The following is a 140,665-nucleotide window of genomic DNA, read 5'->3' on the forward strand; positions in this document are numbered from 1 at the left end:
ATCCACCACAGTTCACACCAATCATTACATTATCAAATCAAGTATCATCAGCCTCATCTCATTCATTATCATCTCAGACCACATATTCTTTGACTATGCATTCATCTCGTGACTCAGAATCTTTTTCTGCATCTCGAGCCTTAAAATCCTTGGAAACAGTTGCATCTCGAGCCTCAGAGTCTACTTCGTTACCTTCACATGATCACACTTCAGTACCCACACCCAGTAACTTGCCACCCAATCAAGTGCCCTTAACTAGTGTCAGTACACATCACCCTATTCCTGTGGATCCTGATGTCCACCCTGAAAACCTAAGTGTGGTTCTACCTATATCACTGAATGTTCATCCTATGCAAACACGGTCTAAGAATGGGGTGTTCAAACAGAAAGTGTTTTTAGCCACAGTTACTTCAGAACCTAAAACATTTAAAACTGCAGCACAAATTCCAGAATGGCAGAATGCAATGAAAGAGGAAATAGCAGCGCTTCATTGTCAAAAGACTTGGTCTTTAGTACCCTTACCACCTGATAAGAATCTAGTTGGGTGTAAATGGATATACAAAATCAAGAAAAATGCAGATGGGTCTGTGGCAAGGTATAAGGCACGGCTTGTAGCACAAGGATATAGTCAAGAAGAATGTGTTGATTACTTAGAGACTTTTAGTCCGGTAGTGAAACCTACGACTATACGACTAATCTTAGCCTTAGTTGCTCAATTCAAGTGGACTCTTAGGTAGTTAGATGTTAAAAATGCCTTTCTACATGGCATTCTTCAAGAGGAAGTGTATATGGTGCAGCCTCCGGGGTTTGAGAGTGCAACATACCCCTCAGCCTATGTTTGCAAACTTCACAAATCATTATATGGTTTAAAACAGGCTCCTCGAGCCTGGAATGAAAGATTTACCAGTTTCTTACCAAGTTTGGGGTTTCAGGTGTCACAGGCCGATCCTTCTTTGTTTGTACAACAGTCTACAAAGGGAACTGTGTTATTGCTTTTGTTTGTTGATGATGTCTGTTGATGCACAAAATCAGCGAAGACTTTGGTACAACAGAAAGTGTCAGGTTTTGTGACCTTCGCTTGGTTGCTTGGTTGCTTCAGTCACTAGTGAGGATAAGTACGTAAATGAATAGAGACAGAGAAGCAAACACAGGATGTACGTGGTTCACCCAGATTGGCTACGTCCACGGAGTAGAGGAGTTCTTATTAGTAGTGAAGGGCTTACACAAGTACAAAGGATCAAGCTCTCAATTTAGTGAGTTCTTGTGAATGATTTAACACAAAATGGCATTAGGCAATATTGTGGGGGAATGACCCCTATTTATAGAAAAACTTGTAGCTTTGTCACATTGACATGTGTCATGTTGTGATTGGTTCTTGATGTCGACACGTGCTGCGCTCTGATTGGCTTCTAATCTTGACACGTGTCGAGTAGTGATTGGCCTCCTGGTCGGAGGGGAACTCTTCTGGGTCCTTGACAGTATAGCGTTGGCCGGTGCTCGGTAGTTTCGGGATTGGTCAAGTATGGTACAAACAGTGCTCCCCTAAGTTCCCGAGTGAGGGAAACTCCTCGGTTGGGGACTTGCAAGATCCAATCCCTTGAGTAATCACGAAACTTCTAAGTACCGAAGTGTGGTCTGATCTTCATCTGCCCTTCTCTGGAAGTACCTTTCCTCCATCAGGGAATGGTGTACTTAGCTGATGTTGACGCACAAGGTAATGTATCAATTTCACTTGAAGCTTAGTTGTAGTTTCGGGCTTAGTCAAGTGTGATACAAACCCTATAGTAGGAGTCCCCCAAGTCGCCGAGCTAGGAGATCTGCCGAAAGAGGTGACAGACAAGGTAAGTAGTCAAACTTCCAAGTAAGCAACCCAGGATCAGAGGTTTGACGTCGGCTTCCGGTTGATTGTTCTCATTCTCCTTGTCTCTCATTCAACTGCCAGGATAAGGAGAAGCAAATGGATAAGAGATGATATGAGATACTTTTGCTTTTGAAGAAGTAACTTTCCACAGGCTTATTCTTGAACTGTGCTGGAGGGTTTTCTGGTGCCCTTCAGAGTATAAGGCCGACTCAAAAATTTGAGGGTCAAAACAAGTCCATCAAATCTAGAGTACGTTCGACCTTGATGATATGGGATACTTTTGCTGTTGACGGAATAATGAATGTGGTATGGAAAGGTGTCGTGCTGTAGTGATCTGTTTCAGCTCACCGTTGAACCTTCTGCTTCAATCTTTTGCATGGCAGAAGTGGTGTGCAACCTTTGCATTTAAATGGTCCTTCAGAACATTCCTTCATAGTGACTCATCCACGCTTGGCAGCTTCAGTGTAAAGAGCCAATATCTGATCAACTGTCATGAGGTATTTGCCGGTGGAATTCGTGACCTTGACAGCAGTTGAGGATGAGTACTCGAGAGCAATGCTAAGTAAGCAACCAGGCAAAGGCTCCAGGCAGTCAGTTCCAAATTGGAGGTTTGATTTCAGGTTCCGACTGACTGCTCTCTTTCTCCTTGTCCTGCAGGTGTGGACAAGGACAAAGACAAAGATAGGGAGAAAGCATGATATGGGATACTCTTGCTTTCGACCCTGATGATATGAGATACTCTTGTTCTTGGTGTGGCTTATTTGCTGAGGTATTATCGGGGGGAAATAAAGCTGAGTATTTCGAGAGGTTATGTTGAGGGTGCCTTTTCGAATGCGAGAAAGGGTTGAGCATTTTTGCAGGTTTGCCTGTCCGTTGAGGAGGGAGGTCAATGTATATAGGGATTTCCCAATAACAAGTAGTAATGCTATTCCTTTACCCTTCTTGGTCACAGCAATGTAGTGGGAGCTGCCAGCTTCACGTGTTTCAATTTTGTCAGAGCACTTTGAAAAAGTGGTATGTGGTATCTGGAAAGCTGATGTTACGTGTGAAGATTACAGACAAGCTTTATCTAAGGAAATCTGGCTCTCGAAGTTCTGAGAGTTGTGCCTCTTCGGTTTTCGAACAAGCAATCCCGTCGAGGATCTGACTCTCGAGATTCGGAAAGCGGTGCTACTCCGGTTTTTTAGAAAGTAATTATGTTGGGAGTCTTTTCTCGAATGTGAGTAAAGGTTGGACGTTCTTGCCAACCTGTCTTGCCGCAAAACCCGGAGGTCGACACACATAGGGACTTTCCAGTTGTCAAGCAGTGGTGCTGTTCCTTTACCCTTATGGGTAATAGTAGGGTAGCTGGAACTTCGAAATTCTCGTGCCTAAACTTTGTCAGAGATCTTTGACAAAGTTATATGTGGTACCCGAGGAGTTGATGGTGCATATGGAGAGCGGTGATTGAACAGTAAGATTCACGTGCTTTCTACTTCACCAGAAATCTTCGACAGATTGCCCGTAATTTCCGCAAAGCTGAGTGTGCATGTGACAGGTGCTGACGAGGCTGAAAAAGCAGGTGCTTCTTCGATTTCTGAGATCGGCCCTCGTGGTCTCTGAGCAGCCCAGCTTTTGAGAAAGCAAACGCCTCTTCGATTTCTGAGATCGGCCCTCGTGGTCTCTGAGCAGCCCAGCTTTTGAGAAAGCAAACGCCTCTTCGATTTCTGAAGCTCCGTCGAGTGCAGATTTTTATAGAGGCTGGCATTAAGTTCCACAGCACACTTGAATCTCTACCAGTAGAAGCTCATTTCTTGCACTTCTAAGATCTTGATTTGTCTGACCTCTTCCTTCTTCAACACATTTGAAAATGTCTGGACCCTCCGACCGTCGTTTTGACTTGAACCTTGGAGAAGAGACAGCCACGCCTTCTCCAGACAACATATGGCGCCCATCCTTCATATCCCCTACTGGTCCTCTTACCGTTGGGGATTCTGTGATGAAGAATGATATGACCGCTGCAGTGGTGGCCAGGAACCTTCTCACTCCCAAAGATAATAGACTACTTTCCAAACGGTCTGATGAGTTGGCTGTTAAGGACTCTCTGGCTCTTAGTGTTCAGTGTGCAGGTTCTGTGTCTAATATGGCCCAACGCCTATTTGCTAGAACCCGCCAAGTTGAATCATTGGCTGCTGAAGTGATGAGTCTCAAACAGGAGATTAGAGGGCTCAAGCATGAGAATAAGCAGTTGCACCGGCTCGCCCATGACTATGCTACAAACATGAAGAGGAAGCTTGACCAGATGAAGGAATCTGATGGTAAGGTTTTACTTGATCATCAGCGGTTTGTGGGTTTGTTCCAAAGGCATTTATTGCCTTCGTCCTCTGGGGCTGTACCTGGTAATGAAGCTTCAAATGATGAACCTCCAATGCCTCCTCCTTCTGGGGTTTTGTCAAGTACTGAGGCTCCGGATAACCACCCTCCGGTGCTTTCTCTTTCTGGGGCTCTACCGACTGCTGAGACTTCCCCTAAGTAACCTTTGTGAAGGCTCCCTTTTGTTTGTTTATTTTGACTCATGTATATGTACATATTTGTGGCTTATCGAAAATATTAATAAATAAGCTTTGCTTCATTTCAACATATTGTGTTAAATACACCAAAGCCTTTTTCATAAAGTTCTTTGAATTTTTTGCTTTTGTTGAAACCTGTATTGTTGAAGCTTTGTGAGTGGAGCATGTAGTTTGAGGTAGTGTTCCCTTAATTTCCCGAGTGAGGAAAACTTCTCGGTTGGAGACTTGAAAAATCCAAGTCACTGAGTGGTTGTGAGACTGCCGAGTATCAAGGTGCAGTAGCATATGGTGGGAGTCCCCCAAGTCTTCAGGCGAAGAGAGTTGCCGAATGAGGTGTCTAGCTAGTAGTCAATGTCATGAGTAGGAAAACTTCACTTGTTTCTTTTCGAAGTGGTAACCCAGGGCTCTTTCTTCATATATTGTTTTTTGTTATGAAGATGTGTTAGGCCCAAAGAAGTGGAGGCCTAGGAACTTTTTTTTTTTTTTTTTTTTTTTTTTTTTTTTTTTTTTTTTTAAATTTTTTAATTTTTATTTTTACTCCCTCCATTTTTCTTGTGTCATTTACATGGGTGTATTCGAATGGAGCTGAATGAGGGGTAGGGTATGACTCATTATCATGTGCCATGATTTTGTCTTCCTTTAGCTTCTCTTTTGCTTTGCTTTGGTCTTCCTTTAGCTTTTCTTCAATATAACATCATTTTCTGTGGCTCAGATCGCAAGACCATCTTCATGAAAGTTGTTCCTTAGCTCGTGAACTACAACATATCCGAATTGGAGATCCATTGGAGCAGTACAACTCCAGAAATTCAGGTATGATGAGTGATTGTTCGTCATTTGTATATCAACGCGTCAGACTTGTTGTGAGCTTCAAAAACTCCATTTTCTCTTGCTCAGATCAACATACTTTCTTCATCGAAGTTGTTCCTTAACTTGTGAACTACAACATATCCAAATTTGAGGTCCCTCGGAGCAGTATAACTCCAGAAATTCAGGTATGATGAGTGACTGGTTATTATTTTTCTGTCAACCCGTCAGATTTGTTGTGAGCTTTGAAACTCTATTTTCTCTTGCTCAGATCAGCATGCTTTCTTCATTGAAGTTGTTCCTCAGCTTGTGAACTACAACATATCCAAATTTGAGATCCCTCGGAGCTGTATAACTCAAGAAATTCAGGTATGATGAATGACTGGTTATTATTTTTCTGTCAACCCGTCAGATTTGTTGTGAGCTTTGAAACTCTATTTTCTCTTGCTCAGATCAGCATGCTTTCTTCATTGAAGTTGTTCCTCAGCTTGTGAACTTCAACATATCCAAATTTGAGATCCCTCGGAGAAGTATAACTCCAGAAATCCAGGTATGATGAATGACTGGTTATTATTTTTCTGTCAACCCGTCAGATTTGTTGTGAGCTTTGAAACTCTATTTTCTATTGTTCAGATCAGCATGCTTTCTTCATTGAAGTTGTTCCTCATCGTCTCTTTCATAACATATCAAAAATTCAGAATGAACTAATGGTTAAATATTTCCAGATCTTCGAAACATCACAGCAGCTTCGAAATCTGCAAGAATCCGACTGTCATGCTTGGAGCTTCAACACTTTAATTTCCGTGGCTCAAACAGAAATGGTTCCTTCTTGAAAGTTGTTCATCTGCTCAAGAACTAGAGGGTGTCCAAAATTCAGCTCCATTGGAGAGAAGCAGCAGCTGCAAAAATTTGATAGGGAAAAGGAGGCGAAGCTTTGTTGGATTTCTAGGCTGGGGAAGATTCCAGTTTTTGTAGCAACTTCAGTACTGGTGAATTGCTTGTATTTTTGTCCATAACTAAATTTTGGACTTTGAATTATTATTTGATCTATCATAATATGTTTGGGAACATATATAAGTGAATAAATAAGAAGGAAGATTTTGGGCCCTTGTGGGTGTAAAACAAAAAATGTTTAGGTTGTGTGAACAAAATTTGTTTATTTGGAGCAAGGTTTTGTGTTGAAGCTTTGTAGGTGAAGCTTTGGTGTTGAAGCTTTCTAGGTGAAGCTTTGATGGTGAAGCTTTGTAGGTGAAGCTTTTTAGGTGAAGCTTTGTGGGTGAAGCTTTGGAGGTGAAGCTTTTCGGGTGAAGCTTTTTTTTGGGTGAAGCTTTGTGGGTGAAGCTTTTTTGGGTGAAGCTTTGTGGGTGAAGCTTTTGAGGTGAAGCTTTGTGGGTGAAGCTTTTCGGGTGAAGCTTTTTTTGGGTGAAGCTTTGTGGGTGAAGCTTTTGAGGTGAAGCTTTGTGGGTGAAGCTTTTCGGGTGAAGCTTTTTTTGGGTGAAGCTTTGTGGGTGAAGCTTTTTTGGGTGAAGCTTTGTGGGTGAAGCTTTTGAGGTGAAGCTTTTCGGGTGAAGCTTTTTTGGATGAAGCTGTTTTTTTTTTTTTTTTTTTTGGCGCTTGACACGGTCTTCATTTGCTTGTTTTGTAGTGACTGTGGAAGACGGATTGCTTTCTGATTGAGAAGGGTTCCGGCATCGCTTTGCACCATCTTCATGTGGGTAATATAGGAACTTCCTTATGTTTTGATCATGCATGTAGTGATAGAATTTGTTTCTTCTTATTGTAGATGTCAGAGCCTGGAAGTTCTAGTGATGAGGGCTCTTCTAGCTTTAGCTCTAAGTCTGAGTCTGCAATGTCGGAGTCTTCAGGGTCTTTGTTAGAGTCCGGTACTAGAGAAACATTGGATGATCTTCCCAACCGTCAAACTTTAGCTATTGCTAGTTCTTCCTCCATGGCGTTGGGTGAGGGGGTTGTTTTTGATGCCATACCCATAGTTCGCTCTGAGTTCACAGCAGACCATCTAAAGAATAACTTGTTAGATAATGAGAAGCAGGTTGAGGCGCTAAGGCAGTCATGTAATATCCCTCGTAGTGTAGGGATACGTTTGGTACATGATGAAGAATGGCCTTCTGAGCCTCCCCAGGGTCATGTTATGTTCTACACCCAGATATTACTGACTTTAGGGGTGAGACTACCTTTACATCCGTGGTTGCAAAAGATGTTATCTTTGATCGGATATGCACCTGGGCAACTCAATCCTGGTTTCTGGGATACTTTGATTGGATTTTATATCATTTGGATGGAGTGTGGGTTGTGTGAGCCTTCCTTCCATCAGTGGCGTTACTGTTACAAGATGCGCCCAGCAAAATCATGCACTGGTTATGCCGAGTGTGCATGTCGGAGTGAGAGAGAGCGTATTGTGTATGGTAAGAAAAAGGCATACTACACATGGAAAAACCGTTGGTGCTTTCTGTATAATGATTGGGAGTATGATAAGGGTGTCACGCCTGAGCGACGTGTGCTTACTCACTTCCAGACTGTAGGTTGTAACGTATCAACCGTTCGTACTATTTGCTATTTGTTGTGGTCTTTTCTTGCTTCTAACACTTTGCTTCATGTAGTGACGCGGGGCACCATCCAACTGTTTGGGCAAGAGCTATCTGACATAGAGAAGGTGTTGAGGGTGCCCAAAGAGGATAGACACTTAAGCAAGCTACGACCCTTATTTCGTCGGTACGGTTTTCAACCCTTAGTTTCCGAGAGCCAGGGACGATCGAGTAAGTTGTATCCTTCATGTAAACTTAGCTCAATTCCTTACTTTATTTGGAAAGTTGTATTTCTTATTTTGATTTTCCTTATGCAGTGGAGAAGGTAAGCAAGAAAACAGGGACTAGCACCCATAAAAGGAAAGCACCAGTGTTAGTTCCTTCGGAAGACATCCTACCGCATAAGAAAATTCATAAGTTCCGAGGGGAACCATCCGTTAGACCTAAGTCCCAAGATGGGGTCCTTAAGGGGCCTGCCTTTAGGAAGACTGGAGTCAAGACCGTTGATGATGCTACTGCCGTAGTTGTAGGAGAAGGGAGCCGACTGTTGCCTCATCCTCTTACTATGGAGCACACTGTCCAGGAAAGTGATCCTGGTTCCCGCCATGAGGGGAAAGGCAAGGAAAGAGCTGGCAGTGTCCCGTGGAAGGACTTGAGGGTTGCCACGCGGCCAAAGGATTTTGGGGATATCAACAATTGCTTGGCAGGGCGTCGATTCGCCTTCGATGAGCTCGGAGAGCCCTTAGCTAAGGATGAATCGGATTGCGACCGGATGTTGAAGCTGTCTTCATATGTGAGTGTTACTTTGTCATTTCCTTACTTTTTCCTCTTTATTATCATTATTTAGGTAGTGATGATCGTCTTGCCATGCAGGTCATGGCCGAGTATCACGACAGACTGCAAGAGGTTGAGCGGTACAAGGCAAAACTGAAGGAGAATAAGCAGCTTGTGGACGAGGCCCGAAGGAATAAGGGACTTTTGACTCAGGCTCTCCAACTGAAGGATGAAACCATGGAGAGCTTGAAAAGGCGAAATGGTGAGAACCTAAGGCTTAAGAAATTGTTTGAGGCAACTAAAAAACAGTTGGAGGTGGCTACCTTGGAAGTATCCAAGGTTAAGGGAGAATTGGATGGTGCCTTAGTTGAGATTTCTGAACTGGAGAAGAGCATTCCAACTGAAAGGGAGGCTGCTGTGCAAGAATACTTAAGTTCTTCGACCTTTCATCTTGCTATTAAACCCTACTGTGCTCAAGAAGCTCGCTTTGAAAAAAGGAAATGGATGGCCGTCCTTGATCGTTATGATGATGGGAGCATTCTTCGAAAATACCACGAAGATATAGATGAGCATCATCGAAAGGGCGAGACATTTGTCCTTGCTGTTGATCCTAGCAGCGAAGATGAGTCTGATAATGAAGGTAGTGCTGATGCACAGACTCAGCATGGTGAAGAGGATCTTGGGGATGCAGAGGATGATGGTAGGACGCAGAATGATACTGCCAGGGGTTCGGCTTCAGATGAGAATGAATAGCAGTGTCTTTACTATCTGCATGTATTCTGGATGTAGTAGTCTGATGTGTGTATAACATGTGCCCATGTTATAAGCTTGAGAGTTTTGGATTTAAGGTGTTTATGAGTGTTTGCACTATTATTAATGCATGTTTGGCTATGTATGAATAGATCTATTGTTTGGATATAAGCCATTGTTTGGTTGTTCCTTTCTTTGTATAGTCTTGTCGACACATACTTAGATTTTGTTTCGTGTTGGATATATCTGCTTTGAGGTTTCAACACTTGAGTGTTCCCTTGCTAGGAATGTAAAAGAGTGAGGGCTGAGTTGGCTAAATTACCTCTTTATTGAATTCATTGCCAAATGGCCTTCATTACATAGGATGCCGAACGGCTATAGCTCAACACTTGTACATCGTGAGTCTATTTGTAGTAGTACTTCAAGTGATCAGCGTTCCATGGATGGCCAAGGGTCTTGCCATCGGAGCTTCTAAGTGTGTAAGAGCCAGGGCGACTGATGCCAATGACTTCATACGGTCCATCCCAGTTTGGACTAAGTGTGCCTTCACTCGGGACTCTGTCGCAGAGTAATCTTTTCTTTAAGACCCAGTCTCCTATTTTGAAAGAACGAAGCTTGACCCTAGAGTCATAATAGTTGGAGATGCGCTGCTTGTAGGCGACATTCCTCAAGTGAGCTTGGTTTCTGTGTTCCTCGACTAAATCCAAGTTGAGGGTGAGTTGTTTGTCATTTTCACTTTGAATGTAGTTCTGGACTCGGAATGTTGCTTGCTCGAGCTCAACAGGGACAACCGCCTCTGTGCCAAAGGCAAGTGAGAATGGAGTTTCTCCTGTTGAAGTCCGATATGAAGTGCGATATGACCAAAGAACTTGGGGTACAAATTCTGGCCAACAGCCTTTAGCTTTGTCCAAGCTGGTTTTCAAAGTGCGCTTGATTATTTTGTTGATGGCTTCAACTTGTCCATTAGACTGGGGATGAGCTGGAGAGGCAAAGCATAAGTTGATGTTGAACTTAGAGCAGAACAACCTGAACTTCTTGTTGTCAAACTGTCGCCCATTGTCAGTGACTATCGCATTGGGAATGCCGAATCTACAAAGGATGTTCTTCCACACAAAGTCTTCTATCTTTGCCTCAGTAATGGTTGCCAAGGGTTCTACTTCGGCCCACTTTGTGAAGTAGTCCACTGCAACGACTGCGTAACAGACTTTGCCCTTCCCTGCCGGCATTGGGCCGATCAAATCAAGTCCCCACTGGGCGAAGGGCCAAGGGCTGATCATAGGAGTAAGAGGCTCTGGAGGGGAATGAGGAATAGTTGCATATCGTTGACATTTGTCACATGAGCGGGATACTTTGATGGCATCCTGGTGGAGTGTTGGCCAGTAATATCCTTGGCGAAAAGTCTTGTGTGCTAGGGACCGAGATCCAGCATGATCTCCACAGACTCCCTCATGTATTTCCCGAAGGACGATTTCCGCCTCGGCAGGCGTAAGACACCTTAAGTATGGCAGGCTAAAACCTCGCTTATAGAGTTGATCATTGATGATCAGGTAGCGGGTAGACTTGTATCGAATTTGCTTAGCCTGGACTTTATCATTTGGGAGGGTGCCATGAGCAAGGAAATTATAGATCGGGGTGATCCAACTATCCCCCTGTTGTAAGTTGCATACTTCTGCGGCCATGGTGCTTGGTGTTGCTAACAGTTCGACATGAATTTTTCTTCCAATCTTGTCTTCCACAGCTGAGGCGAGGCGAGCCAGGGCGTCTGCATGACTGTTTGCCGCTCGAGGAACTTGGGTGATCTGGTAGTGGAAGTGCTTGAGCAAAAGTCGTGTTTGCGCAAGATATGCTGCCATGGAGCTGTCCTTAGCATCAAAGTTGTTGGTAACCTGGTTGACCACTAATTGGGAGTCACTGAAAATATCAATTTGTTTAACCCCGAGGTGTTTGGCCAAACGTAATCCTGCCAGAAGGGCTTCATACTCGGCCTCATTGTTTGATGCCTTGAATTTGAAACGAAGAGCATACTCCATTGCTACCTTGTCGGGCGTAGTCAAGACTAGTCCCGCTCCACAGCCCTGTTGGTTGGATGAGCCATCAACATACAGACTCCAAGCTGAGGTCGTTGATTCTACCTTCTGAGCTTCCGGGGGTAATGAAGCCACTGCTTCAGGTGTAGAAGCAATGTCAACCGGATATGTGAAGTCGGCAATGAAATCTGCTACTGCTTGACCTTTTTCGGCTGGTTTTGGTTGGTAGGAGATGTCAAACTCACCCAATGCTATCGCCCATTTGATCATTCGCCCAGACGTGTCAGGACTCTGGAGTATCTGTCGAAGAGGGTGATTGGTAAGCACGATGATGGCGTGTGCTTGGAAATAAGGGCGAAGTTTCCGAGCAGACATGACCAATGCTAGAGCTAATTTCTCAATGTTGGAGTATCGTGTCTCCGCATCTTGTAGGGCTTTGCTAGCGTAGTAGACAGGTCGCTCAATATTCCCATCCTTTCGAATGAGAACGAAACTTACGGCTGAAGCTGATACCGATAGGTAGATAATGAGAATGTCTCCTACCTCGGGCTTGGAGAGTAGAGGGGCTTTACTCATGTACTCCTTGAGGTTTTTGAATGCCTCGGCACATTCATCAGTCCATGTAATGTACTTCCTACTTCCCTTAAGTGCTTTAAAAAAGGGAGCACATTTGTCTGTGGCCTTAGAAATGAACCTGGTTAAGGCTGCCACCTTGCCAGTAAGGCTCTGGATGTCCTTTGAAGTTACCGGTTCCTTCATGTCGAGGATTGCTTTGATCTTCTCGGGATTAGCTTCAATGCCTCGTTGGCTAATCATGAAACCTAAGAATTTGCCAGAGCCTACGCCGAAGGCACATTTGTTGGGGTTTAACCTCATTCGATACTTCTTCAAAATAGTGAAAGTTTCAGATAGGTTGGTGATGTGTTGGTCAGCATGTTTGCTCTTGACTAACATATCATCAACGTAAACTTCCATGCTCTTCCCAATCTGCTCGGCGAACATTGAGTTGACTAGTCTCTGATAAGTCGCTCCTGCATTCTTTAGGCCGAAAGGCATGACTTTATAGCAGTATAGTCCTCTGTCGGTAGTGAAGGCTGTGTGTTCTTGATCCGAAGGGTTCATGAGGATTTGGTTGTATCCTGAGTAAGCATCCATGAAGCTCAGGAGTTCACACCCGGCCGTAGAGTCTATAAGTCTGTCAATAAGAGGAAGAGGGAAGCTATCTTTCGGACACCCTTTGTTTAGGTCGGTGTAGTCAACACACATTCTCCACAAGACCTTTTGAAGCAAAAGACTTTCTTTGGTTGGATTTTTCTTAACAAGGACCACATTTGCTACCCATGTCGGGTAATTGACTTCGCGGACAAAGCCTATGCCTTTGAGTTTTTCAACTTCTGCTTTCATTGCCTCGTATCGTTCAGCGTCATAAGATCTTCGCTTCTGTCTCACCGGCTTGATCTTGGGGTCAATACTCAAACGATGACAGATGACATCGGGAGAGATGCCTGGCATGTCCTCGTATGACCAGGCGAAGACTTCAGTGTTCTCTTTCAAAAAAGATATCAATGCTAACCGAAGGGGTGGTGACAATGTGGTGCCAATCTTCACCATGCGATCTGGATAATCTCTTGAGATAGGTACCTTCTCCAACTCTTCAGCAGGTTGGGCTTGCTGGGTGAAAGAGTCATCTCGAGGATCATCGGGTTGATTGTTGCTATCAGGAAGATCCAAGTTCGCTTCATCTAGGCTGGTCTTTGTGACTTGGTCATGTACAGACAGGGTTTCCTTGGGTCCGGGCAAGTGTTGTTGCTTAACTGAAGTGTTGTAACATGATCGTGCACTAAGCTGATCTCCTCTGATGTAGCCGTTGCCATGGGGGGTTGGAAATTTCATCAACAACATATGCGTGGATACCATAGCCTTGAGATCATTGATGCCTGTGCGCCCAAAGATGACATTGTATGCCGTTGGGCAGTCAACCACTAGGAAGTTAGTGGTAATGGTAGCCGTGTAAGGGCCTGTACCAATAGTAAAGGGTAAATGTATGCTCCCTAAGGGTTGCACGATATCACCGGAGAAGCTTATCAGAGGAGAAATCGAGCGATCGAGCAAGTGTTCAGCTACACTGAGCGCCCTGAAAGCTTCGGCAAACATGATATTGACCGAAGCCCCTGTGTCTACGAGGATTCGTCGAACATCAAAGTTGGCTATGTGAGCCTCCACGATCAATGGGTCGTTATGAGGGTAGATGATGCCTCTTTCTTCCTCAGGGTAGAAACATATCGGATCCCAGTTAGGTTTTTGATACTTCCCTCCCCTGATGTCTTCCACGTGAAACACTTGGTGACCAGTCCTCAGACTTCGTTCACTGTTTTTCATGGCCCTATTGGAAGATTCAGATATGGGTGTGCCGCCGCTTATGGAATATATGACATTCACCTGGCGTTGGTTACGGTTATCCCTTTGAGGGTGAAGAAGGAATTGATCAATTTTTCCTTCTCGTGCCAAAGCTTCAATACGATCACGGAGGATGATACATTTCTCGCTATCATGGCCGTTATGCTCATGGTAGCAACAAAACGTGCCCGCGTTATTCGGGGGCGTGTAATCTGGGTGCCTCGGCTTTGGTTTTGGTATCAGGTGAGCTATGCTGGGGTAAATGGCCGCGCATGTGGCATTCAAGGGCGTGTATGTCTCATACCTTGGGGTAGGGGGTATCTTGACGCGGGTTTGACCCACTGCATTGACTGCCTGGGGGCGAGCGTTATTGTGGCGATACCCTTGGTTATCGGGATAGTGTCCCTTACTCTTTTTACTGAAAGGAGAATGGTGAGGATGGAAATCCTTCCTCTTGCCTTGAAATTGATATGTCTGTTGATTCGGTGAAGCATTATGCAAGGCATGGGGAGGTGCCACTGCTGTTTGGGAAGTCGAGGTCTTCTCATTTAGGTGAGTCTGGCTTCCACCTCCCACTTGTTGATAAAGGATGGTTGTAGGGGGTTTCCCCTGATATGTCTTTGCCTCGGCGGAGGCATGGTTATAAGCCTGCGCCATCACCTCAGAGTAAGTCTTCCAAGTATTGGCATTGATCATGTATTTAAAGAAACAATCACGTAGGCCTGCCGTGAAGGCTTTGAGGGCAGTCTTGTCATCTGCCTCGGCACACCGGGAGTATTCATGGCTGAAGCGGCCAGCATACATACGTAATGACTCGTCTGGCTTCTGGCGGATAGTGTACAAGTCATCTGCAGAGTGCAAGCGATCGGTTTGGAAAATGTGTTGGGAAACAAATAGTTTCCTCAATTCCTCAAATGAGTCTACCGTCTCAGGTGTAAGACGACAATACCAATTTAGAGCTCCACCAGAGAGGGTGGAGGGGAAGAGAAGACATCGCTCTTCGTCGGTGTGCATCCGGTATGCCATGGTGGACTCAAAGAGGTTAAGGTGCTCAATCGGGTCCTCTTTTCCAGTATAAAGTTGCAAGCCAAGCTTTTGCTTTGTCTTTGCTTGAAGGGGGGTGTTGAGGATCCTCCTTGTAAGAGGGCCAGGCCTGGGTTGGTTCCAGTCAGGTATTTCAGCCTGACGTTCAGCCTTCAACTTGTTTACTTCCTCAAGAAGTTGTAGGACAAGGGGGTCCTGAGCGGAGTTATGTGTCACTGGAGCTTTCTTTCGTAAATCTCCATCTCCTCTTGGAATTAGGAAGGTTTGATCGAGGGCATGTGATTTTTCCCTGGACTCGCTGTACTGGCTTCCAGGGTATGTCTGTCGGAACACCTCTGAGTCCCCTGTACCCTCATGTCTCTCTGGGACTTGTTGCCCCTTCCCCAAATTGGTGGCCGGCTTGGGCCGTGGCAGGGGACCGAGTCTCTCAGAAATCCTTGGGTCATTAATCTTTGAGCTTATATGGATGGAATTCTCTCGACGTTGCTTCAGGAAATCCCGACAATCGCGAAAGACGGCTTTCGATCCTTCTGCCCCTTCAGTAAAGAGGTGTCTCCCTCCACTTCTCATGGTTCGGGTCGAAGCAACTGGGTTAAGAGAAGCCTCATGTTGATTATCAAGTCGAGGGGTAATCTGTTCCCTATCAGGGATATCTATGTCGAATGCATGTGACCCTCCATGTTGGAGGGCACCCAGTTGATGGTTGACTTCCACGGGGGCAACAAGCTCGCGTGTCTGAGCTTGCCTAGCTTCGTGGAGTGTCTCGAAGAGCTTCTCATATTGCTCCTGGAGGACCTCATTCCTTATTGCTATCTTGTTGTTCTGAGCTTCCAACTCATCGACTTTAGCTTGAAGAAGAACTCGTTTTCCTTCCTTCTTTCGTTGTTTCGCACTATGTGCAAGGGGGGTGTCATTCTGTGTGCTGTGGCTTCCTTCGCTTCCCATGTTGGAGAGGGATGCCTGGTCAAAAGAAAGTGTACGAATGATAGAAACCAGCTTGACACAGCTGAAGAGAGTAGGAATAAGTGTCGTTTCCCACAGACGGCGCCAAATGTTGATGCACAAAATCAGCGAAGACTTTGGTACAACAGAAAGTGTCAGGTTTTGTGACCTTCGCTTGGTTGCTTGGTTGCTTCAGTCACTAGTGAGGATAAGTACGTAAATGAATAGAGACAGAGAAGCAAACACAGGATGTACGTGGTTCACCCAGATTGGCTACGTCCACGGAGTAGAGGAGTTCTTATTAGTAGTGAAGGGCTTACACAAGTACAAAGGATCAAGCTCTCAATTTAGTGAGTTCTTGTGAATGATTTAACACAAAATGGCATTAGGCAATATTGTGGGGGAATGACCCCTATTTATAGAAAAACTTGTAGCTTTGTCACATTGACATGTGTCATGTTGTGATTGGTTCTTGATGTCGACACGTGCTGCGCTCTGATTGGCTTCTAATCTTGACACGTGTCGAGTAGTGATTGGCCTCCTGGTCGGAGGGGAACTCTTCTGGGTCCTTGACAGTATAGCGTTGGCCGGTGCTCGGTAGTTTCGGGATTGGTCAAGTATGGTACAAACAGTGCTCCCCTAAGTTCCCGAGTGAGGGAAACTCCTCGGTTGGGGACTTGCAAGATCCAATCCCTTGAGTAATCACGAAACTTCTAAGTACCGAAGTGTGGTCTGATCTTCATCTGCCCTTCTCTGGAAGTACCTTTCCTCCATCAGGGAATGGTGTACTTAGCTGATGTTGACGCACAAGGTAATGTATCAATTTCACTTGAAGCTTAGTTGTAGTTTCGGGCTTAGTCAAGTGTGATACAAACCCTATTGTCACAGGTAGCAGCTCACAATTGATCAACCAAGTCATCATTGCTCTTACTGCAGAATTTGAAATGAATGATTTGGGATTATTGCACTACTTTCTAAGCTTGCAAATTAGTTATACTTCTGAAGGCTTGTTTATGTCACAGACAAAGTATATTCATGAGCTAGTTGATAAAGTTGACTTATAGGACTCCAAACCCTGTGCTACACCATGGCTACCATATCATAGGCTACTCAAGGATGATGGGAAACCTTATAATAGGCCTGAACAATATAGGAGTGTTGTTGATGCTCTCCAATATCTTACTTTTACACGCCCTGACATAGCATTTTCAGTCAACCAAGCTTGTCAATTTATGCACAAACCCATGATTTCTCATGTCATTGCAGTTAAGAGAATCATTCGGTATCTCAAAGGGACATCTACCTATGGTATCTATTTTAAACCAAGATCGATACATCTGCAGTCTTATAATGATGCAGATTGGGCAGGTGACCCTAATGATCGAAGATCTACTTCAGGATTTATGGTGTTCCTTGGTTCCAACCCTATATCATGTGCATCTAAGAAGTAACATACCGTATCTCGTTCCTCCATCGAAGTTGAGTATCGAGCTCTGGCTATCACGACTGCTGAACTTGCCTGGATTCGTCAACTCTTATGTGATATGCATGTACCAGTCTATTCATCTCCTATGATCTTTTGTGATAATGTCTCAGCTATTGCACTCTCTACAAATCATGTATTTCATGCTAATCTAAACACATTGAGATCGACTATCATTTTGTCCGTGAGAGAGTCACTCGAGGTGATCTTCAAGTTCAACATGTGTCTTCTTCAGATCAGTATGCAGATATCCTAACAAAGGGTTTGTTTGCACCATTGTTTCAGCACCATTGCAGCAATTAGATGCTTAGTGCCCTAGAGCATCAGCTTGAGGGGGGATGTAAGAAAGATGAAGTTCAAAAGTGTGATCCGAGTGAGGAGACAATCAATGGTTATAACAAAGCCATGTGTCAAAAAATTAAATGAGTTGATATACATATAATAGTTAGTTGGAATCTGGAGAGGTTAGATAATTTTGTTAGAAGAAGTTAGTTGGGATAAGGAGGCTGGTTAACAACAACGAATTACTTGCTTCACAAGTCTTGTATCCAAATACATATATAAGTAAGGATTGTATGTAAACCATAGGAGTTTAATGAAGAAAGCTTTTATCTGATATACTTTTCTATCTCTCTTTCTCTCTCAGTTCAATCCTTTCTATTTCATTCATTGAAACTATCTTAACAAAAACAAGGGAGTAGGGCTAAAATAAAGCAACATGAAGCTACTAAAGAACATGGAGTGAGATGATGGGACTTGGAGTCCAAGCTTTTTATGCCTATGAAAGGCCTAAAATCCCATCAGAACAGGAAGGGAAAAGATGGAGAAAAGAAAGGTATAAGATCGTTCTATATTTTAAGCATTTTGGACAAATACTAACTTGAGCGTCGAAGTGTTTTCTTGCAGGTCCCCTCCTCCCTCATTGATGGCGAGCGAAGATGGCGTCGTGGGCTTCTCAACATGGTTACAAGATTTACTTGTTGGAGGATTAAAGGAACCAAAATTTTCCAGTCCAACAGTTGGCGCCGTCTGTGAGAAAACGCGGCTAAGTCCTTAGCAGCTGCCAACAAACTTCGGCAGTATACGAGCCTCCATCTTCTGCGGCTGCTCCATGGATGTTGTTCAAGCTAGGATGGGGGCATGATTCCATGACTTCGAATAGGCGTTCAATGGCTACTGAACGATCAAAGTCACAAACTAATTAAGAGCAGTGTGTAGAAAATTCTGTATTAGCAGGAAAGGTTGAAAATGAAGGAAAATCATTCAGTCGTGAATTACATCAAGCGAAGCGTTCGCTGACGACTAATGGCCACACTCAAGCCTCTGACAACGGCAAGATAAGAATCCTCTTATCTAATCCATAATGATTTTCGCATGATATATAGTAGGATTATTCACAATGTTTACATGCATAGATGATTTCGTTAGGGCTTATTTGCATACAAATTTCAATGTTTATTATGTAATTGCCTGACGCCCTTTATTTGCTTGAAGTTCTTATTTGGCTGAGCTGTACCATTATTATTTTTAATTGCTATAATGGGAGCGAAAGTGAAAGAAAATCAGAAATGCGTTATGGTTGGACGTGAGACTAACCGAGAATTTGGGCACGTCGTGTACCATGTGAACAAGGATATAAGGACTTATTTGCTTATTTATGTAGTATTTATCAACAAGAAATTAATAATAATATTTTTGTGGTAATATATGATCCTAAATATCAACAATACTAATCGTGGTAATCAATTAAGAATCATAGTGTAAAGCAAAGGTTCAGAATTCAACGTTGGACCAACCAACTTTACACACGTGGTCTTAGGCTGAAACGATCAGACCTGATCGTCAAATACCTACAAATGAGAAACTCAAAGGAGATGTCATTTCAGATAATACTCGGATCGGCGTTAGCGGCGTGCCAGACAATACTGGCGGAGATGGGATACCATTTCACAGTCATGACTGTGGATATTGATGAAAAAAAAAGACACAGTGGTGGTGCATGAAGGGATAATAGGGAAAAACCATCCAGCAAGGAAGAAGCATGGAATTTTATCAAGGCTATTCTGGTGGTCAAGCAGCAGTTATAGGATCTGTACTGGTCCAACCGTAAAAACCGAAAAAAAGAAAAGGTGGTTGGCGCAGAGCAGAGGTTTGTTTTTATGTCATACCAGAGGAGGTGATCGATAGCCTGATAGAGGAGGAAATTACGCTCAATGTTGCTGGCGGTTTGATGCCGCAACATCCATTAATTTTTCCATTTGTAGAAGCAATGCTGCTGATGAATCTACGATTTCCCAAAAACTCCTAACACCACGAGGACAAAGAATGCATGCAAGATGCAAAAGTTTTGGAAAATATTGAAGGGCTTCAACACACTCTTAACTTTTCTATGGCGTCGGCAACAAAGGCAAAGAAATTGCCTAAAAGATAAGAATTCCTTCATTCTTTTCAATTATAAATTAAGATCGATGCAATTCACAGTCTCTCTTTGGAAGGAAAAGAAAGAGAACGAAGTTTTGCTGCATACCAAAAATGTACATGGGCAAATAATGCACAAGCATGATCAAGTCAAAAGCTACGAAGAAAAATGAGGTTGGCAGGCACTTAAGGCTTGAAAGCAAAAGAAATACACTGAATTTGCTTCGACAACAACGAAGTTGTCTAACAGTGGCAAATAATTCACCGGAAGAGAGCAAATAATGCTCATTGTAAAGGAGGCAAGGCCATTGAACACCAATTGGTGCAGGGAGCATGAGCTAAACCCAAAAAGGGAAGATTTCTATTCTTTCTGTTTTTACTATTCTTTATGTTTTTATTGCATGAAATGCATTTTTAGCGTAATACATATGATATAGCAAAATGGAATAATCATCATATATTTTATTGTCGTAGTGCAGTATGATAAGGAGTTGTTAATTTGTTAGAATCATTCATGTTTTGAAATTTTAAGAAAATTTCGGTTGAAAAATCATTAAATCAGAAGATTATCTGATATTAACATATGGAATATGTGCAGAGTTATTAGGTTCAGTTGAAAATTCATTTATTGAATCTTAAATCTTTAAATTGGTGAAGGACCAGTAGAATTGGGGACATGCATGGTTTAAAACTTTCAAAGAGATCCATCTAAATACTGCTGCAATTGTATTAACCATGAAACGTTTTGATTTATAAAGAAAACAAAGAAGCTAGAATGGCCGAAAGAGAAACTAAAAGGAAAAGGAAAATTAGACAGCGTACCAATTAAATTGGGTTGGGGGCATGGAAGCACCAGCTATCAAATACAGAAAGTGTTCAGCCTTAATGCATTTATCACCAAAACATTTGACTCTCTTTTTGTCTAGTTGAACAGGGCATTTGGTACTATGGTATATTGCTAATACACATATGGGCACCTAAAAGGAATTGCTACAGGCCCTGTATATACAAGGTTAATTTTAATGTGAGCGCATGCAGATGAGTCTTTCTTCGAAAGTTGCTTGCATGGTCATATTGTTCGAGCGCCGACCTAAGTGCCGCAGGAATCAAGGGAAGACATCACATATTATAAGGAAGTGATTCATTCAAACTACATGTTGATTTCCCAATCCACATCAGAATCAGAGTGTGATTTAGTAGAAAGTTAAAGAGTCATGTTTCACTCAATATCTAAATACTTTGGTCACCATGAATATATGTTTATTGGTCTGATCTCGATCAGAGCCTTGTGTGTTCTTGATTTTGTACATGTTGGATAAAGACTTACCCATAAAGATTTTAACGTGATCAGGAACTCTTAGCAGATATGAGTGTTTGGATTGTGCCCACCAAGGAAGTAGGAGAACAATTCAGAAATAAATAAAAATAACAGAACTCGAAATTGTAGAATATTTATTAAACAAAATACTTGTTATGCAGAATGAAATACATAAATAAATACAAGAATATCAATGGTACTAACGTGATTACAGAAGGTAGAGGCTAGCGTAATAGCTATGTCCTTCAAACAATATTTCAGTCCCACCCTTGTGCTTGTGGTTCAACAACGTCTGCTCGACCAGGATTCAACTACCTAATTCTACAACCCGCACTGGATTATAGAATTCTAGCGAATTTGCTTTGTGTGTTTACTCTTTGGAAATTTCGTACAAAAGCAAGGAGGAAGGAATAAAGATATCTGGAATGGAACTGAGAACTCCAGTTATATAGGCTCTTTCATACCTCTTCAAATACCTTTCGGGTGTATCTGAAGCTATACAACTCTTTCCAAAGAGTTGTGTCTATTAATCAAAACGTTTTTAATTAATTTTAATTAAAAACTTAATTCAAAAATTAAAACTAATTGATCAGATTAATTGTAATCATTAGGCCCCAAGTGCCCCCAATGCCCTTGTCTTGATTAATTAATATTAATTTATATTAATATTATGGTATAATAAACAAGCCCAATCCACACAATTGGTGACCCAAGCCTCAATTCCCATTCCAAATGGTCCAACACCTAACTAATATTGTAGAGGACAAAACATATATAAAGGTTATTGGGAATCTTGTTTTCTCCAATGTGGGAGAAGAGTCTCAAAACTCTAACAAACACCAATGTAGGTATGCGTTCCACGCTACTAGGAAAGCCATGTGCGATGGCTATACAGTATTTGAACATCACTTGGTTGCGGATCAAGATTTGAAATTCATGCTATTCATTGTCTAGAGAAGTGAACTCATTAGAGCATGAACGAGCCGAATAGATGGAGATGTTCGTATCATGATAATGGCAGGTTTTGTGGCGATAAGGGCTTTCCAAGTGAGGAGCATATTCAGACTTCGACCTCTATTGGAAACGAGAGCCACCTAATTTCATTATGGGTAAAATGAAGGTTGGGGTTAGCTATTACTCCAGCGAAAACAAGTAAGAAAGTTTAGAATTTTTCTTTTTTCTATGTTTGGAAGTTCAACAACTTTTATATGGTGTATCAAACTAGGCAATGCTACTCTTGAAATTTTGCTTAGATGTTGTCAGAGAGCCAAAACCAATGCATTTGAACAATTCTGGGGGCATGAGTGTACTACCAAAATTCATGGTCGAAGACCTAGGACTGAATAAGAGCCAAAGAACTAAGATCGAAAACCCAAGATTGAATTAATGGGTTAAGACTGAACTAAGATCGAAAACCCAAGACCGATTGGGTTAGGACCAAATTAAGATCGAAAACCCAAGATTGAATTAATGGGTTAAGACCAAACTAAGATCGAAAACCCAAGATCGAATGGGTTAAGACCGAGTTAAGATCGAAAACCCAAGATTGAATTAATGGGTTAAGACCGAACTAAGATCGAAAATCCAAGACCGAGTGGGTTAAGACCGAATTAAGATCGAAAACCCAAGATCAAATGGGTTATGACCGAATTAAAACCAAAACCCAAAGATCGTAAAATGGCTGAAGGCCCAAAACCGAGGGTCAAAGACCCTAAATCTAATTATGGCTGAAGCCCAAGACCGAGGGTTGAAAACCCAAAACCCATGGTCGAATATCATATGCTTGTAGCCGAAGGCTAAACTCTGACCATATAATCATAGTTGAAGGCTAAATTATGACCAAGTGATCGTGGCTGAAGGATAACATGCGATTGTTTGATCATAGCCAAAGGCTAAACTATGACCGTTGCCAAAGGCTAAACTCATGATGAAATTTCAAGTCACATGAATTTTTTCAAAAGAAATATTTTTCCTCTACAAACTAAGATGATGTGTGTTTGCAGAGAAAAAAAAGGGGCATTTGTGGGTGCAAAAATTAAGGGTCAATGCATCCTAAAAACTAGCGATTTCCCATGCATCCTAAAAACAAGGGAGTGAGGCTAAAATAAAGCAACATGAATCATCCACTAGTAAAGAACATGGAGTGAGATAATGGGACTTGGAGTCCAAGCTTTTTATGCCTATAAAAGGCCTAGAATTCCATCAGAACAGGGAGGAAAAAGATGGAGGAAAGAAAGGTATAAGATCGTTCTATATTTTAAGCATTTTGGATAAATATTGACTTGAGCGTCGGAGTGTTTTCTTGCCGGTCCCCTCCTCCCTCATTGATAGCGAGCAAATATGGTGTTGTGGGCTTCTCAACATGGTTACAAGATTTACTTGTTGGAGGATTAGAGGAACCAAAATTTTCCACTCCAACACAGCAGTACTGTTCACCTTTTGTATTTGTATAGAGCGAGGGTCTTTCTCAACGGTGTGAAAAGGGTTTCGCATAGAGCGAGGGTTTTTGCGTAGAGCGTTTTGAGTTATTTGTTGAGTTGAAGGGCATGTTGCAAAACCTCTTGTATTTGTAGGGACGAATTCAGTGATGGCTATGTCTACCAAATGGTACAATTCTGATAATATTATGATTCTTTAGCATATTCTCTTAATAAACTCAAAATCATTCTTGGTCGAAACTCTTTAACCGCCGAGTCTCGTCGTCTTCGACTAGAATTCTGAACCTAAGTTGATTATGTGATTGATTTGACCTTTATTCAGAACCAATCATAATTTTTAATATTTCTCTCATCTAATAACTTAGAGTATATGGATTGAGTGCGTGTTATTTATTGTTTTAAGTGAAGACTGTATATACTAAAAAAAAATCAATTTGAAGGGTTTCGAAAGAAGGCTCATTTAGCAGCTCACGCTCTCAAGCAAAAAGATTAAATTTGATGCATATAGGAGCATCTTTAGAGAAGAAGGTAATAGTTTTTGTCATGTCACCTTTTATCCTTTCAACGAGTAAAACTTACGGATTCCTTGTTTGACATTTTTCTTTTTATTTTGTTCACCACGCAGCAGTTATGTGATACATGTCACGAGAGATACTAAAAAAAGAATATGAAAACAAAGGATATGTAAATTTGTTCATTATTCAACGATGATAAAACAACGGTTTTGACAAAGTTGTCTCAAAGAACTTTTCGAACAAAAGAAATTGCCTCAAGGGTTTTGGCCAGCTAAAGTTGCCTTGCTGATCAATTAGGGAAAATTGCCACCCATCACCTATATATCTTGAGTAATGTTATTCATATTATGTTTTTATACCACATTTATATACCACTTTAGGTGGTATCTGATGTGGACAGCTACATCATTTGAAAAATTTGCAAAATCCAAGGAAATGAAGGAGAAAGACTCATACTACCATCATAATTTAATTAACTAGTTTTTCTTAATTATTAGTTTATTAAATAATGAACTAAATTTAAAAATCTGATTAATTCAAATGATGTAGATGTCCACATTAAATATCACCTAAGGTAGTATGAAAATGTAATATAAAAACATCGTATGAATAGCATTAATAGATCATTAAAGGCACGTACATAGCATAGCACAAGCAAAGAATTAAGTAAAGTGGTATTTTTAAGGCTTTTGCTAACTTTTACCTCATGGTAGGTTGAGTTACAAACTTTTATCAGATGCTCTTAGGAGGACTTTCGAACACTAAGATCATCTTCAAATAAAATGTTAAATTATAATAGCTAAATTATAATTGATGGCTAATGTGATAATTCAAAGTCTTATGACAAATTTTATATTTTTTCAACCGAATTGTCAAATGTTATTTTTTTTATTAATATAGAACTTTAAATGGTTGTATTTATTTAAAATTTTGATGAAACAAAATTTTTAGCGGTTGAAATATTAATAGAATAAGAGACCAACCATTAAAATTAATTAAAAACAAATTGATGTTAATGTTAAATTTGACTCCTAATCACAAAGACTTCAAATCAAATCATCAAATAACACTTCGGTTGGAAGAATTTTTTATGCCAATTATGCACAACGACATCTCCACTTAGAATTCGACATCTTCATTAAAGATGCTCCGAATCTAACTAATTGGAATAGGAAAAACAAGTAGAAAGTACAAGCAAATAGGCAAGAGTTGAAATCTAGTCGTGAATGTTGGTATTTCAAACTTGGGAATGCTGTTGAACTAAAACAAGAGTGATATTTATCTTCATTTGGAAGTAAGAGGTCTTAGGTTCGAATCTCGTGAACGGCGAATTCAATACCAAATTAGGCTGTCCATTAGATCACTTTGCCGAACTCTCATTTCCTCTTAATATAAAAATATCGATGTACTCAATAAAAAAAAAAAGTGGTATTTCAAATAGAAACACCCAATAAAAAAATTCACGAATTTGGTGAAAATGACATATTAAAAAAGGATAACACGGTAGGGGAAACTTATTATTAATTAATATTGTTTAAGATCAAGATCTCCTATGCGGAATTTTGCTCTTCTACGCATCAAAAGACAAAAGAAAATTGGTTGAGATTAACTAGTTAAATCCGTTCACTCGTGAAAAAAAATAAACGTTTTCGCTCCTGTGCGTATCCCTGACCTAGAAAAATATGCCATACGAGAGAAAAACCCACAATCGGTTTTTGGCACGGCTAAAAATTTGCAAGTGACGCCCAGTTTTTAGATATTTTCAACACGGCTTGTCTATTCTGTGTAATTATTTTCAACACGATATTATTTATATTACGAAAAGATGATGGATTTAACTTCATAATAAACTATAATAATATGGTTTAAATTTACTTTTGACAAGAATTGAACGTAAAACCTCTCACTTACCAATGAAAAAAAAATACTACCTACTAAAAGATAATTGTTGTAAAAAGTGACACACAGAACTGGATAAGAACAATTAGGCCAACCGACAATCAAATCAAGCAAAACAACTCAACCACTTCATGATGATGAACCAAAAAACAAAACCACGTTTCTTCCAAAACACAAAAACAAAACAAAACAAAACCACGTCATCAACCAAAAAACAAAACCATGTCATCAACCCCAAACCACTACGTCTAGCAAAAGATATTTCAATTATTTTAATTCAATTGATTTCTTGATAGGCGTTTTTGCATTCACACCCTTAAATTTCTTGGAAAAAGATCCTCTCCGAACTGTCTCTCTAAAACTTAAGAATCAAATCATTTGAGTTTTTAAAATTTGATTTAACGGTTAAAAATAAAGAAATTAATAAAAAAATTTAAAAATTATAATAATTTTTAACCGTTAAATAAAATTTTTAAAGATCCGGATCACTTGATCTCTGAACTTTAGAGGAAGAGACCCGGATATTATATCTTTCCAAATTTCTTTAACGTAGAAGATATTAGAAGGTCGTGTCGACACTGATTCCATATACCCTTCCCCAGTTGTAACGAATATTGGATGAGAATTCAACCGAGGAATATATAAATGGAATACAATAATTAAATTAAATAAAGGCCTTTTCAATGAGTCATACAGCTGAAATTACGTAAGCAGTAGCTTACTATTAGTTCAACGTGTAGGAGTTTGCTTTTGCAGTTTATTGGTGTTTATTCGTTAAAAAAATAGTAATGCTAAAAGGATTAAATTTGTAAATTAAATTAATTATTGTAAGACTTAATTAGCTTGTGAATTAGTGATTTTTGCATATCATGTTTTGTCGAATATCTGATGTAGTAAATGCACGTGTCAACTCTCAACGTATCTCATAATTTGTAAAATGCTCGAAACAAGAAAAAAGATTTTTAGAATACGGCGGTCACATAAACATAGCCACGTGATCACAAATTACTTTCATTTGAATTTTAAAAGCATTGCCTGCCATTTGGGAACCTTGGTGACATTTTAATTGCGAACTGGATCCTCTCCGAGGCAAACCCTTGAATTCGTCCGATTCATTAACACATATAATTGGATATTGATCAAACGGCTACAAATAAATAAGTCATTTTAAAGTTATAATAATTATAACCGTTTGATCAAAATTTAACGACCCGTATTATAGGATCAGGCGGGATCCCGAGAGTTTGCTTCGGAGATGATCCAGCTCCTTTTAATTGGGGTATTTTTTTCGGCTTGATATTCTTTCTTCCTCACGCCGTGTTAGCCGCCCGCGTACAAGCGCGCGACTGCCTTCTACGAAACAACTCCATCCATCTGCCCTTTTTTCTATATGTATATATATTCATCATCGATCGTCTTCTAAACCAACAACTCCAAAGCAGTAACTCAAAGCCTTCCAAGTATTTTGGTTATCTAAAGTTCTAAACCCCAATATACCTTATAATCTTCCCCAGATCTTCGCCTTTGTTCAAACATGAGTTCTACTAATTCAGCAGGTACTTTTTCAACTCCACCCCTCACTCGTATTATCTTAATTTCTTCCCATAAAAATCCAGATCTTCATGCATATATATGTTCTTGAATTTAATTTGAATATCCTGTTGGAGAATATTTAGTTTCCGTCGATCAAAGATTTCAGTTTCTTGATTCCTCAAATTTTTTAAGTTACATGTTCAATTTTTCTTTAAGATTTTTCTCGAGTTAAAACAATCTCATGAACGACATAGGTCAAAAATACTAGCTGATCATTTTTCTTTCTCTTTAATTAGTTTTTATCTGAATTATACGTAAAATTGATTGTTGATTACACGGAGTGACCTTGTTTAATTGATGTGCAGCAGGACACCCCGCTCCAGCTTCCGGCGCCGCTCAGGGTCCCTATTACGTGCAAGCTCCGCCACCAGCCGGCTACCCAACAAGAGATGAACCCCAAAACGCGGTTCCGGTAGAAACCAAGTCAAAGGGTGATGGCTTCTGGAAGGGCTGCTGTGCTGCCCTCTGTTGCTGTTGCATGGTGGATGCATGTTTTTGAAGATATACCCAGCCATTCATACCGATCAATATCTTTGATCATTTGTATTTATTTCTTCCTAGTTTTTTGTGTTATTACAGTACAGTCACGGTGTGTGATATTGTTGATGTAGATTTGGACGGTGTCTGATTGTCCAGTTTCTCATCCTTGTATAATAATTTTAGCTATCTGGCTACCCTTTTTATTTATTTCTTTATACTTTATTTAGTGGTTGATTTGTTTCTCTTTCAATTATTTCTGCTATATTTTATCAATTTTCAAACATTACGTGAGAGTGGATGACTACTTTCAAAGGCACGCGTGTTTGACAAAACCTGCATTGTGTTTGTGTCATCGATTCTTAAACGCAAAGGAACATGAGGGATGGTCCCATTGCCAACTTTATCTTTCCAGAAAAATGCCTTATCCTCACCTATATATAGAAATATAAGAGGACAAAAACACTTGGGTTGGTTCGGAATAGTTGTCAAATGACTCTTAAACAAGACAAAACATGACGTTATCGACACTCTACAATATTCATTCTCCGCTTCAAATATAGAAATATAAGAGTTATCTTTGAAGAAAATATCAAAACTGTCCCATAAACATACAATTATTGATATATTTGTACTTTTATATCAACTTTTAGTTATAATTTTCATAAACTTAAAAGAGTGGTTTAATTCTACATTGGGTCCAAGTTTCACGATTATTAATTATTTTAACAAACAATATTATCTACACTAAAGGGTGGGAGACTAGGCTAAGCGTTACAATGGGCTAGCAATAATGTGATTCAAATTCGTTTTTTGTGAGAATCGAACTTAAGGCCTCTGACTTACAAGTGAAGATGAATATCACTAAACCGTAGTACTGAGTGGCCACATTTTATAGTTAATTATATATGCCTTTTTCATGCCTTACTTATAAATTTTGGAAAGGAAATGAAAATTGATTTTGGATGGTTGATGTATAGTTTCTATGCTTTGTATATGTTTTGATTGCATAGTTTCATGTATCAAGTTTTGTCTCTCTTGCAATATTTAATTGATTCATGTTTGTCGAAGATGGTAGTGATTTCAATTTACTTTTTAAGAATTGTTTGATAACTATTTCGTATTTTCTTGTACTTTTTATGCTTAAAATGACACATCCCGACCTAAATCGAGGCATGCTGGCCATCACGTGAGGGTCACGTAGCCATGTGCGCCGTGCAGAAGTGAAGGTGATAAGATAATGTGGGTAATTAAAAACCGAACTAGCTACTCTACACTAGGTAAGTATATAAATATGAGTGGAAGTATTAGAGTGTAGATATACATAATCAGAGCGTAGGTACCAAAGTGCAATCCAGCAAGCTAAATACTAATTATACAGGATATGAAAGAACACCCTACATTGATGGAAATCTGTCAAAACCGCCGTAGAGTCCTCGTAAGCCACCAACACGAACTTCTAACTAGAACCTGGAGAGGCGCAAAAACAAAAAACGTGAGTGGGCAAAAATAAAACTTTTCAAAACCATTTCACTTTCAAAACATACAACCCCTCACCGTAAAACCCGTATATTTTCCCAGAAAATAATAATACATATGTATATAGAAATCCTGCTCGAAAGTAGTGAAAACCAAGTATATGCCATGTCAAGTATCTCAACAATGAAATAAGTAAGCCAGGTGAAATAAATCAATATATAGTGATATGTCAGTCGGAGTCACTTAACGTAACCTGTACAACTGAACCTATAGCTCATCTACCAAATCCTGCACACGAGTCGAAACCACCTAATGTGGTCTGTACAACAAGCTAGGTGCAAATAAATATGCTCAAGTGCTACGATCATGTGAAGGCTGTGTGAAGTATTGCAAGTCACATACGAGTTGGAACCACCTAATATGATCTATACGACAGGCTGGCACCTGCCTTGGATCCAAGGTGAGCATACGGTGCGGGAGGTGAACGATCACATGAAGGCTAGGCCCTGGCCTCGGGCTGAGCATTAACACTGGGGTGCAGGATAATGAACACTAAATGTATTTCAACATAATCATATACACTGCAATCGCTATCATTAATATGTACTCACCTGAAGCTTACATGTGCGTCCGCAACACCATGCAATAATATCCATATCTATACTAATGCATATACTAAAATATAATGAAATCGACATGGCATTTAAAACATAATTTCATTTAAAACCATTTATGGAAAAATGTAAACCATATATATATATAACCAAAAGCTCACTCACTGGTATGTAGCTGGGTCGTAACCCCTGAGTCTCACTTGGTTACGCTCGTCCTTCGGGAACGTCTCGCCTATATGTGAAACCACTGATTTAACGTTAATTTAAGCACATAATCAAAACCATATAATAACTTCTCATACGTTGCTCAATTAGGTTGTTTGAATATACCACTGTGGCCTACTCAACACCACGAGCATCCCCATATTTTTAGAATAATTTTCCGATGTCCCATGCGCCCTCATGCGCCAGCCACGGGCAAGCACGTGCCTGGCACATGGACGGAATCTTTAACGTCGTTAGGAAATATTCCATTAAATAGTAGCATATACTGTTAACTTTTACCTGACGCCGTTAGTATATTCTGTCAAAATTGAAGGAATATTCTCTTTCCTTCTTTGATGGTTCGCCGAAATCCGGCCCCGGCCACCGCTGCGTCACCGGAAACTGAAAAATTGTAAAACTTCAATATCTTCTTCGTTTTTTCAACCAAATTCCACAAATTTTATATCAATTTGAAGCCCTGAAGTAGTAGAACATGATCTTACCTCTTAGAGGTCCTAAAATCGATGAAAAGTGGCTGAAAAATCCTTCGATATTTCGACTAAGTCTGCAACTCATGGAACTGACCTATCCCGACGTCTAAATCCTCCCAAAAATTGTTCCTAGGTCTCTATGGAGTAGTTTTAAGACTCCCTTAAGCTTTAAAACTCCGTGAAATAACTATGATCACGATGGAGCAACAGAGCACCAATTCGAAGCTCTTAGGTTTTCGGGTTCCCGTGGTCTGTTCTTTGATCCAATGGTACAGATGGATTCGCGAAGTCACAAAAAACACGTTGGTGCAAAGCTCAAGCTCGATCGATGAAGTTTGGATGGTGTTTGAGAGTTGAAAGCTTGGATTGTACGAACAAGGGAAAAGAGTCAAGAAGAGAGAAGAAGGAAAGAAAGTTTGTACGTGTGTGTGTATGTATGTGTTACGGGATTGGGCAGAAATAAAAGAGTAGGGCCCTGATTGGGCCATAAGGTTTAGGGCTAACAATTTAAATCAAAACAAACCCACAATTCTAATTGGACCCAAGAAAGTAGGAGGTATGATGATTGGTCCATTTCCTTAGCTCGACTACACCATCGTTTATTCGTAACATTTTCGTTACAAACCCAATTCGGCCCTAACTCGCATCAATGTTCTCATGACGTCGCATATAATTTACTCACGTTCGCTAAAAATAATAATTTAAAACTATAAACGTACATCCACATCACTACAACTCGAGGGTATAATCGTCAATTCCACACATCCGAGGATAAAAATATATATTAATTCAGGACGGATCGTCACATAAAATATGAGGAAAATCTATGAGGAATGAAGAAAGGTGGCAAGAAGGAGGGGAACAAATTTAAAAAATTTGTGAAAACAAAATTTTTAAAGTGGAAATCAACTAAAAATAATTTTTGGTTTTGGATTTTCAATTTGTAAATTGTATACATTGATTCCACTCTTGCAGCACTGGAGTTTTTGCACACCTCTCTCTCTCTCTCTCTCTCTCTCTCTCTCTCTCTAATTTTGTTGTTATTTCAACCTGTTATACGTTTGTGTTAGCTTTTGCTGGTTTCTATTACTTGGCCTGCATGCAAACTGAGCTATGAAAATCCAACAAGGACAAGTTATGGGAGGAGGAGAGAAGCAATTCATAAACCCGTTATTATCCTTGAAAAAGATGGCACTGTGTACTTTTTAAATTTTTTTTTTAACAAATGATATTTTCTACGTTAAGGGAGAGGGGATGAATTTAGTTGAAAATATATTTCTAAAGATGATCGTAGTTATTATCCTTTCCTACGGAGGGCTATAGTTGTGGGCAATACCATCTATGCTTTATCTAACCTTAACAAGGAGCACTAGACGTGTCCTAATGAATCACATCCAATGTCATGCCTAGGCTTATGTAGGAGCAACTCTACTTTTGCTTATTGCTTTGGGGATAGGCAATCAAATCCACTCCACCCTCCCCAAAGGGTCAAAACACTCCAGCCCACTTGAGCAATTGGACTCAAGGCGAGTCCGATGGAGAAGTCAGGCAATAATCACCTGTTCTAGCGCCCTATCTATGTGACGCAAGACGTCAGTCACAATTTAAATTATTAAAAAATTATAAAAATATAAAAAATTATATATATTTTTTATAAATACCTAACCATATTCTTCCACCTTACCCTACATTTCAATATTTTCAAATACTTTCAACCAATCATTTATTATTACCCAAAATTAAAAATAAAGTTAGTATTTTATAAAATAAAAAATATTAATATTTTAAAACAAATTGCCTAGGCTATTCAGTTTTTGGGGTGGAGATGTACTTGAGTAGTTACTGTTCATTTAAGGGGATTTTTTTTAATATATTGATATTTTTACACTAAGGGATGGAGAGTTTAGCTAAGTCACACAATAGGCAACCTAATTTGGTATTGAATTCGTCATCTATGAGATTCGAACCTAAGACCTCTCACTTCCTAGTGAAGAGGAATACCACCAGACCGTAGTACTAAGTGATCATTTAAGGGGATTAAGTTGCCTACTGGCTAGGGAGCCTTACTACACTAGAAGTGCTCTAAAGGCATGACCATTTACATGAAAAGATAATTGTTCATGAGACAAGAAGCTTATACCTTGAAATTCATTTTTCCTAAAATTCATTTTTTTTTAGTACATCGATATTTTTACACTAGGGGGAGTTCGGCTAAGCCACACAATGACAACCTAAATTGGTATTGAATTTTCTATTCACGAGATTCGAACTTAAGACTTCTCACTTCTAAACAAAGAGGAATACCATCAAACTGTAATACTGAATGACTCCTAAAATTAATTAAGTCTAACTAAGACACCAGAGAATCTTAGGATCACACCATGTCGGCATGACAAGATTTCACCCCACTTTCCTTCCTAGTGCAAGGCCTACCGAAGTAACCCTACGTTTGTGAGAAATCTGTTCCCAATTTTTCGTTTTTTGGATGTTGCCCGATTAAGCACGAGATTGGAAAAAAAAAAAAAAGTAACTCAGCCCAGTTCAAGCCCAATACAAAATCTTAATAGTTCAGCCCAGATCTAAAAAATAACCTAGAGTTTCAGTGAGCCGCCATTACTATAAATTTTCTCTCCTAGGGTTTTTCCTCCCCGCCCTTTGCCGAAACCGAGCGACAGAGAGAGACTGAGAGAGACTGAGAGACAAGAGAGAGAAACCAGCCATGGTGAAGTTTCTGAAGCCAAACAAGGCGGTGATCAACCTCCAGGGCCGCTACGCCGGGCGCAAGGCCGTCATCGTGCGCGCCTTCGACGAGGGCACCCGCGACCGTCCCTACGGGCACTGTTTGGTTGCGGGGATTAAGAAGTACCCAGCCAAGGTCATCCGCAAGGACTCCGCCAAGAAGACGGCCAAGAAATCTAGAGTGAAGGCCTTCATCAAGCTCGTGAACTACCAGCACCTGATGCCAACGCGCTACACCCTGGATGTGGATCTCAAAGACGTCGTCAACGTCGAGTGCTTGCAGACAAAGGACAAGAAGGTCACTGCTTTGAAGGAGGTCAAGAAGCGGTTCGAGGAGCGGTTCAAGACCGGGAAGAACAGGTGGTTCTTCACCAAGCTCAGGTTCTGATGACCTTTCCATACGGCGCCGCATCGGAAATGGGGTCTGTCTGATTTTGGGTTTATATTTTTTCGAGTTTATGTTTAATTTTGAAATGAAATGAGACGTTTTTATGGATTTTAAGATTAATGTTTAGCTTAAATGATTAGATTTTGTATTACTGAAATGTTTAATTTTGGGTATTTCTGGATTTTGCTTTATTTTCCTTCGATTTTATATCGGCATTGTTCTTCTGTGTTGTTTGATATGATTCTTTCCCTGCAGTTACTTTACGCCTATCATTTGTGTATTGATTCTGTTTCAATTTGGATAATTAGGAATCGGGTTTCTAGAGTTGTAGGCTATTGAGTAGCTGTGATGCGTGTAATGTTTCGATTTAAGTTCGATTCACTGGATTAATATTCTGCTTATTGTTCACTGATACTGGAATTGCCCAAGTGTTGTGCTTTTGGATTTTCCAGGGTTTAGGTTCGATCACGAACAAATTGTCTGTTGTGAGGTATATTGTTTGTCAACTTTAGTGATAGTTAATAGAAATAGTTTAGTTATGGTGTTTATTTTTGATGATTCTGCTTGTAGAAAACGGTTTTACCTTAAGACGTCGTTGGAGTGTGTGTATATGTATTGGTTTATGTTGAGGTTTTGCAATATGGAATGTTCTTTACTAATTGGTAGAAATTTGAAAAGTTGCAGTTGGTTTCTTTTCAAGAATGTTTATCTTTCAGTATGATGTGCTGAATTGAGTCTTCAACTGATGGCTGGTGATTGGAAGTTTTGCAGATTGCTGCGTTTGTAAAACGCTTTATCGCTCTTTGTTTAGGGATTTTTGTTGTCTGTGGTCTCTATGTTGACTGTCGAGTTTCTTGGTTAGTGGTAGATGCCCTAATCATCTCATGTCAAATGTTTAGATTTGTGATTTAACAGTCGTGAATAGAAGTTGTTGCTCGTTTTTGGATGTTACTTATAATTACATGGTTCTTGTGTTGCGTTGATCATGAAAACATGTGATGCTAAACTGGTGCTAGCATTCGATGGATTGGTTTGCTGTCGTGAAATTTTGGTTGAAAACATTTCCGTGCCAATTCTTTTCTGGATGATTTTAATGTGTAGTCAAATTTAAGAACAATAGTTTTTGTTCATAGACTTATTCTGTTGGGTTTAATCTATTTCCTCTCTGCCTGAGGTCCTTAGACTTCTGTCGAAAACTTGCCTATCCCAGTTCCATGAAACATCAAAACTTGCCTATCCCAGTTCCATGAAACAGCTACCTTGTTTCATGAACCGGGTTTCTGATATTTGCTGCAATTTAGTAAATTGTAGCAATGGTTTTTCAACTTTAATCAAATTGGAGCAATGATACTTCAACAAAAAATTCATTACTATTGGTTTCTCAACTCATCAAAATGTGTAGTTATGGTTTTTTTCGTCATAGTTTTGTCAAAATAAGTTATGTTAGAAGAACCATTGCTACAACATTTTGGTTTTTTTCGTCAACTTTATTAGGATTTTGTCAAAATGAGTTATGTTGGAAGCATCGAGTTAAAGTTGAGGGATCATTGTTCTAATTAGGTTAAAGTTGAGGGGTCATTTCTCCAGTTAGAGTAAAGTTGAGGGATCAATGATAATGAATTTTTAATTGAGGAACCATAGCCGCACGTATTGGTGAGTTTAGAGATTAACGGTATTGGATTTTTAATTGGTTTTTCAATTGAGTTAAAAGTTAAGGAATTATTGTTATAATTTACTCTTTGAAGTAAACTATTGGAATGCTACATGGGAGGGTTGGTTTGCCCTTCCGCACCCGTCTCCTTGTTTGTAACCCTTGATTATCTTTTGATTCTCTGGTGATTCATTCAATTCAAAGGCCGTAGTAAAAACAGGAGTGCAGAGAAGAAAGTCGTGTGCGGAAATCGCTTTTGTTGTAACGGAACTCTACAAATTTCAATAGGAATCTTAGTTAGTATCATCTGCTTTTATTCATTAAATACATGATATATCATGAGACATTGCTTAAGAGAAACAACAAAAGCACAACGCTTGTCTGCAAATTCCCATCCTATATACAAAACAAGCTTCAAAGGGATAAAAATCCATCTCTCTCAAGTTATTCACCAAAACACTTACCGCTTATGAGCTTTTCGAGTTGCCTGACCGAAGCCTCCGCTGCTCTATGCCACCACGGCCTGGTGCATTGCCACTCCACCTCCACCACCAGAACCAGAGAAGCCTTGGGTACCAGTTGAAGGACCAACAGCCCCAGTCGGACATTACTCAGTTTAGTATTTATGATGGCCTTGACTAACTCGGTCTACTCTTTTCAAGTTTTAGTTTTTTCTCACTTTTGTAGTATACCTACGTACCCTGGAATCTTTCATCATTTTGGTAAGCAATAGGTATGGCCAGCGAATTCACATATCTTTTGAAGTTCGCCTGTAGCACATAAAAGTTTCTTTTATGCTCCAGTCGAACTACGACCAAGATTGGAATGATGGGACTAGAGACTGGGGTAGTTGGACTTGAAATACAACGCGGTTGGGGTAGAGAGACTTTCAGTCGCCATCTCAGACCTTAGAACTTGTCCTATACAAGACATCAAATGAGCTCAAGAACGTCGAATTCTAGAATTTCTCCTATACTAGGCGTGTGACAAGTTTTTACTTTGTTGATTGATCTTTAAACTTCAGGACTATGGAAGTCCTAACTGTATTTAAGCTTCTTGAATATAGGCATGACATGTGAATCATTCTATTATATATCAATTGACAATGTACAATACGATTAAGAGGCTCAAATTTACATGTTAAATTCTCTGAAATACGTTACTTTTGGACCGTTATATTTTAACTACATAGATCACACTATTTTTTTTTTTTTAAATTGGGACAATTGATGGTAAGCACGGTTATCTACCTCTTTCGAAAGTCAGAAATACTCACAGAGACATTTCAGTCTTCTCTAACTACAGTCAATTAAACTCACCAACTTGGAACCCCAAATCCGAATACATGTTGAAGTCGAACTTGGGATCTAAGTTGGTACAGCTGTAAAGCCGCCGTCTAAAGTTCCAAAAACTCGTGAATATTGAATGGTCTAGATGTTTGCATACAACCATACAAACATTATTCAAATCTCCTCTCTCAAAACAAAATTAACAAATTAACACACATCAATGTCAACACAAAGACAAACCCTCCCACCCTATTATCTTCCCAAAACCTCGATCCGAGAATCCAAAGATGACGCTAATTACACCATTAATCAACTAATCAACCCTTAATTAATTCTACTAATCCGCCAATCGACCGACCCCCTTTTTTTTGGTCGAATCCCCCAACACAACAAACGGACTTAACGACAACCCCAAACGGAGTACCTAACGAGGAGGATTCCCAACACGAGTCAACTCCTCACACCCCCACACGCTCGCACGTATCCCCTTCCCCCTCTAAAGTTATCAAACTTTCCGTCTCATTTTCTCTAATTTGCTCACTTTCTCGCACTTTCTCTCTAACCAAACAGTTTTCTCTCTCTACTCTCTCTCCTCTCTCTCTGACAAAGCTTTCTGCAAAACTCTCACTGTACATGCGTTTGGTTGTCTTTCTCGCTTTTCTTTGTCGCTTTCCGCCCGAAGGCTTCCGAGCTTTTTATATTCTCTCTATCGACAATCACACACTTCCTCCTTCCTCCTCCTCCTCCTCCTCTACCAGTCATGCTTCAGAGCTTAGTTCCTCAATCCCCAATCACCGCCGCCACCCCTAACAATAACAACCCTACCTCCTCCTCCTCCTCCATGAAGACCAAGCGCGTCGACCGCGACCTTGCCGGCAGTGGAAGCGGCGATTCCGACGCCGAAGACCCCTCCTTCACCAAACGCCCCAATTCCGGCAGAAATTTCCGCGAAAGAACTGCCGACGATCGTGACACCGAACCGGTGGCGGAGGGCGAATCGGACGGGTTGAGACTGTTGGGGCTTCTGCTACAATGCGCCGAGTTCGTCGCCATGGACAGCCTCGACGACGCCAGCGACCTGTTACCTGAGATCGCGGAACTATCATCGCCGTTCGGGTCGTCGCCGGAGCGAGTAGGTGCTTATTTCTCGCACGCGCTTCAGACTCGCGTGATCAGCTCCTGCTTAGGTACCTACTCTCCGCTCACCAACAGAACCCTAACGCTTGCTCAGTCGCAGCGGATCTTCAACGCTCTCCAATCCTACAACTCCATCAGTCCGCTAGTCAAATTCTCACACTTCACGTCCAATCAGGCGATTTTCCAGGCGCTGGACGGCGAGGATCACGTCCACGTCATCGATTTGGATATAATGCAAGGCCTCCAGTGGCCAGGATTGTTCCACATCCTTGCATCGCGGTCGAAGAAGATCCGATCAATGCGAATAACCGGGTTCGGGTCCTCCTCGGAGCTCCTCGAGTCGACCGGGCGGAGACTCGCTGATTTCGCGAGCTCGCTCGGCCTGCCCTTCGAGTTCCAGCCGCTGGAGGGCAAAATCGGGAGCATAACCGACCTAAGTCAACTCGGAATCAGACCGAGCGAGGCCACCGTGGTCCACTGGATGCACCATTGCTTGTACGACGTCACCGGCAGCGATTTGGCGACGCTGAGATTGCTGGGCTCGCTGAGACCGAAGCTGATCACGATCGCCGAGCAGGATTTGAGCCACAGCGGCAGCTTCCTGAGTAGGTTTGTGGAGGCCTTGCATTACTACAGCGCGCTGTTTGATGCGCTCGGGGACGGATTGGGCGCCGACAGCCTGGAGAGGCATATGGTGGAGCAGCAGCTGTTCGGCTACGAGATTAGGAATATCCTCGCGGTGGGCGGGCCGAAGAGAACCGGGGAGGTGAAGGTGGAGAGGTGGGGGGATGAGTTGAAGCGGGTCGGGTTTGGGCCCGTTTCGCTTGGCGGGAACCCGGCGGCGCAGGCTAGCTTGTTGCTTGGGATGTTTCCGTGGAAGGGGTACACTTTGGTGGAGGAGAATGGGTGCTTGAAGTTGGGTTGGAAGGACCTCTCCTTGCTTACAGCCTCTGCCTGGCAGCCGTTGGATTGAAATACTTTGACCAGCATGATACGGTGGGGAGGAGGACTTGTTTTTCACTTGGCTGTAATTCTTTGAAGGAGAAAAACATTGTAGTTAGGTTTTTTTCGGTTCCTTGTTATATGTTTAAAGAAAAGAAGAGAGCGGTGCTGTCTACGCATCTATTTTTACTTATCACATATTTCTTGTTAATTTTTGTTCTTTGAATTTTTGTGATTTATTAAATTCGACGGTGAAAACTGAAATGGGTGTGTAGATAACATCATCCGAAAAAAAATAAAAAAAAATCCATAGGTCATGGGTTGTTATTATTGTTATTATTTAGGAAGTGAGAATCATTTGGGTTGTTAAATTAGGTGCAATTGTTTAACTCATTGAAGAGTTGAATGTGAGTTTTGATGATGCAATGTCATGAGAGGATGAGGATTATGATATTTGGCTTGGTGGAAAGTTGCAATCAAACATGGGAGACAAGACTTATCCTCCTTTGTGTGCTAAATAATTTTAGGGATCAATAGAAATATTAGTGTTATATGCTACGGTAAGTTGTCTGCACGAATTATAAAATTATGATTGAGACTTTAAATGTGATATATCAATGGTATGATACAACGCTTAGAACTAACTCACGTACACGACTAATCTTTTTAGGTCCCATCATCCTATATCTAACATGTGTGGGGTAAGTGAGTAATTGGAATTTGGAGATGGCCTAGTCCCTACAAATGAAAATGAGTGCACATGGAATTGTACCCTAGAAAATGAAACCTTGTCTCACCTTGTCTGAAAATCATATAAGCTCGGTGTGCTTCTCTTCCTCTCATAGTTGCACATCAGTTCTTGACAGGTTGATTGGAAGGGAATTCCACACACTTAACTCATATGATAGTGACCTTTAAATTATTTCAATCCCAATTTTACTAACATGAATCATTTTTCCACCATTTTTAATCAAGTTTTAAACACTTGCTAACCTCCTCATCTTACCATACCAGCATACCTCTATGTCAATATGTCAATGAGAAAATTGGATTAATTGAAGCTTTTGTTCTTGAACTAAAAACTTGTGAGTATTAATTCCTGATTTTGTTATAATGTGGAGTAATGATCATTTTGTCTAACTCCGTTAGAACTTCCATCCAAAATAAAGGATCTAAAGTGTGGAAGATCTAAACGGAGTTAGCCAAAAGGATTGTCACTTCATATTATAACAATTTCAGGAATTAATGCACATATTTTTAGTTTAGGACTAAACCTCCAATTGAGTTAAAGTTCAAAGACTGTTGCTCTAATTATCTCATATGTGAAATGTGGAAGCCATTGTGCCAATAGCAAAAGAAGGGTGGAAGCTTTCGCACAGAAATGAATTTTGTACACTTTTTTCTCATAATGCATGCTCACATTTATTTATTTCTCTTATTTCTTTTGTTTTCTTTATTTGATCTGAAAATTAAATATAAATAATGTGTGAAAATCATCTCCCTTCTTTGTACTTCTCCATGAAAAAACTTTGTTTACTTTACGAAAAATTCTATTTTAATCATTGTCTAAGATTACTGTTTGAATAAAACCTTGTCTAAGATTAAAAATTAATTTTAATTCTTGGCATTTAATTGTAATTTCTGAATATTAAATAGGTTGTATTAATTTGTAGGTTATATATTGATTCCCATAAATAATAAAAATGTTATTTATCATTGTTCCCACAATAAGAAAAGTCATATTATCGTATATTTTTCATTGTGCATGAATTTCTCCATATATATGTATATGCAGATTACGTACATATGTATGTTTAGATATTATACTTACGTACAAACACATTTGTACATATACATTTGTCCCGAAACTTACGTACCAATACTTATGTACCTATGAGTAAAATAAGGTACCTAAAATTATGTACCGATACTTCTGTAATTATGAATAAAATAAGGCACCAAAAGTTATGCATAAATTGTTTTTGTTTTGTTGTTGAATTTTTTTTAATAATAATAATTTGAATTTTGAATGAATTTGTATCTATTAATACGATTGGAGCACAAAAAATATACATTAAGTACGAATGGGCAAAGAATTTCAAATGTAAGTTTATAAATAATAATAATGTGCTATAATTACTTAATATGATAAGTTTTAAAAATAAGGACTTATATTAGATTTTGAAAACTATTCAGATTAAAATCTAAAAACAATCTTATTGAAGTCCTAATATCTAAAAGTACCTTTACTTTATAAGGTAATATATTTACATGTTTTCTTTAAAAGGTAAAATAGTTATTCACTCTAGTATTTAGTACAATAGGGTCTTGTTATTGACATTGGGCCGAATAGGACCCGATCCTTAAGGCTCGTTGTGGGCCAATCTAGGTTTAAAATGAAATCCCCATGACCTACCGATTTAAAAACGAGTCAAATAAAACCCGCTATACGATCGGATTGGGCTGGCCTAAGACCTTAAAATAGGACTAAACTCGGCCCGCCTATTAGGGCCTTGGCTCTTTTTAACAGGCCTAGTACAAGTAAATCATTAGCTAGTTGTTTCAAAGGGTAGTTATGATTTTTAAGATCGGTATAATTTCTTTTTAGGTTTTTGAGATTTGAAATTAATATAAGTGGTTCTGAGTTTGTCTACCATCAATCATTTTGGTCATTCTGTGAAAATTTTCTATTAAATTTGGATTAAAACTACAAAAATACTCCAAATTAGTGAACATGGGCCAAAATGATTCAACAAAAACTAAGAGTATTTTTGTCATTTTATCCCCTGTTAATTTGGCAGCTACCTTTTTCCTTCTTATATTATGAAACCCCTCCTGACTTCTCTATCACTTACCTCTCTCTATATCACACACACACACACACACAGTTGGGGTCGTTGCTCTAGATGTTGTTCTCCTGGTGTGAAACCAATTGTTTCCATAGTTTTAGAATTTTGCTGATCCCAAGTACTCCATCTCCATCATTGCATATGGGAATATAGAAAGCAAAGAGGAAAAGGGAAGCCGTGGGTTCTTGCTTTAGTTTCTTTCTTGCGCACTCAACCATCCCTTGGTCAAGCTCTAGACGAACTTTCAGTGTTGAGTTGTCACAAGTAGGTTTTTAGTCATAACTAGACAACCAAGATAGACATCCTTCTCCTCAGTCAGACTCACCAGTATCCATGGTTGGAAAATGAAGAAGTAATCAGAGTGACAAATGGCTACGGTTGCGGAAACCGGAGAAAAAGTCGGTTACCTTTTGAATCATAGAATGAATAAGTAGAATGAATAAGGAGAGGCATGTTGATGTCCAAGCCACTCTTATACTACTCCTTACCCCACCTCCTGTCACTTAAAGGGCGAAGTCATTGAAGCAAGTCTAAAGGTCAAAGAATGATCCTTGAACGCTACTACCCATCCTTACTAATAGTATAGTGTAAGCTAGGTTTCCTTACTCTAACAGAGATTTTTCACGGAATGATCAAAATAATTATGATGGACAATCTCAAGCATATTTATATTAATTTTAAATCTTAAGGGCAAAAATAAGAAGTTATAACCGTCAAATCCCATTTTGGCTAAAAGAACAAAAAAAAATTCACCAGTTTGACAAACTGGTTGACCTTTCCATTTTTCTCAACACAAAAATCCATCAAAAGCCCGCACGGACGCTCGTTTCTCTCTCCCAAATAAAACCATCGCTCTCTGTGTTCCCAAAATCCTCCAACGAACTGAGTGAAATCACCAGAGGCAAGTAAGTCATCTTCTTTCCACTCTTCTCCTTCGAATTCTTTCTGGAAAATGCAAAATCTTCACCACTACATATTAAATTATCAGAAAAATTTCCAAAATATTCACAGGCTAGTAATTTGATTGATTAATTGATTGATTATTTTAGTTAATTAGGATGATATCTTTGGAGGGTTTCGAGCCCGTAGCTGTTTCTCCCCAGAAACAAGACCCGGCATGGAAACACTGCCAAGTTTTCATGAAAGACCAACCCAATGGGGTTAGAGTTGAGTTGAAAAAGTGTATATATTGCGGCAAGTTGTTTCAGGGTGGTGGGATTACTCGGCTTAAATCCCACCTTGCCGGTCGGAAGGGCAATGGCCCCACCTGTGAGCAGGCCCCGCCGGATGTTAGAATCGCAATGTTGCAGAGTTTGGATGATGGGATTGCAGCGTTTAGGCAGAGGAAGAGTCGAATTGTTGCTAACCCGCATTGTGGCATTAGCGAAATTGACGGTTCATTAGGCGAAAATGGAGAGTATAAATTGGTTGTAGGACACTTTTCGAATGCGGTGGTGAATGATGAGGAGGCTGGTGGGATGAGTGGGAATGGAGGAATTAGGTTAAGTGATAATTTGACGAATGTGCCCCTTGAAGTAGATAATTCTTACAGGAGTAATGCTCAGCAGGGATTAATTGGAGTGCCCAAATTGGATTTTTCGGTAGATGAAGAGGAAGATGGTGGGACAAGTGTTGATAGAAGAGTACAGCGGAGGGGTAGACCTTCAGGTGGTGCTACCTGTTCTGGTTCAGTTCATGCTGGTGTTACGAAATTGAGTAGTGTTTCAAATCCTTTTCCTATTTCAGTAGGCAATGCTTTTCCCAATTCAAATTTATCGCAAAACGAAGAAGAAGTTGGCATCAAACTGAATCAGGAAGATGTTGGATTGAGTATTGATAGAAGAGTAAGGCGGAGGGGTAGACCTTCTAAAGCAGCAACTGGTTCAGTTAATGCTGTTATGAAATTGAGTAATGCTTCACCTCCTGTTCCCATTGCATTAGGTAATGCTTTTCCCAATTCAAATTTGTTGGAAAATGAAGACGTTGGCATAAGTAATACAAATGTGAGTGTGAAGAAGAGGGTAAGGGATGAAAATGCTTTTGGGGCTGCGAATGATGGAACCATCGGCAATGATTACGAGGTAAAAAGGTTGAGCATTGAACAAATACATATGGCAATTGGTCGGTTTTTGTATGAAATTCAGGCTCCCCTGGATGCCGTGAAGAACTCTGTTTATTTCCAGCCAATGATTGACGCAATTGCCTCTGGGGGAAAGGAGACTGTGGCACCCTCATATGATGACATTCGGGGTTGGATGTTGAAGAATGCAGTTGAAGAGATGAAAAGTGAAATTCAACAACACAAGGAAACTTGGGCGAGGACAGGTTGTTCTCTTCTAGTCAGCCAATGGAATTCTGAAAAGGGAAGAACTTTGCTAAATTTTGCTGTGTACTCTTCTGAAGGAACAGCCTATTTGAAATCTGTGGATGCTTCCTACTTTATTTTTTCCCCAGATGCTTTGTTTGCATTTTTCAAGGAAATGGTGGAAGAAATTGGAGTGGTACATGTTTTGCAAGTCATTACAAATACTGAAGAGCAGTTTTCTGTTGTTGGGAAGAAGTTGATGGATACGTTCCCTACCCTGTACTGGTCTCCCTGTTCCACTGCTTGCATAGATTCGATTCTTGAGGATTTCGGAAAAGTTGAGTGGATAAATTCTGTAATTGAACAGGCTAGATCCGTTACAAGATTTATCTACAAACACGTTGTCATTTTGAACATGATGAGAAGGTATACGTTCGGGAATGACATTGTTAGGCTGGGGGTATCTAGGTTTGCAACAAACTTTATGACGTTGAAACAAATGGCTGGCCTTAAATATAATTTGCAGTCGATGGTTACTTCAAATGAGTGGATGGGCTGCCCCTTTTCTAAAACACCAGAAGGATCGGCAGTGTTAGATATATTCAGTAATCACTCATTTTGGTCTTCGTGCATTTTGATCACCCGTTTAACAAATCCACTCTTGCGAGTTTTGAGAATTGTTGGTAGCCAGAAGAGGCCTGCGATGGGATATGTTTTTGCAGGGATGTATCGAGCAAAAGAAACAATCAAAATAGAACTTGTCAAGAAAGAAGAATATATGGTGTACTGGAACATTATAGATCACAGATGGAAAAAACTGTGGGATTTTCCCCTTCACGCTGCAGGATTTTACCTTAATCCCAAGTTCTTTTATGGCTTCAAAGGAGACATGCATAATGAAATTGTGTCGAGGATGTTTGACTGCATAGAGAGATTGGTTCCTGATATAAAAGTCCAAGATGAAGTAATCAAAGAGATAAACTTGTACAAAAATGCTGTTGGAGATTTGGGGAGGAATTTGGCAGTCCGAGCAAGGGACAATCTGCTTCCTGGTGAGAATGGTTCATTAGAATGCTTTGTTATTTTGTGTCGCATGGTTTCTTTAGTTACTTGGCTATACATGTAGACCAAAGGTAATTAAGCCATATTTTAACTCGGTTTTAACCTTTAAATAATAGAATGATAGATATGATAAATTGCATAAAATATACCCTGACCATCTATTTTTTATTTTTTGTTTAAATTCGATACGAGAGCTCCTATTTTGAGGATATGCTGCACAGGGTTGGATGTTCTTGCATCTTTTGGCTCATTTCTTTAAACTCTCTGTTTGTCTTAGCTGAATGGTGGTCTACATATGGTGGTGGTTGCCCAAACCTTGCACGCTTGGCAATTCGTATTCTCAGTCAAACTTGCAGCTTAGTTCCGTGTCAGGATCATCAGATTCCTTTCGAACAGTTGCACAAGACAAGGAACAGCGTAGAACATCAGCGGCTTAATGATCTTGTTTTCGTTCAATACAACCTCAAACTAAAACAGAAGTAAGTGGAAACCATAGGTTCTGTTGATTTGTATTTCCAATTTCTTTGGTCAAAGAAAACAGATCTTTTGCTAATCAACTGTCTTATAGGGTTCATAAGCACAAAGAACAGGAGTACGCGGATCCTATATCATTTGACCGCAATAGCATTGCCGAAGAGTGGGTAGCAGAGATGGAGATGCACCAAGAAGACACTGAAAATCCTGATTGGATGTCACTTGATCCCCCCTCTGAGAACTCGAGGCTTTTAGAACTTTCGGTTGATGAAGTTGAAGAATTGGGTTCAGGTAACTAAGTTTGTATGGTTTGTAATTGATCGTCGAAGATGTAATCTTTTCTACATCTTGAGTTAAACTAGACAGTTGGTCAATGTACAGGGTTTGATGACAATGAAATTTTGAGCGGATTGAAAGTGGTTAAAGAAGAATGTTAAACACAACGCTGTGAGCCGGCAGGACAGAATGCAAAGACAAGCATCTTTATGAGTTCACCACACCACCGTCACTTTCTTCAAGTACCTACAGGAAGCAAGGCATCTTAGCAAACTCGCATGTCTAGAGATACTGCTCGTGCCGATTATATTCTTTCCCTGGCATTACTGCAGAGTGACGGAAAGTAGGAGGAAAAATATGTGATCGCCGCCAGCCTCCAGTGATGTGAATTGGCTCGGCAAGTTCCTGCAACAAACAATTACAAGTAGGTAGTTCACATGGTAGAAAAATGGGGCTTTGTAGCTGACAATCAAAAATAGTTGCCGAACGAGTTTTCAGTTTTCAATTTAAAAAAAGAAATATAAAAACTGAAAATTAAATGCTTATCCAACGGCCCTGAAGTAATTTCATTTAGGGATCCGACCATATGACTCACAAACAACTGAGACCGTCCTCTTCTTTTCGTATCAACAAACAAACAAATTCTTATATTTCCGAAAGCATCTGCAACCCAATATACAAACTAAATACAAACTTGAATAATACATAACCATCTGTGTTTTGCCTTGCAAATAGCCAAGGGAATAGCAAAAACACAAAAACTTGATCTAGTATCGTTTCCCAAGAATGAGGCCGATGATCGTAGACACCACAGCCACTCCCACTCCCACTCCCACGATGAACTTAACGCTCGGCATTGGGGAAGCCTTTGCCTCCCTTTCCGCTGCAGCCGCCTTAATGCTTCCAACCTACAATTCGTCTGAGTCAGAAAGAATATTTAAAAGATGAATGTGCCCCGTTCTTTGGCCGCCCAAGAGCTTATCTGTGGATTTTTTTTTCATGGAAATTGATTTCTACCTCTTTTTGCAGTTAAGGTTCAGTTTTCACCAATTTTTCTTCGAGTTCCTTGAGAGAATTCTGCAACAAAGGTTTCTCAGCAACCTCAGCCTTGAGATTTTCACCTCAGATTTTAAGGCAGCTTCTGCTTTTTGTTCCTTGAGCTGTTCTTCCAGGTTAGATATCACTTGCTGGAGTTCCTTGTTAGTATTTTGATGCACTTCATTAAGCAGGCGGTTCTCATCCATAAGTGAAGATATCTGTGGCAAACAGATGTAGCTAATAACCATAAAGCAACAATATTTAGCCGCAAAATAATTACAAAAAAGTTTGGTGCAAACCTGAGATTGTAGTTTCTGCCCTTCAGAAGAATGCTGCTGCGTTAAATCTTCAATAGTCCTTTTTGCAGCCTGAAGTTGTTCAACTGATCCGTCCTTCTCAGCAACGGCAGTGGAAAATTTTGCTTCAAGGTCACTTAGTTTGGACTCGTATGTAGACACATCTTCTTTAAGCTTTATATTTGCCTCAGCTAGTTTTCTGCTCTCTTCTTCAAAGTGAGCTGACTTGGTTTGCAGTTCCTTGAGAGAATTCTGCAATAAAGGTTTCTCAGCAGCCTCAGACTTGAGATTTTCAACCTCAGATTTTAAAGCAACTTCTCCTGCTTTTTGTTCCTTGAGCTGTTCTTCAAGGTTGGATATCACTTGCTGGAGTTCCTTCTTAGTATTTTGATGCACTTCATCAAGCAGGCGGATCTCATCCATAAGCGAAGATATCTGTAGCAAACAGATGTAGCTAATAACCATAAGGCAACAATATTTAGCCGCAAAATAATTAAAAAAAAGTTTGGTGCAAACCTGAGATTGTAGTTTCTGCCCTTCAGAAGAATGCTGCTGCGTTAAATCTTCAATAGTCCTTTTTGCAGCCTGAAGTTGTTCAACTGATCCGTCCTTCTCAGCAACGGCAGTGGAATATTTTGCTTCAAGGTCACTTAGTTTGGACTTGTATGTATACACATCTTCTTTAAGCTTTATATTTGCCTCAGCTAGTTTTCTTCTCTCTGCTTCACAGTTAGCTGATTTGGTTTGCAGTTCCTTGAGAGAATTCTGCAATAAAGGTTTCTCAGCAGCCTCAGCCTTGAGCTTTTCAACCTCAGATTTTAAAGCAGCTTCTCGTGCTCTTTGTTCCTTGAGCTGTTCTTTAAGGATGGCTATCTCTAGCTGGCGCGAAGGCATCTGTGGCAAACAGATGTAGCTAATAACCATAAAGCAACAATATTTAGCCGTAATATAATTACAAAAAAGTTTGGTGCTTTCCAGAAATTCCAGAAAATCCATTAGCTTCCAAATCTCTCTGGCTGAATGTTTCAATGGCTTCTTGCAACTTCGTTTCAGCTTCCACAATGCGGGCTTCGGAAGCAGAATGAAGTTCTAAGGCTCTCGAGTGCTTATCTGTTAATTCTTCAACAGTGCTCTTGTGCAAAGGCTCTGAACTGCATCCTAACATCATGTGTAAAAACAAGCAAGAGGAGGCACCAACTCATTAGTGGGTGAAGTCTTTTGGCAGCGTCCCGACTCCAAACCAAAACAAAAATAAAAAGATGCAGGACAATTCGAAGATAATACCTGGTGACTGGGAAGGCGACCGATCATCCAACTCACGGACAACCAGCTTTGCCCTTGGATCAACAACTTCAAACAAATCTGAGGCCAAAGGAAAATGTTACAAACTTTACACATCAAGGGCACAAGAAACGTCGCAGTAATACAAGGAACTCTGACGTGGAGCTTCTACAGGGATGATCTATATAGCAAACGATCGTAGATATGTATAAGATGGGTGGTGCAGGTGCTACAATAGGGATTTTGACTATTAACTGCTTGATCAGTCGTATCCTATGGACCAGACCGAACTGACAATACCTGGTTGACACCCCAGAAAAACACGACTGATCAAGGGCACATGCTAATATGAATAACTAGCCAGATTTCTCCGGCTCACTTTCATATCATATTTGCAGAATTCATGAAATGCGGATTCCCCACTATATACAATATATTCGAAACTACTATTTAATCGCCCTTTTTCTGTTTCTAATGACTCCAAATTGAAATTTCTATTTCAAAATGAAGTTCTAAACACAATTCAATAAAGAAACGCCCAATGGCAGTGACATCAGAATCACCAAACATGCAAATCCAAACTTAACCCGGTTTTCGCAACCATATTATCCATAAAACACCTCAAATAATTACAATTAGTGATTAAGCATAAGATCAAACCTAAAAAACAATTCAAATCCAAATGCAAACCAAATTAACCAATGGAGCAGCTTCCACGGAAGAAATGGGAGAGATTAAAAGCTCGAATTCGAGAGATTGCCAAACCAAAACGCAATGCATCAAATTGCCAAACCAAAAAGCAATGCATCAAAACCATCCCCGGATTAGATTCTTACTTAGCTGTTAAGCTTGGGATGTTTAGTGATTGGTTATATATATTCTTAACTATCTGTTGAAGAAATATAAATCTTGACAGAAAGGAAGAACATGAAAAGGAATCTTGTGTGAGAAGATAGAGCTTAGAATCTTTTAGAGAGATTTTTTTAGAGAGAAAGGTTTCTCAGCAGCCTCAGCCTTGAGATTTTCACCTCAGATTTTAAAGCAGCTTCTGCTTTTTGTTCCTTGAGCTGTTCTTCAAGGTTAGATATCACTTGCTGGAGTTCCTTGTTAGTATTTTGATGCACTTCATTAAGCAGGCGGTTCTCATCCATAAGCGAAGATATCTGTGGCAAACATATGTAACTAATAACCATACGGCAATAATATTTAGCCGCAAAATAATTAAAAAAAAGTATGGTGCAAGCCTGAAATTGTAGTTTCTGCCCTTCAAAAGAATGCTGGTGCGTTAAATCTTCAATAGTCCTTTTTGCAGCCTGAAGTTGTTCAACTGATTCGTCCTTCTCAGCAACGACAGTGGAATATTTTGCTTCAAGGTCACTACTACAATATTAGCTTTAGGTGTCGGATGATGGTGGCGGTTTAATAAGACATTATGTCGGATAAGAGATATCTGACACATCATTCAGTTAGTGTCGGATAACAATGAAATCATGTCGATTATATCTGCTAGTATTTTTGAATTTTTTTTATAAATATTTTTAACATATTCCGGCGGTTTTTAAGTTAATGGTGGCGGTTATAATTGACAGAAATTGACTATTTTATTATTTTAAAATATTATATTGATTAAAAATAAATAAATAAATAAACATATGGTTTAAATATATTTTTAGGGGGGGGGTGGATTTAAAATCGTAACAAAATTTTGGAGGAGAACTTAAAATTTTGGGAGGGAATTTTGGGGGGAATTTTGCCGCAATTTTTTTTTTGTCGGTTATAACCGATAGTAATGAAAATTTTATATCGATTTTTATTTTAAAAAATGTTATTGTCAGTTTTAATTGACAGTAATGAAAATTTTCCAAAATAAGACCCCTTCATCTCTTCGTTGCGTCGGTGCCTTTTCCCTTCCCTCTTCCTTCAATGAAATCATTTCAGCTTTTTACATTATATCTCTCTCTCATTTCACTCTCTCTCTCTAAACCTTTCTCTCAATTTTCTCTGTGAGTTCATAGTGTTCACCAACGGTAATTCTTTAGTTATGTTAATATGTTATCGATAGCCATCGATTCTTCATGGGTTTTCTGTTACTGAATCTTTTGGGGGAGCTTTTCGTTGGAATCTTCGTCTGGGGTTTCATCTGGGTTGCATTCTTAGTTGTGTTCATCATGTTCATAGTTGTATGTGCTACTCTCTCATTTGTTTCCGCTCTGATGGTTATGATGGTGTATGCTGATAAGGTTAAATCTGGTGAAATCTCAGGTTCTATGTTCGAAACCTTGCAACATATTATCTTTGATTCTTGATTTCTTGTGCTGTTTTTTGTTAAAGATATGAGATTTTCAGTATACATATACGTTACTATGAAAGTTAATCAGTAGTGTTAAAACAATTAAAGGCCAAATTGCCAATGTGATAGAGGTCAGATGCCATTGTTTGAACGGCAATTGCCAAATCTGTGAATCTTGATTGAAGTTGTGAAGGCCGATGGCCATAGATTGATTATAGTTAGAATTTGTAAATGGAGAATACTAGTTTTCTTGTTAATCTTGAAGTGATAAGTTGGTTGTGTATGCTTGTGAATTTGTAAGTGGAGAATACTAGTTTTCTTGTTAATCTTGAAGTGGAGAATACTAGTTATTCTGCACTATATATGCAAGGGTCTGCAAGTTCTTCCTTGGATTCTCATAATCAAATTGGTGAAGGACAATTTCTAATTCTGTTAGTATTGACTCATCAACTGGTGGAAGAAGTCGTGTTCCTCTTTGTTCAAATAATCAACACAACATTCTGGTTTTCAACCCTAACAACCTCAACAACAAGCATTCTATCCTTTGGCACCTGCTAATGATTTTGGATCTGGTTTTGTGGGAAAGAAATGATTCAGAAAGTGGTTTATATATATTTTTTATTATTAATATAATTTCTGTCGGTTTTATCCTATAGAGAATGCTCTTATTTATTTTATTAATAAATTCTCTATCGGTTATATCTGACACAAGTTCTGTCGGTTTTAGTGTATTTTCTGTCAGAAAATTCATTTCCTGATGCTGGCAATTCTGTCGCTTATTATATACGCCACTGCATCCATATTCTGTCAAATTTTACTTAATATGTGATAGTAATATACGTTTCTTGTCGGTTATCATAACGACACTAATAAATGGTTTTGTAGTAGTGTTAGTTTGGACTGGTATGTAGACACATCTTCTTTAAGCTTTATATTTGCTTTATATTTACCTCAGCTAGTTTTCTGCTATTTTCTTCAAAGTAAGCTGACTTGGTTTGCAGTTCCTTGAGAGAATTCTGCAATAAATGTTTCTCAGCAGCCTCAGCCTTGAGATTTTCAACCTCAGATTTTGAAGCAGCTTATCCTGCTTTTTGTTCCTTGAGCTGTTCTTCATGGTTGGATATCACTTGCTGGAGTTCCTTCTTAGTATTTTGATGCACTTCATTAAGCAAGCGGTTCTCATCCATAAGTGAAGATAACTGTGGCAAACGGATGTAGCTAATAACCATAAAGCAACAATATTTAGCTGCAAAATAATTACAAAAAAGTTTGGTGCAACCTGAGATTGTAGTTTCTGCCCTTCAGAAGAATGCTGCTGCGTTAAATCTTCTATAATCCTTTTTGCAGCCCGAAGTTGTTCAACGGCAGTGGAATATTCTGCTTTAAGGTAGGACTCGTATGTAGTAGGCCCACCACCACCACTGCTAAGATCGGCGAGCATGATCGCAGACACCACAGCCACGCCCACGAGGAACTCTGACGTGGAGCTTCTACAGGGATGATCCATATAGTAAACGATCGTAGATGGTATAAGATGGGTGGTGCAGGTGTTACAATAGGGATTATGACTATTAACTGCTTAATCAGTCGTATCCTATGGACTAGACCGAATTGACAATACCCGTTTGATACCCAAGAAGAACACGACTGATCAAGGGCACATGTTAATATGAATAACCAGCCAGATTTCTCTGGCTCACTTTCATATCATATTCGCAGAATTAATGAAATGCGGATTCCCCATAATGAAATGCGGATTCCCCACTGTATACAATATATTCGAAACTACTATTTAATCGTTCTTTTTCGGTTTCTGAAGACTCCAAATTGAAATTTCTATTTCAAAATGAAGTTTGTTGGTACCATACTTGACCAATCCCAAAACTACTGAGCACTGGTCAACGTTATACCGTCAAGGACCCAGAAGAGTTTTCCTCCAACCAGGAGGCCAATCACAGCGCGACACGTGTCGACATCAGAAGCCAATCATAGCGCGACACGTGTCAACATCAGAAGCCAATCACAACACGACACGTGTTAATGTTAGAATGAAACGAGAAACTCTATTCTATAAATAGAGATCATTCTTTCACAATATTTCTTAATGTCATTTGTACTAAATTATTCGCTAGTACTCACAAAAGAAGAGCCTGAACCTATGTACTTGTGTAAACCCTTCATAATTAATGAGAACTCCTCTACTCCGTGGACGTAGCTAATATGGGTGAACCACGTACATCTTGTGTTTGCTTCCCTATCCCTATCCATTTACATACTTATCCACACTAGTGACTGGAGCAATCTAGCGAAGGTCACAAACTTCACACTTTCTGTTGTACCAAAGTCCTCATTGATTTTGTGCATCAACATTTGGCGCCGTCTGTGGGAATCGATACGAAAAGTTGTGTCGGTTCTCTTTCATTGTTTCACCTCCACCGTGAATCTGCAAAATAAAAAAAACCCAGAAACAAAAAAGAAACCTACTCCGTGTCTGCTTTCTTTTATTTTGGGTGCAATCTATTCTATATATTTCAATCACACAGAGAAAAACAATCAAATAATTGTGATCCTTCGCAAAAATGGTTAGTCTTAATTAGAATTGCTCCGGATTCAGCAGAGGCCGTACCGAAGCGCATTGGGGCCCAGTATCTGCCCAACTTTCTGATCTCGTTCATTCTCATGCTCCTAGCCCGTCTCCTAACCCTGCAATGGGTGCTCCAAACCATTCAGTGCGCAGCACCACCACCAGCCTCTCTGCACCCACACACACCAGATCAGAGTCCTCCTTTTGGTCGCCGCCGCATTCTCCTTCACCAGCCTCTTAAACCGCTCATTCCGCCTCTGCGCCTCTCGCTTCCTCGCCGTAGATCTCCTCCACAAATCACGGAGCTTCATCCAAGTCATCTGCCTGTGCCTGACGGCCTGTGAAAATAACCCGACCCATTTACATAACCGGCGAGAGCTAAGCCGGGAAGTATACTTCAGTGATCGGTGAGGTCTATGGGAAATATATTCCCTGGAAGCATATTCGCAGCACCGGCGAGGTCAAAACTGTAGCAATAGTGGTTGAACTTCCAAGTCAACTGGAAGAAGATGAGGGCTATGATGATAGCAATTTTTCAGCATGGCAAAAATGATGTACTGTTGCATGGTGAGCAGCAAATTCGTTATCATACAAGGCACGTGGAGGAAGGAGTTTTAAGTGGCAATGACCACCAACTGAAGCATGACACTGAAATTGAGGTGTTGTTAGATGGTGAATCGCAGGCAGGAAATTAGCAAGGACTCGTGGATGAAGCAGTTGTGAATGGTAGTAACCACCGACTGGAGTCAACAGTTTTGGCAGTCGGTAATGTTCCACCATTTTGAGGAAATCAAACAGGTGAATTCTACTACAATACACCCTGTACCAACCTCTGGCCAGCAGAGACAGGTGTTGGTGGGGTTATTTTCTGCTTAAATGGAATTGGCTCTATTTTATGTGGTTTTCCTGACGATGTAAAGAGAGAGGGAGAGAGACAGCTGGCGATCTAGGACATGTTGTCGTAAGCAGCAAGCATCTGGAGTCTCTGTTAGTTAACAGGCGGCCGACTCTTTGCTCCCTCACACCTCCAATCCAATCCAATCTAATACATAGTCCAATCCAATAAAATCAAATCTGAATCGCCTTTTTACTTTTAATTGGGTATTCGAATCCCGGAAAGTGTTTGGATTCTGGGGTTTCCGATTCGGTGGAGCTCCAGTTCCGGCATGCCTCTGTCTTTGAACATTCATTCAAATTTATCGCCTTTTTTCTTGGTTGTTGGTTTAAGCTCTGGATTTGGGGTTTGGAGGTGAAGGAAGCTTTCAAGACAGTGTGAAGCAAACCAATTTATGGTGCCAATAAAAGGTTCATCAAAGGAGTTCAACCATAATTCTCAAAAGCTTCACACACTCTTGATCAAGACAGTGTGAAGCAAAACCAATTTATGGTGCCAACAAGAGCTTCATCAATGGAGGGCTACCACAATTCTCAAAAGCTTCACACACTCTTGATCAAGATAGTGTGAAGAAAAATCAATTTATGGTGCCAACAAGAGCTTCATCAATGGAGGGCAACCACAATTCTCAAAAGCTTCACACTCTTGATCAAGACAGTGTGAAGCAAAATCAATTTATGGTGCCAACAAGAGCTTCATCAATGGAGGACAACCACAATTCTCAAAAGCTTCACACACTCTTAATCAAGACAGTGTGAAGCAAAACCAATTTATGGTGCCAACAAGAGCTTCATCAAAGGAGTTCAACCACAATTCTCAAAAGCTTCACACACTCTTGATCAAGACTGTGAAGCAAAACCAATTTATGGTGCCAACAAGAGCTTCATCAATAGAGGGCAACCACAATTCTCAAAAGCTTCACACACTTTTGATCAAGACAATGTGAAGCAAAACCAATTTATGGTGCCAACAAGAGCTTCATCAAAGGAGTTCAACCACAATTCTCAAAAGCTTCACACACTCTTGATCAAGACAGTGTGAAGCAAAACCAATTTATGGTGCCAACAAGAGCTTCATCAATGGAGGGCAACCACAATTCTTAAAAGCTTCACATACTCTTGATCAAGACAGTGTGAAGCAAAACCAATTTATGGCGCCAACAAAAGCTTCATCAAAGGAGTTCAACCACAATTCTCAAAAGCTTCACACACTCTTGATCAAGACAGTGTGAAGCAAAACCAATTTATGGTGTCAACCAAAGCTTCATCAATGGAGGGCAACTACAATTCTCAAACCTTCGAAGCAAATTCAAGACTGTTCGAAACAAATTCAATTAATATGGTTCATCCAAACTTTCGACTACTACAAGGTGTGGCTTGCATCACAATCTCTTGCTCAACAATGTGGAAGCAAAATTTGTATATGTTGTTTCTCCCACATTTTCAAATTTCTAGTTTCCTAAAAAAAAAAAAAAAGAAGGGAAATTCAACAAAGCTTCATCAATGGAGGACAACTACAAATTCTCAAAAGCTTCACACTATCTTGATTAAGATAGTGTGAAGCAAAATCAATTCGTGGTACCCAATAAAGCTTCACCACAAAAGCTTCACCAACAAAAGCTTCATCAATGGAAGACAACTACAAATTCTCAAAAGCTTCACACTATCTTGATCAAGATAGTGTGAAGCAAAATCAATTCATGGTACCCAACAAAAGCTTCAGCTCCAAAGCTTCACCAACAAAAGCTTCATCAATGGAGGACAACTACAAATTCTTAAAAGCTTCACACTATCTTGATCAAGATAGTGTGAAGCAAAATCAATTCATGGTACCCAACAAAAGCTTTAACTCCAAAGCTTCACCTACAAAGCTTCAACTCCAAAGCTTCACCTATAAAAGCTTCACCCACAATAGCTTCACCTACAAAAGCTTCACCCATAAAAGCTTCACCAACAAAAGCTTCACCCACAAAAGCTTCACCCACCACAAAAGCTTTACCCACCACTAAAGCTTCACCCACAAAAGCTTCACCTACAAAAGCTTCACCTACAAAAGCTTCACCAACAAAAGCTTCACCCACAAAAGCTTCCCCCACCACAAAAGCTTCACCCACCACAAAAGCTTCACCCATCACAAAAGCTTCACCCATAAAAGCTTCACCAACAAAAGCTTCACCCACAAAAGCTTCCCCCACCACAAAAGCTTCACCCACAAAAGCTTCATCCATAAAAGCTTCACACTATCTTGATCAAGATAGTGTGAAGCAAAATCAATTCATGGTACTCAACAAAGCTTCAACCTCAAAGCTTTACCTACAAAGCTTCAACACCAAAACTTCACCTACAAAGCTTTAAAATATATATATATATATATTTTTTTTCGAAAATTCGAAAATTCAAAAATTCAAAAATTCGAAAAAAAAAATTTGCCTAAACCTCATCTTTTTTGGGCCTAACAACTTTCATAACAAATATATATGAAGAAGGAGTTTTGGGCTACCACTTAGAAATGAAATGCCTCATTTGTCAACTCTCTCGACCGGAGACTTGGGGGACTCCTACCATATGCTACTACATCTTGATACTCGGAAGTCTCACGATCATTCAGTGACTTGGATTTTTCAAGTCTCCAAACGAGAAGTTTTCCTCACTCGGGAAATTAAGGGAGCAGTACCTCAACCTACATGCTTCACTCACAAAGCTTCAACATACAAGCTTAAACAAAAGGAAAAATTCAAAAAACTTAGTGAAGAAGGCCTTGGTGTATTTAACACAATACGTTGAAATGAAGCAAAGCTTGTTTATTGATATCTCCGATAAGTTACAAATATGTATATATACATGAATCAAAATAAACAAACAATAGGGAGTCTTCACAAAGGTTGTTCAGGAGAAGTCTCAGCAGTCAGCAGAGCCCCAGAAAGAGGAGGCACCAGAGGGTGATTATTCGGAGCCTCAGTACTAGGCAGAACCCCAGAAGGAGGAGGCACCGAAGGTTGATCATTTGGAGCTTCATTACACGGTACAGCCCCAGAAAACGAAGGCAATAAATACATTTAGAACAAAGCCACAAACCTCTGATGATCAAGTAAAATCTGACCATCAGATTCCTGCAGCTGGTCGAGCTTCCTCTTCATGTTTGTAGCATAGTCATGTGCGAGCATGTGCAACTGTTTATTCTCATGCTTGAGCCATCTGATCTCCTGTTTGAGACTTATCACTTCAGCAGCCAATGATTCAACTTGGCGGGTTCGAGCAAATATGCGTTAGGCCATATTAGACACAGAACCTGCACACTGAACATTGAGAGCCAGAGAATCTTTAACAGCCAACTCATCATACCGTTTGGAAAGTAGTCTGTTATCTTTAGGAGTGAGAAGGTTCTTGGCCACCACCGCATCGGTCATATCATTCTTCATCACAGAGTTCCCAATGGTAAGAGGACCAGTAGGGGATAAGAAGGATGGGCGCTATATGTTATCTTGAGAAGGCATGGCTGCCTCTTCACCAAAGTTCAAGTCAAAACGACGGTCAGATGAGCCAGACATTCTCAGAAATGATGAAAGAGAAATAAGGTACAATAAATCTTTGAAGTAAGGGGAAAATTCCTACAAGCAATAACTCTCTGAATGTACTTCTTGCACACAATTGGTGCCTTTATAAAAGAAAGGGCAACAAGGCCATTGGTTCAAAAATCGAAGAGGCACCACTCTCCGGATTTCGAAGAGGCACCACTTTCCACACGCAACATCAGCTCCTCGGGTACCACAGATAACTTTGCCAAAGATCTCTGACAAAGTTTAGACATATAAATTTTGAAGGTCCAGCTACCCTACTATTACCCATAAGGGTAAAGGAACAACACCACTACTTGATAACTAAAAAGTCCCAATGTGTGTCAACCTCCGTGCTCCGTGGCAAGGCAGACTGGCAAAAATGCCCAACCTTTACTCACATTTGAGAAAACACTCCCAACAAGATTGCTTGCTTAAAAATCGAAGAGGCACCGCTCTCCGAATCACGAGACCCAAACTCCCAACAGGATTACATGCTCAAAAATCGAAGAGGCACCGCCCTCCGAATCTCGAGAGCCAGACTCCCAACATGATTACTTTCTCCAAAATCGAAGAGCCACTGCTCTCTGAATCTCAAGAGTCAGACTCCCAACAAGATTGCTTTCTCAAAAATCGAAGAGGCACCGTTCTCTGAATCTCAAGAGCCAGATCCCCGACAGGATTGCTTGTTCGAAAACTGAAGAGGCACCGCTCTCCGAACTTCGAGAGCCAGATTTCCTTGGATAAAGCTTGTCTGCAATCTTCACACGCAACATCAGCTTTCCAGATACCACATACCACTTTTTCAAAGTGCTTTGACAAAGTTAAAACACGTGAAGCTTGCAGCTCCCACTATATTGCTATGACTAAGAAGGGTAAATGAATAGCACTACGACTTGTTGTTAGGGAGACTCCTATATATGTTGACCTTCATCCTCCACAGCCAGGCAGACCTGCAAATAAAAAAAATGCTCAACTTTTCTTCACATCCGAGATGACACTTTTAGCAGAGTCTCTCGAAATACTCAGCTTCTTTTCCCCCCGATAATACCTCTGCAAACAAGCCACACCAGAGCAAGAGTATCTCATATCATAAGGGTTAAAAGCAAGAGTATCCCATATCATGCTTTTTCCCTGTCTTTTCCTTTGGCCTTGTTCTTACATGCAAGACAAGGAGAAAGAGAGCAATCAGTCAGCACTTGGAATCAAGCTTCCAGTCAGGAACTGACTGCCTGGAACCCTTTGCCTGATTACTTACCTGGCATTGCTCTCGAGTACTCATCTTCAACATTTTATGCTTCCAGATAAGATACCACATCTGTCTGAGAAACAGATAGGGCAAGTGAGAAGGATACAAGGAAGCATGTGGAGACAAGCGTAACAGAACACGTACCGATACATCCACTACTTTGTCAACAGCAAAAGTATCTCATATCATCAGGGTCGAACATACTCTAGATTTGATGGATTTGTTTTGACCCTCAAATTCTTGAGTCGGCCTTGTACTCTGGAGGAAACCAGAAAACCCTCCAGCCCAGTTCAAGAATAAGCCTGTGGAAAGTTACTTCTTCAAAAGCAAAAGTATCTCATATCATCTCTTTTCCATTTGCTTTTCCTTATCCTTGTTGCTATTTACGACACAAGAAGAAGGAGAACAATCAACCGGAAGCCGAAGTCGAACCTCCGATCCAGGTTGCTTGCTTGGAAGTCTGATTGCTTACCCTGTCTGTTACCTCATTCGGCAAATCTCCTAGCTCGGCGACTTGGGGGACTCCTACTATATGGTTTGTATCGCACTTGACCAAGCTCGAAAGTACAAGTAGGCTTCAAGTGAAATTGATACATTACCTTGTGCATCTTCATCGGTTAAAGATACCACCCCTGGATGAAGGAAAAGTACTTCCAGAAAAGATGTCATATCTACATATGAGACAGATAAGGCAAGTGAAAATGATACCACACTTCGGTACTTAGAAGTTTCATGATTACTCAATGGCTTGGATCTTACAAGTCCCTAACCGAGGAGCTTTCCTCATTCGGGAACTTAGGGGAGTACTGTTTGTACCATACTTAACCAATCCCAAAACTACTGAGCACCAGTCAACGTTATACCGTCAAGGACCCAGAAGAGTTTCCCTCCAACCAGAAGGCCAATCACAGCACGACAAGTGTCGACATCAGAAGCCAATCATAGCGCGACACGTGTCAACATCAGAAGCCAATCACAACACGACACGTGTCAATGTCAGAATGAAACTAGAAACTCTATTCTATAAATAGAGATCATTCTCTCACAATATTTCCTAATGTCATTTGTACTAAATCATTCACTAGTACTCACAAAAGGAGAGCTTGAACCTATGTACTTGTGTAAACCCTTCACAATTAATGAGAACTCCTCTACTCCGTGGACGTAGCCAATCTGGGTGAACCACGTACATCTTGTGTTTGCTTCCCTATCCCTATCCATTTACATACTTATCCATACTAGTGACCGGAGCAATCTAGCGAATGTCACAAACTTCACACTTTCTGTTGTACCAAAGTACTCACTGATTTTGTGCATCAACAAAGTTCTAAACACAATTCAATAAAGAAACGTCCAATGCCAATGACATTAGAATCACCAAACATGCAAATCCAAACTTAACCCAGTTTTCGCAACCATATTATCCATAAAACACCTCAAATAATTACAATTAGTGATTAAGCATAAGATCAAACCTTGTTGAAGTATTGAAGTGTATTTTGGCCTCTAAAGTCAACTACCATGTTCTCTAGGGATAGCTTTAGGCACTAGAGTAATTAGTCTTCTTTCCTTGATTTAAGGGATGTGATTGATTGGTGAGTTGCCATGTTCTCTAGGGATAGCTCGAGGCACTAGAGTAATTAGTCTTCTTTCTTATCCCTCTTTTTTCCCCCTCTTTCTTCTCATATATATCTGGACCCCTTGTACATTAAATTCATGAAATACAATACAAATTAAAGCCATAATTTCTATATGGTATTAGAGCAGGTTCTTTTGTAACATGTCTCTGCCATTCTTGTTGCTGCGATTTTTTTCTTTCAAAGTCTAAGTCATGGCTGCAGAAAGTTCTGTGAACCATGATGAGGAAACCCAGCATAGTCTCTCTCCAAACTTCTCAGACGTTAAGGTTAACACCAGTCAACGTTTATGTTCAGTTCTCTTAAACGAGTTCAATTATCTTCCTTGGTCCCGAGCTGTTTCATTAGCTCTTGGAGGCAAAGGGAAGTTAGGGTTTGTAAATGGAAGCGTAGAAGCTTTAGACCGTTCTTCCTCTACATACGATGCATGGCTCTGCAAAGATCAACTTGTCATGTCCTTGCTGCTCAACACCATGGAGAAACATGTTGCTGAAATTTTTAGCTACTCCAATTCCACACATGATCTTTGGAAAGCTTTGCAGGATATGTATGGAAATCAAAACAACTATGCGCGGGTCTTCCAATTAAAGAAGGACATTGCCAGTGCTCAACAAGAAGGGAAAGAGTTTGTTCAACACATTGGGAGTCTCAAAGCCATGTGGAATGAGTTGGATGTATATCTCCTACATACCACAGATCCTACCATTCTCTTAAAACGAGCTGAGGAAGACAAAATTTATCAGCTGTTCGGGAGTTTGAGCTCTGAGTACGAGGACCTAAGGAGTTACATCTTGATGAGTCAATACCTATCTACCTTCAACAATGTTTGTGCAGCTATCCAACGAGAATAAGCAAGGAATAAGGTTATGAATGCTGATCACATCCCCAGATTGACTGAGACTCGGGCATATGCATTAAATTACAAGAATTTAGAAGCCAAGGTATACAAGGGAAAAAACACACATCTAAAATGCAAATATTGCAATGGTGTTGGTCATGTGGAAGACAAGTGTTGGGAACTTCATCCTGAACTTAAGCCTAAGTTCAGCAAAGATGGAAAAATGATACCAAGGTCCTCACAGGAATTTCAACCTCATTTCAAGGCACAACTTGCTAATGCTCACCTTCCTACTATTTCACAAGGATCCATGGAGTTCACTGCCAATCCATTGTCACTGATCAATGAATTTGCAGCTTACCTACAAAGTAAGGGACACGAAAGAGGCTTACATGGTCAAGGCAATGAAGAGGGTAGTCACACAGCTATGTTGGGACAATTTGCCGGCTTTCTTGCTGGAAATGAGAAAATTCCAAAGAAAGAAGCATCAGGTATGCTCAAAGCCTTCACTACTGCCCTATTAATTAGTACTGAGACTGATTGTTGGATAATTGATTCAGGCGCCACAGATCATATGACAAACAAAGTTACAAATTTACATCATTTTAAAAAAATTTCAAGTCCCCCGCATGTGTTTGTTGCAAATGGAAAAAATGTCTTAGTTTTGGGAAAAGGAGAAATAAACTTACTCTCTCAAAAAATACCTTCCACTGCCCTCTATGTACCAACCTTTCCTTTCCAACTTTTGTCAATTGGAAAGATCACTAACACTCTAAACTGCCGTGCTATTTTTGTCACCAAATAATGTGATGTTTCAGGATGTTCTTACCATGAAGATGATTGGTGAAGGGGTCTTCATAAATGGACTTTACTACCTGTGCAAGAATGCCTGTTTCACTCAGGCTCTTCAAGCTCAATCAAAGTCCATAGACGAAAACCAACTTTGGCATAGGAGATTAGCTCACCCTTCTGAAGTTGTCTTGTCTAAACTGTTTCCAAATTTTTTAAACCTTTATCCTACTTGTGATACTTGTCAATTTTCTAAGTTTACTAGGCTACCTTTTGGTAATTCAATGTCTAGGACAAGTAAACCTTTTGAAATGGTACACACTGATGTATGGGGACCTACAACTAAATCAATGGAAGGGTTTAAGTACTTTGTTCTATTTGTTGATGATTTCTCTCGAACACGTTTTCTATATCTTATGAAACCAAAGAGTGAAGTCCCAACCATTTTCAAAGATTTTCACATGCATGTTAAAACACAATTTCAATCAAACATTAAGGTTTTAAGGTCAGATAATGGCACTAAATTTATATCCAACAACATGTTTCAATACATAAGTTCTCAGGGTATCATACATCAAACCAGCTGTGTAGGGACTCCTAAACAAAATGGAGTAGCCGAGAGGAAAAATAGAGATCTCTTGGAGAAGACTCGTGCTCTCATGATTCACATGCATGTTCCAAAGAAATTTTGGTCGTTTGCCATCCTTATTGCCACTTATCTCATCAATCGACTTCCAAGTCGTGTGCTAGGGTTTAAATCTCCCTATGAACTTCTTAAGGGGAGGAAAATAGATTTGACACACCTCAAGGTGTTTGGTTGTGTTTGTTTTGTTCACATCCAAACCTTAAACTGTGATAAACTAGATGTTAGGGCAACCAAGTGTGTGTTTATGGGATACTCGGCCACCCAAAAGGGATACAAGTGCTTTAATCCAGTCATTAAGAAGTGCACGATTTCAAGAGATTTGAAGTTCAAAGAAGACTGTCCCTATTTTACACGTCAGGGGAAGGATTTAGTTGATATGTTCCCACTCCCTCAAAACTTTAATCATCCGATGTTGGAAGAAAGATCAGTCACTGTGAGTCCAGATTGTGAAGAGGTACAAACTAACCAAATTATTGCCAGTGAGAGTGAAGAAGAGCCCTACTCTGATCATTCTCAGTCCACTACAGAGTCTCAGGTGATTAAGAGAAACCCTTCTCGAATCAGAAAACCTCCAGCTAAGTTGCAAGACTATGTTACATATGCCTCACAACATCCTATCACTGAATGTATCAGCTTTAGTAAGTTCTCAACATCTCATGCTGCATTTCTTAGTGAAATTGATAAGCACTGTGAACCAAGAAGCTTTCAAGAAGCTTCTCTTCTCCCACAATGGAAACAAGCCATGACAGAAGAGCTTCATGCACTGGAAGAGAATCACACCTAGAGTTTAGTTCAATTACCACCAGGAAAAAAGGCTGTTGGAAGTCGTTGGATCTACAAGACAAAATTCAAAGCTGATGGATCTATCGAGAGACACAAGGCTAGACTTGTTGCTCGAGGTTTCACCCAAACCTTTGGAGTAGATTATAAGGAAACATTTGCACTTGTGGCCAAGATGAACTCAGTCAGGGTTTTACTTTCAGTTGCAATCATTATGGGTGGTCACTCTACCAAATGGACGTGAAGAATGCTTTCCTTCACGGAGAGTTGCAGGAAGAAGTGTATATGCAACCTCCTCCAGGCTATGATGGTATCAAAGGCAACATGGTTTGCAAATTGCACAAGGCAATATACGGATTGAAACAATCGCCAAGAGCTTGGTATGCCAAACTCAATTCTGTTCTGGAAAATGCTGGATTCGTGAGAAGTAATGTTGATTCTTCGTTATTTGTGAGAACTGGCATCAGTGGGAAGTTGGTGGTCCTCATCTACGTTGATGATCTTATCATCACTAGAGATAGTATCATGGAGATTGAGGCACTAAAACTCTCACTACATCAAACTTTCGCTATCAAAGATTTGGGGAGGTTAAAGTATTTTTTGGGGATCAAAATGGCAACATCTTCAAACGGACTGTTTCTAGATCAACAGAAATATGTATTGGACCTTATTCAAGAAGCAAAAATGCTTGACTGCAAGCCTACTATCATTCCCGTTGATTGTAAACTGAACCTCAGCATAGATGGAGAAGCCATGCATGATGTAACCTACTATCAACGATTAGTAGGTAAATTCATATACCTTACCATCACTCGTCCAGATATCACTTATGCAGTGAGCTTGGCTAGTCAGTTTATGCACTCTCCCACTGTTGATCACCTTAACATTGTTAAGAGAATCCTTCGTTATCTTAAGGGTTTAATAGGGCAAGGAATTACAATGCACAACAATCAATCCACTGTCATTAATGGCTACACAGATGCAGACTGGGCAGGTAATGCAATTGATAGGAAATCAACCACAGGCTATTGTACATTTGTTGGTGGAAACCTTGTCACTTGGAAGAGCAAGAAGCAACAGGTAATTGCTCGTTCCAGCGCAGAGGCTGAGTATCGAGCCATGGCAACCACTGCTTGTGAACTCATTTGGCTTAAAGGGCTTCTTTCAGACTTAGGATTTTCTAGTTCTACTCATATGTCACTTATGTGTGATAATCAGGCAGCTATGCATGTTGCTGCCAACCCTATGTTCCATGAAAGAACCAAACATATTGAAGTGGATTGTCATTTCATCAGAGCTCAAGTTCAAACTCAAATCATCCGGACCATGTTCACACGAAGCCATGATCAATTGGCAGATCTCTTTACAAAGGCATTGGCATCCACTCAGTTCCATCGATTATTAGGCAAGCTTGGCTCAGTTAACCTCCTTGATCCAGCTTGAGGGGGAGTGTTGAAGTGTTGAAGTGTATTTTGGCCTCTAGAGTCAGCTACCGTGTTCTCTAGGGATAGCTCTAGGCACTAGAGTAATTAGTCTTCTTTCCTTGATTTAAGGGATGTGATTGATTGGTGAGCTACCATGTTCTCTAGGGATAGCTCTAGGCACTAGAGTAATTAGTCTTCTTTCCTATCTCTCTTTCTTCTCCCTTTTTCTTCTCATATATATATGGACCCCTTGTACATTAAACTCATGAAATACATTACAAATTAAAGCCATAATTTCTATAAACCTAAAAGACAATTCAAATCCAAATGCAACCCAAATTAACCAATGGAGCAGCTTCCACGGAAGAAATGGGAGAGATTAAAAGCTCGAATTCAAGAGATTGCCAAACCAAAAAGCAATGCATCAAAACCATCACCGGATTAGATTCTTACTTAGCTGTTAAGCTTGGGATGTTTAGTGATTAGTTATATATATTCTTAACTATCTTGTACGAATTGCAGAAATATAAATCTTGATAGAATGGAAGAACATGAAAAGCAATCTTGTGTGAGAAGATAGAGCTTAGAATCTTTTAGAGAGAAAATGTTTATTACAATATAACCAACCGACTACAAATGAGAGAGGGAAAAGATCTTTATACAAGGTATTTCGAAGACTACTTAATTCTAAAGCTATCCCTAACATGGCAATTGCCTACGTGGCATGTATATCCAATAACCCCCCCTTTAATCTTAATTGGGATAGTCCAGATTAAGATTGCGACAATGTTTGAGAAAATCAGGACCATACAGTCCTTTTGTAAGGATGTTAGCCACTTGATCCTGTGTAGGCACATATTGAACATCAAGATCACCCTTTTGCTCCCGTTCTCGAACAAAATGAAAGTCAATTTCCAAATGCTTGGTCCTTGAATGATGAATAGGATTCATACTTAAGGCTATGGTAGACTGATTATCACACAATAACAAGGGAGGATTAGGAAGAATAGCACACATATCTTTAAGCAGAAGTCGAATCCAAGCTATATCGCAATAGCATGTGCAATGGCTTTATATTCAGCCTCGATGGAACTTCGAGACACAAAACTTTGTTTCTTGGATTCCCAAGAAATAGGATTATCACCATGATAAACAACATATCCTGTAATGGATCTCCTAGTGTTCACATCTGCAACCCAATCCGAATCAACATAAGATAAAATTGTAGTTTAAAGTTCTAATAATTCTCTGTTATTATTCTTCTCCCGTTGGGAGGTATATATACAACTCAAATCCTTGTGATACAAGGAATATTAAACGATTTATAATCAAAGTAGGAAACACACCTACATTCCTAATCCTCCTAGGACATTGCCTATATTCCAAATCCTCCTAGGATGTTGACTCACGCCATGTCACACCCCGACCCGTGAACAAAGACTATTCACAAGTGAGGGTGTGAGCCATATCTTAGTTATAGAAATAAACTCTACAACCAAGATATGGTGGAAAATAAAATTAAATTATAACAATTACACCATACATCATATAACAAATCTTACATAATAAAAGCTTGAGTGTACCACAAATAATTTATTGAATACGCAGCGGAAATAAAATATTAGTATACAAAATTTAATTCATAACAAAAGTACCAACTAAAATAATAATTGAAATGAGTAGTCCTTGCCAATACATAATATGTATGCATTGAGATGCATGGAACATATGCAAATAAGATGGATGAATGTACTCACTCCCTTCTAATCCCGTCAACACATACCTAAGGCACCCAAGCCAGCACGTCTCATACCATGCTTATACCACTTGGCTTCGAGTACGTTAGAATATGAGTTAACTCCCATTCATCCCTTAAACCCAATTTTTGTAATTAAACTCTCAGTTTTCACTTTATTAAATAGGCATTTCACCCAACACCCAAATGTATATTCAAACCCTTCACCCTACACCTGACATATATAAGATTTCATTATTTTATATTCAAGGCAAACTTCAGCCCTTGAATATCCTCACAACTTCACTTTTTACACAGGTGAGCACTTGACAAAACACAACTCTTTTTCTTGCTTTACAATGCATATGTATATGTCATGTGCATAATACTCACATTTTATCTTACAAACGTGCAATTTCAACATAAATCAAATTGAATAGTAACAAGAGTAGTATAATCATAATCTTAATAACAAAATAATAATTTATAATCCATCATATAAAATGTTGCTCATTGACCACTCCATATATATTTTTCCAACGTCTCGTTCATCTTGGTCGAGCAATCTGTTTTTATTAAAAAAGAATAGACATCCATGTTAGAGAAAATAATTGTTAGAGTAAAATATGTCTCAAAGGCCACAAGGCATGGAATCATGTTTCTAGCTTTTCCCCGTCCAAACATCATCATTTATTTTTATTGTTTCAAGTTCTTTCCTTCCCTCTCGTTCTCTTTCTTCTTTCACCACATCCTCTTCCTCTTCAAACGAGTGGATGGGCTGCCCTTTTTCTAAAACTTTATGACGTTGAAACAAATGGCTGGCCTTAAATATAATTGAGTGGATAAATTCTGTAATTGAACAGGCTAGATCTGTTACAAGATTTATCTACAAACACGTTATCATTTTGAACATGATGAGAAGGTATACGTTTGGGAATGACATTGTTAGGCTGTGGAACCCTGTTTATTTCCAGCCAATGATTGACGCAATTGCATCTGGGGGAATGGAGACTGTGGAACCCTCATATGATGACATTCGGGGTTGGATGTTGAAGAATGCAGTTGAAGAGATGAAAAGTGAAATTCAACAACACAAGGAAACTTGGGCGAGGAAAGGTTGTTCTCTTCTAGTCAGCCAATGGAATTCTGAAAAGGGTAGGACTTTGCTAAATTTTGCAGTGTACTCTTCTGAAGGAACAGCCTATTTGAAATCTGTGGATGCTTCTTACTTTATTTTTTCCCCAGATGCTTTGTTTGCATTTTTCAAGGAAATGGTGGAAGAAATTGGAGTGGTACATGTTTTGGAAGTCATTACAAATACTGAAGAGCAGTTTTCTGTTGTTGGGAAGAAGTTGATGGATACGTCCCCTTCACGCTGCAGGATTTTACCTTAATCCCAAGTTCTTTTATGGCTTCAAAGGAGACATGCATAATGAAATTGTGTCGAGGATGTTTGACTGCATAGAGAGATTGGTTCCTGATATAAAAGTCCAAGATGAAGTAATCAAAGAGATAAACTTGTACAAAAATGCTGTTGGAGATTTGGGGAGGAATTTGGCAGTCCGAGCAAGGGACAATCTGCTTCCTGGTGAGAATGGTTCATTAGAATGCATGGTTATTTTGTGTCGCATGGTTTCTTTAGTTACTTGGCTATACACGTAGACCAAAGGTAATTAAGCCATATTTTAACTCGGTTTTAACCTTTAAATAATAGAATGATAGATATGATAAATTGCATAAAATATACCCTGACCATCTATTTTTTATTTTTTGTTTAAATTCGATACGAGGGCTCCTATTTTGAGGATATGCTGCACAGGTTTGGATGTTCTTGCATCTTTTGGCTCATTTCTTTAAACTCTCTGTTTGTCTTAGCTGAATGGTGGTCTACATATGGTGGTGGTTGCCCAAACCTTGCACGCTTGGCAATTCGTATTCTCAGTCAAACTTGCAGCTTAGTTCCGTGTCAGGATCATCAGATTCCATTCAAACAGTTGCATAAGACAAGGAACAGCGTAGAACATCAGCGGCTTAATGATCTTGTTTTTGTTCAATACAACCTCAAACTAAAACAGAAGTAAGTGGAAACCATAGGTTCTGTTGATTTGTATTTCCAATTTCTTTGGTCAAAGAAAACAGATCTTTTGCTAATCAACTGTCTTATAGGGTTCATAAGCACAAAGAACAGGAGTACGTGGATCCTATATCATTTGACCGCAATAGCATTGCCGAAGAGTGGGTAGCAGAGATGGAGATGCACCAAGAAGACACTGAAAATCCTGATTGGATGTCACTTGATCCCCCCTCTGAGAACTCGAGGCTTTTAGAACTTTCGGTTGATGAAGTTGAAGAATTGGGTTCAGGTAACTAAGTTTGTATGGTTTGTAATTGATCGTCGAAGATATAATCTTTTCTACATCTTGAGTTAAACTAGATAGTTGGCAATGTACAGGGTTTGATGACAATGAAATTTTGAGCGGATTGAAAGTGGTTAAAGAAGAATGTTAAACACAACGCTGTGAGCCGGCAGGACAGAATGCAAAGACAAGCATCTTTATGAGTTCACCACACCACCGTCACTTTCTTCAAGTACCTACAGGAAGCAAGGCACCTTAGCAAACTCGCATGTCTAGAGATACTGCTCGGGCCGATTATATTCTTTCCCTGGCATTACTGCAGAGTGACGGAAAGTAGGAGTAAAAATATGTGATCGTGGCCAGCCTCCAGTGATCTGAATTGGTTCGGCAAGTACCTGCAACAAACAATTACAAGTAGGTAGTATACATGGTAGAAAAATGGGGCTTTGTAGTTGACAATTAAAAATAGTTGCCGAACGAGTTTTCAGTTTTAAGTTTTCGAAAAAGAAGGATAAAAACTGAAAATGAAATGCTTATCAAACGGCCCTGAAGTAATTTCATTTAGGGATCCGACCGTATGACTCACAAACAACTGAGACCGTCCTCTTCTTTTCATATCAACAAACGCACAAATTCTTATATTTCCGAAAGCATCAGCAACCCAATATACAAACTAAATACGAACTTGAATAATACATAACCATCTGTGTTTTGCTTTGCAAACAGCCAAGGGAATAGCAAAAACACAAAAACTTGATCTAGTATCGTCTCCCAAGAATGAGGCCGATGATCGCAGACACCACAGCCACTCCCACTCCCACTCCCACGATGAACTTAAAGCTCGGCATTGGGGAAGCCTCTGCCTCTCTTTTCGCTGCAGCCGCCTTAATGCTTTCAACCTACAATTCGTCTTAGTCAGAAAGAATATTTAAAAGATGAATGTGCCCCGTTCTTTGGCCGCCCAAGAGCTTATCTGTGGATTTTTTTTTCATGGAAATTGATTTCTACCTCTTTTTGCAGTTGAGCTTCAGTTTTCACCAATTTCTCTTGGAGTTCCTTGAGAGAATTCTGCAACAAAGGTTTCTCAGCAACCTCAGCCTTGAGATTTTCAACCTCAGATTTTAAAGTAGCTTCTCCTGCTTTTTGTTCCTTGAGCTGTTCTTCAAGGTTGGATATCACTTGCTGGAGTTCCTTCTTAGTATTTTGGTGCACTTCATTAAGCAGGCTTTTCTCGTCCATAAGCGAAGATATCTGTGGCAAACGGGTGTAGCTAATAACCATAAGGCAACAATATTTAGCCGCAAAATAATTAAAAAAAAGTTTGGTGCAAACCTGAGATTGTAGTTTCTGCCCTTCAGAAGAATGCTGCTGCGTTAAATCTTCAATAGTCCTTTTTGCAGCCTGAAGTTGTTCAACTGATCCGTCCTTCTCAGCAACGGCAATGGAATATTTTGCTTCAAGGTCACTTAGTTTGGACTCGTATGTAGACACATCTTCTTTAAGCTTTATATTTGCCTCAGCTAGTTTTCTGCTCTCTTCTTCAATGTGAGCTGACTTGGTTTGCAGTTCCTTGAGAGAATTCTGCAATAAAGGTTTCTCGGCAGCCTCAGCCTTGAGATTTTCAACCTCAGATTTTAAAGCAACTTCTCCTGCTTTTTGTTCCTTGAGCTGTTCTTCAAGGTTGGATATCACTTGCTGGAGTTCATTCTTAGTATTTTGATGCACTTCATCAAGCAGGCGGTTCTCATCCATAAGCGAAGATATCTGTAGCAAACAGATGTAGCTAATAACCATAAGGCAACAATATTTAGCCGCAAAATAATTAAAAAAATAGTTTGGTGCAAACCTGAGATTGTAGTTTCTGCCCTTCAGAAGAATGCTGCTGCGTTAAATCTTCAATAGTCCTTTTTGCAGCCTGAAGTTGTTCAACTGATCCGTCCTTCTCAGCAACGGCAGTGGAATATTTTGCTTCAAGGTCACTTAGTTTGGACTCGTATGTAGACGCATCTTCTTTAAGCTTTATATTTGCCTCAGCTAGTTTTCTGCTCTCTTCTTCAAAGTGAGCTGACTTGGTTTGCAGTTCCTTGAGAGAATTCTGCAACAAAGGTTTCTCAGCAACCTCAGACTTGAGATTTTCAACCTCAGATTTTAAAGCAACTTCTCCTGCTTTTTGTTCCTTGAGCTGTTCTTCAAGGTTGGATATCACTTGCTGGAGTTCCTTCTTAGTATTTTGATGCACTTCATCAAGCAGGCGGTTCTCACCCATAAGCGAAAATATCTGTAGCAAACAGATGTAGCTAATAACCATAAGGCAACAATATTTAGCCGCAAAATAATTAAAAAAAAGTTTGGTGCAAACCTGAGATTGTAGTTTCTGCCATTTAGAAGAATGCTGCTGCGTTAAATCTTCAATAGTCCTTTTTGCAGCCTGAAGTTGTTCAACTGATCTGTCCTTCTCAGCAACGGCAGTGGAATATTTTGCTTCAAGGTCACTTAGTTTGGACTCGTATGTAGACACATCTTCTTTAAGCTTTATATTTGCCTCAGCTAGTTTTCTGCTCTCTTCTTCAAAGTGAGCTGACTTGGTTTGCAGTTCCTTGAGAGAATTCTGCAATAAAGGTTTCTCAGCAGCCTCAGACTTGAGATTTTCAACCTCAGATTTTAAAGCAACTTCTCCTGCTTTTTGTTCCTTGAGCTGTTCTTCAAGGTTGGATATCACTTGTTGGAGTTCCTTCTTAGTATTTTGATGCACTTCATCAAGCAGGCGGATCTCATCCATAAGCGAAGATATCTGTAGCAAACAGATGTAGCTAATAACCATAAGGCAACAATATTTAGCCGCAAAATAATTAAAAAAAAGTTTGGTGCAAACCTGAGATTGTAGTTTCTGCCCTTCAGAAGAATGCTGCTGCGTTAAATCTTCAATAGTCCATTTTGCAGCCTGAAGTTGTTCAACTGATCTGTCCTTCTCAGCAACGGCAGTGGAATATTTTGCTTCAAGGTCACTTAGTTTGGACTTGTATGTATACACATCTTCTTTAAGCTTTATATTTGCCTCAGCTAGTTTTCTTCTCTCTGCTTCACAGTTAGCTGATTTGGTTTGCAGTTCCTTGAGAGATTTCTGCAATAAAGGTTTCTCAGCAGCCTCAGCCTTGAGCTTTTCAACCTCAGATTTTAAAGCATCTTCTCGTGCTCTTTGTTCCTCGAGCTTTTTTGCAAGTTTGGATATCTCTTGCAGTAAGTCGGCTCCAATAGGCCAGCAGAAAGGCATCTGTGGCAAATAGATGTAGCTAATAACCATAAGGCAACAATATTTAGCCGCAATATGATTACAAAAAAGTTTGGTGCTTTCCAGAAAATCCATTAGCTTCCAAATCTCTCTGGCTGAATGTTTCAATGGCTTCTTGCAACTTCGTCTCAGCTTCCACAATGCGGGCTTCGGAAGCAGAATGAAGTTCTAAGGCTCTCGAGTGCTTATCTGTTAATTCTTCAACAGTGCTCTTGTGCAAAGGCTCTGAACTGCATCCTAACAGCATGTGTAAAAACAAGCAAAAGGAGGCACCAACTCATCAGTGGGTAAAGTATTTTGGCAGCGTCCCGACTCCAAACCAAAACAAAAATAAAAAGATGCAGGACAATTGGAAGATAATACCTGTTGACTTGGAAGGCGACCGTTCATCCAATTCATGGACAACCAGCTTTGCCCTTGGATCAACAACTTCAAACAAATCTGAGGCCAAAGGAAAAAGTTACAAACTTTACACATCAAGGGCACAAGAAACGTTGCAGTAATACAAGGAACCCTGACGTGGAGCTTCTACAGGGATGATCTATATAGCAAACGATCGTAGATGGTATAAGATGGGTGGTGCAGGTGCTACAATAAGGATTTTGACTATTAACTGCTTAATCAGTCGTATCCTATGGACCAGACCGAACTGACAATACCTGTTTGACACCCCAGAAAAACACGACTGATCAAGGGCACATGCTAATATGAATAACTAGCCAGATTTCTCCGGCTCACTTTCATATCATATTCGCAGAATTCATGAAATGCGGATTCTCCACTATATACAATATATTCGAAACTACTATTTAATCGCCCTTTTTCTGTTTCTAATGACTCCAAATTGAAATTTCTATTTCAAAATGAAGTTCTAAACACAATTCAATAAAGAAACGCCCAATGGCAGTGACATCAGAATCACCAAACATGCAAATCCAAACTTAACCCGGTTTTCGCAACCATATTATCCATAAAACACCTCAAATAATTACAATTAGTGATTAAGCATTAGATCAAACCTAAAAAACAATTCAAATCCAAATGCAAACCAAATTAACCAATGGAGCAGCTTCCACGGAAGAAATGGGAGAGATTAAAAGCTCGAATTCGAGAGATTGCCAAACCAAAACGCAATGCATCAAATTGCCAAACCAAAAAGCAATGCATCAAAACCATCACCGGATTAGATTCTTACTTAGCTGTTAAGCTTGGGATGTTTAGTGATTAGTTATATATATTCTTAACTATCTTGTACGAATTGCAGAAATATAAACCTTGACAGAAAGGAAGAACATGAAAAGCAATCTTGTGTGAGAAGATAGAGCTTAGAATCTTTTAGGGAGAGTTTTTAGAGAGAAAGGTTTGTCAGCAGCCTCAACCTTGAGATTTCAACCTCAGATTTTAAAGCAGCTTCTCTTGCTTTTTGTTCCTTGAGCCGGCAGGACAGAATGCAAAGACAAGCATCTTTATGAGTTCACCACACCACCGTCACTTTCTTCAAGTACCTACAGGAAGGAAGGCATCTTAGCAAACTCGCATGTCTAGAGATACTGCTCATGCCGATTATATTCTTTCCCTGGCATTACTGCAGAGTGAGGGAAAGTAGGAGGAAAAATATGTGATCGCGGCCAGCCTCCGGTGATCTGAATTGGTTCGGCAAGTTCCTGCAACAAACAATTACAAGTAGGTAGTTTACATGGTAGAAAAATGGGGCTTTGTAGTTGACAATTAGAAATAGTTGCCGAACGAGTTTTCAGTTTTCAAAAAAGAAGGATAAAAACTGAAAATGAAATGCTTATCAAACGGCCCTAAACTAATTTCATTTAGGGATCCGACCATATGACTCACAAACAACTGAGACCGTCCTCTTTTCATATCAACAAACGCATAAATTCTTATATTTTCGAAAGCATCTGCAACCCAATATACAAACTAAATACAAACTCCAATAACACATATTCATCTGTGTTTTGCTTTGCAAACAGCCAAGGGGATAGCAACTAAAATAAATTCCCAGACCAACAACCTCTCAAAAACCAAGCTTGAAAGCACAAAAACAAAGCCTTCAATCTTTCTGTGGATAATGTCCACCAAGCGAAACAATTAACGAAGTAATCAACCAAAACCTGACGGACAAACCCAAAAACACAAAAACTTGATCTAGTATCGTTTCCCAAGAATGAGGCTGATGATCACAGACACCACAGCCACTCCCACGACTCCCACGATGAACTTAACGCTTGTCATTGGGGAAGCCTCAGCTGTATGTGTATGGATATCTGAAGATGATGAGGTTTGAGCAGGTGTTGCTTCTGACTTCTTCTTGCTCTTCCTTTTCGATGGAGTTGAAATGATTGATCCAATGTCCCTGGATTTCACTTCCAGTCCGGCTACACTGCCTCCGTCACCCTACAACACGATCATTTAAACATAAGTAAATTTAATTTCCCACTCGAATTCTTGTAAGTTAAAAGCCTTGTGCAAGCTGAAACCCTTTTCGTATGGTTTAATGTTTTCATTTCCCCCGAGTTGTTTTCGACAATTATGTCCAAAAACTTGACATCTACTGAGAGCTTAAGATTATGTAACTAGCGTATGCTGTTTTCGAAATTTCTACTGTGGTGGTAACTATAAAGTGAGTTGGAAACAGAAATAAACATACCCTTTCTGTTACTTTGGTATCTGCCAGCTGCACTTTCTGCTCAAGCTCTTTGACTTGCTTATCTAGAAGAGCGATTTCTTTATTCTTAGCTTCAAGTTCTTCAAGAGAATGCTTCAAAGATGCTTCTCGTTCCAGGTCCTTTTGAGAATCTGCTTCTTTCTGTTGAATAGGGAATTCAAACATGAACGTTTTCGCCGGCATTAAATTCCTTTTGTAGAGAATTGTCAGCGTACAGTTTAAGTAAAAGAAATCTTGAAAACTGATCGGTTCCTAACCTTTTCGGAAACGGTGGCATGAGCAAGTTGTAACTCGCTCTGGAGTTTTGTGACTTGTTCATTTAATAAATCTCTGTCATGGACCTTATGCGCATGATCGTCCAATTTTGAAGTCAACTCTGCCTCTCTTTCCGCTGCAGCCGCCTTAATGCTTTCAACCTACAATTCGTCTGAGTCAGAAAGAATATTCAAAAGATGAATGTGCCCCGTTCTTTGGCCGCCCAAGAGCTTATTTTTTTTTTTCATGGAAATTGATATTCTACCTCTTTTTGCAGTTGAGCTTCAGTTTTCACCAATTTCTCTTCAAGTTCCTTGAGAGAATTCTGCAACAAAGGTTTCTCAGCAACCTCAGCCTTGAGATTTTCAACCTCAGATTTTAAAGCAGCTTCTCCTGCTTTTTGTTCCTTGAGCTGTTCTTCAAGGTTGGATATCACTTGCTGGAGTTCCTTCTTAGTATTTTGATGCACTTCATTAAGCAGGCTGTTTTCATCCATAACTGAAGATATCTGTGGCAAACGAATGTAGCTTATAAGCATAAAGCAACAATATTTAGCCGCAAAATAATTATAAAAAGTTTTGGTGCAAACCTGAGATTGTAGTTTCTGCCCTTCAGAAGAATGCTGCTGCGTTAAATCTTCAATGGTCCTTTTTGCAGCCTGAAGTTGTTCAACTGTTTCATCCTTCTCAACAACGGCAGTGGAGTATTTTGCTTCAAGGTCACTTAGTTTGGACTCGTATGTAGACACATCCTCTGTAAGCTTTATATTTGCCTCAGCTAGTTTCCTGCTCTCTTCTTCAAAGTGAGCTGACTTGGTTTGCAGCTCCTCAACAAAACTCTCCAGATTGTTCAGCTTCGATAGACTCTCTTCTAGCTCTGCATTTCTGGTTTCAGAAACCGCAGATGTTTCTCGAACTTGCTCTTCATACAATTTTATTTGGCCTTCTAGGGCATTTAGCTTCTCCAGCAAGTCGTTAGCTTCCAAATCTCTCTGACTCAATCTTTCAATGGCTTCTTGCAACTTCGTCTCTGCTTCCACAATGCAGGCTTCGGAAGCAGAATGAAGGTCTAAGGCTCTCGAGTGCTTATCTGTTAATTCTTCAACACTGCTCTTGTGCAAAACAAGTTCTCTTGTAGTGGCTTCAGTTTCAGATAGAGCAGTATTCAACGATTCCTGCAATTCATCAATCTTGCATTTCAGCTGAACATTCTTCTCAACTAGCATTTCGTTTTCTGAGAAAAACTTAGAAGCTTTGTTTTCTGCTTCCAAGATCTGTTTTCTGAGTTCTTCATTGGTACTTTCGGAAGATGCCAATTTAGCCAAGCTGTTGTCCAGCTCTTCTTTCAACGATGCAGATTTCCCCGCTGCTTCAGCAACATGCTCTTCATAAATCTTCACCTGATCTTCAAGAATCTTTAGTTTCTCAAGCAGAGAATTTGCCTCGGCATCCCTGTTAGTGAAGCGCCCTATTTTTTCTTGAAGTTTGATCTCTGAATCCCTCACTAGGGTTTCATGTAGTGCTTCAAGCTCTGATTTCTTTGACATTGTTTCCTTTATTACTTTGCCTTGTTGCTCCAGTTGCTCCTCCGCAGATTTGAGTTTCTGTATGACCTCGCCTTCTCTGATTCCAGCAGTATTCAGATCATTTTCAATGCTTTCCAATTTCTCTTGAGTCATCTTCAATTCTTCTCTCAAGACCTCCACCAATTTTTCTGATTCGGAAAACTTCTCAGTAAAACTACTCGATGCATCCTCCAACCTTTTCTTCTCTTCTGTGGCAACATTCAAGGCTTCGAACAACTCCCTTCCCTTTTCGTTGGCTGCTTCCAGTTCAACTTCAATGCTAGATGTTCTCGCTTGGAATGCCTCGAGTTCAGAAGCAAGTTCAGATACCTTGTTAGAGTAATTCCCAGAATCTGCTTCTGCCTCCTGACATTTCTTTTCCAACGCAGTTATTTGTTCCTCGAGTTCTTGAATTCTGGACTTCTCTGTTTCAAGCATCAACTCCAGCTCGCTCACCTTTTTACCAGTAACCTCCACTTTGGTATGAGAAATTTGGACCAAATCTTCAAGTTCGAGGCTTCGCTGATGGTGTTCACTGGCCCGGCCCTCATGTTCGGCACATTTCTCGGAGGCAGTCTTCAGTTCCTCCTGAAGATCTGAATATTGCAAAGTTGACTGGTTTAACGCAGATTCCAGCTGGCCTGTCTTCTCTTGGTATTCTTGCACCTGACCAGTCAGCTGTTTCTTTTCTTCCTCGACCTTGCTCAATGCAGTATTGAGTGCAGATAATTTTTGAGAGAGTTCTTCCAGACCACTCTCAGTAATTCCTCGGTTCAGCTCTACCGCACTTACCTGTTGCTCAAGCTCTACATTCTTTTGTTCTACTGCTATAAAGAGCATCTCGAGCTCTCTCAGTTGTGACTTTGCCTCCTCCGCTGCTGCATTTGAAGCTTGAATAATTGCTTCAAGTTCAAGATTCTTGTCAGTAACAGTTGCAAAAGCAGTTCCTGATTCATTATGGAGCTCTTCCAGCGACTTCAACTTCTGTTCAAGCTCGGCATTGTTTGACAAAGATTGAGACAAAAGAGCATCTTTTTGACGAAAATTCTCTTCCGAAAGCTTCAATTTTCCTTCGAGATCACTGCACAGCTCCTTCATCAGCTGCACATTACCGGTGAGATCTGCCACAGCTGCTTCCAGACCTCCTTTTTCTTTGGTTACTATTGCCAAATTCTCCTGTGCAGCTACGGACTGTTCTTCATGAGTTTTTCGTGCAGCTTCAACTAATTCCTTGGCGCTCAATTCGTCCCGTAGCTTCAGCTTGATTTCTTCCAATTCAGAAACCTTTGCTTGAAGATCTTCTTTAGTTGACGAAAACAGATTTTCAAGAGCGGAAATATCTTCCTTCACTTGAGATTCCGAGGCCTTTTTCAAGCTCAATTCCTCACTCAGTTCATTTATCAGAGCTTCCTTAGCCGAGAGCTTCTCCTCCAGGTTCACGCCTTGAGACTTTGATAGAGCCAGCTCTTCTTGGACAGCAGAAAGCTCGGCAGCGGTAGAACTGAGTGCTTCTTTGACTTTTTCATCTTCGGCAATCTTTTCATACAGGCCCTTGAGTTCTCCTTGTATGGATGCCATCTGATCTTCCATCTCTTTCGCACTCAACCTTGTTGCTTCGAGCAGTTTCTCGAACTCCAAGGCCCTCTTTGTCTCAGATTCGGCATGTGAACCACTTTGCTTGTGCAGCTCCTCAAACTTTTGTACCTCGCAGGCAGAACTCTGCAGCTCTTGCTCCAATTCCTGCATCCTCTTTCTTGAGCTTTCAAGCTCCAGGTTGAGACCATCAAACGATTCCTTCACCCCGATCAGATCCTTGTGCTTTTCTTCTTGAGCTTGCAATGCCTCTTGCAAAACATTGAGCTGCGAACTGTATTTCTCCTCGGCTTCGGTGATTTGCTCTTGCAATTTCTTATGACTGAGTTCAAGCTCTTCATACTTCTTTCCACTTTCTCCCAGCTTCTTCTTCGTAAGCAAGACCTCATGCTTCAACTCAGAACTCTCTGATTCTGAATGCTTCAACGCACCAGCCAACCTTTCGATTTCAACCTCAAGGTCACTGACCTTCTCCCGTGCTTCTAGCAATTCTCTGCTCAAATTGCTCGAGCTTCTCTCAATAACAGATACCTTGTCGTCCTCTGCCAATGCTGTTTCAGCAGCATGAGAACCATCCTTCACATCTATCGATTCTCTCTCAACTTTTATGAACTCTCCATCAAATGTTGCTTCCTCCTCTTCTTTCTTTCCTTCTTTTTCTACCGGCAGCAATTCCCCATTCGATACCTACATCGAAAACAACATTCAGCATCCATTCAAATCATGCAAAATCAAATGATCCCACGAAAAGACTGAAACGTTCAGTTGCAAACTAATCCATGAATGACTACTGTAACTTAATTCCGATCACTTCAAACAAAACTAGCAAAGAGAAAGGCTTGAATCACAGAACGCAGATCGCGGTTACCTTGATCGCTTCGGCATTTGCAGTCTCGGCATTCTCTGCAACCTTCACCGGGGTTTCGGAGATCACTTGTGCTTCTTCCATATTTTACCCAGCTTTCACCTACTCCACTCTCCTCTGCGATTTCAGAACAAGAACAACTTCATCAGATACTTTAATGATATCAACTTATGAAAATAACACAGATTTTTCCAAAAAAAAAAAGATTCTTAATTCCTACACTTCATTTTTTCTGGAAAAATTATTTTACGTGAAGGCTTTGCAATCTTGCATGAAAAATAAACGCATGAGAAAGACAATTCGTAGCAGCAAGAAAAGCTTAGAGGGGCAATTATGTAATTTGGGTCACAGGAGACAAGTTGTGTGTCGGAAATAGACAAAAAAAAATCTGACGTGGAGCCCAAAACAGGGACCCACCCCCAACTCATACTAGTGGCCCATCAGCATCATGGCACAGAATTTTATTCTTTCGTGATGCTCTTTATTTATTATTTCTTAAGTAAAAAGTGTAAAAAGAAATTTTATAAATTAAATTAATTAATATAATAGAAAAAATTATTAAAGTTTTTCTTTTTATGTTTGATTCCACATTATTGGTAGGATATTGTAACGCTAAGTCCACAATTTCTTTTTAACATAGATAATATCGTTTGTTAAAAAAAAAATTCTAAAATTTAGACGCTCTTTCTTTCACTCTCTCATTGAAATTGAAGGCTTGGATTATGATTAATTAGTAATTAGTATCAAATAATAAAAACTTTAGTAACTCAAAGTTTCGCTTGCCAAAAACTTAGAAGATTAAAAATTTGTTTCCATTAAAAATGAATAATTGAGCTTAGGCAATGATGCAAGGTCTATCATCAATACATGGACCACTAACAAATCATGGGTTCCTGGCTTTTGGCCACATTCAAGGACATAATGACCTTGATAACGATAATGTTCAAGGTGATCATAACTCGTGCTAATAACACTACATAACTGTGTAATCGTGATAGTCCAAAGAGGAGAAATCAATAGGAAAACACTCAATTATCTTCAAGGTGAGATCAAAATCACATGCTGCCTGCCAATTTTTCTGTCACTTAAACTAGTGATGATCTCATGTGGAACGATTTAGTATGTGGGACCCAAAATTCTTCATCCAAAGAATATAATTTTGGGGTGTGCTATCCACACACCTCTTTTTACTTCTCCCACACCCCTTATTAATTTATATCCTTTGATCTTTCTCAATTCATCCGATCCAACGGCTGAAAATTAAAAGGGTGTGAGAGAAGTAAAAAAATGGTGTGTGGATATCACATCCCTATAATTTTTTACACTTCCGGGTACACAAAAATTCCAACCAATTTTGTAATTATGTTATGACAATTGATATACCGGACGGTATTGTGACAAAAGATTACTCCATTTTCAATGGGTTAAAAATGGAAAAATAAATTAGAAAAAAAGGGAAAAAAATTAAAAGGTGCACATCTTTGAATCCCTAGAGACATCTGGACCGTCCGTTGCTAATACACAAAAAGTGAGGCAAGCAGTGGGAGGTGGCCACAAGAGAGGATCTCCGCCGGATCCTCTTTGTGAGGATTTCAGAGATCCTTCAATCACATCCGTTCATCGTACATCATGCAGTCAATTTTTGTCAAGTACTGTTTATATTTAATTTTAAATAAAAAATTTATAATGATTTCTGACTGCACGATGTACAATGAACGAATCCGATTCTCAGGTGGCCACTAGCAAAGTTGGCAGTCCATCCTTTATATTTTTTGATGTATCTTTTTTATTTGAATCGACAGATCACAAACCCCATCTTTTCTAAATTTCCCTTCCAAAGTTATTACCAAAGAGAAAAATTAGAAAATAAAAAAAGATTCTTTCAAAGTTAAAGAGGAGGGGGGGCGGCATGACAGGTAGCTTGGCCATCATTTTCTTTCTTAAGTTTGTTTTTCCTACTTTAGAATTTTAATCACCATCTTTGGCTCCGTAATTACATAAAAAGGCATATCAATTATCTTCGACAAATGCAGAAAAATTAGGCGGCCACTAATTGAGGTGGATAATCAAGATCAACTTTCACATGATATAAACACATTTGTTTAGACTTGCTAGCTAAAATGTTTTTAGGTTTCAAAAGCACAAATATTTTCTGCAATAAGCATTAGTTATGTGTTCATCGTAAGAAACACTTCATTGCTTTTCCAAGATTCACTTGCATTTTTACAAAAAATTGGTTCCAAAAACATTTTCACAAAATATGCTTTCAACAATTTTAACAGCACTTCTAAACGAGTTCTAGAACATGAATATGGACAAAAAAGAATGGGTACTAGATCAATTAGGTATTCCTAATCAATCTAATTCTCGATTTTTCATGTACTTTTAAGGGCTTAAAAATAGAACTTGCAAATCAAAGCATACTAAATACACATGTGTCAACAAACGCATTAGACTATCTTCAAATAAGATGTCGAATGTGATGTGAAATGCGATGTGACTCATTTTATGTAAGTAAATTTGTCAAACATTTACATACATAGCATCATTTTATCCTTCTAACTATTACGACTATTTTTGTTGCTCAAATTCAATTATTCCATGTCGTTAATAAAAAATTGACTCCAAAATTAAAAAAAAAAATTCAATTAAGAGCTGGAATCCACTGCAACAGGACGTGCAAGTAAACCAACCTCAAATGTGTTAAATTTACCAATAAATTCATACTTCCTTAACCCTTTAATAGCGATTTAAACAGCTTTAACGACTAAAATCTCCACCTAACACCCCTAATTAAATAAAATTTAATTGATTTTATCATCAAAGTGAAGATATGAAGAAAATGGACCAGAAAAATGATCATCAAGGATCAGCAATCAGCAAATGGAACGTGAAGAATTATGATCGTCCTGATCGGTTTCTTTGATTCTTTCAAAGTATTTTTTCGATTCATAGATATTTTAAACTACTTTGATTTATTAGATACGGAATTCAAAGTCCGTCTTGACCAACTGACATAACCCGTCTGCAACTTCTTTCAAAGACTTCAAAGACACGAACTTTGACACCAGAAACAAATGAAAATTGAAATGCGCAATCCAATTCACATAAGAACCAAATTCTAAAACTTTACCCAAATCTAAACCAAACCCAGATTCCATCATCGCACAAGGATCAAAATTCGATGCTTAACCATTTAATCGAAACACCATAAGCAAAAGAAAGAAGAAAACATTCTGCATCATTCAGTAAAAGCAGAGCCAGTATGCATAAAATAAATACATAGCAAAAAAGGAATAAGTAGAGAGAGAGGTTGATGACTTGCCTGATAAAGTTTTGATTGGATTCTCCTTAGATTTCTGGGAAGCTTTTTTTGTTGTTTCTTCTCGAGACACGAAAACCAAATGGAGTGATTAGGATTTTGATGAAGGTGATGAGGATGATGAAGGTGAAAATACAAAATGAAAAGGCATATTTTTTTTTTTTTTTTGCCAAACAAAATGAAAAGCTAGATGAGTTGAGAGGGAGATTCCAACTATATACATATGAGTGCGGCGGCAGAGGGGTCCACCTACAGTGCCAGGCAATTAGACAGTAGAAGGAGAATTTTCAGTGTGTCTGGAACACGAGATGCATGTTATTATACAATTAAAAGAATTTTTTTTAAATGTTTCTCCAATTGTATAATAGCATGTAGTGTTTCGGCCTGTATTATGAGCCTATTGAAAAATCTGCTTTACTATGTTCCTCTTTATTTTTTTGTTATTTTTTTAATGTACGGATTCCAAAATAGTAAGTCTATTTTCATCTGTTCAATTCTGTAGGTTTGAAACCTGCTTCGAAATTCCATTGTTTTGTGTTGTGAATGTGTGATTGTATAAATATTGGTTGATTATATTTAGAATATTAGAAGATTTATTTCCTTTATATTAGATTGTAGGAGAAACTAGGTTTCTATTCTTAGTTTTTCTACTCCATTAATTAATTTTTTTTTAAATTTGAATCAAAGTCTTTCGGTTTTAATAAACGTCATTAATTATTCAAAAACAAAATATTTATATGTCAAGATAATAAAGTTTTATTTTTAAATATATTCAAAAACAAAATATTTTTTTAACATAAAATGTACCCATTGTTTTCTATATAAAATGTACCCACGTTTTTATGTAAATGTACCAATTTTTTTATATATAAAATGTAGCCAAATTTTATTATATAAATATACTCATTTTATAAAAACTAGTCTTTCTACACGCGCCTTGAAACTCCTTGAAACTAACAACAGCCTGCATGCGTCTCCAGCCATCGTCAATGAATAAGATCATCATCCATCTTGGTTGTACCTTCTTCTCTCCAATGACATCAGAAGTTTTTAATTTCTTATGCAGTTATATGAGTGCTATGCAACAGTTATATGGGTTGCAGCAATCAACTGAATTAGAACCGCTAAGTCTGCAACGTGGGTTCCTTCACGTTCGTGTTTCCATTTTTTTCTTTTTAGTTTATTTTTTATTTACTGTGCTTTCTGTGACAACCCGTCCCTAATTTTACGATTTTATTAATTTTAAAAGAGTGAATTCACGAAAATGCCCTTAGAGGCGAGGATGTTGACTTTCGTTGACCAATGTATTGTGAGATGTATGAAACATTCTTTTAGCATATCCTCATAGTGCTTGTCAATATGAACATGTAGACGCAAGCGGAATCGAAATCGGAGCTATGGTAAAAATTTTACGAAACTACGATCGTAAATGGCGTTTTAGTAATTTCATGTTTACGGGAGATAATTTGATTTTGTCTTTTTGGCCTTGGGCTGTGTACCACGTGGGGCCCACTCCCCATTCCTTCCATCTCTCCCGTGTTTCTAGAAGATAATGCTTTTTTGGAATAATTGTGTGTTCTGTTCATCTTTCAAAGAGGGGTTTATAAGATGTTACAATCCTATCAATAAGGAAAGAAATAATTTACATAAAAAAACATATTAAACTAAGAATCCCAAGATTACAGGAATATACCCAAAAATTCAACACTCCCCCTCAAATTGGTGCATATATGTCACACATGACCAACTTGTGTAGGAAACTTGAAAACTTATGACTTGAAACAGCCTTTGTGAGGATATCTGCCAACTGATCTTCCGTTCTTATTGCTAGTACATCAATTATCTTCCCTTCCAACTTTTCTTTGATGAAGAACCGGTCAACTTCAACATGCTTTGTTCTATCATGCTGTACTGGATTATGTGCAATGTCACATGCAACTTTATTATCACAAAACAATTTCATAGGCTGATCATGTTTTATACCCAAATCCCCTAGCAGAAGCTTAAGCCATAAAATTTCACAAATCCCTAAGGCCATACCTTTGTATTCAGCTTTTGCACTAGACCGGGCAACCACATTTTGTTTCTTACTCCTCCATGTAACCAAGTTACCTCCAACGAATGTAAAGTAACCTGATGTTGAGCGTCTTTCAACCACTGATCTTGCCCAATTTGCATCAGTATAACTTTCAACTCTAAGATGATTATTCTTTTTAAACAAAATTCCTTTGCCTGGGCTTCCCTTCAAATATCTCAAAATCTGCATCACTACATTCATATGGTGTTCTCCAAGATCATGCATGTATTGACTCACTACACTCAAGGCATATGCAAGGTCTGGTCTTGTGTGTGCCAAGTACATTAAACGGCCTACTAACCTTTGGTATCTCCCTTTGTCAACTAGTGGCTGACAAGCTAAGATAAGTAAATTCCAGAATTGCTTCTCGAGACCTCAATCCCTAGAAAATATTTTAAGGATCCAAGATCTTTCATCTCAAATTCTGTAGACAAGTATCCTTGCAAGGCCGCACGTTCTTCTAGATCATTCCCTGTTACAACCATATCATCTACATACACAATGAGTGTAGTAAGCTTCCCATTTTGTCTTTTCAAAAACAGAGTATGATCATAATTACTTTGTGTGTAACCAAATGCTCTTATAGATTTTGTGAATCTTCCAAACCATGCTCGAGGGGACTGCTTCAAACTATACAAGGATTTCTTCAAGCTGCATACCTTTCTTTTGTATTTATCTGGAGCACTACATCCTGGTGGAAGATCCATATAAATTTCTTCTGTCAAATCTCCACGCAAGAAGGCATTCTTTACATCAAATTGTTGTAAGGGCCAATTAAGATTCGTAGCCAAGGACAACAAAACACGAACTGTGTTGATCTTGGCCACACGGGCAAATGTATTTGTATAATCGATTCCATATTTTTTAGTGTACCCTTTTGCTACCAGTATTGCCTTGAAACGATCCACTCCCATCAGCTTTGTACTTGATAGTATAGACCCATTTGCATCTCATAGGTTTCTTACCAGCTAGCAAGTCTGTGATCTCCCAAGTAGCATTCTTTTTCAACGACTTCAATTCTTCATTCATTGTTGCTTGCCAATGTGGATCAGATACAGTAGATAATTGAAACACAAATGACTTATTTGATTCTGATAGGTGGCTGGTAGACATATAATTACCTAACGGGTAAAACACATTAGATTCTTGGTTGGGTCTATTCACCGGGTACCTAGTTTTGCATTTAGGGTCAGCTTCGTAGGTAAGTTTAGGAATACCTCGATTGACACGGTTAGGGAGACGATGTGGTGGTGGTGCATCTGGGATTGAAGACGATTGATTATGGTTATTGGGGTGGTGAGATCGACTGTGAGGTAGCTGGCGACAATGAGCTGTCCAATGGTGATGAGGCTGGAAGTAAGTTGTCCAACGGTGATGAAGGCAATGAATTTTCCAACGGTGTCGGTTCATCAACATTGTTTTCATGTGAATGATCACCACTCAACTCCAAGGCATTACCATTTAATTTCAAGTATTCACATCATTAGTTTCTTGTGAATCATTACCACTTGTTTCCAATACATCACCACTTAAGTCCAAATGATTCACATCATTATGTTTTTGTGAATCATCACCACTTAAACCCAAATGATTCACATCAGGAATAGTATAATCAAAAGTTTGAACTTATGTCTGATTCTCCCCCTGAAGTGCAGACTCAGAATGGGCAAAGTACATATCGTTTTCATGAAATGAAACATCCACCGTGATAAACAACTTTTGTGTCGGAGGATGATAGCAGCGATATCCTTTCTGATTAGAAGCATACCCCACAAACACACATCGTAAAGCTCGAGGTTCAAGCTTACTCCTCTGCTGTTTATGGAGATGAACGAAAGCCACACAGCCAAACACGTTAGGTGGAAGATTTAGAACTATAAGTGCATTAACATGTGAGGAAAGAGCCTGAAGAGGTGTCTGAAAATCAACTGATCGGGATGGAACACGATTAATGAGATACGCAGCCGAGGTGAGAGCTTCTCCCTAATAGGATAACGTGAGACGCCCCTCAAGTAAGGAAGCATGAACAACCTCCAGAAGATGACGGTTCTTGCGCTATGCAAATCCCATTTTATTGTGAAGTGTATAGACATGTAGTTTAATGAACAATACCATGATGATTAAAAAAGGCACGAAGTTTAGAGTTCACATACTCGCCACCATTATCACTCATGAGAACCTGTATTTGTGACTTATACTGTACTTGCACCATTTTGTGAAATTGCCGGAACAAATAAAAAACTTCACTTTTTGACTTCATCAAACAAACCCAAGTCATACGTGTGCAATCATCTATAAAAGTAACGAACCAATAAGCACCACTAAATGTAGCAATTTTATATGGTCCCCAAACATCAGAATGGATTATCATAAATGGAACATAACGTTTTATCAAACAGGACGGAAACGAAGTACGATGACTTTTAGCTAGTTCATAAACACCGCATTTAAAGCTAGAAACATCATTCTTAACAAATAGGCTAGGAAACAACCTCTGTAAATAACCAAAAGAAGCATGTCCAAGTCGACGATGCCACAACCAAGCCTTCGAAGCTTTATTCCGTTCCCCCTAAGATCCTTTGACAGTAAGAGCTTGAGTCAACATCTGGGTACTGTTCGATGTCATCTCCAAGTAGTAAAGCCTCCCTTTTCTGATACCATAACCAATCGTCTTGCAAGTCCGAATATCCTTAAAAACACAAAAAGAAGGCCAAAAAATAACAAGACAATGTAGGGCGACTGTTATTTGAGCAACATATAATAAATTATAATCAAGAGAAAGAACAACAAGTACGGTATCAAGATTAAAGGTATCTAAAAGGGAGACAGTGCCTTCCCCAATAATGGGGGCAGGATTACCATTGGCAACACTTACAACAACAGTTCTGGTGGATGGTTTTATGGTTGGTACCACGTCTAGAATCACAAGTCATATGTTCAGTAGCACCTGAATCAATTATCCATGTATTATTCATAACAGATGCAGAAACCTTTAAAGCTTTACCATCGTTGTTTGTATGTTCATAAGCTACCTTAGCTTTGACAATCAATGCACACGACTCATTACAGTGGGGATGATGAGTCCAACGTGTTATTGGTCTGCGTGAGTTGAGTGCAACGTCTGAGGTGATTGACAGGGCCAAGATCCCAAACCAACTAGGTCAACAATGTGAGACCCCTGGAAAACAAACAGTAGCCCAAAAAAAGACAATCTATTTTTTTCCCTTTTTTTCTTTTTTCCTTTTTTAGTTCTACTTTTTTCTTTTTTTTTCTTTTTCTTTTTTCCTTTTTCCTTTTTCCTTTCCTTACGCCTGATTCTTCCTTTTTCCTTTCCTTACGCCTGGGGACTTCCTTCGAAGCAAACTTCCTCCGAAACACGACAAAGAAAATTGCAAATAAAAAAAAAAGTTTTGCAGAACACGGGTTGGGCTGCAGATTGGTAAGATGCTTAGCAGTCATTTTGCGGGTCTCGTCTCCGGTGCAAATAGAATTGCAAACACAGGTGGTGGTTCTCAATCGGGATTTGCAGCAGTAATTTCTAGGTTTTGAACCTCGGTTTATGGCCACGTGATGCAACAATGAGTAGTGGTGGGTGGCTGTAACGATATGCTCGGTGAACTCGGGTCAGCAACGACGACGTCGCTTGCTGATCTGACGGTGTGCTGGTGGTTCTTGGTTATGCGCACAGCGCGCAACTTCTATGTTTTTTTTTCTAACCTAGGCTCTGGTGCCAAGAAGAGAATGCTCTTTTGGAATAATTATGTGTTCTATTCATCTCTCAATGAAGGGTTTATAAGATGTTACAATCCTATCAATAAGGAAATAAATAATTTACATAAAAAACATATTAAACTAAGAATCCCAAGATTACAGGAATATACACAAAAAGTCAACATTTCCCTCCTCGTGTCTTCTTTTTTGTCTTCCTCTCTTTTCCCTCACTCTCTCTTCTTCTCTCGAACACTCTTTCTCTCTTAACTCTCCCTCTCAAACTATCTTTTCTCTGTGAACCATGGGGAAGCTAAGACGAAACCACACCATCACAAATGCTCTTCCTCCTCCAATACTTCTCCTTCATGGACAACTCTCCATGTCGTATGTTCTCACAGTGAAACCCTCGGTTTCACTGATGTTATCGACAAACCATCACCACTGTAACCACCTGACCTTACTATCCCGGCGAGATTATAGCTTCCATAACCCGATCATCACCACTCATTTTGTGTGACTAGAGACAAGGGGTAGAGCCTTTAGCTCGCTCACCTCTCTCTCGTGTCTTTCCTCTGTAAATCTGGCCAAACCACTTCGGTGCCATGTTTTCTAGCAAGAATCTTGCCTTTGTGATGAATGTAGGGCTTCAACGATCCTAAATGATTCCCTTATAATGTTCTTAATGAGATTTAAGTTCATACGTGTGATTTCGTAGAGTTGCTGCATGAAAACACCTTGGGGGAAAGACTTCCCCAGATTTTTGAAAAAAAAAATGGAACTGTGGCCATCTAGGCATTTTTCAGACCAAATTCTCGACCAACCCTAACCACAATTGGGCTTCCAATAGGTATAGATCGATTCCCTACATTTCTAGCTTTAAGTTGGTTTTTGTATCATCGAATTTGGTTTAGAATCAAGCTCAAAATGAGCTCTTAAAGTCGAGGGAAAAACCTGCAAAAACTACAGGTATCGTGAAGAAGGCGCGTGGGAAGCCACAACGTGGTGGCACGTGGAGGAACCCGAGGTCCCTCTTTAGGTTTCTCGACGTGCCGAATCCGAATCCGTGTCCGTTTTTTGAAATTCGACAGTTTTAAAATAGTTCCTTTATTAGCCGTACTTTGTACAAAAATGTTTAATTATGTAAGTACATTATATTTATGTAAATGGTTTCATTTCTAAGTGAAATGCATCACAAAGATCTTCGTTGCCCGCGAGGCGAGTTCGACTCGACGACATGATTTGTGAGTGGGTCTTTTCTTTGATATATACATATATATGTTTAGTTTCCATATATACATCTAATAATGAATTTTCTATATGACTGCTGTAATTAAATTAACATTTATAGGAAATGACGTAACGATGAGAATTATGAAATCACTATAAATCTTACGGGATGCCTTAATTAAATTTAAGGCTATGAATAATATTATGTTGACTAGAATGATTGGGTCACTGTGGCATGACTATATTTATGTTAGGGCAAAAGACTGTTTACTACCCTCATGTTTCGTGGTTTTCAACATTTAGTACATCAATTTTTTTTCATCCCAAAGTCATACCTAAAGTGTAAATTTTGGGACAGTCTCATACATTTGTTAGTCAAACTGTTAAGTTTTCAGTTAAGTGATGACGTGGTGCCCATGTGGATAATGACTGGGCGGCACATGTCATCCACATGGAAATTAAAAATAAATTATTTATAAAATAAATTTAATAAATTTAAATAATTTATAAATAAAATAAATAAATAAATAAATAACCCCTTCTTCCCCAAATCCCACTCGTGCCCACCCTCCCTTTATCCACCCCTTCGTCTTCCCCACCCTCTACCCCCTACCCACCGACACCCTTCATTTCCCTGATACCCACACAGCAGAACCCATTTCATCCCCCAATTTTATCAAGACACCCAACACCCAATTTTATCAAGCTCCGCCATTTCCGACACCAATCTCCCCACGCGCACCTGAACCCTCCGGTGTTTGAGTCCGACGGCGCCAACCTCTCCCTCCCTCCTCTTCCCCCGTCGTCCGCTCCCTCGACCTCCCAGCGCAACCCAGAAGAAGAACAAAAAAAAAAACCCAGAAGAAAAAGAAGAAAAAGGAGGAGGAAGAAGAAGAAAAAAAAAACTGAATCTACAACCCAGAAGAAGAAGAAGAAGGAGGAGGAGGAGGAGGAAGAAGAAGAAAAAAAAAAGGGAAATGCGGAACCCAATTCGTTCCCCCGAGGAAAAAAAAAACCGAATCTGCAACCCAGATTCGGAGGAAGAAGAAGAAGTAAAACCCAATCCCCAAAACCCAGAAGAAGAAGAAGGAGGAGGAGGAGGAAGAAGAAAAAAAAAATGAGGAACCAGTTCGGCCCCCCGAGGAAGAAGAAGGAAAAGAAAAAAAAATGATTTTTTTTCAAAAGTTTTTGGCGGGAAAAAAAAAATTTAATACTACCAAAATCCCTTATCTAAAAAAAAAACAAAATCCACGTGGACCCACGTGGCGACCCACTTGGTGCCGAGTCATTTTCCACATGGGCACCACGTCACAGTTAACGGGAGACTTAACAGTTTGACTAACGGATGTATGAGACTGTCCCAAAATTTACACTTTAGGTATGACTCTGGGACGAAAAAAAATTGATGTACTTGTGAACACGGAAAATTCCTGAAACGAAAGAGACAAGAACAACGTGCACAAACAAATATTTGTATTTGATGATTTTGGGGTTACAATCTCTCTTCTATTTGATCCTCTGATTCAATCTCCGTAAGGTGTGTATTTGTGGATATGCGATTAATCCAAAGGGCCATTGGGCTTGATCTAAGGATGAACGTTCTTCAAGGGCCGTGGACTTGATCTTGAAGGTGGATTTGAGCAGAACTTCAAAGGGGCTTTTGGGCTTGATCTTTGAAGAACAGTGATGAACGGATCTCCAAGGGCTTTTGGGCTTGATCTTGAAGAACAGTGATGAACGGATCTCCAAGGGCTTTTGGGCTTGATCTTGAAGAACGGATCTTCAAGGGCTTTTGGGCTTGATCTTGAAGAACGGTTGGATGTGTGGATTTGTCGACGTTGTTGATCCAAAGGGCCGTTGGGGCTTGATCTTGGATGAACGGATGATGAACGATGGTGCTTTCTTCAAGGGCCGTCGGGGCTTGATCTTGAATTGGTGGATGATTGTTGATCCAAAGGGCCGTTGGGGCTTGATCTTAGGATGAACGATGAACGGAGAACACTTTCTTCAAGGGCCGTCGGGGCTTGATCTTGGAAGAACGATGAACGAAGAACGATGAAGGCTTTCTTGATTCTTCGGGAACCTGGATGCTTGAGAGCTCCGGAGTTTCAGAGCTTTAGAGCTTCAAGGTGTAATATGAATTGGTTCCCCCCCCTCAAATGAATGAAATGGGCTTGTATTTATAGAATTTTCCAAGGCCTAATTTTGAATATAATATTCCAGATGAAATAAGTCGTTTCTGCCAGGTGTTGACACGTGTCCTATTTGATGACTTTTCTAATTCATTTCAATTTTCGTTGAGCCACACGCTACGTGTAAAATTTATGTAATACATGAGCGTTGACACTTTGATTTATCGGTCAACATTTATTTACCGAAATTTCGATGTCTACAAATGCCCCCACTTCAAGGCACGTCGTATACATGTGCTTGTCACGTGTAGGAGATGCGTTTTGAAGTCCCTTATTGTAGATGTCGATCCAAGGGCCATCGAGGCTTGATCTTGAATTGGGCTGGAGATTTCTTCAAGGGCCGTTAAGGCTGTCTTGAGATTTCTTCAAGGGCCGTCGAGGCTTGATCTTGAAGGTTGAAATTGGACCACAAGGAGTTTCATGTGGTAGATGATCCTTGGCTTTGGTAGTGGATGAATCGGCACGTATTTTGTTGCACTTGTTGACTTTCCACAGCTTTGATCTTGAACTGGATTGGAGGACTTTCTGGATTCCTCCAATTGTTGACTTTCCACAGCTTATTCTTGAACTGGGTTGGAGGATTTTCTGGTTTCCTCCAATTGTTGACTTTCCACAACTTATTCTTGAACTGGATTTGATTCAATGGTGGTAGACACTTGATCTTGAATCGGACTTGTGATTTTCTCAAGGGCCATCGAGGCTTGATCTTGAATTGGCTGGAAGCTTCTTCAAGGGCCGTTAAGGCTTGATTCTTGAAGGTTGACTCGAACACATGGCAAGCAGGCACGAGGTGAAGGTGACGACTTGTTGCTTTGTTCAATCTTTCTAATTCACACCTGAGCAGTTTGGTCAACGGTATGATCTTCAAGATTGATGGGCTCTTCTTCCAGTTGGTGACTTGATCTTTAAGGATTTGATTCAAGGGTGGTGAATCGGCACGTGCAGCCCACAACGCCTAGTAAGTCGACCCAAGAATTTGAGGGTCAAAACAAGTTCACCGTCCAGAGTGATTGCAACCCTGATGATATGAGATACTTTTGATTTTGAAGAAGTAGCGGATGACTCAGCACGTGCTTTGTTGCACTTGTCTCCACATGCTTCAAGGTATCATTTTCATTTCCTTTAACTGTTCCTCAGGCAGACGCGGCATCTTCTCGAGTTCTTCATCTCAGACTCCTTCTGCTGAGTTGACTGTGCATGCTGCATTCTTCTCTGCTTGTTTCTTCAGGCAGATGTGGCAGCTTCTCGAGTTCCTCAGTTCGGACTCCTTCTGCTGAGTTGACTGTGCAGACCGCATTCTTTTCTGCTTGTTTCTTCTGCACGTTGTCTCCACATGCTGCAAGGTATCATTTTCACTTGCCTTTATCTGTTCTTCAGGCAGATGTGGCAGCTTCTTTGGAAGTACAGCAGCAGTGGGAGACGAGTATTCGAGAGCAGTGCTAGGTAGGCAATCAGGGAAGGGTTCCAAGCAGTCGGTTCCTTACTCGAGTTTGAGTGGAGGTTCCGACATATTGTTTTCTTTATCCTTGTCTTTGTAGGTAAGAACAAGGACAAAGAAAAGGACAGGGAGAACGCATGATATGAGATACTCTTGCTTTTTACCCTGGTGATATGAGATACTTCTGCTTTGGAGTCATTGGCTTGCAGAGGTACCCCAGGGAATAAGGAACACTGAGTGACTCGAGAGGCTTCGTTGGGAAGGCATTCTCGGAGATGAAGAAAGGTTCTGTATGTCTGCCTTGCTATGAAGGGTGAAGGTGGACAGTTATAGGAAATTCTTTAGTACCTGTAGAAGTATTATTCTTTTACTCGTGTCGGCAACCAATGCGTGTTTGATCAGTATGGCTTCATGTGTTTTCTTCTTTATCAGAAATCTTCGACAAATTGTCCGTAATTTTCGTCAAGCTGAGTGTGCATGTGATAGGTGTTGACGAGGCTGAAAAAGACTGGCGCCTCTTCGATATCTGGGATCGGCACTTCGACAAATTGCCCGCGATTTCCGCAAAGCTGAGTTTGCGCGTGACGGGTGCTGACGAGGCTGAAAAGACTGGCGCCTCTTCGATATCTAGGATTGGCGCTTTAACAAATTGCCCGTGATTTCCGCAAAGCTGAGTTTGCGTGTGACGGGTGCTAACGCGTCTGGAAAAGCAAGATGCCTCTCCGATTTCTGAGCTTCGCCGAGTGTAGAGGTTGCATGTGACAGGTGTTGACGCGGCTGAAAAAGACTGGCGCCTCTTCGATAACTGGGATCGGCGCTTCGACAAATTACCCGTGATTTCCGCAAAGCTGAGTTTGCGTGTGATGGGTGCTGACGTGGCTGAAAAAGACTGGCGCCTCTTCGATATATGGGATCGGCGCTTCGACAAATTGCCCGTGATTTTCGCAAAGCTGAGTTTGCGTGTGACGGGTGCCGACGCGTCTGGAAAAGCAAGATGCTTCTCCGATTTTTGAATGGCCTCTTCGAATTCTGAGCTCGCCTCTTCGATCTCTGAAATCCCGTCGAGTGCTGATTTTTTATAGAGGCATGCAATTCGTTTCAAAGCACACTTGAATTTTCGCTTGTGAAAACTCCCCTCTTGTACTTCTAAGATCTTGATTTGTCCGATCTCTTCTTCCTTCAACACTTTGAAAATGTCTGGACCCTCCGACCGTCGTTTTGATTTGAACCTTGATGAAGAGGTAGTCCCGTCTTCTCCAGATAACATATGGCGCCCATCCTTCATATCCCCTACTGGTCTTCTTACCGTTGGGGATTCGGTGATGAAGAATGATATGACCGCTGCGGTGGTGGCCCGGAACCTTGTCACCCCCAAAGATAACAGACTACTTTCTAGGCGATCTGATGAGTTGGCTGTTAAAGAGTCTCTGGCTCTTAGTGTGCAGTGTGCAGGTTCTGTGTCCAACATGGCCCAACGCCTATTTGCTCGAACCCGTCAAGTTGAATCGTTGGCGGCTGAAGTGTTGAGTCTCAAACAGGAGATTAGGGGGCTCAAGCATGAGAATAAACAGTTGCATAAGCTCGCACACAACTATGCCATAAACATGAAGAGGAAAATTGACCAGATGCAGGAATCTGATGGTCAGATTTTACTTGATCATCGGAGGTTTGTGGGTTTGTTCCAACAACATTTGCCTTCGTCTTCTGGGGCTGTACCGCGTAGTGAAGCTCTGAATGATCAACCTTTGGCTCCTCTTCTTCCTGGAGTTCCGCCGAGTGGTGAGGCTTCAAACAGTCAACCTCCAGCGCCTCTCATTTCTGGAGCTCTGCCGAGTGGTGAGGCGGCACCTGATCGTCCTTGAAGATCCCCTCTTGTAAATTTGATTTTTTTTTTAAGTATGTATAATGCAAATTTATGTAAAATTTCCAGAAAAAAATAAATAAAAGCGGACTTTATTTCTCTCGATGCATTTGTTTATTTTTTTTTTTTTGCCGTAAACATACATATATTATGCACACACACACATACATACATATTAATTTTTTCACATGGACTGATCCATTCCAAAACCTTTTACCCCTTTTTTTTTTTTTTGCATGGTGCTAGCCACCAAGGATCCACTTACTTCTTTATATATATATATATATATATATTTTTTTTTTTTTCTTTTTCTGCACATGGTCTTTTTTTTTTTTTTTTTTTTTATTTATATATATATATATATATTTTTTCTTTGCACATGGTGCCTGAAGCACCATCTATTTTTTATTATTGTACCCTTTTTTTTTTTTTTTCGGTGGTGCTGATCCACCATTCATTTTATTTTATTTTATTTTATTTATTTTATATTTTATATATTTCTTTCCTTTCTTTCTTTCACGTGGTGAGGCACCACTTTGCTCCACCATCCCATTTTTTTAATATATATTTTTTGTATAAAGTTTGATGATGGGATGGGGAATTTGCAGGGATGAAGCCGAGCAAGGAGGACGGAGAAGATGGTGCTTCGAGCTTCACGACCGGCTAGTCGTTTGACGGCGGTCGTTGAAGTCATTGGCAGCTGCGAGGCAAGAGACGGAGTAGGTGGAGGTGACCTTGATGTCGGATCCAGCTAGAACCCAGAGCACAGCCACTGAGCACAGCCGCTGCACACCCGTTGTACTGCCACCGAGCACTGCCACTGCGCATCCTTTGCACTGCCAATCGCTGCAAAGGATTATGTTTAAACGGCGGAGATGCTGCCGTTTCGGAGAGCATAGTCTCCCAATCCTCCAATCCGCCAAGCCCAAGGCCGCACTTCTCGACCCCTCCGTCCTTATCCTTTCAAACTCCACAGCCGCCATAGCCAAAGCTCAAAACTCAAGCTCCTGCATACACACATGCGGATCGGGAAAATCCGCCAAAACGGTTCGCTACCCATTTGGATTCTCACCTGGCTGCCAAATCCGGTTGAACTGTTCTGAAAATAACGAGATCACACTCGGCAAATTCAGAGTCCAAAACGTGACCCCAAACGCCGTCTTCGTGAACCTCCCTGCAAGATGCAACCGTCGGTTCGAATCTGTGATCGGACTCTTCGGCCCGACTTGGAACAACAGCCTCCTCCTCCAGAATTGCTCGGCGCCGCAAAACGGCTCCGCCGATTTCGTTCAGAAGTAGTTCAATTTAGAGAGCTGCAGGTCCAGCGCCGATAACATCAGCTGCCTGTTTCAGCCCCACAACCAGTCAGAAGTTATGCGATTCGAGGACTTGAGTCGGACCGGGTGCAAGAACTTGTTCGGGTCGATTTCGGTTCAGTCGGATGGGGAGTTGCCGTTCTCGCTGGAGTTCGAAACAGTGGAGTTGGGATGATGGGTCGATGAGAGCAGACGAGATCAGGCTGCGGTGAGATGATTGGACTGGCGGAGGCAAAACTCGACGGAAGAATTGCAGGGGTCCATGGTCTGAGCCAGAATCCGACTCACTCCGAAATCGGCGATCTTGACCTGTTTCCTCGCGTTGATCAAAAGATTCGAGGGTTTGATATCGCGGTGGACGATCTTCCGCCGGTGGAGATAGGCGAGGCCGCTGAGGATTTGCCTGGCCAAATCGGAGAGGGCCTTCTCGTTCCCGATGTACTGGCCCCAAATTAGAGTGTTCAAGACAATGAAAATGACAGAGACAGTTGCTGGGAACATGACTGCAGTCCTGAAAGCAATTTTCTTCCATTCTGTACCTTTAAACATCTTGTATAAGCGAGCAGAGGCATAACCAGCAAAAATTCCCATGAAGGCAAAAAACAAGAGCATTGCCGTCACAAGACCACCCCGGTTCGATGGGGAGAGGAAACCAAGGACAGCAAAGATCATTGTCACCAGTATCATTCCAAAGAACTGAGCACCAATTCCAACATATACGTACATCAATTCAGAGTTATTTGGAGCCCTGAGAACATCCCCGTAGACAAGTTTCCATCCTGTCTCTTCTTGCGCTTCTTCTTGGGTCTCAAGTTCATTATACTTGGAGATATCACGGTAGAGTGTTCTTAGCATAATCATCGCTTACCATACCCGAAAGGAAGAGGACAATCATCAATGAGTTGTCAATTGAAAACCAAGGGATTTGGTCGTCACTCATCAATAGATAAGCATCCCATCTAGAAGCCCACTTCACATCACTCTTCTGGAATTCAACATCATAGGTAAAAATGATTTCTTGCTTCTCGGCAACCTCTTGGGGAGAATTAGAATTAACAACAGTGTGTTTCGAATGGGGGTCACAGGTAGTTAAATGAGTCTGTGCATCACTCCATTTCCCTTCGTATTCATGTTTAACACTGAATGGTTTAACCTCAAATCCCACAATTCTTGTTGTTTCAGTTTGTGAATCTCTATGATATTTCACAGTAAATGCCAGATGGTTGTGGATGAAGTACTTCTCTTCTTTGCTCCCAGCATAATGGCCTTTGAGCCCAACATGGAATCCAAGCTGATAAACAGTAGGAGCTTCTTGATCTGGCCTTTGAATGGGAACGACTAGAGGTAGATTATCAAGGATCATGTTCACTCGATACTCGTCATCTATCTTCTCCTTAAACTGCTTCACAATTTTGGCATCAGGTGTCAACCGGCAAAGAATGTTGCACATCTGAGCCTCCCGCATTTTAAACACATAGGGGGAATTCTTAATTCGGTCACCACGAAGCACTTCCCCAAGATTCTCTGCACTGTCCACGATTTTCTCAGGTTTACAGTAAGGGAGATAGTAAAATGAGTAAGGAAGCTGAGTCTTTGTAGATGTCAATTTATTCACTTTAACTTTCAAAACATCTCCCTTGATGAAGTCCTCTGGAGCGACGCCGGGGAGGTAGAAGGAGTGGGCGGTTGAGAGCTGGAGGGAGGCCCGTGAACGGCGAAAACGACTTTGTCGTCGTTGTTGCGGAAGTTCGGCCTCGCGGCTCTGGCTCTGATTACTTCCATCACTGACTTCTTGTTCACCATGGCTGTCTCAATCAGTGTGGTTCAAACCGGAGAGGAAGAAGTCGACCCAGGTGGCAATGTCGGAGGGTTTGTAGAGGACGGCGTGCGATGCCGTTGTCGGTTGGTGCTCTTTTAGCTGCTGCTCGGGCGGGCCACGAGAGTTGGGCTCTTGGCATCTGGGCCTGTGAAATTGAGGGAGGCCTGGACCTGGAAGAAGAAGAAGCAGACATTTTGGTGAAGGGATAGGCCTGGCATTTGGGTCTTTTGCTGACATTTTGATTTTTTTTTTTTTTTTTTTGAAGCTGTAATAAATAAATATATTTTTTTGTAAATACATAAAACATATGTATTTTTTTTTTCTTTAATAAAACATTTTTTTTTATTTTGATATGACTGAACTCGAAATTAAATATTCCAGCTGCCTACGTACCCTTTCAAAGAAAGAGATCAAGTCAAAACGTAGTTCAAATACATACATATTTTTGGTATTTTCTTTTTGTGCCGTTTGCAGTTTTAACTCATGCAGACAAGGAGCATTTGGTGCCGTGTTGCAATTTCAGCTCGTGCAGGCAATGAGCGTTGGTGTTGCCTTTTATGCTCGTGCAGACCAGGCGCGTTGTGCCATGCAGTTTAGGCTCGTGTAGGCGATGAGCCTTGTGTCTTGCAGTTTAGGCTCTTACAGACAAGAAGCTTTTGGTGCCGTGTTGCAGTTTCAGCTCGTGCAGGCAATGAGTGTTGGTGTCGTTTGCAGTTTCAACTCGTGCAGACAAGGAGCATTTGGTGCCGTGTTGCAGTTTCAGCTCGTGCAGGCAAGGAGCGTTGGGTTGTCGCATTTTATGCTCGTGCAGACCAGGAGCGTTGGTGTTGCCTTTTATGCTCGTGCAGACCAGGAGCATTGTGCCATGCAGTTTAGGCTCATGCGGGCGATAAGCCTTGGTTCGTGCAGTTTAGGCTCATGCGAACAAGGAGCTTTGTTGGTTCGTCAAGCGATCCTAGATAGGTTTTCCTTGCAATTTTCATAGCAAGGAGTCTTGACCAAGTGATTGAAGAAGTCTTCAGGAAAGAAATCACGCATTGTGATGGGGATGGACGATCTATGTGTCGAAATTTCATCATCTTCAACACGTTCATGTTGCTTTGAAGGTTGACAAGAGCTGCTTTGCCCCCTTTCCGATTGGCGGACATGTGGAGAAGACGTATGCTTCTTGTGCAATTTCTTAGGAGTGACTTGAGTCCATCCTTCAATTTTGCTTGTCTTGGAGGATGCCCCCAGCGGTTGAGGTGAAAACTTTGAGTCGGAAGAGCCAAAAGTGAAGGTGGTATAGTTTGACTTCACCACATCGTCAAGATCTAGCTCGATGATTCCTTTCTGAGCCAGCTTCATGATGAGATCTTTCAGCACGAAACATTTTTCTGTCGGATGACTGATGAAGCGGTGGAATTTACAGTATCTTGGACTGTCAGTGCGATTCATCTCTTCTGGCCGTTTGCACTCAGGCAAACCAATCACCTTCTTTTCCAGCAAGTCTTCTAACATGGCAACCACATCAGAGTCGGGGAATGGATAAGTCCTCTCCTCAAGCTCCTTCAAAGTGCGTCTACGCATCTCTTGATCACGAAAAGCTTCGGTTTGAATCGCCTTGCCTCGTGTAGGGATTTTGACGGGAGCTGTGTTGACCGTCATTGCTTCCTTGGTGGGTTTCCACGTAGTCTTCTCCAACTTTGGCCCAAGAACTTTGTCGTTCTTGTAGTCGGCGATCGGTTCTTTCTTCCCATGATGGGCGATGCTCAACTCCATGTCATGGGCGCGAGTGGCCAATTCCTTGAAAGTCCGTGGTTTAATGCCTTGAAGGATGTATTGCAAACCCCATTGCATGCCTTGGATGCACATCTCGATTGAAGAGGTTTCCGAGAGCCTGTCTTTACAGTCGAGGCTTAGAGTGCGCCATCTGTTGATGTAGTCAATGACTGGCTCGTCTTTCCACTGCTTTGTGCTTGTTAGCTCTAGCATGCTCACAGTGCGGCGGGTGCTGTAGAAGCGATTGAGGAATTCCCGCTCCAATTGCTCCCAACTGTTGATGGACTCAGGCTCCAGATCCGTGTACCACTCAAAGGCGTTTCCTTTCAGCGAGCGCACAAACTGCTTGGCGAGGTAGTCCCCTTCGGTTCCTGCGTTGTTGCAAGTTTCAACGAAGTGGGCAACGTGCTGTTTCGGGTTTCCCTTTCCATCAAATTGCATGAACTTTGGTGGTTGATAACCCCTCGGCATCCTTAAGGCGTCGATCTTCTTTGAATACGGCTTCGAGTACAACCCGGAGGTATATGAGCTCCCTTCGTACTGTGCCTTGATGGTGTTGGTGATCATCTCTTGCAGCTGCTGGATAAAAAGAGATCCCATGAGTGCCGCTGCTTGGTCTGGCTTCGGCTTCACATCGTTTTTCTCCACCTGAGGCTCATCTTCTTCGTCATCTCTTCTCTTTAGTGGATCATTCTCTGGGTCGGGGTTCTCGTCGTCCTGTGGCTCCAGTCGGCTGATGAGTGCAGCGATTTGCAAGTCTTTTTCTTCAACAATCCGTGTTAGCCTTGCGATCGCTTCATTCATTTGAGCCAGTTGTTCTTCAACGGAGGTAACGCCGATAGTCATAACTTGTGCGACCAATAGACGTGACTTTCCTTTAGACATCCAGGATGCTGATGAAGAACGTCGTTGGCTGCTTTGGGATGTCATCTTGTGTGCCCCAACATCATGCTTCGGTGCCCCCAGCGAGGTCAGGTTGATGACATACTCACACCTTGGATGCTCCATTTGCTCTTTTAGCGGCACCAATTTTGAAGTGGCATGTTGAGGAGCGGTTGTGGCGCCAATGGATTGTCCGTTTGCGGCAGAAGTGCTTAGGATCCTTCCCTCAGTGGTTGCAAGAACGGCTTGTCCCTTGCTTGATGCCATTGACTTTGAGGTGTGCTTGGATTCCTTGAACGGAGAAAGAGATGAGAGGTAGAGATGGTCCCATTGGGCGTGCCAATTTGTGAACACGGAAAATTCCTGAAACGAAAGAGACAAGAACAACGTGCACAAACAAATATTTGTATTTGATGATTTTGGGGTTACAATCTCTCTTCTATTTGATCCTCTGATTCAATCTCCGTAAGGTGTGTATTTGTGGATATGCGATTAATCCAAAGGGCCATTGGGCTTGATCTAAGGATGAACGTTCTTCAAGGGCCGTGGACTTGATCTTGAAGGTGGATTTGAGCAGATCTTCAAAGGGGCTTTTGGGCTTGATCTTTGAAGAACAGTGATGAACGGATCTCCAAGGGCTTTTGGGCTTGATCTTGAAGAACGGTTGGATGTGTGGATTTGTCGACGTTGTTGATCCAAAGGGCCGTTGGGGCTTGATCTTGGATGAACGGATGATGAACGATGGTGCTTTCTTCAAGGGCCGTCGGGGCTTGATCTTGAATTGGTGGATGATTGTTGATCCAAAGGGCCGTTGGGGCTTGATCTTAGGATGAACGATGAACGGAGAACACTTTCTTCAAGGGCCGTCGGGGCTTGATCTTGGAAGAACGATGAACGAAGAACGATGAAGGCTTTCTTGATTCTTCGGGAACCTGGATGCTTGAGAGCTCCGGAGTTTCAGAGCTTTAGAGCTTCAAGGTGTAATATGAATTGGTTCCCCCCCCTCAAATGAATGAAATGGGCTTGTATTTATAGAATTTTCCAATGCCTAATTTTGAATATAATATTCCAGATGAAATAAGTCGTTTCTGCCAGGTGTTGACACGTGTCCTATTTGATGACTTTTCTAACTCATTTCAATTTTCGTTGAGCCACACGCTACGTGTAAAATTTATGTAATACATGAGCGTTGACACTTTGATTTATCGGTCAACATTTATTTACCGAAATTTCGATGTCTACAGTACTAAATGTTGAAAACCATGAAACATGAGGGTAGTACACAGTCTTTTGCCTTTTATGTTATATGCTCATCGTTTGCTGCATCGGTGTTAGTACTCTCCCAGGCCAGGGCCAGTCTTTCACATGTAAATGCACATCACATCGTACGCTCACCTTGGAACCATTGTATGTGCCAGTCCTGTCCTAGATTGCTATAGGCAATTAGGACTTGTATGTGCTGCGCATAGCACCAGTCTTCACGTGATTGTAATACTATAGCGTATATTATTGTTACACCCAGTCTTGTTCATGTCAGAATATTATTGTTACAGCCAGTCTTGCATAAATATCTTTGCACTCGATATGATATGTTTGCTTATGCGAGGGGTTATTATGTTTTCGAAAAGGTTTTTACGAAACTTTATTTTCAAGCCCACTCACCCTTGTTTTTCGCCACTCCAGGTTTTAATGGCTGAGCTTTCATGTCGATGAGGATTTCTGGAAAACTGTTGTTGTGGGAATACTACCGACGGTATAATTCCTCTTTTATCTTTATTGTACTTTACTAATGCTCTAACATCACGTGTGAATTGAGTTCATTCCCGCTCACATGCGTACTCTCACATTTAGGCACTTTAGGTTTAAATTTATTCACATTTTCCACATTACTACACTTTATGGCTTCGTCACTTTCATGGTGTCGCCCAGCACAACTCGATTCAAAGTTCAAGTGGACATCTCGAGTCGGGGTGTGTCACTTCTGCTTTTGTTTTTTTTATTTAGACTTTTCTATCCTTTATCAATATTCCTAACAGTAAATCACATGAGTTAAATGTTTTTGTTTTAGGGGCTTTATAGTCTAATTATTTTTGGTGAAACATTGAGACACCAAACTTGACTTCTAGCATTCTAATATTATTTTATAAAAATAAAATAAAATCCTTTTTTTAATAATCTAGAATGCACCCATAAGCAATTATTATTACTTTGTTTTTATCAAAACCCATAAGCAATTTTGAATAATTAAATTGGTAGTGTAAATGAAAGCAAAAAAAAAAAAAAAAAAAAAAACGGTTGAGTCTTTATTGGTATTATTGCATCTCTTTTATTATTATATCATTTATGTAGCAGAAGAGGGACTTCAATAAAAAAAAATATAAAGCATGCATAAGGTTTGAGTCTATAGCAGTTAGAGACCAGGAACCACAACTAAACTAGATTGTATTAAGAATACTGAAAGAGTATTTTTCAGATTGTATTTAAGAAACTAAAAGATTTATTTCCTTTATAATAGATTGTATTTAGTACATGAGAAGATGTATTTTCTTTAAGATTGTATGACTTGCAATGTAAAGAATCATGTCCAGTTTACTACAAAGGCACAAGGGATGGCAAATATGCATCACAGAAATTTCTCAACTCTAGTCCCTCAGGCTCCCCACGCTAGAGGGCTTCAGCCGGGCTATCATGCCCTGTTTGGTCCACTGCCCGAGCAGCAACCCATAGTGGAGTTGTTCTAACACACAGTCATTGAAATGGTGTTAAAGACACCATTTGTTACGTTAAGGGTACTACATATTTTAGATTATTATATCCATATGCATCTCAAAATAGATCATACCACTTTGGTTTTCAAAATGAGTATAAGGTAGGAATTTTAAATTAGGCTCATATAGTTATGTGATAATTTGGATAATAGTCTTAACTAAGTTAAAGCTCCTAGATTTTAGTTAAAGAGGAAATTTTTTTTAGTATATAAAATGGGATTGATCTCGTATCTAAGCTAATTCTTGCACATGACCAGTTGATCTAGTAGCAATCTTTATTTTGTTAAAAAAAAAAAAAAAATCAAGTTTTGACTCTCACATACTTGAGAATGATCCCTAATACCAATAAATTTTATGCCACAATAATAGGAATCCAGATCCTCGCCAGATCCTCACCGGATTCTCTTTGTGAGGATCTCGGGGATTCGTGAATCGTGTTTGTTCATCGTATATCGTGCCGTTAGAAATCATTTTAAATATTTTTATTTAAAATTAAGCATAAACAGTATCTGACAACTGACTGCAGAATGTACGATAAACGGACACGATTTACGAATCTTCAGAATCCTCACCAAAAGAATCTGGAGAGAGGATCCTATTGGAAATAATAGGTCATTATGATTTGTTGCGAGGCGAGTGAGTTAATCCTCCATTATAAAAGAATCTTTACCAAGTAGATTGTTAGTCCTAACTCATTGCCTGTTATAACCTCATCTATTCTTATAATTCCGGACTAGGATTATCTCCTGTCCTTTTTCCATCATCTTCTATCCCCTCATCTCACATTCTCTATTTTGTCTTTCTCTTTCTAAAAAAAATTAATATAAAATGTTGACCAAAGGCGGAGGCAGAAAATATTTTATGAGTGGGCTAGCTAAAAAAATTATCTTAAAATCAGATGTGTTTTTTTGCTACATAGGTATTGTATGCAAAAATTTAAGTTTAACTTTTGTATTTGTATGCTTAAAATTTGCTTGGCATGAACTTAATAAGCTTCGCAATCGCAAACTATAAAAATTACAATGAATCATCAAATTTCACTTATATTTAGATTTAAACACAAGAAGAAGATAGAAAACTTGATATCTCAATTATAACCACACAACTAGCACAAAGCAAAACACTAAAAGTAGAAGTAAAAGCAATCTTAAAAAAAATTGGTTGAAATGAAACCAATATAAACCCCACTAAATCAAAGCAGAATAATCTTGAACAAAATGACATCACAATTTCCATGGTAATTTTTATAATTTTAGTTGTGCTAAATACTCACTGTGCTAGTTTCATTAAAAATAATTCTTCTTGCACATTTTTTTTGTCTATTATATACACTATACACCAAAGTATATATACATATTGCCACAAACTCTCCCTGGGCTATAGCCCACCGTAATTTTTGGTGTGGCTACGTCATTGATGTTGACGTGGCTTAACCGTAACCGTTTAAATACGAGGAGAGGGAAAGGAAAGAAAAAAAAAAAGAGGGAGAGAATTCTACTCATATAATTCCACTTATATTTAGTGGAATTGTGATCGATGGAAAAGTAGTGTGAATAGTATATATTATCTTACATGGGGAAAATAATACCATGAAAAATTAGCAAACTTATGTCAGCTAGCACATTTTCTTGTTCACTTTTTCTACTAGTTGATTGGAAATGATTTTCACGCTTTTTTTTTTAGAAAATTGTTATTAACATTTTAAAAAATTTATTTTGTACTCAAAACTTACTATAATTAGAAAGAAAAATACACTTGTGAGAATTATAGATTAAGATTTTTGGAGTGTTAATAATAGTTTTTATTATTATATATATATATTGTTTATTTCGGTCTCTTAGTTCCCTTTTGATTTAAAAGGTTGACAATAAGGTGAATCAGGTCAGAAAATGCCAATAACATAACTGTCCCATGGAGTACATAAGAGTTTCATCAGATATAACAAGCACCATTGTGTTTATTAAACTAAACTATAAACTCACCAAACCAAACCAAAGTCTCGTGGTATAGTTGTTGTGAAATCCACTTTACATTTCTTTTATCTTTAAGTTCTCTGTTTTCTTTTTCCTCATCTTCATGCTGAAGGATTCAAAGTCTGTTTCTTGTTGGTGTAAACTGCCACTTCGTGGGTTGCTTTTGTGTTAAAAAGGTCATTGCCACAGAAGAAAAAAGAAATGGTGGCTTTTGGGTACCCTCAGATTGGCGGCCATAGGCGACCGACTAAACCGCCCATCTCGGCGTGCCAACATCACTACTCTTTCATTCTTTAGTCGATTAAGACATTTGCCTCTCTCACCTTTGGCATCCATGTTTATAAAGTAATTTGAACAAAATTTCCAATTTGGCTTTATAGGTTTTTTTTCAAAAGGAAGGTTGAACAGTCCAACCTTCCTTTCTACTTTCTTCAACTGGTCCTATACAATTTGAGGAGTTTGGTCTATGATCAATGTTTCTCTTTCTAGCACCCTTTAATCAATTTAAATTATAATACAAAATGTAATCTAAGTTATCTGAGTGCTCATAGCGCAAATGGCGTGGTAGTTAGTAGTTTTTAAAAGCACAATTTGATAGGATTATGGGAGCGTTCATAGCGAGGGTGGCTTGTCTACTCCCGTTTTTCGTTCATCCATTTGGTTTGTTGGCCTGTAGCAGCGGCTTTGCAATGGTGATGCGGCTGATATGGTGGAAGCGGTTGTTTGCTTTTTTATTTCAGTTCTAGAGTTTTTTGCTTTTTTTCAGTTGTATGCACTGCCTCATTTGGGCATATTTCATTGGACATTGCTTGGCAATTTTGAACTCTCCTTTTTAATGGCCCTTGCTATTATATTAATTTTTTTAATGAGATTTATTTCGATTGGAAAAAAAAAAAAGAAAAAAAAAACCTGTAACGTGCAAAATTATGATAGCCGGTGGAATCGTGTGTTTTGGAAGTATATATGTTTAGCTGTTTAGTACGACAATTATATGCACAAGGAAATGTTTGGTTTAGATCCTTGTCGAACATAGTCCATTAGAACAAACAAAGATGTTTACAGATTCAAACTAATTAAAATTAAACATTCTGGCTTCAACTTTCTATTAAGGTAAAACTTTTCTGATTTAAACTCTACCTACTTTGAATAAATGTTTGTTTCAAACAAAGTTGGACGGTAATACTGAAACTTATATACAAAACTCCAAGTACCATTTTAATGAAGCATTAAGCGCATCTTAATCATTCCACAATTTGAATGAGTGTGATACCTATATATAGAAATCAGGCAACTTGAGTTTAATACCTATAACACTAGTGTGAGTTAAATATATTGGTTTCACACTCAAATTTTTCGGCCCACTATAAGAGTATAATTTCAATATGAGTTCAATATATTGGTATCACACTCACTTTTCTCGACATATTGTAAAAGACCTTAACATTTGACACGAGCCATATGATTAAAAAGACAATTATCTTTCAATATTATTTTCCAAAAATAACTGACTAACTAGCTATTGGTCTAATTTCTCGAACTTAAAAACATAAATATAATATCCACACATATGGAAACAGATCCTAGCTAGATCCTTTTCCTAGGGATCCTAGAGATCCCGTGATCTCACCCATTCATCGTATATTGCATGGTCATAAATTATTTCAAAATTTAAAATTTAACATTAAATATTAATAGTACTAACGAAAACTGACCGCACTATATACGATGAACGGATAAGATCACATGATCATTTTCTCGCACATATATACATACATATATATTTACATATATTCGGAGAATATTTCGAACGGGAAAACATGTGGGAAATCTCTCATGGCAGAAAACAAAGATTTCTTGGAGTAGAATATTTAAAGGGTAAATTACATAGTAGCCCCTCAAGTTTAAGGTCTATTACAACCTCATACAACATCTTTAAAACATTTCACTTTCATACCTCATGTACTATTTTATTTCAAAATAATATCTCCGTTACATTTTCCATCCATTGATCCGTTAAGCGCTGACGTGGCTGCCACATTTGTGCCACATGGCTGCCAAATGTGTGCCATGTGGCAAAAATAATAATTTTTGTTTTTTTTTAAAACCTAAATCTTCCAACCAAAAAAAAAAAATCAAAAGCTGAAACCTTATCCCCCCGTCTTCCTCCTCTCTTCTCCCCGCAACCCCCAAACCTAGAAACCTCCTCCTCCTCTCTTCTTCCCCCTGCAACCCAGAAAAAAAAAAAAAAAAAAAAAAAAAAAAAAAAAAAAACCCTTCAGTTCGTCATTCCCCCCCTTCTTTTCCCCTCTCTTCTCCCCCATCTTCATCTTCTTCCCCTGACCCCCTACCTGCAACCCAGAAAGAAAAAGAAAAAAAAAATTCCAGATCCTATCTACGCTGCCATTGCCGGGTTCGTGAGGTGGGAGGAATGAATGTGGATTTAAGAAGTGAGGGGTGTGTAGAGGAGAGTGGGGGTGTGTAGAGGAGGGAACGGGGTGGATGCGGAGGGGAGGGATGTGGATTTCTGGGTGAGGTGGGTCGTGGGGGGAGGGTGGGTCGCCGGAGGGGGTGGAGAGGGTTGACGGGCGGGTGAGGGGGTGGGGTTTTCCTTTCTGGGTTTCTGGTTCGTTGGGGGGGGGGGGAGGGGTTGCTTCCTGGGTTTCTGGTTGGGGGTGCACAGGGATAGGGTTTTGTTTGAGTATTTTTTTTTTGGGGGGGGGTTAGAAGATTCATGTTTTTTTTAAAAATAAAAAAAAAATTATTATTTTTGCCACGTGGCACAAATGTGGCAGCCACGTCAGCACTTAACGGATCAATGGATGGAAAATGTAACGGATGTATTATTTTGAAATAAAATAGTACATGAGGTACGAAAGTAAAATGTTTTAAAGATATTGTATGGGATTGTAATAGATCTTAAACTTGAGGGGCTACTATGTAATTCACCCATATTTAAATCATAGCCCGCCAAACACCACCTTTTTAGCCCTTGCCTAGTTGTTGTGGACTTCTAAGTTCGATTTGGCCGACTTGAGAGAAGAAACTCTTCTCGAAAAAGAAAAAAAAGAAAGAAAGACGGCAGTCTTATTTGGTCATTGATCACAAATAGAAAGAAAATGAAATGAATGCTTGACTACTTGAATAAACAATCTCTAATATTACAAATAACAGTTGCGCGTGTTTTTAGAGTTCAAAAATATTTTTTGACATTGTCAATCATTTTAAAAACACTTATAAACAAGCTTGAAAACTCCCTAAACAATTAGTCATGCAATAAGAAAAACACTATGCTTATATATGCATGGATTGGCCATCTGTGTGGTAGTGTTACCACCCATTTAGTGCAATACCTTAGATTTGAAAATCTAATTGAGAAGTACCATATTAATGTCCAAAACTTTTTAATTGTTCCTATACTCTCGCAAGTTTCTTCGTCCTTTTCATATTCTCCAAATTCGCGTTCAAATGAAAATAAGACGATGGAAGGGAACAACTTCATATATTTCTCAAATTATAAACAAAAAATATCCCTCAAATTCTACTTCCTAGTTCAAAACACATAAAGCATATTTTTAAGAAAGAAAAAAACCTAGACTCCATATTTTACGCTATATGATTTCATTTAGCTATCACAAAGTACTCTTTTATTTTCTTTAAAAATCCAAATAAAGGTTAACAATGAAACGAAAAGAAGAAAATGGGGGAGGGTGGAAAAAACTCACTATATTCCGATTTCAAGTCCTCTTTACTCTTGTATGGTAGTTTAGACTTTAGATAGTAATATATCTCTTGTAATAAAAAATACATACGCACATCTTTTTAGCCACACTCATTTTTATTTAATTATGTTCGTTATGTTTGTTTTATTTATTTAATTTGAAAAATGAGAATTAAATGAAAATTTTTAAAAGCTAAAAAAAAAGGTGGGTTACTTTTTTTTCCCATAATTAATATTGTAGTAAGAAATTTTATGGTATGTGGTGTTTCTAATACCTGTTATGAAGGGAAGATGATATTGACGGTGAATTTTATATTAATGGGAAGGAGACTTTACATCGGCTTATAGGTAAGTTGGATTTTTTTTTTTATTGTCATTGGCTTTATGGTGAGACTTTAATTTTCTCCATAATATCAGAGCAAAGTTATCACAAGTGTGAAGTCTAATTGCCACACGTGCTTCAGGTCAAAGGGGGCGTTAAGGGGTTGCAAAAGGTGTAGTTGCACATGGCCCCAAATTTGAAGGGCCCCCCAAAATTTTTGTCACCTAATATTTATATGTAATATATTCTATATTTAAAATTGCTTTTGTTATGAAATAATGTTCTATATTCAAAAATTGATTTTCTTAACAATTTAAAATCTCATCTTACACTTCTTATAAGCGTTATTTTTTTCCTTTCTAAACATAAAAATTTAGAGTACAATAAGATATTTTGAGTGCTAATAATACACCATAAAAGACGGTATTTTTTCAATATTATTATATAATAATGTTACATATTCAAGTGAAACTTTAAAGTTAGAGTTTTTTGAAGTTTGTTTTCTTGTTTGGTTGTTTAAGATTGAACTGCTTTTGATTATTTAGTGAACGTTATGTTTGTAGCTCTTTTTACTTATTATTTTAAACTTGCAATCAGTTAGTGTTAAATTTTGTTTTGATTTAAGTGATTGTTTTCTAGCATCAATAGATTATCCTACATTTTTTAAGAATATCTTAAGGAGTGATGCTTTTATAAATTTCGCACAGGGCTCCCAAAATCTCAGAGACGGCCCTGCTCCACGTTACTCCATTTGTGCTGCCCATGTGTTAAAAATGAATTCCACATTGATAGAATAAGGACCTTGTATATGCTTATAAGTAAATTAAACTCTTTTTGATATTACCAAATAGTTGTATGATGTAACATCCACTTCTTTCATAGTATCAGAGCTTAATTAATTACCAACTAACAATAGATAAAATAGTCAATAGAAAAAAATAATCAAACTTACTTGTAAGTCGAACTTACATTCTCAAATGTGTCGGCTTGTCGTCAGGATTGAGACTGTCCGTCGTACATGTCAGTTTTTGTTAGTTACTATTTATATTTAATTTTAAATTTTAAATTTTAAAAGGATTTCTGACTGCACGATATACGATGAACGTTCTTGATCACATGATTCTTAGGATCCCAGACACGTCACCAGAGCAAAAATTGTCGACACGTCATGTTTCCTAAACACGTGTACGTCACCGATAACCTAAGAAGCATAAAACCCAAGCTGACATGAGTAGCCACCTGCCTAGTTCCCACATGACCCTTTTGTGTGATGGAATGTTTAACGAAAAGTTCACGGTACTGTTCACTTTAACGAAAAATTACATTTTTACACTAAAAAGTCAATCTTGGTACTATTCACTTTACCTTTTATTTTGTTCTTATCATTAAAACTCAAAGTTTTCAAGCCCGCCCTTTTCATTAGTTTTCCTCTGTGTGATTAGTGACGGGTGGACGAGTGAGGCTTGGGCTGGTTTGGTATTGCTGTGCTTTAAAAAAAAGCTGCTGTGAGAATAAGCGGCTGTGCTGTGAGAATAAGCGGCTGTGAAATAAATCAGCAGAGTGTTTGGTAAACTTTTTTGTAAAAATGCTTTTGGAAAAAAAAAACAGTCTGATAGTGGGTCTTTTCATTAAAGGAGCACTGTAACTCCGTGTGCTTTGAAAAAAAGCCAGTTTTCCAAAGCTGCAAATAGCAGCTTCAGCTTTTTCCTTTGATTTCAGCTTATTCTCACAGCAGCTTCCAAAATAAGCCATTTTTTTTCAGTTTACCAAACACCTAAAACCCTCACAGCTTTTTTTCATGGGTGTTTTTTTTTTAAGCACCTCACTCCCAAACCAGGTCTTACTTACACTAAATTGGAAGCAACTCATGGAATCTATCAAGTTCCTCAACGGTAGCGGTGGAGGACATATATATACAAAATTTGTGAGGGGAGAGAGGAAGATGAAATTGAGTAGTAGGTTGTGGAGGCCAACAAGAACTGCTTTCTCTTCGAAGATGTCTGCAATTCCGTCCAGAGACTTGTGTTCTGGTAATTCTTAAAACCCTTAGCCTTCTCTCCATTTTGATAACGATTTCGTTTTCAGTTTTGATTGTTTCGTTACATTTTATTACATAAACATTATCTCATGTTTATATATCAAGTGTGTGTGTTCAGTTATGTAGGGTTTAAAGTATGCAAAGTATCACGAGTGGGCGAAAGTTGACGAAGGGAAGTTTGGCTACAGTAGGAATATCAGACCATGCTCAGGAACATTTAGGTGACATTATTTACGTAGAGCTGCCTGATACTGTTGTTGCAGTTACACAAGCCAGCACTGTTGGAAGTGTTGAGAGTGTGAAAGCCTCCACCGACATCAAGAGTCCTGTCTCGGGCAACATAATTGAAGTGAACAAAGAGCTTCTTAGCTCTCCAGGTTTGGTAAGTTAAGAACATCTTATGCTAATTGTTCCATTACTGTTCAAGCATATTTCTTATATCGGAAACCTCACGAAGTTAAATTTCACCTATAATGAATCGTTCAACTACTAATTGCATCGAGATATTTTTTTTAAAACCCTATACCCCAAACTTACTAAATTGAACATCTAGTCAAGTTTAGAACAACGTTCATGATTAATAGTAGACATCTAGACTTGGAATTTGACAATTATTAATTAATGAATCGTTGCTTAGTTAAACAGTTACTTATTTTTTGTCGGTTACTTGTTGTGATGATACAGGTAAATGGAAGCCCTTATGAAAAAGGATGGATCACCAAGGTGGAGATGAGTACTCTGAGTGTGTGAAGCAGAAGATTCCAAACATTCCAGAAGCTGAAATCAGTTGATTACATATCAAAGTTTTTATTTTTTTTCACCAAAAAAAGTCCTTTTGTTGGTAAAACAATGCTTAAAGCTGCTAGATCATAAAATACTTCTGCAATGTTTCAACTCTAAATACTTCCCTTTGTTTTTCTATATGCTTTTTTTATTAATTAGCTGTGGGTAGAAACATTGGTTGGAACATTTCAATGTTATCCAACCTTAAAGTAGTTCTTCGAGTTTGCATCTCAATCATCAAATGTGTATCAATATATGATTTTTTTTTTAAAGGGAGGCAACTGGTAGCAAACTATGATTGGTTATCCACTCCTTTTGAGGGCTGGAAAGACTCACAAAGGTATTTCAACCTCTTCCTGATCACCAGTCTGGCTTCCACACCAATAGAGCCTCTTTGTGAAGGGACCCAATGCCTTGTAACTGATCATACATTCAAGAACCTCTTTTTTCTTCGAAAAATTCACTCACCAGAACTAAAATAAATATTGTGATTTTTCTTATACAAGTGATACCTTACTTTGAACTATTCTAAAGTTGCAAAACCCTAAATCTGGAAGAGAATTACTTTCATATCTTGATTCTGGATAGAAACATCGCCCTTCTTCCAATATACATTAGTATAAAGGGTTAATATAAGTTTACTACCCTAAAATTTCTTGATTTTTAATATTTGGTACATAAAGTTTTTTTCATTCCAATCTGGTACCTAAAGTCATAATTATGACATACTTTCATACCTTTACTAAATTTTTCATCAGAACCTCTGTTAACAGATGACGTGACGCTCACATAGACAAGGGTCATATGTAGCTCACGTGAATATTAAAAGAGTTAAAAATTATTTTTCTCTGCAAACCCAATCCGTCTCCTACCTTACCCCGCCACCCCTACCCCTGCCTCCCTTCTCCCTCCCTTTTCTCCTATACACCCACCCATCCACTTTCCTCCCTTCTCTCTCTTCCACCCTCTTCACCTCAACCCTTTGCAAAAACCCTAATCCTTAAAATCTGAGGAACTCGAATCTAAAACCGATCCGGAGCAGCTCCGTTCGCGAGCCACCCGAGGAAAGAGAAGGACTAAAGCAGCGATGCAGGTGAGCCACCATGTGCTGGTGCCATCGCCGTCACTGCCAAAACCCAGAAGCAGACCGTCGGCATTCTCTCATTCCACCAATGTCACGTCCAAGACCGTCCACCTTCACAAGTCCTCATTGACTCCAAGATCTCGAAGCTCAAAAACGAGATCTTGAAGTTTAGGAAGAAGATTGCAAGAAATGGAGGGGTAGTTCAACCTCTTCTATCCCTCAAGATCTCAACTTGGGATTAGGGGCGACTCTCGATGTCGGTTCGAGCCTTAACGATGCCAAATCGTCACTTATCCTCCGTGAATGCAGCGATTTCAGTCCGACTCGTTACTTCGTCGAAGAGGTCATCACTTGCTACGATGAGACCAATCTCCACCGCTCCTGGGTTCGGGTACGATTTCTACTCACAATGCCATTTCGATTTGGAATTCTTGATTTTTCGTAATTTCATTGATTATTTTTGCTAACTCGGTGGTTTTTATTTCAGGCGGAGGCGACAGCAAGGAGTCCGGAGAAGATGAACACAAGGTTAGAGAACATGTGTTGGCGGATTTGGATTTTGATGTGGGTTTGGTCACTTCGTGGAATTTGAGGGTTTTGACGTGGGATTGAGCTTCTTCAACTCGACATTCTTGGTGGAAGTGGAGGTGGGTTTCAAAATCTTGGTTTGGTCCTTGGAGGAAGACAAATTCGGTTTGCAGAGAAAAAGATTTTTTTTAAAATTTTAATATCCACGGGGCTCATATTGACATGTGAAGCCCAGTTATTGTCTACATGAATACCACATCGTCAATTAATGAATGTCTGACAGAAAATTTAACGGATATATGAAAGTATTCCAGAATTATGACTTTAGGTATCAGATTGGGACGAAAATAACTTCATATACCAAATGTTAGAAACTAAGAAATTTTAAAGTAGTAATCTGAAATTAATCCTAATATAAAATATTACTTGTAATAAAAATAAAAATAAAACTTTAATCAAAAGGCTTCCTCCAACCATTTTTTAATTAAAATCTTTCAACAACTATTTTGTTTAAAAATAAAACTTAAATCAAAAGGCTTCCTCCAACCATTTTTTAATTAAAATCTTTCAACAACTATTTTGTTTAACGGTAAGGAGACAAACATTAAGAGAACAACCCAAAACAAAAGGCCCACGTAGTCCGCGTTCTTTCCAGCTTAACAAAAAAATCCATTTTCTTTGTCCTAAAAAAAACAAAATGCCCACGTGCTGAAGTTGTACACCAAAAATTCCAACAGATACGTTTGCCCCCTTTAAATAATCTTTCATTTTAAAACCATGCCCAACAGTGAACATTTCCCTTTAAAAAAAACAAAAATGATATTGTTGCCATTTTTTATTTTTTAACAAACAATATTATCTATACTAAACAAGGATGTGATTAGCCTCACAATGGACTAACAATAATGTGGTTCAAATTTGCATTTGACGAGAATCGAACATAAGATCTTTCACTTACAAATGAAGAGGAATACCACTAGATCGTACTACTAAGTGGCATGCATCAATCATTTAAGAAGATGAGATCCACATGTGTTGATAGGTCTTACCTCTATTCGAAAGATGATACAAATAAATAATAAACATAGCATTACTTAAAAAAGAATAATATTTGGGTACTAACCAGTCAGTATCCAATTTCACTTTACCATCTACGGGGCCAAATAATTTTAAAACAAGAAAATAACCATTGGTTTAACGTGAAGTAGAGCCTAAAACCCTAAAAGTAGGGCCCATTATCTTCTATATATACCTCGGTTTTGATCTGCCGTAATACGCCTTGATTTTTATTTGGACGAAAAACCCCAAATTCCTCTTCGGTGTGAGTGTATACCAGTAAGAATGAGCAAACGCAAGCAAACATGGAGGACTCTTTCCGTTTAGTGAACATCCTCACTAGGTTGCCTGCAAAATCTGTGGTCCGATTCAAGTGCGTCTCGAAACGGTGGTGTTCTATATTATCCGATCAACAATTTGCCAAGTCCCAGTTCAAATTTGCATCATCTCAGCACCAAAGGCTCCCCTTCCAGCAGCACTCCTCCTCGTCGGAATGCCTCTCTTTTGACTTGAACCCGGTTTCGTCCTTTGGGGATGTTTCTTCTGTCAGAAAGCTAACCTTTCCAGTAGAACGCCTGCAAAGCGATCGTGCCAGGCTCCTGGAATCGCACAAGAAACCCCGTAGAGATCATGTCAGGCTATTGGCGTCGTGCAATGGTTTGGTGTGTTTTACTGTCAACAATCCTGATGATTTGATTGTCTCAAGGTATTATATCTGGAACCCTACAATCGGATTCTTGCAAAAATTGCCGCAGACAACAAGTTCATCTCCATCGTCAGAAAAGAAAAGGTGTGACCTTAACCATTTCGGTTTTGGTTTCGTGTCGGCCACTGACGAATACAAATTCTTAACCAGTTATTATCATCGGTCTAATGCCGAGATGGAGATATTCTCATCGAGAACCAACTCTTGGAAAAGAATTGCAGCAGCTGACAAGGGTTTCGGCCACAGTACTGATATTATAAACGGGGTTCTTTTCAATGAAGCGCTTCATTGGCCCGGCTACTTTAACTGGAAGCAGCAGACTATTGTTGTTTTTTATTTGACCAACGAGAAGTTCCCGGTAGTGCCATTACCTATCAAGTTTCAAAGGTCCACTGGCGGCGCTGTTAGTGCCATTCACACGCTTCACTTGTTTTTTTTCACACTTGATCAACTCCAACGTCTCACGGCGCCGGACGAATCTTATCCCGATAACTGTACCATTTTATGGGATCCTTATGATGTCGGAGAAAATCGATTCTGGGTCGGGGAGTTTGTTAATCTTAAACCTATACAGCGAGTCACTCACACCATATTCTCTCATGAGTCATGACCCACATATCAAAATGTTGATCATCCCAAATTTTTAAATTTCCCTCATTTCTCATTGTTATGGTACGCCGTACACACAAACATCCTCCAGCAACTGTCAAACTATAAGGTCTAACAGCCAGGGCCGGCTTTGGCCCAGTGCAATCAGGACGACCCCTCGAGGCCCAAAAAGAGGGAGGGGCACCAAAAAAATTTATGTTGGTTCATATATATATATCAGGTTTTGTTTTGTTTTAGATACAATAAGAAGCCAGAGTGGTTTTGTACAATTTTTGTTTCCTTTCCCACCCAGGTTCAATTCCCACTCTCGCCATAAAAGGAGGTATTTTGCTCTTTTTTTTTTTTTTTTTTTTTTCATGTCTACTTTAAATAACAAAGAAACAGTAATTAGGTTATTAAATGTGGCATTTCCAATAGTGATCTTTTTTTTTTTTTTCTGTTTGAATTTATTTGCAAAATCAGGTTTAAGTTTGTCTAAATATAAATTAGGGTTTTTTTTTTATCTATTGATAATCTTTTCATGTTTAAGTAATAAAGTGTTATTATTTTTTTTTATTGAACAAAATGTTGTTATTGACAATCCAAAAATATCATCCTACACTTCTTTATGTAATTTTTCCCTAGTGATTTTATATATTTGGAATGAACCGCAACCTTTCATGAGAGCTCGAAAAAGAAAACAGTAGATGAATTACTATATGTGGCCTTTGGTAGTGGCAATTTTTCGTTTTCATTTATTGCTGACGTATAAAATTAGAGATTTAAATATGAAAAATTCATTTCAAATGTCTCATAATGTGCACGTGACATGTAGATCAGTTAGTTAAGAGTGTTCACATTTGCACTCAAGGTCTCTGTTCGAATTTCCTCACCGTAGTTTTGATGAGTTTAACAAATGTGCACGTGGGTTTACAAATTCGCGGATATCACTGACCTATATAATCTGAAATGGTCCTGTCACTTTGATAGCATGGTTACATACAAGGAGAGTCTATTTGAGCTTATTAGTGATGATTATCATGGGAATAGGGAGGTGAAAAGACTCAAAAACTCCCCAACACAAGCACAAGCTGAAAAATACAGATCAATCGAGGATCGAATGGTTGCTCTTAGTTTGTATTCAAATGCTGCTGGTTTGTTTACTCCTCACTAATCTTGGTTGATCTTTTGTTATGATGCAGGAGCCATTATATGAATCGAATATGTTCAGTAGTGACGATTTATGTTGGACAAAATGCTGTTTCAGTTTTTGACTTAAAAAATGGAGCAAAACCATGCAAATTTATTTCATGGAATTTTTTATTCGTATGAGAATCAACTCATGAGATTAATTCCTATAAAATTATAATCAAACACAATTTTTAAGCTCATTTATAGTTTAAGTCACAAAATATTTTAAATATTAGAATTCGGTCAATCATTGGTACCTTATTTTAAGGAGAGGCCAATGAAGAGAAATTTAAGCACAAATGGTGGATAGAGAATTCCTCTTCATTCAGGATTTGAACCCTCTTCTTTTCTTTTAGTTTAGATATATTGAGTGTAGTTTATCATATCGTTTGTCAAAACATAAGGGAAATATAGGCAAATTGTATTGATCTTGTTGGTGAATAAAATTGTTTTTATTATTTGGACCAAAATAGTCTATCTGTCCAAGGTAACAAACGAGACCTCTAAGGAACTTAGTAGTACACTAGAAATTTGTACCCTCGCGTTGCTGCGGGATTGAAAATTATATGAAATATTTTATAGCTTCAATTTTGATAAACAATGTTTGAGTGAAAAACAGAGCATTACGAATGGCAATGCAATTTATATGTAAATTTATCATGAACGGAGCAAATTTAGATACTAAAAGAAAGATCTATTTTTTCAAAGTGTAAAGTAGAAGATAATTGTTTATTCAAAAAGTTGAACTAATGATAACTGCATAATTGACAAATGCAGTATTGAGAGTATACAGTCAAACAAAGCTTGCTACATGCTAAACAATGTTGAAAAACATTATTAGCTTCTTCAATTGTTATATACAATGAATGTAAAGCTTGGATACCAGAGTTGTTCCTAGCTTGAGATGTTTCCAAAGAAGGAAAAATTGACATTTTGTTGTAACAAATTCCGGAGTGTCTTGTACAGTGTGAATACAACTGTAAAAGATAATAAAGACAGCCAATGAATAAAAAATAATATGCATAAAAAGTTCAAAACTGAGTTTTGGTAGAGAGAGTGGAGAGAGAGAGGTGAAGTCATCTTATAACCGGAGTTCAAATGTATTTTTTTCCTAGGTAGTAATTCGACTTTCTGAAATCAAATATATAAATAAAGTGTAATCAAAATTTAGTATGAAATGTTAATTAGAAATGTGTTAAAATGGAAGTAGAAAAGATTGAAACTTGCCTAATGTGATGTGTACAATTTTACCATCTGTTTGTGAAAAATATACTGCTCTGACATGCCATATGTTGATCTTGCCTTCTTAGAAGAGATATTAGTCGTTGATTGCCAGGTAGCTGAAATCTGTATAATATGTTTATAAATTATGGGACAAATTATTATGTCAAAGTTGTGTGCTAAAAAGTAATTTATACTTCTATATTGACGCAAGTTATGATTTTAATTTGCATATACCTTGGTGGGGTCATTCTGTGTATGAGTTTCTTATTCATCATACATGTTATGTCTGATTCCAAGTTCTGCAGAAAGTCACAAAGAAATGATACATAAAATTACTATCGAACTGATGTGGTGATTAATATTTTGGTAGACTGAGATAAACACATACTATAGGTCATAGAAACCAAAACAAACCCAATAACATTACTATTATATCATCATTTTGAAACATCAATTATTAAAAATTAAACACGAATGATAGATACGAATTTAAGCAGCGCTCATACATTGAGAAATCTGAATAAATCATAACAGAGAGAGAGTATGACTTCTTTCCCCTGAGCTGTAAACTGGGCCAGATCAATAGAAGCTGAAGACATTGTAAATTATTCTGTATGTCGCTTGGGACACAAATATCTGTTAAAAAAAGGCAAAAACTAATTACATCTGTTAAGTGTCTAAGAACCATAAACACATGTGTAAGGTTTTGTAGCACAGAATTTTGTACCGTTACAGCAATTTTATCAAAGTTACATATTATGTCATTCTTATGTTTGAGTGTTATCTTAACAACTTGTTTGACATAAGATTGTTCAATTATCAATAATATTTTTTTACATGTTTTTAATTCACACCATTAATACTTATCTTCTTGCTTTTTAAATTGTAGAGAAGCTACAAACTTATAATTAGACAGTGAATCTGTCTAGATTGTACATAATTAGAGGACCCTAATGATGGAAACATAATTTATACAGAAATTGGGAAGATATCACAATTCTAAAGTGCACATAAAAGCACTTTACCAAATCGGTGAATTTGTTAACTATATTTTTTTAAAAGCAGAACCAAGAAAAATGTAGTTCATGTGTTCTGTGAATCTGTGATGTGTAAATGTGGTCAGCTAAGTACTGACTTTCATGTGACAATATTACATCTTAATTCATTTGAATGTTAATTGAAGATATAGATGTATCAATGCAACAGAAGGACTTCACCTACCTCAAAAATAGTTGCCCAAAAGCATGTAAATTTTTTAATACATTTGTGCATATATTTAACACTATATAGAAAAACATGCTTTCAAACTAATTTCCAAATGTCAGAACCCAATTTTACAAAAAGAAAGCATTCGTCGATGAACAACGCGTGGAATCTTTGGAAACAAATGGAAGCAACTGGAACAACACGTGTTGACACGAAAAGGGCAGCGAAGCAAAAATGAAAACGGATGACAAACACGTGGACTGAAAAGGTAGAATGATTAAAAAACAATCAGAACATAAAAGGAATAAGGGCATGTCCGGGCGCAAAGTGTTGGTGGAAGGATAAAATGGTCCAAAAAAATCATAACACAAAGGAATAGAACGGCAAAAACGGAAAATCAAGAAGGGCAAAAACGGAAAAACACTGTTACTTTCACTGTTCATCAACAGTGTTCCACCCGTTTGGGTTTTAGTATATATAAAATTTCATACAAATCGAAAGTAAGAAAGATCATATCTAGTTCAAAATCAGTTACACAAACGATCTAAATCAGTTGATAACATTTCAATGACAAAAAAAAAAATGAAAGCACTTGTACCAATTGGCTGTACCACCAAGGGAGATCGGGGAGTTGAAAAGTCCGAAATAGCTCAGAGGACAATGCAAAGTGGGTTTTTTATTTTTTGAAAGTTTGATGAACATGTGTGAGATGACAAATTAGAAATTTAAAAAAATTAAAATGACAATGTGCTTAAAATTACAGTTCAGATGACAACAAAAAAATGAGTGTAAGTTCATATAATATTTTAGATAACCGTCCAAACGTAAGTAGTTGATTGCCCTGATTGTTAAAGTCTTAATTTTTAACTCATTGCGTCCTGAGTTCAGGTTCTTCCCATCTCTCATCCTTTTTAGTGTAAATTAGTATAAATTATTGCTTGTAATAAAATTTTACCGTCCAAGAGATGTTTAATTAATGGAAGAAAATGCATATGGGCCAGCGGCACCAGCTCAACAAGTGAATGACTGGTGTGTAAACTTGGTCCAGTAAACTGTAAACCATACGAATACAACCAACTTGCTTTTAAGTTGCTGGTTTTCTATCCTCTATATACCTATATAGTTGGAATGGAAGCGATGCACCTTATCCACTCTCAGCGAAGACCACCAGATATTCTACAGAATTAGGAAGCGAAAGGAAATCAAAGAAAAACATGGACGGGATACAACAACTAGGTCTTCCAGTTCTAGGAATTGTAGCTGCTGCAGCTGTTACCTTCTATGCTGTTAGCTTTCTTGAGCTTAGTGAGGTAACCCTTTTTCCCTCTCTCTCTCTCTCTCTCTCTCTCTCCCAGTCCCAAAATTTAATCTATGTTGTTTTTCTTTTTCTCTAATTATTTGGTGAAATAAATCTGAGTATTTGTACCAAAATATAAAAATAAATGTTATGTTTTCTTTGGTTGAATCTGCAGAAGTCGTTTAGGGACTTGGACGAGAAAGAATATGGTGAAAGTGGCGGATACAAGCCATCTGCGAGCTCTAGGGTAAAGCGCGCCAGAAGAAAAGCTGAAAAACAAGCCAAACGTTGAAAGCAAAACAATGTATACAGAGTTTTAATTTCTCTGTACATTCTCAGTAATACTGTGGTTCCGAAGTTGTACAATATTAATTCTATAAGATGTCCTTCCCTTCTCACAACAAATTATTCCTTCTAAATATGATTATCTCGGTATTATAAAATGGAAATTTTTTTCCTCCTCATTGCATGTCGTTGGAGTCCTTTTTATTTTCAGACAAATCAAATATCCGAGTTGGAGTCGTTCCTTTTTGCAAACAAATTATATCGGAGTTCCTTTTGCTCAGTATTTAGGGATAGCAAGGTCATAAATAGAGATGAGGAGTCCTCCTACCCTCCCTGGTTCGATATGGAAAAGGGTTAGCGCATAAACTTTTCTTTTGGTGATTTTAATGAAGTATTTTTGTGCATGTAACAATGTTATAGAATGTAGACAGTGTCGCCATTAGTTTCTGGTAAGCCTGGACTACTTCGATCTTTGAGAGATCTCTTATATTTAGATTTTGAACTTGATTTATTCCTCTAAGGGTACCAATTTCATCCAGCATCTTGCATTAGGGAAATGATTTCTGCTCTCATTTTTCTCTTTCTACCGTACTCCCTTCGTTTATACCCGTCGATTCTCTTTATTCAATCTAATAGCTAGAAGAAAATAAACAACATAGAGAAAAATGAAGTGCAGACATCAAAGGAGGCGAAACGAGGAACCGATTATCACGAGAACCTGAAATCTTATTTTATATATACATCTTTCGGAAGTAGGCTGATAAATTTTGTTGTCAACATGATGAGAAGATTCGAACTTGAAATCTCTTCCAACGTTCAAAAGACGAGTACAACTAAACCGACAACTGTTGGCGAAGTAGGGCTTTATTCAGAATATCATTCATTTAACAAAAACACAAAGGGGAAAGGATTTTGCTTTTACATGAAAGTCTACATCTTTTTTTCACCATCGTCAGATATCAATACATTTACAAGTTGCAACTACTTCTGCTTAGACTTGAGTTCCTTCACATATTCTTCAGTGTCCTTCAATGCTTTCCCATAAAGGCTTATTAACTGGAAATGAAAACACAGGTTCTGGTTAGCATGTTCGTAAGAAACCTACTCCGAAAACCTTTTCCACGATGCAAGTATTACTCAATTCTAAGCAAGATTGGAACAAATCGGGAATACCTCGTCAACCTCACTAGGAGTCATAATAAATGGTGGAGACATCATTATGTTATCCCCAGCGACACGTATTAGCATCCCATGTTTCTCGCATTGGGCTCCAAAATATGCACCTACCCCTGTGATGCATATCATCAAGGCATAATATTAATAAAGGAAGCTAAGACAGCCCCGATATTACAGAAACAATTGCTTCTGGTCACCACGCCAGTCAATCAGAAAAACCCGCCAGATATCACAAAATAAAACAGCAAATAGCGCAAAAAAAAAAAAAAAAAAAAAACAGTATACACATCTCAGCACACCAGCCCCATAGTGGTTTGTGCATGTAGTTTCTCTGTCCATACTCCATATAAATAATAATTTCTACTGAACGTACTGTAAAACAGGTAGGACTATTGAACCGGATCTCTTTGATAGGTTTGGACTGCAATCTTATATGCAAATGTAGCTCAATTATACCCAAAAAATTTCCCATAAAAACTATCCATACTAGATGTACTCTATGTCATTTTTCTTTTTAGTGTAAAGATGAGACTTACCCCATTCAGCAGGAAATGGATCATTGGGTGACTTATTGTCTGTGAATTCTGTACCAAGGATCAATCCAGTTCCCCGTATCTGCATAACCGACATAAGGAGTGCCATGTTAATATCGTACTGATTGTAGTTTCTCTTTCTGATTTCTGTAGTGCAAAAATATCAAGTAAAAACATGTACCTCCCCTATGATTGGACTATCAGAGAAGGCTTTTACACCATCTTGAAATCTTGGGGCAATGCTCCGTACTTGTTCAACAATATTTCTTTCCCTACAAACAAGTGAAATGTTAATTGCCAATTATCAAGATCGGTGGTCAGCATGAGATCAATGCTGTTTCGTCCAGATTCTAAACATGGTTGGTTTAAATCCTTAAAAGTGGGAACGCAGATAACTTTGCTTTTAATTTGTTTGAACCAAGCAAATAAGAACATACTTGTAGATCTTGAGTGTTTCAATTGCAACTGCACAGGCTACGGGGTGTCCAGAATATGTAAACCCGTGAGAAAAAGAACCTGGCACAAAAGAAATCGACTTGTTCAACAATAATACCTTGGAATGGAATTTGATTAGTTTATAGTACCAACATACCAAGCTTGCTGCTTTGAGAGTGTATGACATCTGAAACTTCAGGGCTCACAAGAACAGCACCAATTGGCATATATGCAGAAGAAAGAGCCTGGAACATCCAACAACACAGCAATGAGGACACAGATATTTCTGTGGGATGTGAGAGTGCAGCTCTGTATTTGTAGTTTTGTACATAGTTTCATTTTTACCTTTGCCACAGACACAAGGTCTGGTTTAATGTTGTATTTGTCACACCCATACATGTAGCCAAGCCTTCCAAAAGCACAGATTACCTTAAGAAGTACAGAAATAAAGCCTAAGCTTAACAACCAACATATAATGAAAGATCAGTTTACATTAAGGAAAAGAATTCCATATACCTCGTCGGCAATAAATAGAATGTCATATTTCTTCACAACAGCTTGAACCTGCATCAAATAGGAAATGCTTGTCCATTACAAAGATTGAGAGTGACAGAGTCGTGTCTGTTCTGAATGAAACAACACATTAAAGCTTGCAATCATCCAGTAGCAGTAATTCCCATAATGAATTATATCAACACAAAGCAGGACAAGTACAAACCAAGTATGGGACGAAGTATGAATCACTTAAAAGATATATTTCAAGCTCATCTCACTGTAGTGGACTTGATAACATGAATCGTTCAGTGAAAACAACTTATATAATCGGCTTTATAGACACTAACACAGTAGGCCCAACCCAGCTAATAGTACAACAGTTTTAGAATAGCCTATACACATCAGGTGACAAAACCAAAACGGCATTAAATTTAAAATGAAGCTTGAGCTCAGACACCTATTGTGATAACTAAGTACATCCAGTGAAGCATTTGCAGTACTGTTCAGTTTGTAACACAATGTGCAAAAGCTCACCTTTTCAAAATAAGTTGCAGGTGGAGTTATAACACCGCCTGCTCCCATGACAGGTTCAGCAATGAACGCAGCAATCTGAAAGTAGCAAACACACCAGCTCAAAAACACAAAGTACCCTCGGCATTTCTAGATTTTGAACAATTCACCTGAATAACTTACTGTCTCTGGTCCCTCTTTGAGGATAAGATTTTCCAAATTGTTGGCTAATCTTGTAGAGAACTCTTCTTCTGTCTCACCTGGCATATATCAAGCTAAAACTTTAATAAAATCAATCACAGTTAAATCTCAAAGATTAGATCAGTGTAAAAATAGACCTGGAAGGTGATGGCGCCAATAATGTGGGCAGTCAGTGTGCAATACAAATGGAGCTGGCAGATCAAACTTTTGATGCAAAGCAGGGAGGCTGTGAAAAAGAATTTAGAGTCAATGGACTGAAGGATGATTTTTCGTGCAAATTTCTCAAGAATATTTATCCTACCCAGAAAGACTTGCGGCTATTAAAGTTGAACCATGGTACCTGTTTAGGATGAAAAGGCAACATCAAAGGACTGGTTACAATAACTGAAGCAAATAAAGAGAAAACAAAAGGAGTTGAGAAAGTTGAACATACGATTTATGTCGAGCTATGAATTTTTTTTTATCTGGGCGTCCAAGTGCATTATTATAATACCAAACCAGCTTCACCTACAAAGCAAATATTTCAAATGGTTAAAAAGATCTGTGATAACCAAACTGAATATTAATTTCTATAATATCATTTTTGAACTCCTGAATAAACAAAGCAGTTCAACTGGTTACGTTCACATGAATTGGGTATTCAGGCAACTCAGATATCTTCAAACTTTGCGGAGTTCATAAGCTTTTCAGATTTTGAATTTTCCTTTGATAATTACATGGAAATCAAATTGAACAAGTATAAATAATTGTTTCATCTAAGATGGAAAAGTGAATTTTGATTGATGTTACATTTTACATACTACCTTTACATGACGCTAAACTTCAACTAATTGTTGAGAGAATAACATTAATCAATTAATACAATGCATTTGGACAAAGTAGCCAAAATTGGAGGACTTCGATATCTTTCTTATTGGCATGAAGCGGAACTATGAAATTGGAAACTGTAATCAAATTAATTTCTTCTACAATTGAATCAAACCTGAGTATCATTGGCTTCAGATCCACTATTAGTAAAGAAGGCTTTTGCCATTTTTGTAGCTGTAAAAGTTTCTAGAAGTTCTTTTGCCAAGTCCTGTAAAAGAAAATATGTTGCTGAATATCACATGCAGGCATCTTAAGAATGTATCCATTAAACTATGTGGAACAAAAAATAATGAATATAGAATTGCATATTAATATAAAAGAAACTAGGAAGTAAAGAAACAAAATGAATACCAAAGATGGTCTAGTAGTACGATTCCAAAATGAGTGGTAAAATGGCAAGGTATTCAACTGTTTAGTTGCAGCCGCAACCAGTCGAGGTTCATTTCCACCTGCAAGTTTAAACAATAAAAATATTTGAATTCAAGTAATTTATTCAACATATCTACTTTTACACAAATACACATAACAAACTTACAATAGTGAGGTCAGGAAAAGCTACAATAAGATAACAGGGGTAGATTAGGATAAAGGCTAATAAAGGAGGTCAAAGATACTAGTGCAAATAGTCAGATTCAAGAGCAGAGTGCGCAAGAAAGCAGTAAATACAAGGCTAAGAGAGGGCGACGGTATTCTAAGATACTTAATCCACATTTTCACTGCAAAATATAAGCATACTCGAGACTTCTTACCTTTTTCTATTTCATTTTTTTTAATAGTAATAATAAAAGCTGAGGAATATGAGAAGTTAAGTTTGGTTGTGAGCCATGACACTCCTTAAGAAGTAAAGAGGAAGATGCAAGCTTCAAGCTGAAGAACAAAAATAATGGGAAACAAATCTTTCACACCTAATGCTGTGCACCATAGACCCGCAAGAGCATCAAGATACTTCTTCCCATTGCTGTCATAAGCATAGCTACCCTGATACCAAGAATGAAAAACGTTCAATGACTTCGAAAAAAATCAACTTTGAAAATAAGAAGTACATACAATAATATAAACCAGAGTTAATCCTATTTTCACAGAGATACCTCAGACTTTTCTATAATCAAAGGATGCAAATCAGTACTCTGCCACCCAGGTGTGAAGGGTGCAAGCATATCATGGCCCTTGAACCTGAGAAAATCAATATTTGTCAACAACAAAGCTGTGACAAATTGGATTATATTGTGCACACACGTAAATGTATAGGCTATTATGCATGTACACTAATTATAATTAATACAGTAAAGATGCAGAACAGCAAATGCATGAAATACACATGATCATATACAAAATAAAAGTATCCTGAAAGGGGGATTACTGTGTAGATTGTTGACGATAGAACACCACCTACCCGAGGCCTTTTTCAACAGTTGTTGGTTCTTCCTTTTGCACAGATGACCCTGTACTATAGGACCGGGCCAGAAAGGGAACCATAAAGAGATGCTCCTGTGGACTTCTAGATACAGCAGCATATTTTGTAGATGAAACAAGCTGTAAACAAGAAAGATGGAAATTATTGAAACTTCTCCAAATGTGTAGTGAGTGTGTGTCTAATCATATGTATAAAACTCGCCATCACGAATGGGGCGTTAACTTGTGAGAAAAATAAACTTTCAATCTTTATGAGCATTTTAGAAGTAACAAAGAAAATGGGAAGGCCATCTCGGCATTAACAAGTAACACTTTACGAGACAGGTTATATCAGCCGGTGCAGTTAGTTATATGTTTCACATGTTTCCTGGCTCCAAATACTTAAAACTAAAAATTTGATTTATCTTCCTTTACAATATTTACTCAGCAACAAAAAGGCTTTTAGAACTGAATAGGAAAAAGCAAAAATATAGTCATATAGACATAACACGCGCATAAAAGGCACGGCCAGCGATAAATTTAAGAAACAAACCTAAATTACAACGTTACTTTGAGATACTCAGTTAAAGTCCTTATTTTTTCCCAGCATTTTCTCAGCAACCAAACAGTCAAAAAGTTCACATGCAAGTAGTGAAGTGGAAAGTCACAGGAGGGATCTCCCCCGCCCCCCCCCCCCCCCCCCCCACTTTTTTTTTTATTAATTATAAGTTGATCCACAAAGCCAGGAAGAAACACAAAGCTTCAAGCATTCGGATAAGGCATAAAAAGTCGAAGAAAATCAAAAGGGTAACTGAATTTTAGCTTTTCCAACATTTCAGCAAAGAAACGTAGACTTCAAGCAGGAAAAGGCATCAACAAACAAACTGATCAAACCAGAAAGATCAAAACTTTATCAAAAATCTACAAAATGAAATGATCAAACCAGCAATCATACTCGCACAACTTGTTCTTCAATCTGCGGTTTCCAGAACATATCAATCAGAAAACACATACAGGAAGATGTAATCCAAAAAAAAAACAAACGGGTATTCGGGATTAAAGATTTGATACCTGGGTTCTGAGATTGGATCGAAGAAAACGGCTGATCCCCATCTTTTGAAATTACTTTTATCTTCTGCAGCAAAACATGCAAAGGAGAAGCAGAGAGTTCTTCAGTGACTGAGAGTCTGTGAGTATCTTTGGTGACGGGTCGGTCTTTTCAATACCGAAGCGAAATGAACGACGCCGCCAAATGTGTCCAAATACGTTTCAATTACCACATTGCCCGTTACATTTGCCTTTATTATCCAAATCACAAATGCTTAATAATGATGGTGATTACAAATATCATCATCATTGACTTCACTCTCATTGCTCAAGCGGGTCATGGGTCGCAAAGATGCCACATTCATTTTGAGTGCAAAAGATTTGATCTCCTCAAGCGGAGTCATCTTTTTTCTTCAACCCCACCACAAATGTGGGATTTGCTTGTAACAGTTTTTTCTATTCGAACCATACTCTAATATAATATCGTTACATTAAAGAAGATTTGAACTTGAATATTTACACTGTTTAGCTAACTTGCTTACGTTCAGGAAGCTTACGTTCAGGATTACTTTATTTTTACAAAAATAAAAAAAAATAAAAAAAAAGGTTGAATTGAAATAAAAGTTAGGAAAGGAGGTACAAAGATTTGAAGTATTATTGGAGAAGTTCCCACAATTTCTCCGTGTAAGATTTGGAGAATTTATTGAATTCTTCACACCTAAACATGAATATCATAAACTAAAATTGCATTGTAAAAACAAGATTTAAACAAAGATTTGGAACTCCATATTTAACCGACTATGTTTTGCGTACTATTTTGAGGAGGTGAAAATCTGCCATAATATGTGGTGGGATACCTCATAAAAATTATTTTCTCCCATTTTATTAATGTTTTAAATAGTACTAATAAAAATAATGTAAGTTATGAACACATGATAAAGAACGCAAAAGACGTAAGGCATTAGAATATAAATCAATTATTCATCAGATATTGCATTTTATGTCACAATGACTCAAACATTTGTCATCTTTCCCCATCATTATCTTCTTCAATATCAAAACAATAGGATAGTGGTATCAACACATTTATTTTTACTTCTGACTCATTTTTTTTAATTTTCGACCGTCAGGGTCGAATGAATTAAAAAAAATCAACAGTCAAATTAATAAAAGCGTGTGAATAGTAAAAATAGTATGCGGATAGCACTATCCAACAAATATGTGCATTTTTCATTTGGTTTCCCTCAAAATATCCGAGGAGCATTTGCATTTTTGTGTTTCATCCTGTTTCACATTTGCTTTTTGGGGTCAATGTCGCGTTTCATTGTTTTAAGGTTTGTGGTGTTTGATCCGAATGCCCCAACTGCCCGTGCTCGAACAACATATACGATAGGGACACAAATGCAAATTCACCCACTCCCTCGTGACATATCAACCTACAACATGTCTCTGTCTCAATCAATTACATACTACTATGCGTTAAACTTTTTGTGCACAGTAATTTTTTATGTGTTAAACTTTTACGCATTGTAATGTGTTACAAATTTTTACGCATTTTAATGTGTTAGGCGTTAAACGTTCATCTATAGTAGTGCAACATTTTGTTTAACTTTTGTAACGTGACATTTTCATTCATTGAAGTCTTTCCCGCTCTAGTGGCTCCTGTTTATAACCAAGCACCAAGACAACCAAAGGAGAATAGTAACATATATTTTTCCATTTGGTTCATGGGATCTGGCAATGAGTCGTTTTATAAAAAATAATGTCACGGAGACTAAATTTATGAACAAAGTTTTGAAAACTAAAGGATATAGAAATTAATGATTAGTTTTGTTTGTACCATACTTGACCAATCCCGAAACTACCGAGCACCGGCCAACGCTATACTGTCAAGGACCCAGAAGAGTTCCCCTCCGACCAGGAGGCCAATCACTACTCGACACGTGTCAAGATTAGAAGCCAATCAGAGCGCAGCACGTGTCAACATCAAGAACCAATCATAACATGACACATGTCAATGTGACAAAGCTACAAGTTTTTCTATAAATAGGGGTCATTCCCCCACAATATTGCCTAATGCCATTTGTGTTAAATCATTCACAAGAACTCACTAAATTGAGAGCTTGATCCTTTGTACTTGTGTAAGCCCTTCACTACTAATAAGAACTCCTCTACTCCGTGGACGTAGCCAATCTGGGTGAACCACGTACATCCTGTGTTTGCTTCTCTGTCTCTATTCATTTACGTACTTATCCTCACTAGTGACCGAAGCAACCAAGCGAAGGTCATAAAACCTGACACTTTCTGTTGTACCAAAGTCCTCGCTGATTTTGTGCATCAACATTTGGCGCCGTCTGTGGGAACGACACTTATTCCTACTCTCTTCAGCTGTGTCAAGCTGGTTTCTATCATTCGTACACTTTCTTTTGACCAGGCATCCCTCTCCAACATGGGAAGCGAAGGAAGCCACAGCACACAGAATGACACCCCCCTTGCACATAGTGCGAAGCAACGAAAGAAGGAAGGAAAACGAGTTCTTCTTCAAGCTAAAGTCGATGAGTTGGAAGCTCAGAACAACAAGATAGCAATGAGGAATGAGGTCCTCCAGGAGCAATATGAGAAGCTCTTCGAGACACTCCACGAAGCTAGGCAAGCTCAGACACGCGAGCTTGTTGCCCCCGTGGAAGTCAACCATCAACTGGGTGCCCTCCAACATGGAGGGTCACATGCATTCGACATAGATATCCCTGATAGGGAACAGATTACCCCTCGACTTGATAATCAACATGAGGCTTCTCTTAACCCAGTTGCTTCGACCCGAACCATGAGAAGTGGAGGGAGACACCTCTTTGCTGAAGGGGCAGAAGGATCGAAAGCCGTCTTTCGCGATTGTCGGGATTTCCTGAAGCAACGTCGAGAGAATTCCATCCATATAAGCTCAAAGATCAATGACCCAAGGATTTCTGAGAGACTCGGTCCCCTGCCACGGCCCGAGCCGGCCACCAATTTGGGGAAGGGGCAACAAGTCCTAGAGAGACATGAGGGTACAGGGGACTTAGAGGTGTTCCGACAGACATACCCTGGAAGCCAGTACAACGAGTCCAGGGAAAAATCACATGCCCTTGATCAAACCTTCCTAATTCCAAGAGGAGATGGAGATTTACGAAAGAAAGCTCCAGTGGCACATAACTCCGCTCAGGATCCCCTTGTCCTACAACTTCTTGAGGAAGTAAACAAGTTGAAGGCTGAACGTCAGGCTGAAATACTTGACTGGAACCAACCCAGGCCTGGCCCTCTTACAAGGAGGATCCTCAACACCCCCCTTCAAGCAAAGACAAAGCAAAAGCTTGGCTTGCAACTTTATACTGGAAAATAGGACCCGATTGAGCACCTTAACCTCTTTGAGTCCACCATGGCATACCGGATGCACACCGACGAAGAGCGATGTCTTCTCTTCCCCTCCACCCTCTCTGGCGGAGCTCTAAATTGGTATTGTCGTCTTACACCTGAGACGGTAGACTCATTTGAGGAATTGAGGAAACTATTTGTTTCCCAACACATTTTCCAAACCGATCGCTTGCACTCTGCAGATGACCTGTACACTATCCGCCAGAAGCCAGACGAGTCATTACGTATGTATGCTGGCCGCTTCAGCCATGAATACTCCCGGTGTGCCGAGGCAGACGACAAGACTGCCCTCAAAGCCTTCACGGCAGGCCTACGTGATTGTTTCTTTAAATACATGATCAATGCCAATACTTGGAAGACTTACTCTGAGGTGATGGCGCAGGCTTATAACCATGCCTCCGCCGAGGCAAAGACATATCAGGAGAAACCCCCTACAACCATCCTTTATCAACAAGTGGGAGGTGGAAGCCAGACTCACCTAAATGAGAAGACCTCGACTTTCCAAACAGCAGTGGCACCTCCCCATGCCTTGCATAATGCTTCGCCGAATCAACAGACATATCAATTTCAAGGCAAGAGGAAGGATTTCCATCCTCACCACTCTCATTTCAGTAAAAAGAGTAAGGGACACTATCCCGATAACCAAGGGTATCGCCACAATAACGCTCGCCCCCAGGCAGTCAATGCAGTGGGTCAAACCCGCGTCAAGATACCCCCTACCCCAAGGTATGAGACATACACGCCCTTGAATGCCACATGCGCGGCCATTTACCCCAGCATAGCTCACCTGATACCAAAGCCAAAGCCGAGGCACCCAGATTACACGCCCCCGAATAACGCGGGCATGTTTTGTTGCTACCATGAGCATAACGGCCATGATAGCGAGAAATGTATCATCCTCCGTGATCGTATTGAAGCTTTGGCACGAGAAGGAAAAATTGATCAATTCCTCCTTCACCCTCAAAGGGATAACCGTAACCAACGCCAGGTGAATGTCATATATTCCATAAGCGGCGGCACACCCATATCTGAATCTTCCAATAGGGCCATGAAAAACAGTGAACGAATTATGAGGCCTGGTCACCAAGTGTTTCACGTGGAAGACATCAGGGGAGGGAAGTATCAAAAGCCTAACTGGGATCCGATATGTTTCTACCCTGAGGAAGAAAGAGGCATCATCTACCCTCATAACGACCCATTGATCGTGGAGGCTCACATAGCCAACTTTGATGTTCGACGAATCCTCGTAGACACAGGGGCTTCGGTCAATATCATGTTTGCCGAAGCTTTCAGGGCACTCAGTGTAGCTGAACACTTGCTCGATCGCTCGATTTCTCCTCTGATAAGCTTCTCCGGTGATATCGTGCAACCCTTAGGGAGCATACATTTACCCTTTACTATTGGTACAGGCCCTTACACGGCTACCATTACCACTAACTTCCTAGTGGTTGACTGCCCAACGGCATACAATGTCATCTTTGGGCGCACAGGCATCAATGATCTCAAGGCTATGGTATCCACGCATATGCTGTTGATGAAATTTCCAACCCCCCATGGCAACGGCTACATCAGATGAGATCAGCTTAGTGCACGATCATGTTACAACACTTCAGTTAAGCAACAACACTTGCCCGGACCCAAGGAAACCCTGTCTGTACATGACCAAGTCACAAAGACCAGCCTAGATGAAGCGAACTTGGATCTTCCTGATAGCAACAATCAACCCGATGATCCTCGAGATGACTCTTTCACCCAGCAAGCCCAACCTGCTGAAGAGTTGGAGAAGGTACCTATCTCAAGAGATTATCCAGATCGCATGGTGAAGATTGGCACCACATTGTCACCACCCCTTCGGTTAGCATTGATATCTTTTTTGAAAGAGAACACTGAAGTCTTCGCCTGGTCATACGAGGACATGCCAGGCATCTCTCCCGATGTCATCTGTCATCGTTTGAGTATTGACCCCAAGATCAAGCCGGTGAGACAGAAGCGAAGATCTTATGACGCTGAACGATACGAGGCAATGAAAGCAGAAGTTGAAAAACTCAAAGGCATAGGCTTTGTCCGCGAAGTCAATTACCCGACATGGGTAGCAAATGTGGTCCTTGTTAAGAAAAATTCGACCAAAGAAAGTCTTTTGCTTCAAAAGGTCTTGTGGAGAATGTGTGTTGACTACACCGACCTAAACAAAGGGTGTCCGAAAGATAGCTTCCCTCTTCCTCTTATTGACAGACTTATAGACTCTACGGCCGGGTGTGAACTCCTGAGCTTCATGGATGCTTACTCAGGATACAACCAAATCCTCATGAACCCTTCGGATCAAGAACACACAGCCTTCACTACCGACAGAGGACTATACTGCTATAAAGTCATGCATTTCGGCCTAAAGAATGCAGGAGCGACTTATCAGAGACTAGTCAACTCAATGTTCGCCGAGCAGATTGGGAAGAGCATGGAAGTTTACGTTGATGATATGTTAGTCAAGAGCAAACATGCTGACCAACACATCACCAACCTATCTGAAACTTTCACTATTTTGAAGAGGTATCGAATGAGGTTAAACCCCAACAAATGTGCCTTCGGCGTAGGCTCTGGCAAATTCTTAGGTTTCATGATTAGCCAACGAGGCATTGAAGCTAATCCCGAGAAGATCAAAGCAATCCTCGACATGAAGGAACCGGTAACTTTAAAGGACATCCAGAGCCTTACTGGCAAGGTGGCAGCCTTAACCAGGTTCATTTCTAAGGCCACAGACAAATGTGCTCCCTTTTTTAAAGCACTTAAGGGAAGTAGGAAGTACATTACATGGACTGATGAATGTGCCGAGGCATTCAAAAACCTCAAGGAGTACATGAGTAAAGCCCCTCTACTCTCCAAGCCCGAGGTAGGAGACATTCTCATTATCTACCTATCGGTATCAGCTTCAGTCGTAAGTTCCGTTCTCATTCGAAAGGATGGGAATATTGAGCGACCTGTCTACTACGCTAGCAAAGCCTTACAAGATGCGGAGACACGGTACTCTAACATTGAGAAATTGGCTCTGGCATTGGTCATGTCTGCTCGAAAACTCCGCCCTTACTTCCAAGCGCACTCCATCATCGTGCTTACAAATTATCCTCTTCGACAGATACTCCAAAGTCCTGACACTTCAGGGCGAATGATCAAATGGGCAATAGCGTTGGGTGAGTTTGACATCTCCTACCAACCAAAGCCAGCTGAGAAGGGCCAAGCAGTGGCAGACTTCATTGCCGACTTCACATATCCGGTTGACATTGCTTCTACACCTGAAGCAGTGGCTTCATTACCCCCGGAAGCTCAGAAGATAGAACCAACAACCCCAGCATGGAGTCTGTATGTTGATGGCTCATCCAACCAACAGGGCTGTGGAGCGGGACTAGTCTTGACTACACCCGACAAAGTAGCAATGGAGTATGCTCTTCGTTTCAAATTCAAGGCATCAAATAATGAGGCCGAGTATGAAGCCTTTCTAGCAGGATTACGTTTGGCCAAACACCTCGGGGTTAAACAAATTGATATTTTCAGTGACTCCCAATTGGTGGTCAACCAGGTTACCAACAACTTTGATGCTAAGGACAGCTCCATGGCAGCATATCTTGCACAAACACAACTTTTGCTCAAGCACTTCCACTACCAGATCACCCAAGTTCCTCGAGCGGCAAACAGTCATGCAGACGCCCTGGCTCGCCTCGCCTCGGCTGTGGAAGACAAGATTGGAAGAAAAATCCATGTCGAACTGTTGGCAACACCAAGCACCATGGCCGCAGAAGTATGCAACTTACAACAGGGGGATAGTTGGATCACCCCGATCTATAATTTCCTTGCTCATGGCATCCTCCCAAATGATAAAGTCCAGGCTAAGCAAATTCGATACAAGTCTACCCGCTACCTGATCATCAATGATCAACTCTATAAGCGAGGTTTTAGCCTGCCATACTTAAGGTGTCTTACGCCTGCCGAGGCGGAAATCGTCATTCGGGAAATACATGAGGGAGTCTGTGGAGATCATGCTGGATCTCGGTCCCTAGCACACAAGACTTTTCGCCAAGGATATTACTGGCCAACACTCCACCAAGATGCCATCAAAGTATCCCGCTCATGTGACAAATGTCAACGATATGCGGCTATTCCTCATTCCCCTCCAGAGCCTCTTACTCCTATGATCAGCCCTTGGCCCTTCGCCCAGTGGGGACTTGATTTGATCGGCCCAATGCCGGCAGGGAAGGGCAAAGTCTGTTACGCAGTCGTTGCAGTGGACTACTTCACAAAGTGGGCCGAAGTAGAACCCTTGGCAACCATTACTGAGGCAAAGATAGAAGACTTCGTGTGGAAGAACATCCTTTGTAGATTCGGCATTCCCAATGCGATAGTCACTGACAATGGGCGACAGTTTGACAACAAGAGGTTCAGGTTGTTCTGCTCTAAGTTCAACATCAACTTATGCTTTGCCTCTCCAGCTCATCCCCAGTCTAATGGACAAGTTGAGGCCATCAACAAAATAATCAAGCGCACTTTGAAAACCAGCTTGGACAAAGCTAAAGGCTGTTGGCCAGAATTTGTACCCCAAGTTCTTTGGTCATATCGCACTTCATATCGGACTTCAACAGGAGAAACTCCATTCTCACTTGCCTTTGGCACAGAGGCGGTTGTCCCTGTTGAGCTCGAGCAAGCAACATTCCGAGTCCAGAACTACATTCAAAGTGAAAATGACAAACAACTCACCCTCAACTTGGATTTAGTCGAGGAACACAGAAACCAAGCTCACTTGAGGAATGTCGCCTACAAGCAGCGCATCTCCAACTATTATGACTCTAGGGTCAAGCCTCGTTCTTTCAAAATAGGAGACTGGGTCTTAAAGAAAAGATTACTCTGCGACAGAGTCCCGAGTGAAGGCACACTTAGTCCAAACTGGGATGGACCGTATGAAGTCATTGGCATCAGTCGCCCTGGCTCTTACACACTTAGAAGCTCCGATGGCAAGACCCTTGGCCATCCATGGAACGCTGATCACTTGAAGTACTACTACAAATAGACTCACGATGTACAAGTGTTGAGCTATAGCCGTTCGACATCCTATGTAATGAAGGCCATTTGGCAATGAATTCAATAAAGAGGTAATTTAGCCAACTCAGCCCTCACTCTTTTACATTCATAGCAAGCGATGCCGGAACCCTTCTCAATCAGAAAGCAATCCGTCTTCCACAGTCACTACAAAACAAGCAAATGAAGACCGTGTCAAGCGCCAAAAAAAAAAAAAAAAAAAAAAAAAAAAAAAAAAAAAAACAGCTTCATCCAAAAAGCTTCACCCGAAAAGCTTCACCTCCAAAGCTTCACCCACAAAGCTTCACCTAAAAAGCTTCACCCAAAAAGCTTCACCCGAAAAGCTTCACCTCCAAAGCTTCACCCACAAAGCTTCACCTAAAAAGCTTCACCCACAAAGCTTCACCCAAAAAAAAACTTCACCCGAAAAGCTTCACTTAAAAAAGCTTCACCTACAAAGCTTCACCTAAAAAAGCTTCACCTAGAAAGCTCCATCTACATACTTTCACCATCAAAGCTTCACCATCAAAGCTTCACCTAGAAAGCTTCATCTACAAAGCTTAACCATCAAAGCTTCACCTAGAAAGCTTCAACACCAAAGCTTCACCTACAAAGCTTCAACACAAAACCTTGCTCCAAATAAACAAATTTTGTTCACAAAACCCAAGATGCCCTTGAACTTGTACAAAAACACTTGGGTAAACATAAACATTTTTTGTTTTACACCCACAAGGGCCCAAAATTTTCCTTCTTATTTATTCACTTAAATATGTTCCCAAACATATTATAATAGATCCAACAACAAGCCAAAGTCCCAAGTTTCATAATGGACAAAAGTACAAGCAATTCATCAATAATGAAGGTGCTACAAAAATTGGAATCTGCCCCAAAATAGAAATCCAACCCAAGAGACTTTTTCTCTCTCTCCCTCTTCCGCCTCCTTTCATCTATCAAATTTCTGCAACCTCTGCTCTTCTCCAATGGAGCTGAATTTTAGACACCCTATAGTTCTTGAGCATATGAACAACTTTCAAGAAGGAACCATTTCTGTTTGAGCGACGGAAATTACAGTGTTGAAGCTCCAAACATGATAGTCGGCTTCTTGCAGATTTCGAAGCTGTTGTGATGTTTCGAAGATCTGGAAATATTTAACCGTTAGTTCATCCTGAATTTTTGATATGTTATGAAAGAGTCGATGAGGAACAACTTCAATGAAGAAAGCATACCGATCTGAACAAGAGAAAATGGAGTTTCAAAGCTCACAACAAATCTGACGGGTTGACAGAAAAATAATAACCAGTCATTCATCATACCTGGATTTCTGGAGTTATACTGCTCCGAGGGATCTCAAATTTGGATATGTTGTAGTTCACAAGCTGAGGAACAACTTCAATGAAGAAAGCATGCTGATCTGAGCAAGAGAAAATAGAGTTTCAAAGCTCACAACAAATCTGACGGGTTGACAGACAAATGATAAACAGTCACTCATCATACCTGGATTTCTGGAGTTATACTGCTCCGAGGGACCTCAAATTTGGATATGTTGTAGTTCACAAGTTAAGGAACAACTTCGATGAAGAAAGTATGTTGATCTGAACAAGAGAAAATGGAGTTTCGAAGCTCACAACAAGTCTGACGGATTAACAGAACATTGATGAACAGTTACTCATCATACTTGAATTTCGGAAGTTGTACTACTCCGATGGATCTCAAATTTGGATATGTTGTAGTTCACAAGATAAGGAAAAACTTTCATGAAGACGACTTTGCAATCTGAGCTATAGAGAAAGGTGTTATCTTGCATCCACTCAGGCTGATTAGTGGAAACGAAAAGCAATTCCACCAAAGAAAAGATGAAAAAGAGAGAAAAGCTACTAATTGCACTTGATCTTGTCTAGTCAATAGCATGCAGCATCAAACACACAAAAGTTGGAAATATTTTTAGATAAAGCATATACGAATGTGTGACATCGAAACAAGGATTCGTTACTTTGACAAATTAGTAACACGCGAGACACCTCATTCGGCAACTCTCTTCGCCTGAAGACTTGGGGGACTCCCACCATATGCTACTGCACCTTCATACTCGGCAGTCTCACAACCACTCAGTGACTTGGATTTTTCAAGTCTCCAACCGAGAAGTTTTCCTCACTCGGGAAATTAAGGGAACACTACCTCAAACTACATGCTTCACTCACAAAGCTTCAACAATACAGGTTTCAACAAAAGCAAAAATTCAAAGAACTTTATGAAGAAGGCTTTGGTGTATTTAACACAATATGTTGAAATGAAGCAAATCTTATTTATTAATATTTTCGATAAGCCACAAATATGTACATATACATGAGTCAAAATAAACAAACAAAAGGGAGCCTTCACAAAGGTTGCTTAGGGGAAGTCTCAGCAGTCGGTAGAGCCCCAGAAAGAGAAAGCACCGGAGGGTGGTTATCCGGAGCCTCAGTACTTGACAAAACCCCAGAAGGAGGAGGCATTGGAGGTTCATCATTTGAAGCTTCATTACCAGGTACAACCCTAGAGGACGAAGGCAATAAATGCCTTTGGAACAAACCCACAAACCGCTGATGATCAAGTAAAACCTTACCATCAGATTCCTTCATCTGGTCAAGCTTCCTCTTCATGTTTGTAGCATAGTCATGGGCGAGCCGGTGCAACTGCTTATTCTCATGCTTGAGCCCTCTAATCTCCTGTTTGAGACTCATCACTTCAGCAGCCAATGATTCAACTTGGCGGGTTCTAGCAAATAGGCGTTGGGCCATATTAGACACAGAACCTGCACACTGAACACTAAGAGCCAGAGAGTCCTTAACAGCCAACTCATCAGACCGTTTGGAAAGTAGTCTGTTATCTTTGGGAGTGAGAAGGTTCCTGGCCACCACTGCAGCGGTCATATCATTCTTCATCACAGAATCCCCAACGGTAAGAGGACCAGTAGGGGATATGAAGGATGGGCGCCATATGTTGTCTGGAGAAGGCGTGGCTGTCTCTTCTCCAAGGTTCAAGTCAAAACGACGGTCGGAGGGTCCAGACATTTTCAAATGTGTTGAAGAAGGAAGAGGTCAGACAAATCAAGATCTTAGAAGTGCAAGAAATGAGCTTCTACTGGTAGAGATTCAAGTGTGCTGTGGAACTTAATGCCAGCCTCTATAAAAATCTGCACTCGACGGAGCTTCAGAAATCGATGAGGCGTTTGCTTTCTCAAAAGCTGGGCTGCTCAGAGACCACGAGGGCCGATCTCAGAAATCGAAGAGGCGTTTGCTTTCTCAAAAGCTGGGCTGCTCAGAGACCACGAGGGCCGATCTCAGAAATCGAAGAAGCACCTGCTTTTTCAGCCTCGTCAGCACCTGTCACATGCACACTCAGCTTTGCGGAAATTACGGGCAATCTGTCGAAGATTTCTGGTGAAGTAGAAAGCACGTGAATCTTACTGTTCAATCACCGCTCTCCATATGCACCATCAACTCCTCGGGTACCATATATAACTTTGTCAAAGATCTCTGACAAAGTTTAGGCACGAGAATTTCGAAGTTCCAGCTACCCTACTATTACCCATAAGGGTAAAGGAACAGCACCACTGCTTGACAACTGGAAAGTCCCTATGTGTGTCGACCTCCGTGTTTTGCGGCAAGACAGGTTGGCAAGAACGTCCAACCTTTACTCACATTCGAGAAAAGACTCCCAACATAATTACTTTCTCAAAAACCGGAGTAGCACCGCTTTCCGAATCTCGAGAGTCAGATCCTCGACGGGATTGCTTGTTCGAAAACCGAAGAGGCACAACT

General features: G+C 39.6%; 11 protein-coding genes, 6 long non-coding RNA genes and 1 pseudogene across 25 annotated transcripts; 11 read left to right on the forward strand and 7 right to left on the reverse strand.

Annotated features, from left to right (window-relative positions):
* The first annotated feature begins 5,079 nt into the window (after positions 1–5,079).
* Positions 5,080–6,321, forward strand: LOC139188235 (uncharacterized). Its single transcript, XR_011571539.1, has 5 exons — positions 5,080–5,220; positions 5,305–5,402; positions 5,486–5,583; positions 5,667–5,764; positions 5,940–6,321. It is a non-coding gene; the product is annotated as an uncharacterized lncRNA (long non-coding RNA).
* Positions 6,322–7,860: 1,539 nt separating this feature from the next.
* LOC139188234 (uncharacterized) lies at positions 7,861–9,475 on the forward strand. Its single transcript, XM_070805443.1, has 3 exons — positions 7,861–7,988; positions 8,075–8,550; positions 8,631–9,475. Coding segments are annotated over exons 1-3 (1,131 nt in total). The 5' UTR covers positions 7,861–7,987; the 3' UTR covers positions 9,285–9,475.
* A 17,296-nt stretch (positions 9,476–26,771) lies between these two features.
* LOC103421260 (uncharacterized) lies at positions 26,772–28,085 on the forward strand. The gene is made up of 2 exons (XR_527221.4): positions 26,772–27,318; positions 27,661–28,085. It is a non-coding gene; the product is annotated as an uncharacterized lncRNA (long non-coding RNA).
* Positions 28,086–33,087: 5,002 nt separating this feature from the next.
* On the forward strand, positions 33,088–33,938 carry LOC103421261 (large ribosomal subunit protein eL27-like). The gene has a single exon (XM_008359284.4). The coding sequence runs from the start codon at positions 33,340–33,342 to the stop codon at positions 33,745–33,747; it is 408 nt and encodes a 135-aa protein (XP_008357506.1). The 5' UTR covers positions 33,088–33,339; the 3' UTR covers positions 33,748–33,938.
* Positions 33,939–37,243: 3,305 nt separating this feature from the next.
* Positions 37,244–39,062, forward strand: LOC103421262 (scarecrow-like protein 23). Its single transcript, NM_001328841.1, is given in 1 exon segment — positions 37,244–39,062. A coding segment is annotated over 1 exon segment (1,350 nt). The 5' UTR covers positions 37,244–37,447; the 3' UTR covers positions 38,798–39,062.
* Positions 39,063–42,414: 3,352 nt separating this feature from the next.
* On the forward strand, positions 42,415–46,277 carry LOC103421263 (uncharacterized). Its single transcript, XM_029108122.2, has 5 exons — positions 42,415–42,520; positions 42,673–44,972; positions 45,260–45,461; positions 45,551–45,747; positions 45,838–46,277. Exons 2-5 carry the CDS (start codon positions 42,674–42,676, stop codon positions 45,891–45,893), a joined length of 2,754 nt encoding a protein of 917 aa, XP_028963955.1. The 5' UTR covers positions 42,415–42,520; position 42,673; the 3' UTR covers positions 45,894–46,277.
* On the reverse strand, positions 46,267–48,062 carry LOC103421270 (uncharacterized). Its single transcript, XM_029108128.2, has 4 exons — positions 47,583–48,062; positions 47,070–47,501; positions 46,750–46,988; positions 46,267–46,640 (listed from the first exon to the last, which is right to left on the reverse strand). The coding sequence occupies exons 1-3, from the start codon at positions 48,060–48,062 to the stop codon at positions 46,776–46,778; spliced, it is 1,125 nt and encodes a 374-aa protein (XP_028963961.1). The 3' UTR covers positions 46,267–46,640; positions 46,750–46,775.
* Positions 48,063–50,245: 2,183 nt separating this feature from the next.
* On the forward strand, positions 50,246–52,450 carry LOC114826970 (uncharacterized). Its single transcript, XR_003776104.2, has 2 exons — positions 50,246–50,609; positions 51,639–52,450. It is a non-coding gene; the product is annotated as an uncharacterized lncRNA (long non-coding RNA).
* A 15,230-nt stretch (positions 52,451–67,680) lies between these two features.
* On the forward strand, positions 67,681–69,604 carry LOC139188210 (uncharacterized). The gene is made up of 4 exons (XM_070805413.1): positions 67,681–68,355; positions 68,643–68,844; positions 68,934–69,130; positions 69,220–69,604. Exons 1-4 carry the CDS (start codon positions 68,193–68,195, stop codon positions 69,273–69,275), a joined length of 618 nt encoding a protein of 205 aa, XP_070661514.1. The 5' UTR covers positions 67,681–68,192; the 3' UTR covers positions 69,276–69,604.
* Positions 69,605–69,702: 98 nt separating this feature from the next.
* Positions 69,703–74,151, reverse strand: LOC103410847 (intracellular protein transport protein USO1-like). 7 transcript variants are annotated; one of them, XM_070805411.1, is made up of 9 exons: positions 73,433–73,575; positions 72,777–72,854; positions 72,372–72,650; positions 71,997–72,233; positions 71,484–71,915; positions 70,971–71,402; positions 70,457–70,888; positions 70,133–70,375; positions 69,703–70,023 (listed from the first exon to the last, which is right to left on the reverse strand). In XM_070805411.1, exons 3-9 carry the CDS (start codon positions 72,486–72,488, stop codon positions 69,883–69,885), a joined length of 2,034 nt encoding a protein of 677 aa, XP_070661512.1. In that variant the 5' UTR covers positions 72,489–72,650; positions 72,777–72,854; positions 73,433–73,575; the 3' UTR covers positions 69,703–69,882. The 7 variants fall into 7 exon arrangements, with proteins under 7 accessions (XP_070661512.1, XP_070661513.1, XP_070661511.1 ...); XM_070805412.1 differs by having other exon boundaries at positions 73,073–73,461; XM_070805410.1 differs by lacking the exon at positions 73,433–73,575 and adding an exon at positions 73,793–74,151 and having other exon boundaries at positions 71,997–72,650.
* A 130-nt stretch (positions 74,152–74,281) lies between these two features.
* Positions 74,282–82,884, reverse strand: LOC103421269 (COP1-interactive protein 1-like). Of its 2 annotated transcripts, none has more exons than XM_029108120.2 (7): positions 82,696–82,884; positions 79,374–79,487; positions 75,938–79,192; positions 75,614–75,856; positions 75,351–75,509; positions 75,076–75,234; positions 74,282–74,822 (listed from the first exon to the last, which is right to left on the reverse strand). In XM_029108120.2, exons 2-7 carry the CDS (start codon positions 79,452–79,454, stop codon positions 74,574–74,576), a joined length of 4,146 nt encoding a protein of 1,381 aa, XP_028963953.2. In that variant the 5' UTR covers positions 79,455–79,487; positions 82,696–82,884; the 3' UTR covers positions 74,282–74,573. The 2 variants fall into 2 exon arrangements, with proteins under 2 accessions (XP_028963953.2, XP_070661510.1); XM_070805409.1 differs by lacking the exon at positions 82,696–82,884 and adding an exon at positions 79,591–79,631.
* Positions 82,885–96,586: 13,702 nt separating this feature from the next.
* On the reverse strand, positions 96,587–98,526 carry LOC103441456 (transmembrane 9 superfamily member 8-like; annotated as a pseudogene).
* A 14,904-nt stretch (positions 98,527–113,430) lies between these two features.
* On the forward strand, positions 113,431–114,488 carry LOC139188144 (uncharacterized). The gene is made up of 2 exons (XR_011571357.1): positions 113,431–114,053; positions 114,150–114,488. It is a non-coding gene; the product is annotated as an uncharacterized lncRNA (long non-coding RNA).
* A 996-nt stretch (positions 114,489–115,484) lies between these two features.
* LOC103441454 (F-box/kelch-repeat protein At3g06240-like) lies at positions 115,485–116,625 on the forward strand. The gene has a single exon (XM_008380141.4). The coding sequence runs from the start codon at positions 115,552–115,554 to the stop codon at positions 116,560–116,562; it is 1,011 nt and encodes a 336-aa protein (XP_008378363.2). The 5' UTR covers positions 115,485–115,551; the 3' UTR covers positions 116,563–116,625.
* A 2,252-nt stretch (positions 116,626–118,877) lies between these two features.
* LOC103421259 (uncharacterized) lies at positions 118,878–119,640 on the reverse strand. The gene is made up of 3 exons (XR_003775786.2): positions 119,504–119,640; positions 119,190–119,254; positions 118,878–119,078 (listed from the first exon to the last, which is right to left on the reverse strand). It is a non-coding gene; the product is annotated as an uncharacterized lncRNA (long non-coding RNA).
* Positions 119,641–121,252: 1,612 nt separating this feature from the next.
* LOC103441441 (uncharacterized) lies at positions 121,253–121,863 on the forward strand. The gene is made up of 2 exons (XM_008380125.4): positions 121,253–121,471; positions 121,634–121,863. The coding sequence occupies exons 1-2, from the start codon at positions 121,376–121,378 to the stop codon at positions 121,748–121,750; spliced, it is 213 nt and encodes a 70-aa protein (XP_008378347.1). The 5' UTR covers positions 121,253–121,375; the 3' UTR covers positions 121,751–121,863.
* Positions 121,864–122,589: 726 nt separating this feature from the next.
* On the reverse strand, positions 122,590–128,623 carry GABA-T2 (gamma aminobutyrate transaminase 3, chloroplastic). Of its 2 annotated transcripts, XM_008380123.4 has the most exons (20): positions 128,424–128,623; positions 128,308–128,328; positions 127,354–127,493; positions 127,049–127,133; positions 126,866–126,938; positions 126,312–126,409; positions 126,076–126,168; positions 125,527–125,600; positions 125,395–125,433; positions 125,231–125,319; positions 125,076–125,152; positions 124,917–124,991; positions 124,404–124,451; positions 124,233–124,316; positions 124,045–124,132; positions 123,890–123,968; positions 123,634–123,724; positions 123,456–123,534; positions 122,917–123,032; positions 122,590–122,799 (listed from the first exon to the last, which is right to left on the reverse strand). In XM_008380123.4, the coding sequence occupies exons 1-20, from the start codon at positions 128,463–128,465 to the stop codon at positions 122,725–122,727; spliced, it is 1,566 nt and encodes a 521-aa protein (XP_008378345.1). In that variant the 5' UTR covers positions 128,466–128,623; the 3' UTR covers positions 122,590–122,724. The 2 variants fall into 2 exon arrangements, with proteins under 2 accessions (XP_008378345.1, NP_001280788.1); NM_001293859.1 differs by lacking the exon at positions 128,308–128,328 and having other exon boundaries at positions 122,688–122,799; positions 128,424–128,518.
* A 9,045-nt stretch (positions 128,624–137,668) lies between these two features.
* LOC139188046 (uncharacterized) lies at positions 137,669–138,633 on the reverse strand. The gene is made up of 3 exons (XR_011571173.1): positions 138,360–138,633; positions 138,179–138,276; positions 137,669–138,003 (listed from the first exon to the last, which is right to left on the reverse strand). It is a non-coding gene; the product is annotated as an uncharacterized lncRNA (long non-coding RNA).
* Between the last annotated feature and the right edge of the window lie 2,032 nt (positions 138,634–140,665).

The sequence above is a fragment of the Malus domestica genome, chromosome 09 (assembly GCF_042453785.1).
Source record: "Malus domestica chromosome 09, GDT2T_hap1".
Taxonomy (NCBI): Eukaryota; Viridiplantae; Streptophyta; class Magnoliopsida; order Rosales; family Rosaceae; genus Malus; species Malus domestica.

What these genes read in the sequence shown, in the direction of transcription:
- LOC103421263 (XM_029108122.2), top strand. Translation starts at nt 42,674, where the DNA reads ATGATATCTTTGGAGGGTTTCGAGCCCGTAGCTGTTTCTCCCCAGAAA. An exon ending in AAGGGACAATCTGCTTCCTG is followed by an intron (nt 44,973 to 45,259) that starts GTGAGAATGGTT and finishes TGTTTGTCTTAG; the next exon opens with CTGAATGGTGGTCTACATAT. An exon ending in AGTTGAAGAATTGGGTTCAG is followed by an intron (nt 45,748 to 45,837) that starts GTAACTAAGTTT and finishes GTCAATGTACAG; the next exon opens with GGTTTGATGACAATGAAATT.
- LOC103421270 (XM_029108128.2), bottom strand. Translation starts at nt 48,062, where the DNA reads ATGGATTTTCTGGAATTTCTGGAAAGCACCAAACTTTTTTGTAATTAT. An exon ending in GGCAGAAACTACAATCTCAG is followed by an intron (nt 47,502 to 47,582) that starts GTTTGCACCAAA and finishes TGTTTGCTACAG; the next exon opens with ATATCTTCGCTTATGGATGA. An exon ending in GGCAGAAACTACAATCTCAG is followed by an intron (nt 46,989 to 47,069) that starts GTTTGCACCAAA and finishes TGTTTGCCACAG; the next exon opens with ATATCTTCACTTATGGATGA.
- LOC103441441 (XM_008380125.4), top strand. Translation starts at nt 121,376, where the DNA reads ATGGACGGGATACAACAACTAGGTCTTCCAGTTCTAGGAATTGTAGCT. An exon ending in GCTTTCTTGAGCTTAGTGAG is followed by an intron (nt 121,472 to 121,633) that starts GTAACCCTTTTT and finishes TTGAATCTGCAG; the next exon opens with AAGTCGTTTAGGGACTTGGA.
- GABA-T2 (XM_008380123.4), bottom strand. Translation starts at nt 128,465, where the DNA reads ATGGGGATCAGCCGTTTTCTTCGATCCAATCTCAGAACCCAG. An exon ending in GATCCAATCTCAGAACCCAG is followed by an intron (nt 128,329 to 128,423) that starts GTATCAAATCTT and finishes TGGAAACCGCAG; the next exon opens with ATTGAAGAACAAGTTGTGCG. An exon ending in CTGAAGCCAATGATACTCAG is followed by an intron (nt 125,601 to 126,075) that starts GTTTGATTCAAT and finishes TTTGCTTTGTAG; the next exon opens with GTGAAGCTGGTTTGGTATTA.
- LOC103410847 (XM_070805410.1), bottom strand. Translation starts at nt 72,488, where the DNA reads ATGGATTTTCTGGAAAGCACCAAACTTTTTTGTAATCATATTGCGGCT. An exon ending in GGCAGAAACTACAATCTCAG is followed by an intron (nt 70,889 to 70,970) that starts GTTTGCACCAAA and finishes TGTTTGCTACAG; the next exon opens with ATATCTTCGCTTATGGATGA. An exon ending in GGCAGAAACTACAATCTCAG is followed by an intron (nt 70,376 to 70,456) that starts GTTTGCACCAAA and finishes CGTTTGCCACAG; the next exon opens with ATATCTTCGCTTATGGACGA.
- LOC103441454 (XM_008380141.4), top strand. Translation starts at nt 115,552, where the DNA reads ATGGAGGACTCTTTCCGTTTAGTGAACATCCTCACTAGGTTGCCTGCA.
- LOC139188210 (XM_070805413.1), top strand. Translation starts at nt 68,193, where the DNA reads ATGCATAATGAAATTGTGTCGAGGATGTTTGACTGCATAGAGAGATTG. An exon ending in AACCTCAAACTAAAACAGAA is followed by an intron (nt 68,845 to 68,933) that starts GTAAGTGGAAAC and finishes ACTGTCTTATAG; the next exon opens with GGTTCATAAGCACAAAGAAC. An exon ending in AGTTGAAGAATTGGGTTCAG is followed by an intron (nt 69,131 to 69,219) that starts GTAACTAAGTTT and finishes GGCAATGTACAG; the next exon opens with GGTTTGATGACAATGAAATT.
- LOC103421261 (XM_008359284.4), top strand. Translation starts at nt 33,340, where the DNA reads ATGGTGAAGTTTCTGAAGCCAAACAAGGCGGTGATCAACCTCCAGGGC.
- LOC139188234 (XM_070805443.1), top strand. An exon ending in TGTTGAAGCTGTCTTCATAT is followed by an intron (nt 8,551 to 8,630) that starts GTGAGTGTTACT and finishes CTTGCCATGCAG; the next exon opens with GTCATGGCCGAGTATCACGA.
- LOC103421269 (XM_029108120.2), bottom strand. Translation starts at nt 79,454, where the DNA reads ATGGAAGAAGCACAAGTGATCTCCGAAACCCCGGTGAAGGTTGCAGAG. An exon ending in CAAATGCCGAAGCGATCAAG is followed by an intron (nt 79,193 to 79,373) that starts GTAACCGCGATC and finishes TTTTCGATGTAG; the next exon opens with GTATCGAATGGGGAATTGCT. An exon ending in GGCAGAAACTACAATCTCAG is followed by an intron (nt 75,857 to 75,937) that starts GTTTGCACCAAA and finishes CGTTTGCCACAG; the next exon opens with ATATCTTCAGTTATGGATGA.